This window comes from Cynocephalus volans, chromosome 12 (assembly GCF_027409185.1).
Source record: "Cynocephalus volans isolate mCynVol1 chromosome 12, mCynVol1.pri, whole genome shotgun sequence".
NCBI lineage: Eukaryota > Metazoa > Chordata > Mammalia > Dermoptera > Cynocephalidae > Cynocephalus > Cynocephalus volans.
Window position 1 is genome coordinate 20,871,940 of NC_084471.1, and position 144,179 is coordinate 21,016,118.

Consider the following 144,179-nt stretch of genomic DNA (forward strand, 5'->3'; position numbering starts at 1 on the left):
TGAGAATTTAAGGCTTAGTCTGAAAAATTGTATAGGTACGATTGGAACCAGCTATATAATTTGTGGAGCTCAGTACAAAATGAAAATCTGGAGGTCCTTGTTCAAAAAGCAACAGAAAAGGGAAGTTAATGGTACTTAAAACATAAAGCTTTTTCCTTTAAAAATATCTTATTACTTATAAAATGTAATTGGAGTAAAAGCAATGTATTAATAGCAATACGAACCTAAAACCTTAAAAAATTAATATTTTGGTGTCATAATTTTATATACTACAATAAATAATAACACTTTATTAATATGATGCCTTAAATGACCATTGGGCTCTTTTCCTGGCCTGCTTTCTGCAAATTCCTTGATTAGGTCATTATAATTTATACTTTTAGCAATTTAATTTTCAATAATATAAATAACTTTTGATAATTTTTAATTTTGAGAAGAATCTTTTTGATGATACAACTCTTAGTAAAACTGTTGAGTATTTGATAGACTAACATAAATTTCTGTTAAATTATTTTGAAATATAAATTTTAGTACATCTAGAGCTGATGATTCTTGCAGGGCAATTTTTCTAAAAAGATTTAACTCTTCGGACAAATCAGTTTTGTGTAAAGCTGAATTTGATTTTAAATTTAAATTCGTACGATGGCGTTTTCATGTTTCCTTTGACGTGTCCTGTCATTTTCCAAGTCTTACAAGAAACTGAAAGTGGTTTCATGATGCGTATAATTCAAAACACGTGTTATGCAATTCAATGGGGGTCTTCCTAATTCTGTGCAAATAGAGAAAGGGGTTTCAGCTCCTCATTCCATGGCTCACTACGTACATTGGCAACAACAAAATACCTCTTTATTTTAGTTGCAAGGTTTGGTAGCAAGTATCATCTCTTTCGTTTTTGGGATAAGTAAATTAACTAGGATGTTTTTGGTTCAGTTTGTTGGGCAATGATGCCAACTAAGGCAAAGTAGGTATCATCCTTATCAGAACTGGTCAGTTTTACCTAGAGTGAAATAAATGCCCATGAGCACAAATTGCATTTTGAATTCTCATCTCACAAATACAATTCTCTGGGCCCCAGGCAGAACAGGCAAGAGAGTGCAGCTCACCCAGCTCAAGCTGTCTTAACAGAAAAGTAATTCAAAGCCAAGAGACACTTGCCCCAGGCTGATAAAATAGATGCAGCAGCCCCAGACTCCACCATCTCTCACAGTCAAACCTCGATCCTGGAAGTCTCAACAAAATCTTATTATGCCCCTTTGGTTCTGAACTCCAATCTGGGAAGCCAATAAAATGTAATGTGCTGATGTGCTGAGATTTGGACGTTTGCTTTACCCAAACCATATAGATCAGGAATTGAAGAAGCATGGATCACCAAATACTTGCTCATCAAAGTAGAATAAAAGTACGGTGGTCTCCCCTTATCTGTGGTTTCAGTTTACGTGGTTTTAGTTACCTGTGGTTAACCGTGGTCCAAAAATATTCAATGGAAAATTCCAGAAATAAACAACTCATAAGTTTTAAATTATGTGTCCTGGGTAACATGATGAAATCTAGCACAGGCTTGTTCCGTGCCTCCTGGGATGTGAATTATGCCTTTGTCCAGCGTATAAGCACCCTGTCCGTTAGTCACTTCATAGCCATCGTGGCTATTGTCTCAGTATGGCAGTGCTTGTGTTCAAGTCATCCTTATTTTACTTCATACTGATCTCAAAGCACAAGAGTAGTGGTGCTGGCGATTTGAATATGCCAAAGAGAAGGAGTAACGTACTTCCTTTAAGTGAGAAGATGAAAGTTCTCAACTTAATAAGGAAAGAAAAAAAAAAATCGTATGCTGAAATGGCTTAGATCTAGGGTAAGAACAAATCTTTTATCCTTGAAATTGTGAAGAAGGAAAAAGAAACTCGTGGATAGTAAATATAAGATTTGGTATTATCCTCAGTTTCAGGCATCTACTGGGGGTGTTGGAACAGATCCCCTGCAGATAAAGGGGGACTACTGCATGCAGGGCAGTGAAAAGTGACAAATGTCCTCTCAAGCGGCACGGTTTGAATTAGAATTCAGCTTAGGGTAAGAGACAAGGCCAAAGCTTTACACACAAACACAGGTTTGTTCTTAACCCCACTTGCCATCTGCACTGATCCGATCACAACACTTGGCAGCAGTTTATTTTACTCTGACGCTGTGTTATTGCTCATGGCTCAGTGGGAAGAGCTTAAGAGCCGTGAGGAAGACCACACAGGGCATGATGGGACTACGTCAAATAGATAATGCTTCATGTGGTACAAATAATCGTTTTATACAATATTTATATTTCGATCTTTGGCTAGTAATTCTTAATCACAATTGGACTTGCCACTTGCTGAGATTCCATTCTTATTTTTAAAGTTCTTATTCGGTTATTGTTCAGGTCTTAATATTCTGTTAAAGAGGGGCTCTCGATTTCAGCAAAACCAATTAAAAAAAACCTTTCTGTCAAATAATAAGGCTGTTTAGGAAATCCACACTTTCATTTTTGGTCTGCAGTGGTGTACATTTTTCACTATCATATGGGACAAGCACTCAGATAGAGGGGCTCCAATTTCTTTTTCTGTCTTTCCACGTCCTCTAATTACAGTTGCTGTTAGGTGTCCTGAACTGGTGCTTCTCTTACATATTGCCAGGAAAGAAAGAAAATACGCCTTCGTTGGTTACTGTACTTACAATGGTTCCTAAAACCAAACAAGAAAACCACAGTGATCTTGGCAAACAAACAATTGAAAAGTACAGGTGCTGGGAGTGTGCACAGCCCCAAAATCAACATGACTTGGGAGGAGAGGGGGTTGGATAACAAAGAAAGGTGCTTTTCACTCGGAGACATTTATTTCTTTTAAATATTTGCGATCTGCAGCCAATAGCGCATGAGACCACTTAGCATTATTTCCCGACAAAGGGGAGGGCTGGTGGTAACGAGCAGATGCTTGAGTGGCCCGTGGCATGAGGTGTGCCGTCCATCAAGAAGATCAATATTTACTGTTCCTGAATCTTTGTTGTGAAAGTTTGCTCTCCTTAAAAAAAGAAAAAAAAAAAAAGTGGGGGTTGTACTTTGATATATAGAACATGGGTCTGACTTCAGGCAGTGAATCAGCTGAAAGCAACAAGGTCTTCACAGAGAGGAGTCAGCACCTCCTCTCCTGTTCAGTGTTTTAAGGAATAAAATGCACCTGGCTCAGGACATGGACAGTCCTTTCTCCATTCATTGTTTTTCATTCCAGTTAAATCCTACACTGGTGACAGGTGCAATTTCAGTGTAATGCTGCCTTTTAAAATACGTCTTAAAACATAATTAATTTCATTCAATTTGACTCAACATGTATCAGTAAAGCAGCATGTCTCATGTGGTAAGGACTGTGCAAGACACTAGAGTGACCAAGATAAAGATGTGGGTTACTGCCTTAGCTTTGTGGTGCCTCAGTTTTCCTCATTGGCTATACTAGATCACAGAGGAGAGAGTTCTGTGAGATGCAGGGAAGAGATAAATAGGTGATGAGTCATGACCAGCCATACCATAGAAAGAATTTTGTATTTGATCTTTAGATCAAAGTGAGGTCTACATCTTCAACATGCATACGAATCAGCTGGAAATTTCTTAAAATTCAGATCCCGATTGAGTAGGTCTAGGGCAGGGCCAGAGAATCTCCATATCTAACAAGGTCCCAGGTGATGTTAGTGATGCTTGTCTGTGGGCTATACTTTTAGTAACAAGAAACTATTTATTATTTGTATCAATCACCTGTGATGATTATTGACAGTGTACCTCCCTGGGCTCCACCCTAGATATTTTGAGTCAAAATTTGCAAATTAATGGTTTCTCCAGGTGATTTTATGCATGGTAAAGTTTGAGAACCACTTTTTAAATGGTGGGAGACAAATGAATGCTATTAAGTCGAGTGCCATATGGAGACTTGGTTTTTAGAGAGAGAACATGAAATAGAGAATTCCTTGGAGGTGAACTACAAGCAGGGCTACGGATGGAGGCACTAATGGGTGGCAAAGGACTATAGAAGAGAGAATGGCTCTGGGGGACCCTAAGACGGTGAGATTGACAGGACTTGGTCATGAGCAGATCTGGGGGCCCAGTGGGGAAGAGGAGGCCAGGGTGACCTTCTGGGTTCTCGTTTGGACATCTGGATTGCTGGTTGTGCCAACATTAAGATGGGGAAGCAGTATGGTGTGGGGTTAAGATTTGGAGTAGGAGAGAATGGATTTGAGACCACTTCCAATATTTACTACTTATTTAGCCTTGGTAAGTGACTTAGTTTTTCATGTGTAAAACGGGGATAATAGTTGTTGTGAGGATGCATTAGTCCCATTTTGCAGAGGTAGAAAGTGAGGAACAGAGAGCATAAGTCGCCCCACTCATACAGACAGAGAAGAGTGGAGATGAGGTTTGGGTGTGGGCCATCATGATTCTCCAGCCTCTGTTCTGAACTGTTACCTGAAAGGCTGTCCATGCATAGACACTCCCCAGGTGGGCAGTAGCATTAACTGAGCCATGCAAATACACTTCCCCTCATTTCACTCTCTCTCAAGGTTCCTCTTAGTATCACTACTCCTCCTGTTGTACTCTCTTCCTTTAAAATGGTAGCAATTCCCTTCCTTTCATTTCTCTTAGCTCATCTGTGATGCTTTTTAAAAGAAGACTTCATTCAATACCAAGCAAATATAGAAATAAAGAAAATTCTGGCAACAAAAAAGGCTTATTAAGTACAGATTTCTGACCCTTCCTCAATTAATCTCTCACTCTGTTGCCAGCACAACTGGCTGGGACCACTCAGTTCCCAGCTGCCTTCTTGCCACTTAAGAGGTGTGTATCCTCTTAAGCTTCCATCCCTGCCTCCTTCATCTACTGTCATAGCAACATGAAAGTTTCTGCTCCTGTGCCCTCCTAGGACCCTCTCACTCAGCTTAAAGTCTCTGGCTTGAGACACAAGCCTTTTCCTCAGGGAGTGGATGGGGCTGGGTAAGTGATTTTGTTGTGCAGAGTGATAGGACGAAAACCTCACCCTTTATGTGAGATTCTGTCCCTCATGCAGGGATGGTTTGATCTCTTACAGACGCAGCAAGCAAATGCTGCTCTGAACATGTAATATTCATAACATCCAAACAATGCTATCCATGCAATAATATCCAATATCCAAACAATAATATGCACACAATATCCAAATCAATAATATCCAATCATATTCAAACAATAGAAGATATACACAAACACTAATGGGCAATTGGTGCTATGTGTTTAATTAAAAGAAAATCAGATTACTCTTTTTTATGACCTTATTTCATATTGTTTATCCAGTATTTTTGTAGCCTTTACCCCTCTTTATTTTCTGTTTTTGTTATTTCAAGATGACAAAGCCTAACTTGAGAGCCTCCCCTCCCCCATCTTCTGAACCCTCCCTCATGCCCTGCCTGTCTGACACACTGGCTGTTCCCTGCACTTGGAATGGCCCTTACTCAAGACCTGATATGGCTATTCCTTCTCTTCCTGTGAGTCTTTGTATTAATGTCACCCTGTCTGAGAAGCCATCTCTTATTTCTGTATATAAATTAGCACACTACCCTCAACATTTCCCCATTTTCTTTAATCTTGTCTTGTTTTCCATTTTAGCAATAGAAAAATCACCATCTGATATATTACAGATGTATTTGTTTATTTTTCTGTCAGCCCCCTCTAAAATGTCAACTTCTTGAGAATGGGGACTTCATCTATTGTATCCCCACCATCTAGAACAATGTCTGGAATATAAAGTAACTCAATAAAATTTTATGAATAAAGAGAAAAATAAGTTAGTTAGCCCTTTTGAGGAATATGTAGAAAGGATGTGTATGTATAGGTAATTAGAGTCAATTGTAATTGTTTTCAGAATTGTTCAATCTTAAAAAAGCAAAAACACTTTTAAAATATCACTAAATTAGGGAAGAAAGAGTGGTTAGTGGCTTGTATTATTTTTGGAGCCACAGACCTAATTTTATTTTGTGTATTTTTCTCCTCTATATTGTAGCCCAGCCATCATCATGAAAGAAGTACCTTGCCCTGCTCCAGATTTATTACCCACATGAAGAATTTCTCTGAATCTCTTAAATTTGGTAATCTACATTTGCTACATTTTCCAGGTAAATTATGAGATAATCCCAAGGAAGACAAGAGTTTCCTAAGAAACTCTGAGATGTGCACAGGTAAAAATTATAAAGACTTGGTTGAAGAACACTTGAACCATGTTTCAAAATGGCAATAAAAGAAGAAATTCATTGGCTTGTGAAGATGGTAAATCCAAAGGGTAGATTGGTTCAAATCATGCCTGGAAACTGGGTTCACCAATATTATCATGATTTTATTTATTTTTTATTATTGGCTTCATTATTATGTTGGATTTATTTTCAGAAATGATAGCAATAATGTGCCCTGGCAGCTATAGGTGTGTATGATTCTTAGTGCTTACAATTTATAAAGAAACCCTCATTTGCTCTGCATCTGTCACAGTCCCCACCTTTTATCCAACGAGTTTGGTTGGCCAAAATTGGTTCCCATGTTTACCCCTGGAATCAGGGTGTCTGAGAGAATGGAGCACACCAGTCAATTTGTACTACCACTGAGGCAGAGAGAATGGGCTGCTTGATTGACAACTACATTTAAATTACACAAAATGTGCGTGTGTATGTGTGAGAGAGAGAAATGGAGGGATGGTTTTCCAAAATAAATCGATATGGGGGAAGCAAAAGAGTATCATTTTGTGTCAAGCCAAAATGATGTGATGTGTGGTTGTATTAGTTATATCTACACAACACTGACTGGCAGCATGCGCTATTCTGACAACCACAGATTAACCATAAACTCCATTTTGAGGACTATTTTACTGACCTAGAAGGGTAAATGAATTTACTTTTATTTATTTACTTAAAAAAATTAATTATTATTAATATATTTTTCTATTCTAAGACCTTGTTGCAGAGCAGTGGGAGGGGGCGGGGGAGGGCAGTAGGGAAATGGAGGTGGGGTGGGGGCCGGGGTTCATGGCCATCTCCTTTGCTGGCCTGGTTGTGGAGGATGGGAGGACATGGCTGAAGCCCTCAGTGCCCCCACTTTGGCTTGGGAGCCCAGGGGGTTTTTGGCAACGATTGGGTCATTGCCAGGCTGGATGGAAATGTTGGGGGGGCTTGCCCTCGGCTCTCGCTCCCTGGCTCCAGGGCCTGAGGGACTTCTGATACCAGGTTGGTCATCACCAGACTGGATGTGGATGTTGGGGTGCATGGCTGAGCCCTAGGCTCCCACCCCCACCCGGGCTTGGGGACCTGGGGGGCTTCCACCAGTGGCTCGGTCATCACTGTGCTGGATGTGGACATCGGGGATATGTGGCTGAGGGCCCCAGGCCCCCTTCAGCCTGGCTTGGGAGCAGAGGAGGCCACTGGCTCTTCTAGATTTTATAAGTGTTCTTCGGTGGTGGTAGACCTTTATGAGTTAATATCAGAACATTGATCTTTGTTTTTTTTTATGTTTTCTTTCTGTTCTGTGTTGGATTATTAGCTACCCCCATGACTTAAACTCTGCACTGAAACTAATTTGTTGTCCCTTGCTTAATTGTAAAATGGGGGAACTTCCTGTGGGGACCAGCACTTGAGCCCTGTGGTTGAGCTAAATTGCTGCTTTGCTGCTGATTCTCTGAAGAAGGCTTTTTTGTGCATCTCAGGTTTTAATTGTTGACTTTTTAAGCACTTCTGGGTCTTGTGAGGTCCTGTACACCTAGGCTGTGTGAAAACTCTGGTCTGGGCCTGAGTCTCTTCAGCAAACTGCACCCTCTGCTGTTCTATATTCTTGACCAGTCTCGAGTGAGTGGGCCTGTGCTGATTGGAGGGTAGATCAGCTGTCTGTGCTATGCCCACATATTCCCCTGGTGGGCCCATCTACCCCACCACCCATACTCCAAACACTTCCCATGGGACGGGCCATGGGCTGAACCCTTGTGATGACTCACCGGTCTTTTAGTGGCTTCTTTTTTCAGTTGCCTATGGCCCCTCATTCATATATGGGTCCCCAGGAGCCCGTCAGTGGTCTTGCTGGCCTGGGGTCCACCAAGGCCCTCCTCTCCCCTGCAGTCTCCAAACAACTTCACACAAAGGGCACAGCTGCAGTTTTTGCCAGCTCTTGCTCTGTGGGCTCACCAGGGTCAGAGCTGTTGAAAGGTTTTGTTGGTTTTATGATAGTTTCGATGTTGTGCAGTAATGTGATTTTAATGGGGTCCTTTGAGAATCACATTGTGGTATACTCTCAAATGAATTTTTATTTAAAAAATTAAGTTGAGGGGGTATGTAATACATTTGTATGGTTCAAAAACCAAAACTATAAGGAGGTATACAGTAGACGGTCTTGTTCCCACCCTTACCCCAATCCACCTCATTCTCCTTTCCACTATGTGAGAACACTTTTAGTGTTTTCTTAAGAATCCTTTGATACTCTCTCTGAGCAAAGGAAAGTGGGTATATGAGCAAATGTAAGTGAGCAGGTGAGCACCAGTGTTCTGCACCTTGATGTCTTCACTTACCACTAAATCTTGGAGCTCTTATCACATCAGTGCATGGAGAGCTTCCTCGTTTATTATTTATACAACTTCAGAGCAGTATATTTTATGGATATTCCTCAATTTATTTAGCCAGTTTTCTTAGATGAACACTAATGATTCCTTAAAAAGAACTGATAAAGTAATGTGGATTTTATATGTTAGAGCTTTGGTGGCACATATTAAAAATGGATATTGACCTATGCCATGTTAGTTTTATAGAAAAAGTAATTTAGGCTTAGTTCCAGGCAACTGAGGTAATTCAATAAAAGTAAATGCCAACCTCTTTATTCTTTTCAAAATACAATAGAGGAACAGAAAATAATTGCCACATTACTGTCAGAAAAATGTGTGACTTCAAGATTCAGAATACTGAGATCTTGAGAGCTGAGATTACGGGAAGTGTCTTTGAGAAATGTCATGAGAAACTTTGAGAAATGTCATGGCTTAAAATTACATGGCTTGCGTTGATAGCTCTACATTCCCTGATATTTTGATATTTATCTTAAATTTGGGAACATGAAGCCCTTGGGCATGCTGGGATTGAGGTGACACTGATGGATGGGAGTGGGAAGCGAGTAGGGACCCTTCAGAGAGAGGCACTCACTTGATTGTAGTTAAGCCTCATCTCTAGGACAGATGAGCAGCATGTTGGTTCTGGGAGCTGTCTCTGGATAGGCTCAGAGCCCGGTCAGTAGCAAGAAGGATAGTGATTAAGGTTAGGCACCTGGGAACAGAGGACAGCCACAGCTAGGTTAGTTGCTGGGCAATAGGGAACCATTACTTTTTTGTTTTATGCAGGGGAGTGATGTAATTCAATTGAATCTAACGGCAGGATTGAGGGGCAAGACTGCAGGCAGGAAAACTACTTTTGAGGCTATTGCAATCATCTAGGAACACAGACATGGCAGTGAAGGATGACTAGGAGAGGTATTTAGGAGGTAACATCCACGGGGCTATCGTGGATTAAAGGAGAGGATTGGGGGAGATGCTGAGTTGGGGGAGGGTTTATGTATGCATAAAGTCACTCAGCAAAGGATGATTGAGAACTTATTAAATGACTGGCACTATGCTAGTTCCTATAGACTCAGGTGTGAGCAAGACAGAAAAGGTTCCTGCCCTCTTGGAATGTGCCTTTTGAAGAAGGCAGCAATTAATAAGTAAACAAATAAATAAACTAGATTATTACAGGTTATAGTAAAAGCTATGAAGATAAGAGTTAGATGAAGTTGTTTCCTGCCCTTCCCCTCCCTCACCCCAGCCTCTGACAACTGCTGATCTGTTTTATGCCCTTATAGTTTTGCCTTTTCCAGAATGTCACATAAATGGAATCACGCAGTATATAATTTCTTAAATATAACCTCTTTCATTTAGCACAATGCATTTGAAATTCATCCTTATTGCTATGTGTATCAAGTGGTACATTCCTTTTGATTGTTGAGTAGTACTCCATTATATGGATTTGTTACAGTTTGTTTTCCACTTGACAGCTGAAGAACACTTGGGTTGTTTCAGTTTTTGTAAAACTTTTTGGGAAGCTTTATTAAGGTGATGGAAATGTTCCATATCTTAATTGTGATAATGGTTACCAATCTGTATGTTTGATGAAACTCATATAACTGGACACTAAAAAGAGTAAATTTTACTCTGTATACATTATATTTCAATAAATCTGGTATTTAAAAGGCTTATATACCAAAATTTTAAAAAAAAGATAAGAAAAAGAAAAATGGGCAAAAAATAGATTAATAAATGAAAGTAACCCAGGAGATTGAAGGGGGTTGGTGCTATTTAAGATAAAGACATCAGGGAAGGCCACTCTGAAGAGTTGACATTCAGCCTAAGATATGTGTATCTGGTGTATTCACAAAATAAGAGATCAGGGTAGCCTGAATAAAGTAAAGAGAGATATCAACTGGATTAAGAGACATGCAAGTAGAGTGTAGATTATGAAAAGCTTTCTGGGTCACAATGAGGAGTTTTGGATTTTATCTTAAGTTCAGTGGGAGGCCATCGAAGATTTTAGGTAGAACTGTACCTCTTATTTACTTTTAAAGATGATCACACTGGTGTGATTTGCATAGTTAATTGTAGGGGGCAGGGAGGATACAGTAACAGTCCAAGTGAACGATGAAGGGGAACCAGACGATGGTAATGACAGTGAAGACGAATTCAAATGAGTGGGTCAAGGCTGGAAGTCATTTTGAGCTGGAAAAAGCCCAGAAACCTTGCTAGTGGTTAAGATATGGGATATGAGAAAGGTAGGAATCCAGGATAATTCAGGTTTTTAGCTTGAAACAACTGGGTGATAGTACTGCCAATTACTGGGTTGGAGAATTATTGAGTCAGGACCAGTTTGAGAAAGGAAAATAAAGAGTAAAATAAGATTCTATGTCTCCCATGGACTCAGTCACAAATCCAGATTTTGGAGATTGCCATTTTGGTCAGTCTGGATCAATTGCTCTTACCCCTGAAATGGCTCTTCCCTGGCCCGTTGTTTTTTGAATGACTCTAGTAATCTCATATCCCCAGGATCTCTCTAGTTTCTTTTCTTCTTAGGACTTTACTAAAATGCAAAAAAATTGCAAAAATGACCACAATAATTCATTGCCCTTTAAATGGATACCCCTTTGAAATATGCTTTTTAACTCGTCCCATCAAGAGGTGGAGTTTATTTCTCTACCCCTTGAATCTCAGTTGGCCACATGACTTGTTTTGGCAAGTGGGACATTAGAAAATATTACATAAATAGGGAATTTAAAGTGCTTGTGCATTGGGCTTGCCCTCTCACTTCTGAGAATGCTTTCATCATGCTATGAATGAGCCTAGGCTATCCTGCTGGATGATGAAAAGTGTGAGATTGTCACCCCAGCTGACAGCAGACATGTGAGCGAGGTCCTTGCTAGACCAACCAGTCTGCCAATTGTTAGACATGTGAGTGTGGTCATCCTAAAGTTTTCTGCTTGAGCTGTGCTGACTCTGAGCAGCACTTCCCAGTCAACCCACAGAACCAGGGGAAATAATTTTTTTTTTGTAAACTATTTAAGTTTTGGAATAGTTTTGTATGCAGCAAAAGCTAACTGATACACCACCCAGAGTTTCAGTGGTGATGACCAATCTCAGACTTCCTGCTGCCTGTTTGGTGCATGGATAACTTTATCACTGAGGCTTATTTGCAAATGAATGCTGGAGCATATATATCACCTAGTTAAACTGGCTGATGAAAGAGGTTAAAACTGATCCACAAAAGAAACTTGAAGTTTTTTTGGTCGAGGTTGACTCCATGTTACCCATCATCAGTGGAGTGTCAGCCCCTGATTTTTCTCTCCTGACTATAATCGTGAGGTCAGATGTCAGGCCCAATATGATGGCAATGGTCAAAGAAGGAGTTTTAAGAGTCCCAACTGGCTGGCTGAGCAACTGGGACCTTGCCTTCAGCAGATAGGTGGAGCATTCCTCTTGTAACATACCTAACCCTTTGGTTACAAGGAACAAATCTGCATTTACTTAAAATAACAAGAAAGGGTTAGATTGCTACTTTTGTTTTAAATAAACCAAATGAAAGAGGCATGAAGAGAAGAGCAAATGGAATATTACAAAGCTGAATTTAATTGCTTATCTGCTGAGCAGAAGTTAGCAAAGGAGACTATTCTGTCTAATGTACCTGAACAGATACAGACATTAAAAGGGGCATGTTTAATGTTTTCTTTGTTTGTGACTTAGAATAAATATCTGAACTGGAGAAAAAAGTTATGGAATCAAAGGGGGTGATAAGGATTTCTTGGGAGTGGATGAAATGATCGAGAGAGGGGAGAAGATATGAGGGTTAAGACCGGAACACAAAAGAATAATATTTAAGGGGCATTAAAGGGAGAGAAGCTGAAAAGGCCTGTGGCCTAGAAAGGTAGGAGCTAAGAGGCACTGTGGTTAGACGTGCCCAGTTTGGAGTTAGACTTTTGAGTTTGAATTCCAAGTTAACCATTGACTAGTTGTGTGACCTTGGGCAAGTTGCTTAACCTATCTGCACTTTAGTTTTCCTAAGTTAAAATGGGAATCAGAATATATCTAGTTCCTAGGGTTTATTGTGAGAGAAAAATATCACAGTATAGAGTTCTTGAAACAGTTCCTGGCCCATATTAAAAGTTCAATAATCATTGACATTATTGTTACAACATTCAGAGGTCATGAAAGGAGGGGAAGGATAGTTAGTATTAAATACTAAGGAAAGACAAATAAGAAATGTCCTAAGAGTGAGCATTTGTTTTAACAACTAGGATGTCTTGGTAACATTGGCGAGAACCACTTTTGTAGAGTTGTAGGGCTCAAACTAGGCTGCTGAGACTTGAGGAGTAAAGAGGAGGTGAAGCCGTGGTGATCCAGACTCAGCTCGACCATTGCTGTGTGACCTTGTGCAAGCTGCTTAACCTCTCTGGGTTAGTTTTCTCGGCTATAAAGCAAGAGGAGGAGGAGGCTGGATGAACTTATATTGATTTAAATTTTTTTTTCAATCAACTGATGAGAACCTAAATGGTAGCCAGAAGAATGTTGTAAAAATGATTTTTCTTTTTCACATGGAAGGGTTGATGACCAGACAAAAATTAAGGCTTCCCACTTTTCATTTTCCTTGGTGCTGCTTCCTTCAGAGCCAGACACATGTACCAATACAGAGGTAAATGCAGGCAAGAGTGCACACATGTATACACACACACACAAATTAAACTCTTTGGAGATCCATATGACAAGACTGCTGTAAGCAGATTATGCCACAGACCACAGATTCACCCAACTCTTACTAACAACAAACCATGTTCTGGGTGCTCTGGTAGGTGCTGGGGACACAGACAAATTCATCAAGGTGACTATCCTCAAAGAGGGAGATTAGGAATTTACCTAAAGGACAAGGTAGCTGACTGATAATGAGCTCTAGGATACAGTTCAACAAATATATATATATATATATATTTTGTCTTTTTGTGACTGGTAAGGGGATCGCAACCCTTGGCGTGGTGTCGCCCGCACTGCACTTAGCCAGTGAGCGCACCGGCCATTCCTATATAGGATCCGAACTTGCGGCGGGAGCGCCACTGCACTCCCAAGCGCTGCACTCTCCCGAGTGCGCCACGGGGCCGGCCCAGTTCAACAAATATTTATTGAGTTCTGACTCTGTCAAGCATTGTGCTGGGTATTGGGGGCAGCCATAAGAAAAATATGGACAAAGTCTTATAGGGGTAAGCGATGTGTAAAATTATTTCTAACAGGAAGGACTTTTAAACTTTCAGCTTTCTTATAAACTACATTTATTGATATCAACCGGGTGACCTGAGAATGTCACCTGGGAGGGCTCCCAGCTGCCGGCCTCAGTCTTTGCAGTAGGGTAAGAGACCATAGCTTGGAGAACATGGGAAGATGGGAAGCAGGAAGGTGAGGGGAGAGCTGGGATCTTGTTTACTTAGACTAGCCCAATTTCACTCACAAGCCTTAATTCTCTCTTTCCGTAACTGAGAGCCAAGCACTTCTCATGTCTCTAAATGTGCTTTGGGATGGTTTCTGAGATTGTTACCATGTACCACCACTCTGTGGGTGCAGATAGCAGCCTCAGCCCAACCCATTCTCTGGAAAAGACTCACAAAAGTTGGAGACCCCTGTATCATAGACCTCAGAGGTTTCGTGGAGAAGATTCACTGTTGCTTCTCTCAGGTAGAATAAGAAGAGATGAAACAGCTTCAAAATGTCTTAGTTTGTTTAGATATTCTTCATGCCAGTTTTCAGAATCACATTATGGCCAGCAGAAGGCGGGCGAAGCATGATTAGGCCTTGTTGGGTGACTCTCCGTTACCCTGAAGATTTCTTGCTCTTTCTTTGGCATATCCAAAGGCTCCCTTTCCTCTCACACTAAAGCTTGTAACAAAACTTTCAGATGCTGACAGGACTCTTTCAGGTTACTCACCCTTGTGAAGAAACAGTGGTTTTCTCTGGAACCTTGAATACTTCTCATCACTTTCTTGCAAAGAGCTTGGGGTGGGATTTACCAACCCACTCCTTGGTGCAAACCACTTTTCATGGGTTGACAGAAATCTGCATGTGGGGGCAGTTTACGTTGTTCAGCTTTTGGGGGAGGGAGGAAACGATACAAATACAATCCCAGGGCTCAGTTCTTGGGAAATTCAGGAGGTGTCTCCCAGAGGGGAGGGGGAAAAGGACATTTGTCAAAGTGCCTCTGCTTCTGGTCCTCATAGAAATGCTCTTTCTCCTTTGTTCCTGCTGGACTCCGAAGAATAAAACTCAGGCACAAAGCAAAGGAGGCACTGGCAAGGGAATGCAACAGTGTTTTCTAATCCGTATGGATCAAAACCACGCAAGTTTTGACTCTGTAAAGAGTCTTCTGCAGCATGCTGGATTAATCACATGGATTAAAAAAAATACAGTTGCCTTCACTCACTGGTGCCTCCTAGCCTTTGTATGTGCCCCCCCATCCCTCTTTTTTTGTGATTCTATGGAACTCTACAGGAACAAAAGGAGTGGCATTTTCTATGTGTACCACTGCCAGTTGGCCCACTGGCCCAACCCCTCTGGAAGGTACGCTTCCCGAGTTTCTCAGTGTGCAAAACTCTTGTGTATCTGTATGGTAACTTCTGTGCCTTGGGGAAAACTCAGGGTGTCTTTCAGACTCTACATTTTGTGTAGTTTTGCTGTGAGTGAAAAGTAGCACATTATAGTTCTTTACATGCAATCAAGAGCAAAGGCTAATTAAAGGCATTTAGTACATGGAAAGGGATATTAGCAAAGGGCCTTGGTTAGGTGGGTGTCTGTCTCAAGCCTATTTAGCCTGTTCCACTTTCATAACCCCATATTCCTTCCTGTTTTCTGGGATGAGACCAATTGGCCTATGTCTAATTAAACAAAAATACCAACCGTAACAACTAATGTTTGCTGAGTCTGACTCTGTGCCAGTCAGTACTTTTAGCACGTTACCTTAGGTATCCATTTAATCCTCACAGAAACCCTATGGGACAGTCGTATTATTATTGCCATTTTCTGACAAAGTAACTGCGATCAGGGATGTTCAGTATCTGATGGATTTCACGATGCTGCTAAGTGATGTTCAGAGGATTCAGGTCCAGCACTCACCCAAGCTTGTGACCTTAACCATTGCTGCTGTTCTTCCTTGCCCGAGGCCTGTTTGTGTAAGCCATTTCACTGTGCTTTCAACAGAAGAGGCAAGATAATATGGCAGGTAATTTCCTATTTCAGTCCACAGTTGTTATTCATAAGCTGGAAGAGCCCTATTGAAAAAATAATAATAGGAATAATAGGAAAAAATAACACAGAGGGAGAAATGGGTGGAGAGCAAGGGAGAGGCTAGAAACAGGGAAGAAAAGCAAAGTCTTGAAATATACCAAAACATACAGATACTTGGATATCTGCTACCTATTTGTTTTAGAGCCATTAGATAGAGTGAAGATACTTGTCTTTATTTCTTCATAGTCGATCACAGCCCTGCCTCCCTTTCCCTCCCTCCAAAGTGAAAATTCTTCATTTTGCCTTAGCTTACTTGGCCTCTTCAAACTGATGAGAAGAATTCTGCCCTCGTTGATTAATTCCTTGGCCTTTCTTATGCAGATCAGGGTCATGGGTAAGTGAAGAACCAGAAAAACTGAAGAGCCCCCAAAATTCCAAGTGTAAGTAAGAGAAGAGGAAAAATTATAATATCAAGTGGGGTAAAGAGGAGAGGAAGGGGTAAGGGGGCCGTGGTGCCAGCTGGGAGTGAAGGAGGGTGTTAGAGAGCTTAGAGGGGGCAGGATGGGGAGAGAAATGGGGGAACAGCTGCTACGTGTATGGCAGAGAGAGTACGGGGAGCAATAGAAGAAGAGGGAAAAGGGGTAGGGAGAGAGAGGGAAAGAAACCTCTAAGGGATTTGTCTTGCCTTATGAATCTAAACCTTCTTCAGTATTTCCTGGATAGACTAAAATTAGGACTTAAATTGATCTTCAATAATTTTTGGTTTCCAGTTAAAGTTTATTTTATTGAGAACTCTAGGCACATCTAGGCAAGCAAGGACCACAGGTGGGCTCCACTTCTTGGGGGTTCCCCTCTTAAAATCTCCAGGTTGTATAGATACGTGCTACCTGAGTTCTTGGTCCCACTTCCACCCTATCATTAAACTATGTGTGGAATGTCGGTTGTTTCTCTTCAGACATGCATCAGGCAGCTGATATATTTATTCACTTTGTATGCAAAATAATACCTGCCGAATGCCTACTCTGTGGAAACCAGTAGCGAACAAGACATGGTCCTTGCCCTTGTATATCTTATTTTCTAGGGAAGAAGCAGAAAATAAACCATTAAAATCTATAAACAGTGTAATGACAGATTGTGAAAGGGATGATAAAGGAGGTAAACCTAGAGCAACTCCCTGCAAAGGTGACAGCTAAACCTGAATCTGAAAAACAAGAAGAAGCTGGTTATATAAACAACTCTGGAAGGAAGAAGAGCGTGTTACTAACTTTTTTTTCCCAAAAGATGACCAGTAAGGGGATCTTAACCCTTGACTTGGTGTTGTCAGCACCACACTCTCCCGAGTGAGCCACGGGCTGGCCCGTTACTAACTTTTTGGGAAATGCCTAGGAAATATATTTGTAATAAGATTTCCTCACATCTCTTTTTCCAAAAACCAAGAATTCAGGCAGATCAATAGAATTTACCTAATCTGAACTATGAAGAGAAAAAAGACAGAAAAAAAAAGAGAACATTATTGGGGCTGTGTGGGGTAATAACAAAAATGCTAATATTTGTATTGTTGGAGTTCCAGAAGGAGAGAAGAGTGGGACTGAAAAATATATAAAGAAATAATGGCCGAAAACTTCCTAAATTTGGTGAAAGATATAAACCCACACACTCAAGAAGCTAAGTGAATCCCAAAAAGGGTAAACCTAAAGAAATCTATGCTAAGATATATCATAATTACATTTCTGAAAACTATCGATAAAATCAAGATATTCTGTTGCCCTTAAATTCCTGGTATACATTAAAACATGATGATTTAGTCTTTCAGGGGCAGGGAAAAGTATGACTGGAGAATTATGTAGTGATAACCAGTTGTATTGGTCAGGGTTCAGCAAGGAAAATTTAGCACATTCAAAAGGGTTTCACAGAAAAGAATCCAGCAGAGAGACAACGTACAGAGAGGTGGACAGGATTTCGGGATCCATCAGGGTTGGTGAGCCAGCAGGACCCACAGTGGGAGGCCACTACTGTTCCTAGATGTTGTTGCCAGCACCTGCTGTGAGCCAGAGCTGCTTTCCTGGTAGGAATATCCCTCAGAAGAATGTGGCCACTGCCCTAACTCTGGTGAATTGAAGGGGGAAGAGGAGAGAGAATAGACACCTTTCTCTTTCTCCCAACCATCTAATCTCCTTCTGGTGCCCCCATTATTCAAACCCAACTGGGAGCCAGCTTAGAGGATGCATTCAGTAGAGATGACAGTGGCATATGGAGAATCAAAAGCACCCTGTACAGAAGTAAAAACATTGGCTCCGTAGTGAGGAAGTCTGATTTCACTAGTAATCAGCTGTGTGACTTTGGGCAAGTCACCGAAATTCTTTGGGCTACAATTTACTCCTCTGTTAAATAAAGGTGTGGGGATAGGTAATCTCCTAATGTTATCTTTTAACTCTGCAGTGTCCTATTTGGAGGTTCCATATCCATGCTTCTGGCCCATGCCATCTGGGTTTCAATTATTCCAGAACCTCAAATCTCTTAGGTACCCCCAGACTATAGCAAATATTCTATTACAAACCGCGCACTTAACTGACCCTTCATTTCCTTCAAATTAATCAATATTCTTTGTTTCTTTTGCAGAACATTCTGACCCCCACTTTAGTGTTCCCATTCACTTCCGATTGATTAGTGTGTTTGCCAAGAATCGGTTGTCTATTTCCTAACTTGTTTATACCAGTTGCATTTTTTATTATTACTGTGTAACAATTAAATATTACATGAGTGGAAAAGAGTTGTTTATTTAAAAATTAAGTCAAATATATCAGAAATATTTTTAAAATTAGGTTTAAATTTATTAAATTTAAGATAGCTGTAAGAGTTTAAAAGATTACTAATACGTAAAATAAATTTGCTTTCATATTGTTTGGGAAGCACTTCATTCTACTTTAGGAAATGAAAATCAGGAATGGTAAATTTGCAATTGTAGAGAAGCATTATGAGTACAATACATGCAGGAAAGTAAACTCAAACTCCATCAGCAGGCCAATGCTCAAAGAAAAAGCCTTGTTCCCACATCAAAAGTTTGGTTAAAAACATACAAATATATGTTTTAAATTATACACTTAAAATATATATGCATAATTTGATCCCTTGCTTACCTATTTCTTTTTGATTAACTGGCTATTTATTGGTCAATATTAAATTGCATAAGAGGGCTTATATCATTCCTGATCCTTAGTATGTTTTTCCCTACAAAAAGTAGCCATTGCTAAGCTTACTGCATAACCTGCTGAAAACAGCATACTGTAATAAGATGCCATAGGTCTTAAGTAGTTAAGTCTGGGCTAGTACATTGCATTCAACTTAAATCACTTTCTTTGACACTAATGCATTAAATTTTAATTTGTGAATCTGTGCCTACTCAAGAAGTGCTGTGTGACCTTGAGGTATGAGTTACTCATTACTGAACATCTACAAAATGAAATGACATTTGCTATTGAATATCACTCAAGTATTGAAGTTCCACAGCTTTCTCTATGGACATATTCTTTTAAAATAAACTCTTTTTGTGGAATAGTCCTTAATTTTTTTCACCGTGTTTGAGAACTGAAGTCCTTTGCTGGGTACCTGGATGCTTGGAGAGATGTCATTGAATATTGCTTTGTCTTGCCATTTGTCACTTCAAATGTCATATATACTCTGCTATGTCCCCTGGATGTTAATAGAAGTTAAAAGACCTTCAAGCCCTGTCTCTTTACATGGTATGCTGTCTGAGACAAATCGTATGTAAAAGTGGGCTTGATGGCAGATTAGAAGGAGCAGGGAGAAGGAGGAAGAAGCAAAGGGCTGTGTTCAGAAATTACTGTTATTTCTTCTGTTGTTCGGTTTATGGCTTTCTGAGAAATCTTTTTTTTTTTTTTAAATTTTATTTTGTCGATATACATTGTGGCTGATTATTGCTCCCCATCACCAAAACCTCCCTCCCTTCTCCTTCCCCCCCCCAACAATGTCCTTTCTGTTTGCTTGTCGTATCAACTTCGAGTAATTGTGGTTGTTATATATTCTCCCCCCACCCCCGGTTTTGTGTGTGTGTGTGAATTTATTTATTAATTTTTAGCTCCCACCAATAACTGAGAACATGTGGTATTTCTCTTTCTGTGCCTGACTTGTTTCACTTAATATAATTCTCTCAAGGTCCATCCATGTTGTTGCAAATGGCAGTATTTCATTCGTTTTTATAGCTGAGTAGTATTCCATTGTGTACATGTACAACATTTTCCGTATCCACTCATCCGATGATGGACATTTGGGCTGGTTCCAACTCTTGGCTATTGTAAAGAGTGCTGCAATGAACATTGGGGAACAGGTATACCTTCGCCTTGATGATTTCCATTCCTCTGGGTATATTCCCAACAGTGGGATAGCTGGGTTGTATGGTAGATCTATCTGCAATTGTTTGAGGAACCTCCATACCATTTTCCATAGAGGCTGCACCATTTTGCAGTCCCACCAACAGTGTATGAGAGTTCCTTTTTTTCCACAACCTTGCCAGCATTAATCGTTCAGATTCTTTTGGATTTTAGCCATCCTAACTGGGGTTAAATGGTATCTCAATGTGGTTTTGATTTGCATTTCCCGGATGCTGAGTGATGTTGAGCATTTTTTCATATGTCTGTTGGCCATTTGTATATCTTCCTTAGAGAAATGCCTACTTAGCTCTTCTGCCCATTTTTTAATTGGGTTGCTTGTTTTCTTCTTGTAAAGTTGTTTGAGTTCCTTATATATTCTGGATATTAATCCTTTGTCAGATGTATATTTTGCAAATATTTTCTCCCACTCTGTTGGTTGTCTTTTAACTCTGTTAATTGTTTCTTTTGCTGTGCAGAAGCTTTTTAGTTTGATATAATCCCATTTATTTATTTTTCCTTTGGTTGCCCGTGCTTTTGGGGTCGTATTCATGAAGTTTGTGCCCAGTCCTATTTCCTGAAGTGTTTCTCCTATGATTTCTTTAAGAAGTTTTATTGTTTCAGGGTGTATATTTAAGTCCTTAAGCCATTTTGAGTTGATTTTAGTATACGGTGAGAGGTATGGATCTAGTTTCATTCTCCTGCATATGGATATCCAGTTATCCCAGCACCATTTGCTGAAGAGGCAGTCCCTTCTCCAGTGAATAGGCTTGGTGCCTTTGTCAAAGATCAGATATCAGTAAGTGTGTGGGTTGATTTCTGGATTCTCTATTCTATTCCATTGGTCAGTGTGTCTGTTTTTATGCCAGTACCATACTGTTTTGGTTATTATAGCTTTGTAGTATAGCTTAAAGTCAGGTAGTGTTATGCCTCCAGCTTTATTTTTTTTGCTCAGCATTGCTTTGGCTATGCGTGGTCTTTTATTGTTCCATATAAATGTCTAGATAGTTTTTTCCATTTCTGAGAAAAATGTCTTTGGAATTTTGATGGGGATTGCATTGAATTTGTATATCACTTTGGGTAGTATGGACATTTTCACTATGTTGATTCTTCCAATCCAAGAGCATGGGATATCTTTCCATCTTCTTGTATCCTCTCTAATTTCTCTCAGCAGTGGTTTGTAGTTCTCATTATAGAGATTTTTCACTTCCTTGGTTAACTCAATTCCTAAGTATTTTATTTTTTTGGTGGCTATTGTAAATGGGCAGGCTTTCTTGATTTCTCGTTCTGCATGTTCACTATTGGAGAAAAGAAATGCTACTGATTTTTGCGTGTTGATTTTGTATCCTGCTACTGTGCTGAAATCATTTATCAATTCCAACAGTTTTTTTGTAGAGGTTTTAGGCTGTTCGATATATAGGATCATGTCATCTGCAAACAGGGACAGTTTGACTTCATCTTTTCCAATCTGGATGCCCTTTATTTCCTTCTCTTCTCTGATTGCTCTGGCTAGTACTTCCAACACTATGTTGAATAGGAGTGGTGAGAGTGGGCATCCTTGTCTAGTTCCTGTTCTTAAAGGAAAAGCTTTCAGCTTTTCCCCATTCAGGATGATATTGGCAGTGGGTTTGGCATATATGGCTTTAATTATGTTGAGATACTTTCCCTCTATACCTAACTTATAGAGGGTCTTTGTCATGAATGAGTGCTGAACTTTATCAAATGCTTTTTCAGCATCTATAGAGATGAGCATATGGTCCTTGTGTTTGAGTTTATTAATATGGTGTATCACATTTATCAATTTGCGTATGTTGAACCAACCTTGCATCTCTGGGATGAATCCCACTTGATCGTGGTGAATAATTTTACGTATGTGTTGCTGTATTCTGTTTGCTAGTATTTTAGTGAGGATTTTTGCATCTATATTCATTCAGGATAACGGCCTGTAGTTTTCTTTTTTGGTTATATCTTTACCTGGTTTTGGTATCAGGATGATGTTTGCTTCATAGAATGAGTTTGGGAGATTTGCGTCCGTTTCAATCTTTTGGAATAGTTTGTAAAGAATTGGAGTCAATTCCTCTTTGAATGTTTTGTAAAATTCTGCTGTGAATCCAGCTGGTCCTGGGCTTTTCTTTGTTGGGAGCCTTCTGATAACAGCTTCAATCTCCTTTATTGTTATTGGTCTGTTCAAATTTTCTACGTCTTCATGGTTCAGTTTTGGGAGCTTGTGTGTGTCCAGAAATTTATCCATTTCCTCCAGATTTTCAAATTTGTTGGCGTATAGTTGTTTATAGTAGTCTCGAATGATTCCTTGTATTTCAGATGAATCAGTTGTAATATCGCCTTTTTCATTTCTAATTTTTGTTATTTGAGTCTTCTCTCTTCTTTTTTTTGTTAGCCATGCTAATGGTTTGTCAATTTTATTTATCTTTTCAAAAAATGAACTTTTTGATTTGTTGATCTTTTGAATTGTTTTTTGGTTTTCAATTTCATTCAGTTCTGCTCTGATCTTAATGATTTCTTTGCGTCTGCTAACTTTAGGTTTGGATTGTTCTTGTTTTTCCAGTTCTTTATGGTGAAGTGTTAGGTTGTTCACTTGCCATCTTCCCATTCTTCTGAGGTGAGCATTTAATGCAATAAATTTCCCCCTCAATACTGCTTTTGCAGTATCCCACAGGTTTTGGTATGATGTATCATTGTTTTCATTAGTTTCAATAAATTTTTTGATTTCCTGCTTGATTTCCTCTTGGACCCATATGTCATTAAGTAGAATGCTGTTTAATTTCCATGTGTTTGTATAGTTTCCAGAGTTTCGTTTGTTATTAATTTCTAGTTTTAATCCATTGTGGTCTGAGAAGATACATGGGATAATTCCAATTTTTTTGAATTTATTGAGACTTGATTTGTGACCTAATATGTGATCTATCCTGGAGAATGATCCATGTGCTGCTGAGAAGAATGAATATTCTGAGGTTGTTGGGTGGAATGTTCTGTAGATATCTGCCAATTCCAATTGGTCTAGAGTATTGTTTAGATCTTGTGTTTCTCTACTGATTCTTTGCCTAGATGATCTGTCTAATATTGACAGTGGAGTGTCCAGGTCCCCTGCTATTATGGTATTAGTGTCTATTTCCTTCTTTAGGTCTAGTAGAGTTTGTTTTATAAATCTGGCTGCTCCAACTTTGGGTGCGTACATATTTATGATTGTTATGTCTTCTTGATGGATCAGTCCTTTTATCATTAAGTAGTGTCCCTCATTGTCTCTTTTTATGGTTTTTAGTTTAAAGTCTATTTTGTCAGATATAAGAATAGCTACTCCAGCTCGTTTTTCTTTTCTGTTTGCATGGTAAATCTTTTTCCATCCTTTCACTCTTGGTCTGTGTGAATCTTTATGGGTGAGGTGAGTCTCTTGTAGGCAGCATATAGTTGGGTCCTCCTTTTTGATCCAGTCAGCCAGTCTGTGTCTTTTGATTGGGGAATTTAAGCCTTTTACATTAAGAATTATTATTGAAAGGTGTTGATTTATTCCTAGCATTTAATTGGTTGTTTGGTTGTCTTAGGTGTCTTTTGTTCCTTGCTTTCTGATTTACTGTTTGGTTTCTGTGTTTGTTGGTTCCTTAGGTTGTAGATAGTGTTTTTGTTTGCTTGTTTTCTCTTCATGAATGCCATTTTTATTATACTAGTGGGTATTGATTTTTCTTGGGTTTTTATGGCAGTGGTAGTTATTTTTCAGGAACCAAACCCAGTACTCCCTTGAGGATTTCTTGTAAGGGTGGTCGTGTCGTAGTGAACTCCCGCAGTTTTTGTTTGTCTGAGAAATATACTATTTGCCCTTCATTTCGGAAGGATAGCCTTGCAGGGTAGAGTATTCTTGGCTGGCAATCTTTGTCTTTTAGTATTTTGAAAATATCATCCCATTCCTTTCTAGCTTTTAGGGTTTGTGATGAAAAGTCTGATGTTAGCCTGATTGGGGCTCCCTTATAGGTGATTTGATGCTTCTCTCTTGCAGCTTTTAAGATTCTCTCTTTGTTTCTGAGTTTTGCCAATTTGACTATGACATGTCTTGGAGAAGGCCTTTTTGGGTTGAATACGTTTGGAGATCGTTGAGCTTCCTGGATCTGAAGATCTGTGATTTTTCCTAAACCTGGGAATTTTCTGCCACTATTTTGTTGAATATGTTTTCAGTGGAATCTCCATTTTCCTCCCCTCTGGAATACCCATGACTTGGATATTTGATCACTTAAGGTTGTCTGATATCTCTCTCAGATTTTCTTCAATGTCCTTGATTCTTTTTTCTTTCTTTTTGTCTGCTTGTGTTATTTCAAACAGCCCATCTTCAAGTTCAGAGGTTCTCTCTTCAACTTCGACAAGCCTGCTGGTTAAACTCTCCTTTGTGTTTTTTATTTCGCTGAATAACTTCTTCAGTTCAGCAAGTTCTGCTACATTTTTTTTCAGGACATTGATTTCCTTGTACATTTCCTCTTTCAGATCCTGTATACTTTTCCTCATTTCATCATGATGTCTAGCTGAGTTTTCTTGTATCTCATTCAGTTTCCTTAGAATTATCGCTCGAAATTCCTTGTCAGTCATTTCAAGGGCTTCTTGTTCTATAGGATCTAGAGTTTGAGATTTATTAACTTTTGGTGGTGTACTTTCTTGATTTTTTGTATTTCTGGTATCTTTTTTTGGTGTTTATTCATTGTGGCAGGGGTTTTCACAGTCCACCGGTTTGAGACTAATGACTAACTAGGATGTTGCTGTGGTTGCCAATTTGGTATGGCTCCCTCTGTGACTGCTCAGTTGGCCTCTAGTGCCTTGTGTGTGTGGTTGCCTCAGGTCTTGGGCTTCTCCCGGGAGCCACCTTTCTGGTCAGCTTGGACTCTGCTGGGCTGGTGGATCTCGTACCACAGGGTGTGTGATCTCTGTTGAGCTTTCACTTCCTGTGCAGGACTTCTCCCTGTTCCGTGTGCTCTGGCCCAGGCTGTTGGATCATGCAGTGGCGACCCCACAGGGTGTGTGGTTTCTGTCGAGTCTCCGCCTCCCTGGCCGCAAGTCTCCCCACTCTGTGCGCACTGTGCTGGGCTGGGGCGTGTCTTCTGCCACCCTCGTCTATCAGCTGGGCCTTCAAGACCCTGCTCGGCACCGCCTCGCCCAGGAAGTCTACCAGGCTTCTGGTAGGCACAGACGACCGGTCGCTCTGGTTGCCTTTGTAGTACTGTGTAGATCTTTCTCGGGGCTTGTTCACCTTTGTATCCCCCTGGCATAGACCGAATCTAGCGCCCACCTGCAGCCAGCTCTCCGGCAAGTTCAAGCGGACCTGGGAACTCTCCTACCACACTGTTCCCAACCAGAAATTGGTTAGGCTTTTTTCCGAACTGGTGGCCGCAGAGATGGTTTCTGCCTCCCAGTAACAGGAAGTTTACTGGGGGCTGGAGTCCAGGGTGTGGTGGAGTGACAGTCGGCCCGCCTGTACTTCCTTGCCCTCCTGACACTGGCCGGGGACACCCCACGCCACCAGCCCCACCAGAGAACCGCGGAGGGAGTGGGAGGGGAGGCCAGCCTGCAGGCTCCAGAAAGCCCCGCGCCCAGCCAAGCAAGTGGGAAGGCTCAGTGACGGCCGAGCCGGGCGGAGCTGCCAGCACCTGGGAAAATGGAGGCAGTCACGGGGCGGTGAGTGGCCTGGTGATGCAGGCGGGAGCTGGGTGGTCATCAGCCCCCCGAACAGGGCTTGGCCAGGGGTCACTCACAGTGCTGTGCAAGGTCGGGTGCTCACTCTCTGCCTCTGGTTTGCCGACTTCCCCGTTCTCTGCCGCTGCCGCCTCGGGCTGTTCAGTCGCGGTGCAGCTCGGGCGCTCCCAGGAATCTTCTTTAATGCCGGCCTGAAACCTCGAATCCTGAATAGGGCATCTGGCCGCCTTCAGCGCGGCCCCGGCCTCCGGGATCCTGTCTGCATCCACAGCAGCCCTGGAGCCATGTTCCCTGTTTCGAGACTCGCTTTTGCAGCTAAGAAACAGTTCTTTTCCTGTTCCACACTTCAAAGCTGTTGCCTGTAATTGAGGCAGCCTCTCCTGCCGGGGGCAAAGTGGCGTTCAGCCCCCACGACCGGCCAGCAGCTGCGGTCCTCCCTTAAGAGATGGCAAGAGGAAGGTCCACAAGTTTCCCGGCTCCCTGAGGCCCAGTGGCCGCCTTTTCCACCTCAGCTACTCCACGCCAACCACCGCAGCCACCGCCATCTTGAAACCTCCTGAGAAATCTTGTTCTGCAAAATATTGTACACAAGTGGGAAAAACAAGGTTGGGGCTGATCCTTCATAATGCATGCAATTGGAAATGCTGCAAAAGTAATATCCTGATGAAAGAACTTACACTATTAAAAAGATGTGCTGAATTTCTAATAAAGAACTCGTATAGTACATATAATTTAAAAAATTATTAAAGTAGCTTAATGTAAGGAAATATATGGAAGGGTTCAGTCTACTAAGTTTTGGAGGCCAGGGCAAATACATAAAGATTTGGGAGACTGGCACGATTATCTTTGGAAAGCAGAGCTATTGGTAAAACCGAGGAGAGAAGAATGTGGTGGTGAACAGGCATGCTGCACAGCTTCATTCTTGCAACTTGCCATGTTCAGGGCAAGTGGCATTCAGTTGCTCTTCCTGGTAGTTCAAACATTAAGACACTGGAAAAAAATTACATATAAAAATGTGATTTTCAAACTACTGCATTATATTCATATGATCCCTTATTTACTGATGACAACTGAGCTAATTTGCTTGATAGAAACTCGTGTTTTAACTGGCAGTACTGGAAAAATTCAAGGGATATTTAAATGTTTACCATGATCCATCGACTTTTAAATTATGCTTTTTTGGGGGGAAAATTAATTTGTTATTTCACAAGGTATTAATAGGAGAATACCGTTAGTACATTATTTGACCAACCTACATATTGGAGAATTATTCACATAAAAGCAGTGGCTGTAAGCTACATCTGCTAGGCTGTAATTTATTCCAATATTGAAAAGATTAGGTAGAAGCAATCATAATTACTGGTAACATTTACTGAACATTAAATAGTGTCATTAACTCTGCTCAGCTCTTTATATGCGTTATCTCATTTAATCAGCATATAACTAGTTATTGTAAATGTTAGTAGAGCTAACATTTCAAAACCTGAGTTTGGCCCCAGAACCTCGTCTTAACCATTAGACTACTACCTTTAGCATATGATGGGATAGACCACCCTGGATAGCTCCCAGAGGCACTTATTTTTCAGAGGGGTGTGACCAAGAAGCCTTTGTTCAAAATCCATATTGATTTTATTTTCATGCATGGTAAGTGTTGCCTATCTTGAGATCAGTGTTGTATTTATTTATCTATCTTTTCTTCTAAGGGAAGGGAAGACATTAATCTTTGTTCCTCTTACTCTCACTGTAACATGGGGGATAATAATAGGGTCATTATCTTAGTGACTACCTTTAGTATTTTCCAAAATATTCCTCAATCTGTATTTCTGTAATTGGAAAATTTATTAAAAAGTATATTTTGACTCTTTCCTTTGTAAAACAGGAAATTTAGTGAACTAACTCCTAATGCCACTTAATTTCTCAGTCTTTGTGTAATTTACAATTTGGATATTTTCAAGTAAAACTTTAAAGAAGCACATTTATTTGATACATTTTCTGATCACTTGCATAGCTTAAGAAAATGTTTTTCTGTTGTCTTCTTTCATTGAATGAAAACTCAATGAGGAGTAAGTTTATTTAGTGTTTGCAGATGTTAGTTCATTGCCTTTGACACTTAAAATTTTGTGAATAGAAGACTGATATTAACCTTATTTTTGTACGAAGGCAGACGTTCTTTATTTTTCTAACCAGACATTTGCATAGTTTTTCTTTATGAAAAAAGAAATCAAAAACAAAATTTGTTAGAATAAGCCAATATATGATAAATTAATTCCACTTAAAATATAGTGAGCTCTTTTCATTATAGTTTGAATGTAGTGATTTGAATTATCAGGATCTTTTCATCTGGATTATCTTTCTTAAATTATATCTCCGCTTACTGCTTAGATTTCAGTTATTCTGTCTGTATTTTTACCTGGGAACTTATGCATTTCTTAGGCTTAATTTCTGTTATTTGTCTTCATCCTCCCTCCATATTTCTCTCACAGTTTTTATTTCTTTGTTCTTTTTTCTTCATCATGGATGAGCTTCTCAGGTTTGTTCTGCATGTCAGGATTCTGCCAAGTATAACTAGCAGAAGCTGCTACATCTAGTGCCCTGCCCTTAGACTAGTTTCTCTTATGTTAGCAAGATGGCCTCGTAGTCCAGAAGAGAATTCCTCTTACTGTATGTCACCTGCAGTGAGTGACGTCTTCTCAGAAGCCCCCAGAAGACTTTCCCTCATGCACCAGGTTACGTGCCCTCCTGTAAACCAATCACAGTAAGACGAATGAGATGACCATTGCTAGGGATTTTCCCCTTACAAGGGCATAGGGCTACTTCCTTGAAGTATCCATACTTGAGCAGAAGATAGTTTCTGTTTGCAAAGAGCATGGTTTCTGTTTGCACTAGCAGTGTCTGCTGCCTTGTCCTTGCTATTTTTTTTGCCGTGTTGGTAATTCCATTTACTTATCTGTTTTGCTATTGGACATTTAATTTCCTTGCAATTGTTGCTTAAAGCACCCTGCTCTGTTTTGTCTCTGCTATTGGTCTTTGCTGCTCATTCTGTTGTTTTTAATCATCGAAAACTCTTGTCCTTTCATCTTAACCTGGTCTTTTGCAGGTTTCTGTTCCTGTTCAGAAAGGCTACATCTTTTTGTACCATTAAGGATGCCAAACTCTGTTTTCTAAAATTCTCAAAATGATTGGTTGCAGGAAGTTTTTCTGAGCCTTCAGGATGACGTGTTCTGTTCCTCATTTTGCTACATATATAGCTACATATAATATTTATATATAGCATTATATACATTCATATTTTTCATCTTTGAGTGAGCAGCAATCTTTCTGGTCTTTGGTATTTTGTAGAAGATATGATGTGCAGGTGTCATTTTCCATTGGTTATTGCCCACTTGGAAATTATTTGAATCCTGTTTTTCAGGCCAACTGCTGGAAAGTAGGTTGATGCGTATCGGGCAAGACCTGTGCCCAGGGTTTAGCCTACATCCATCTAATGCTGCTCTCCCATGATAAAGTGGGATTTTCCTCCCACTGTCTGGTTTTCTGGTACTCACAGATTGTAAGAAGGGCTACAACTCCAGCAAGCGCTGTTATGATGAATCTTTTCACTGACCTAACACTTTATTAATAGGGTCCATATTTTCTTGCATCTATGATAAAACTGCTGTTCTCCTCTCTTCCTTATACATCCAGGCAGGGTTCAAGAGCAGGGATGGGAGTACTACCCGGCCTGCCTTACCAATCAGTGTGCATAATACATAGGGGTGGCAATGATTTTTAATTTTTGTTTTTGGCCACAGACACTAATTCTCTGGGGCCAGGGGGTGGGCAACTAAGTGGGGAAAAATTCCTCCCTCCTGCTTTTCAGTCAGCTGGAGCTCCTTATTAGTCACCCAAAGTGTACCTATGACACCCACCATTGTTCTCATTGCAAGTTCTGCTTCCTGCAAATCACTCTTGGAGTCGAGCCTAAGGTGTCTCTCAGGCTTAGATTTTAGCAAGAAGTAGGGAAAGTCTGCACCTAGGAATGATAGCTAAAAGTTCACACTCTTCTGATAATGGGTTTTTGCTTAGTATTGTTGAGTTTAGGGTAATTTTGCCAGTAACCTTGTCTACATTTCACAGCATCCCTAAAAAGTATAATTACAAAAGACTGTCAGCAATGCTGTGATCTCAGCTCTGGGAGGAGCTGACCAACAAGCCTTTCTGTATTTCTTATCACTTGGTAAATCACTTTTTAAACAATGAGCTTAATGCTCTTTTCCTTCACCATTAGGACTTAGAATAAGACTATACATATGAGCAAGAATGCGTTTTTGGTATAATGTAGTTTGAAATTCGTCTTCACTCTTAAGTACCTAGAGGACCAGTCTTTGCTTCACCTGGCAGTTCTGTCAAGATGGTGCCTGACTTTCTAACCAATCCACAGCATCACTGGCACATGAGGATCTGGATATAGGAGGCCTACTGTGGTGCAACTGTGTCAATCAATTGCTGAGGAATTCCGCCCAGGATGGCCAAACCATTGGGAACAGATACATTTATACAGAAGTGCTTCCTGAAGTCACACTGGGGCTTCCAGAGAGCTGTAAAAACTTCTCTGTTAACTTCATCTGCTAGCGATCAACTTTATTTCAACACTCTCTAGCATGGCACAGAAATGATTTAGGAAAAAAAATGCTTTGTTTATGTTAAATAGCTAGTTTTAGTCATTTGACAGTGTGTACATATATCAGAACATCATGTTGTACACTATAAATATATACAGTTTTTAACTGTCAGTTAAAAAACTAAATTTAAAAATAAAAAATAAAATTGTTTAAAAAAGGATACTGTATTATATACAGCTAAGTGTTAGTGTTAATGTGTGTCCACTGATACGCCACAGTTAGGGGCTGTGGTGAATTAGGGTGGGGTTAACCTGGTAGTTATACCAGCAATAATAATATTAATTTAAAAATTTAGCTTTTGGCCAATTCTTATTTAATATTTAATGATATGTAATCAAAAAAGGTAATCATAGTTAATACTGTGGAGAATTATCATCTGCTTCCTCTATGTCTGAAAACAAAAAGAACCTGTTTTCTACGGGTTTTCCCATCATGTAATATTGGAAGATTCTAATTAATGCATGTTGCAGTTATTTCTATTATTATAAAAAATTCATTGCAGAAAGTGAGTCCAATGGGGTGAGAAGTTCTCCAATCCCCATAACTTGACAAAAACTTATCATTGCTTCAAAGACTTATCTAGACTTTTCTCATGTGCATAGTTATTATTATAGAGTTGCAATCATAGAATATCTAAGTTTTATATTTTGCTTTAAGTTACCATTTCATCATTTTTCTATATTACTTCATAGTGCAGTTCAATAAACCTTTATACATATTCTTTTAATGGTTCAACAATATTATACCCAGTTGACTTGCTATCATTGAATTAAGTATTTCTCCCTTTTGGGACATTTAGGTTGCTTTATTTATTTTCTTCTTACAAATAAGTTTGATATGCTTGTCTCTATAAAATTCAAGGACCACATTGAACGAAACTATTGCTCTTGTAGCATATTTAGTAGGAATGTCAGCAAAAAATAGCCCCAATGATGCGTCCAGGGTTTACAAAGTTCTATACAGAGGCAAACATAATTTACTGATTAACTGGTTTAATCTGCAAAGGTGGTGATGTTAAAAGTTGCCAAGTCCACAATAGCCAAGAGTTGGAACCAGCCCAAATGCCCATCATCAGATGAGTGGATACGGAAAATGTGGTACATCTACACAATGGAATACTACTCAGCTATAAAAACAAATGAAATACTGCCATTTGCAACAACATGGATGGACCTTGAGAGAATTATATTAAGTGAAACAAGTCAGGCACAGAAAGAGAAATACTACATGTTCTCACTTATTGGAGGGAGCTAAAAATTAATATATAAATTCACACACACACATACACACACACACACAAACCGGGGGGGGGGGGGGAAGAAGATATAACAACCTCAATTATTTGAAGTTGATACAACAAGCAAACAGAAAGGACATTGTTGGGGGGGAGGGGGGGAGGGAGAAGGGAGGGAGGTTTTGGTGATGGGGAGCAATAATCAGCTACAATGTATATCGACAAAATAAAATTAAAAAAAAAAAAAAAAAGTTGCCAAGTCCTTGGTGACATTGGGATAATGATGATGCTGATGATGCTGATGCTGATGATAATGACATTATCAACAATAATAGTAATAAAACATTTATTGAGCTCTTATGTACTTTATGTGTATTAACTCATTTTATCCTCACAGCAACCCTATTAGTAAAGTGCTATTACTATCCCCATTTCATAGAAGAGAATATATGCCTAGAGAGGTTAATAATTCCTAATTATTATAGAGCTAATATTTCTTGGATGCTATATGTCAATGACTGTTCTAATGGCATTACATGTATCCTTTTATTTAATTCTCCAAAAATCCTTATGAGCAGTATAATTTTTAATATTGCAATATTACATGTGAAGTATTTGAAGCCAAAGAGGCCAAGTCAGGTGATCGAGGTCACAGTGCTTGTAAAGATCAGAGACTCAAACCCAATTCTGACTGACTCCAAAGTACCTACAGTCTTAGCTACTAAGCTATACTGCCATCGTAGAACCTAAATCAAGTGAAGTTAAATGATTTACCTAGAGCCACCTCATGAACAGTAGCCAGTCCTAGGCTGGAATCCATGGCCCTTCTCCCAGTTCAGTGTCCTTTCCAGTACACCGTTGTGACTTCTATTATCTTTGTTTGCATTTCTCTTTCCCAGCAGTGCATCTGTCTCTCTCTGATGCCTGGTTTTTCCTTCTCCATGCACACCAATCTCACTCTTTTTTCTGTAAACCAGCTTCCTCTGTTCCACCTGTACATGGACTATAATGGGCAGCCCAAAGTGTGCCTTTTCCCCCTAGATCTACTAGAGTTTCCATCCAGAAGCTTTAGTCCCTTTGTCTTGATTTCGGATTCCTGAGAATGAACAGTTTGATTGATCTGATTAAGCCCAAGGTTTATTCAATCCCTGTGTTGAGTGTGTGTGTGGGTCACTTAGTACAAGGCTGTGGTTGGGTCAGTTTCTCTAAGAAGGGGATATGGGCAGCAAAGCAGGGATTGACATTATATTACTGATTGGAATCAGGTAGAAACAAGAGCTTTCTAAGTAGGGGAAAGACACAGTGTGGGTCTTGCCATCCACTGGTACCTTCGCTGATCAGCTGGTGTGCAGAGTTCTTATGTATAATTTTGCATGGAGGGGTTCAGAGGCCAGTGGCTACCCCTCCTCTGCCATCATCATGGCCATTTCAGCTGCTGTCCTCTTTGCACCATGAGAACACATCTCCGGGAGGTTTGAATTAGATTAATTTTCGTCTTTGTGGATGAGGTCGGGAGTACTTTATCTTGATGCAAGATACAGCTGCCTGCCCTCCCTCTTTGTTGTATAATGAACATGAAAACAATTGGAAATGACACTCAATTTTGCACAAATATAGGAGGGCCTTTAGTGTTTCCCTATTTGGGTCACAACAGGTGACATTTGGTAACATGCCTGAACTTGGCTACTGCTTCTTGACTGGATTCAAAGATGAAAAAGACAAATCTTTCCTCCTGGATATGTACATTAAGGGCACATGGATACACTAATTGATGGTGCTTAATATAGAGCCAATTTAATGAATTTCTACCATCAAAACTAACAGTCCTGGAGAAAACTGGACTTTCTCCGCATGTTTCAATTGAGGCATTACTAAAAACTCTGGCTTCTGAAATGCCATTAAGATGTATGTCAGGAAGTATTCCTCAGCTTACTGTAATGCTGCTTTTAATATTATTCAACTACATAACGCCTTTTTTAAATGTTCTTTTTGAAATGGGAAACTTTGTCCACACTCTAATTTTTTTAAAAATATCTTTGATTTCAGCATGTTTCCCCTTTTAAAGGTATGTTTTAATTTTGTGGCACTGAATTATTTTTATCAGAGTAAAAAGAAGTCAAACAAAAGGAATTGATTTTGTGATTTAAATGGCTACATAAAAAATTAAAAGAAGATGTTAAAAATATTCATTTCTTATGGGAAGACATTTGAGGGAATCATTTTGTGGGGTTCTTGGGTATAGAAGAGGCTTGTTTTCATTTGTAAATATTAGAATTTTTTATTTTGTGAAATCACATTGACAGCAAACATTAATATTTTGGAAATATTTATTCTTTTTGGATTTGTGCTAAAATTTTAATACTTGCAATTTTATTTTTCTTTTTTAAATGGTGAAAGGTCTCTGCCAGGTCCTTGAAACTCTGCATGGTGAATAAATACTGTAAGTGGTAGCCAGCCAGAGGAGGCAAAGCGTTCTCCAATAGCACCCTCAAATCTGCCCCAGCACTTGTCTGGTTATTTTCTTTCTGACGTCTGGGAAGGGCAGCAGAGACTGTGGTGACAGGACAATGAGGTTTTCCTATCAATGTTGACCCTTGGAAACTGACGTAATCTCTCTAATTTAATGCAGTCCAGCCGTCTGTGCATTTTGTAGCTTCTATCATGGAGTTTTGTTTGAGTGGGCTTGTTTTGATAGAAAGACAAGGGGAAAATGCAATGCAGATATAATCTTTGAGTTTGGATTTCCTTTTCCTTTTTTTTTTTTTTTGAAATTTAAAAGAGCTAGTGTGTTTTCTAATTTAAAAGGCTTCTAATTAACCTTGCTTAAGCTTCCTCGTTAGTCTGTTATGGGGTAGTAATACCACACTCGGGCAGATGTGAGGGTTGGATAAGAATTTGTATATAGAACACCTAGTACACTGCTTGGCATGCAGTAAGTACTCAATGCATATTTGTTCTGCTCCATCCCTCACTTTACTTGAGTACCTTTTGCACTGGGATCCAATAAGGCATTACTACTTGTCTAGGTCTCTGTAGGAGTCAAACGACATACTAAGTGAGATGAGAGATGAAGTCTGACGGTCACTTGATATCTTTACAACCATTTAGGGGTGAGAAAATTGTTTCTTCTGTTAAAACTAAAAGGTGGAGGAGTCCAATCAAGTGTTTCGAGTATCTGTTGAGTCTCAGCTTTGTCATGTGCCAAAGGTATCTAACCCAATACCCCTCTGCCTAGAAGACGCATAGAAGTGCAGATGTGCCTACAAATCAATCAGCTTGGTGCAGATGTTTTATCTGTCTACCTACCTACCTACCTGTCTATCTATAAATCTGTATGAGTTAGGGTTCTCCAGAGAAACAGAACCAATAGGATATATAAATATACACAAGAGGAGACTTATTATGGGAATTGACTCACATGATTGTGGAGGCTAAGTCCCACAGTATGCCATCTTTAAGCTGGAGAACCAGGAAATCTAGTGGTTGATTCAGTCTGAGTCAGAAAGCCTGAGAACCAGGGAGAACCAGTGGTGTAACTCTCAGCATAAGCCAGAGGTCGAGGTGGTGGTGGTGGTGGTGGGGGTTAGGGGGTGTTTTAGGGGGTGCTGATATAAGGCACTGAGCGTAAAGCCCCAAGAACTAGGAGCTTTGATGTCTGAGGGCAGAAGAAAATGGGTGGCCCAGCTGAAGTAAGGACAGCAAATTTGACCTTCCTCCAACTTTTTCTTCTATTCTGCCCTCAGTGGGTTCAGTGATGCCCACCCATATTGGGAAGGGCAACCTTCTTTACTCAGTCTACCGGTTCAAATGCTAATCTCTTCCAGAAACACTCTCACAGGCACACTCAGAGATAATGTTTTAACAGCTCTCTGAACATCTCTTAGCCCAGTCAATTTGACACATAAAATAAGCCGTCACTTACTCGTCTATCTGCGCATCCATCCATCTATCTATATAATCTATCATCTACTTATTTATTTGAAATATTGATTATTACTACACATCCATTGGATGCATGGCAGACAGAGAATTTTATAGAATAGGAAGAAATTGAGAGATGATAGGCCTGTAAAACAAAAGTATTTTCTCTTTACTCCAGGGAATCTTTTCTTTTCCTTTCCTTTCCTTTCCTTCCTTCCTTCCTTCCTTCCTTCCTTCCTTCCTTCCTTCCTTCCTTCCTTCCTTCCTTCCTTCCTGCCTGCCTGCCTGCCTGCCTGCCTGCCTGCCTGCCTGCCTGCCTGCCTGCCTGCCTGCCTGCCTTTCATTCCTTTTTTCTTAAATGTAAAATGGACTTAAGCTATGCAATGTTTTTATTGAGGCATCATTGGAATATAATAAACTGCACATATGAAAGGTGCATGAATATGATATATTTTGACATATGTATACAAGGGATCTTCAAAAAGTTCATGGAAAGGTTCATACTATCTTTTAATTCTGTTTTTCCTTGAACTTTTTGAAGTACCCTCGTATAGCTATGAAACCATCACCACAATCATGATAGTAAACATATTTGTCACTCCCCAAAGTTTCCTCATTTGCCTTTGTAATTCCTACTTCGGGGTCTCCATGCCTCTCATCCCTGGCAATCACTGATCTGCTTTCTGCCATTACAAGTTAGTTTTCATTTTCTAGAATTTTATAAAAAAATAGAATTATGCAGTATGTATTCTTTTTTTTTTTCGGTGGGGGGATCCGGTTATTTTCAGTATAATTATTTGGAGATTTGCTGTTGCATATATCAAGAGTCTGTTCCTTATTATTGCTTGGTAGTATAGATGTAATGGAACAAACCATAGTTTGTTTATACATTCACCTGTTGAGGGGCATCTGGGTTGTTTCCAGTTTTTGGCTATGACAGATAAAGCTGGTGCAAACATCTGTGTATTAGTTTTTATATGGGTATGTGTTTTTATTTCTCTTAGGTAATTATCTAGGAGGGAAATGGTTAGATCATGTGGTAGTTTAACTTTATAAAAACATGTTTAACTTTTTAAGAAACTGATAAGCTATTTTCCAATGTGATTGCTCTGTTTAAATTCCCATCAGCAGTGTGTGAAAGTTTCAGTTGCTCCACAACAACCTCATCAATGTTTGGTGTGTTCAGTTGTTTGAATTGTAGCCATTCTAGTTGGTGTGTTTAATTTGCAGGTTAGTGATTAATGATGTTGAGAATTTTTCCTCATGTGAATTTGCTATCCATTTATCTTCTTTGTTGAAGTGTTCAAATTTTTGCCCCCCCCCTTTTTTTACTTCATTGTGTTGGTTTTCTTATTGTTGAGTTTTGACAGTTCTTTACATATTCTGGAAACAAGTACTTTAACAAGTGTATTGGTTGCAAATATTTTCTCCTCATCTGTGCCTTATTTTTTTTATTTTCTTAACAGTGTATTTTGAAATTTTATTTTTAGATTGACATCCAGGAAAGTTGACTTTTTTTTTGGTGTACAGATTTATGAATTTAGATAGATTTCATAGATAGATTCATGCAACCATTACCACAATCAGGATACAGAACAGTCCCATGAATATTCTCCCACCTGCTATAAATTTTTAGTCATACCCTTCCCTGATCCCTAATCTGGCAACCACTGATCTGTTCTCCACTACTATGGTTTTATCTTTTTGAGAATGCCATATAAAGGGAATAACGTAGTATGTAACTCTTTAAGACTACCTTCTCTAACTATGTCTAATGCCTTTGAAATGTATTAAATTTCTTGCTTATATCAATAATTTAATTCTTTGTATTGCTGAGTAGTATTTCATTGTATCAGTTTGTTTATCCATTCACGCATTGAAGAACATTTGAATTGTCACCTTTTTTGTGTCTTTCTTTTTTTTCCTGATCATTCTGGCTATGCTTGGTTTGTTGTTTTTTATTTAATTGATTTTTGACTCAGATCTAGATTATTTTCTTTCTCCTACTTACTTGGGGTTTAGTTTTCTCTTTTATTTTCTAGTTTTGTAAGATGAATACTGGGGTCATTGATTTGTTCATCATTTCTCATGTAGACATTTAATGCTATGAGTTTTCCATGAGCTACTGCTTTAGCAGCATCCCATGAATCTTGATAATGTTTTGTTTTCATTTCTATCAAAACTTTCCATCCATTTTTTCTTTTGATTTCCTCTTTGACCATAGTGTTTTCTTTCTTTGTTTCTTTCTTCTTCTTCTTTTTAAAAAAAAATAGAAGTGTGTAATTTAGTTTCCAAATGTTTAAGGTATTTTTCCAGAGGGCTTTTCTTGGTATTTTGATTGCTTTGCACTCAAAAACATAGTTTGTATTACTTGAATTCTTTTACATTTATTATGAGTTGTTTTATTATCCAAAATATTATGTGTCTTGGTAAGAGTTGTGTATGCATTTGAAATTTTATTTTTAGGTTAACATTCAGAAAAGTTGACATATTTTTTAGTGTACATATCTATGAATTTTTATCACATGGATAGATTCATGCAACCATTACCATAATCAGTATAGAGAACAGTTCCATGAAAATACTCCCACCTGCTGTTTATTTTTAGTCATACCCTTCCCCTGATCCCTAATCTGGCAACCACTGATCTGTTCTCCACCGCTATAGTTTTATATTTCTGAGAATGCTGTATAAAGGGAATCACATAGTATGCAACTCTTCTTTGGTGGGTGTTGTGTTCTATAAATATCAATTAGAGCAACTTGGTTGATAATGTGTATGTATTTTTATTGATTTTCTGTGTACTTGTTCTATCTATTATTGAGAGAAGGGCATTGAAGTCTCTGACTGTAATTGTGAACTTATTTATGCCTTCTTGCATTTATATTAGTTTTTGTTTCATGTGTTTTTAAAGCTGTGTTGTTAGGCATACATTTTCTTAGGATTGTTATGTACTTTTGATGAATTGACTCCTTTATCATTGTATTGCTATATAACTTTATTCTTAAAAATATTTATTCCCCTGAAATCTACTTTAACATTTATATAGCAACTCAAGTTTTATTTTGATTAGATTTAGCATGATCTATCTTTTGCGATACTTTTACTTTAATACTATTTATGTCCTTATATTTAAAATGAGTTTGTAGTTGGCAACATGTAGTTAGATCTTGCTTTTTAAAAAGTCAATCTGTCTTTTAATTGGGGTGTTTGAATCACTTACATTGTGATTATTGTTCTGTTTATATTTAAGGCTATCATTTTGTTTGTTTTCATTTTTTCCATCTCTTCTTTGTTCCTTTGTCTTTCTTCCTCTGTCTTCTTTTGAATTAACTGATTCTTTTCATTCTTTTTTATCTTCTTTGTTGCTTATTAGTTGTGACTCTTTGTTTTGTTGTTTTGGTGGTTGCTTTAGGGTTTATAGTACACATATTTAGCTCCCTGCTTTAGCACTTCAATGGCACATGTACTTATTGGACTTCTTGATATTCTTACTAGTATTTAAATTTTTTTAAAATTATTTTTTCTCCCTGAGTTTTATTTTGTTTAGCTTTTATTGCTATGTCTTTGGGTTCACTAATCATTTTTTTCTGCAATATCTAATCTGCCATTAGCTCATCCAGTGTATTTTTTAATTTCAGACATTCTAGCTTCCATCTCTAGATCCTCAGTTTGAGTCTTTTAAAATGTCTTTCTGTCTCTACTTAACTTGGGACTTATAGAGTAGTGTTATAATTATTTTAATGTCCTTTTCTGTTAATACTAACATTTGTGTCATTTTGGGTTTATTTCGATTAATTGATTTTTCTCTCTATTATGGGCTGTATTTTTCTACTTCTGTGCATCCTGGTAATATTTGATTGGATGCGAATTTCACCTTTTTGGGTGCTGAATATTTTTGCCTTCTGTACTTTGTTCCGTGATGAAGTTAAGTTACTAAGCAGCATTTAATATTCTTTTGGTTCTTACTTTTATGGGTTTTTGTTGGCAGGACAAGAACAGCAGTTAGTCTTAGGCTAATCCCCCACTGCTGAGGCAAGACCCTTTGGAGCACGCCACCCGATGTTCCACGGATTACAGTATTTTCTGGTTAGGCTGGTGAACAGAGGCACTGTTTCTGGCCCTGGGTGAGTGTTGGGTTTTATACCCTCTAATCCTTTTGTCTTTTTTTTTTTTTGTCTTTTTCGTGACCGGCACTCAGCCAGTGAGTGCACCGGCCATACCTATATAGGATCCGAACCCGCGCGGGAGCGTCGCCGCGCTCCAGCGCCGCACTGTTCTGAGTGCGCCACGGACTCGGCCCTCATCCTTTTGGATGGTTCCTTCCCCACCTACAGTAATTTTCTCATTGCTGCGCACTGATCACCCTTCAGCCCACTCTCCTCAGCTCTCTTCGCATCAGTGTTCTGCCCTGAGAACTCAGTCCACCTGCTTCTCCTCAGACTCCCTCTTCGCTCCTCAATTCAGGGAGTCCAAGAGGTTCCAGCAGGGTTCCCCCTCCTGTGCCACAGCCAGGAAACTCTTTCTAGGTGATAAGCTAGACAACCGCAGAGATCACTTCATGTTCTCTGTTCTCTCTGGGTTCAATGTCCCTTCTGGTTGACATGTTGAGTTTTTTTCTAGCAGCTTTTCAGAAGTCTTTCCTGCTTTCTAAGAAACACTGATAAACACATTTTATAATAGGACAATCTTGTCTTTTATCTAAGTTCCACGTGAATTATTTGAATGCAAATGATCTTGTGATTGAAGTTCTAAAATACCGTGACCTTGCTAGAGTAGCTGTAGTGCATAAATGAAATACAAATTCAACTGTGTGTTTAAATTCACCCAATAATACACGTAACTTAAAATGTTATCCTGACTTAGAGATGCCAAATGCAATTGATATTTATGTCTTGAAGGCTAAAAAAAGAAAAGTCTTCTAAATCTAATCTACGTGTAGTTCAAAAATCAGTAAAATGATACTACACGGGCAGTTATTTATGTTAATGTGAATGAATATTCCAAGTTTTTTAAAAAATAAAAATGTGCTTTTCTATGTATCTTTCTGACAAGAGAGAGAGATGCTCATGCCTTGAGTCTTGATGGCTGTGTATTAACAGAAGTGGACTCAGCTAAGAGTTTGGTAAAGTGCTGAAATCTGTCAAAATGGCTCCTGTCTTCCTCCTCCTGCCCTGCTCCCATCCTGCTGAGCTGCTGAACTCCGGCGCCTTCCTGCACATACACACGTCACCAGTCTTTGTGACCCTGGGCTTCAGCCAGAGAAGCCACTGAGCACCTCTCTTGTGTGACAAGTGTCAGAGACTGAGGAACTGTAGACAACAGAATGAAGCTGTGGTTTGAAAGAGGAAAGGGGTGAAGGTGTTGGGACAAAATCAAAACACGTTAGGAAACTCTTCCCTTGAGGAGGGGCTCTGTAAAGAAATATAAGCTGGGAGGAGAAAATGGTAAAGACGAAATGCCACAGAGGAGTTGCCAGTGACCAGGCAGCATTCTTCAGGCCTTCTTAGAAGAACTTGCTGTACAGAAGCCAGAGGCTGCACTGAGCTTTTCCAGGACAAGATCAGTTGCAAGTGCATAAGCACAGCAGGCAAATGCGAAATCTGAGGTGCTGAATTCCAGGTGTTGGTGAGAGAGCTGGTGTAGATCTTCAAAAGGAAATTGGAAACATGGGTCTGTTTCTTAGTCTTATTATTAGAGAGCTCAGGTCATTCTCTGCACAGAGGAGACAGGCAAAGCTCGGGACAGAGGACCCACAAATGAAGTGACAGTACTTCATGGCTGCACTGCTCAATATAGTAACCACTGGCCACATACAGCAATTGAAATGTAAATTAATTAAAATCAAGTTGAATTTAAAATTCCGTTCTTCGGTCACATTAGCCACATTTCAAGTGTTTATTAGCCACCTCTGGCTAGTGGCTGCTGTATTGAACCACTATCCCCTTTTCAAAAGTTGGTGGCAAAGGGAAGGAACAAGGTAAGATAGTAATATTAGAGCTAAAAGATGTTAGTCATGTATGGGTATAAAAGAAGAGATCAAAATTTCTGACAGAAACATGGACAATTAAATCAATGCGGTCCGGGGGTAAGTGTCAAGGGGAGAAATGAAGAGACCACGTGAGGCTTGTCTTAGCAAAGAAAAGAGGACAGAGAAAGAGTGGGTTGGTGCACAGAGAGGAGGGAGTGAAGGGCTTCATGCTGGATGGCTGAGTCTTTCAGTCATGTAAGGGGCAGGCTGGGAATGAGGTCCTGGGCTTGAAGGGACTATAGAAGGTTTGTGGCTACCACACCAGAGTGTATATGGCTTATTAGAGGATACCCACCTAGAGGGATATGGTCCACGTGATAGGCCATGTCTTAATAGTAAAGCCCCTAACCCCCGAAGATCCTATCTGCTCATCCTTACGCTCACAGACCCTTGTCCCCAGTCCTCCATCTGGGATTCATAAGCTGCCAGATAGAAGCCAACTCTTCAGCTGTGCACAGAGGGGCAGACAGCACCTGAGACCGACTGTCCTTGCAGGAAGTTACTTCCTAATTTGCAGCTGACTTTACACTTTTGTTCTGTGTTCTCCTTGAGTAATTTTTTGACCATAGACCAATCAGAATAGCAGCCCTGCTTTAACATTTCCAACCAACTCAGCACGATTTAGCTGTAACTGTGCAGGAGGACATTTTTGGTTATTTAGCAGAAGTAGTTCTCTTAAGAGCAATTTCATTGGAAAAGCCACCCTCTCCCACTCTGTCCTTCCCTCAAGGGCTGTACCTAGAACCAGATTTGGTGCCACCAACAGGATGAAGGGAAGATGCCAGAGACTAAATCCTTTGTTTGACCAAGTTACTGTTATTTACCTCAGGGTGGGAAGCAAAAGGAAAATTGCTTCTAAAGCAGTTTAAGCCATGAAGAGAGTCACTTCAAACTGTTTATTTTTCCCAGTGATGCATTTTTAGTGTTTTATGAGTTGATGTGTATGAACAAAAAAAAAAAAAAAAAGACTTTTCTCAAATTAAGAGGGTAGACCCATATTCAATGCTCTTCAAGTTCCTAGTCAGTGTTTATTAATGGTTCCTTAAAATCTAAAGCTTTTATGGCCCCCAGGACAATAAAGGTAAATTTAATGTTTTGAGCATATATTCATTGATTGCGACTCAAAATTAGCCACGTTTTATAGATGATCTTCAATATCTTCAGGCATCATATTAGGCAGTTTGCCCTATTTTTTTTTAATCCACAAAATACTGCAAAAAGGGAATAATTTTCTTCCCTCCACTACCTTTTGTAAACAGATGAGAAAACAGAGGCTTAGAGGAATGAAGAGAGAACTAGTCAGTGACAAAGCTTGGGGGAAGCCTGGGGTGTCTGATCCAAATTATGCCATTGCCCCAAGGTTTTCTGGCTAAAAATGCGTGAAAACACCAGCTGCTTTTTGACCAAAAATGGAATGTGTTTTTCCTATGATTAGAATTTTAGAGTAGAAGGATGTAAAGACTATAATTATAGGCTAGTGGTCGTCAGAGGGACAATACTAATTTAGATAAAATTGAAGGTGCCAGTAGGTGCTATGTTCATTCTCACCTTACAATGCTCACAGGCAAAGATTCTCAAAACTGTGATCTACAAAATGCCCATGGTTCCTAGGCTAGTCTCTTACAATACTCAAGATTGTTTAAAGTAATTAAAGTATTTCCTCCACAATATTTGTTGAAAATGTGTACCTTGTATCCCTAACACCCAGCTGGGTACTGAGCTCTAGATACTGAGGATAGAGGTGAGCAAAACAAAAGCAACTGTGTCCTCCATGTACAACTGGTAGTGCAGAGTGCCATGCAGGTATTATCCTAATTGATTTCAAATGTAAAAAGAAAGTAACAGTTGTCACTGTGTCTGGCACTAATTCGCTTTTTGCTTGTGAGATTCCTCTTGGCTGTCTCATTAAATCGGCACCCCTCTGCTGATTTATTCTGGTGAGGCATTTCTTTTTCAGCCACAAATAGGAGGGTGGATTTTGGGGACTCCTGCCATGGTATGATGGTCTGCAAACTGAAGATATTTGAGAACCACTGACCTATAGCAAGATTCTTTGAGAGCTGCGTTAGAGAACATTTCAATTCCTTGCGTCTTTTGCTCAGGGCTGGTATGTCTGCATACAGAGAATGTGAAGCCAAGGTCAGAAAGCGGTTAGCTTCAACACTTATGTGGGATAAGTCAGTGTTGCAAATGTAAAAATGGATTCAAGCTTAGGAATTTTTTTTTTGTCTTTTTCGTGACCAGCACTCAGCCAGTGAGTGCACCGGCCATTCCTATATAGGATCCGAGCGTCGCCGCGCTCCCAGCGCCGCACTCTCCCGAGTGCGCCACGGGCTTGGCCCAAGCTTAGGAATTTTAATCTTGTACCATATATGTTAAATAAAACTTTACTTTCTGACCACACAAAGGTCTCTCCCTCTCGAAAAAAATTATCTGCCTATGAGGCTACTGCTCTCTTGGAATGGGGAACTTGAAATCTTAACTGGTTTCTTAAATCTTTGTGCTAAAAGCATCCTGTGTATTTTCTGTTAGAGTGAGGAAGTGTTTATTTAAAGAGGCCAAAAAGCTACTTCCTGCTTGAGCACAGAGCAAGTATGACATTAACTATAAATTTATGTCACCTCTCATGCACCAACAGCAGAAAGCCTTCTGTTACTCAGCTCTGATGTCCCAATCTTCATATGGACTGAATTCATCATTTTGAGAAAAAGGAGATTAAAGTCATTTCATTAAAAGGAAGACATTTGGTTGTGAAAAGTGGACATCTCCCATTGGGTTGCAAACTCTCATAAAAAAGAAAAAAATACAGTTGGCTCCTAAATGCTGTAGATTCCAGACTACCACCTACTTGAAAGGGGGCAAAGCTAAGAGGACAGAGCTGGAAGCTGGAAAAGAAAAAAGAAAAAACCCAACTTCTGTTAATGTGTAGGCATTCAACTCTCACCGTTCATTAACACACATATTGCTAACGCTTGGCAATGAAGCGGACATTTTTCTTGAGTGGGGTCGAAAAACTAATTATTCGCCATATGGTGGTTGGCTCAGCAACAATTGCTGAAGCCATAGAAGCAAAGGGATGTTGGCCGGGCGATTTCTTTGGACAGTTTGCACAGCTCTGACTCTCTTGACATATGCCATTCATGTGGCCTCTGGAGAACAGATGGGCCAGGGCTGGGAACGCAGGGGAAATCATGGCTGGGATCTAGTGGCAGCCCCTGTCTCTTTATCCTGCAGAATGACTTGGAGTCACATGGCATGTGAAAATAACAAGTAGGGGATTGTACTCAGAGGATTTCCCTGCCTTCTTTTATAAAGCCACAGCGTCATTTTGACTGCCTTTGCGTATTTTGTTTATTAAAGGGATCAGGGTTTTAGATGAAAGAGATTCCTTGGTTGTGGGTAGGGTCTGGCTGACGCCAATGACACTTCTCATTGTCAGCAAGAAAAATGCTGGCAGTTTGATAAGGGATAAGAAAATAGAGGGGTTTTTAAATTAAAATTTAAATTACTCCTTATTTGTTCTCTTCCTGTTTGTAAATCTCACATAGGCAAGTTAAGATAAGAGGTGGTTTAGATTCAGGATACTCAGACCTCCTGAAATGAGTTTGTGTGGGTTATTTTCTTTCTTCTCCAGAGGATCTGATGCAGGAGAGCTGAGAGTCATACGAACGCTGTACAGGCACAACTTGTATCGTGGGTTTTACGTTGTCCAAATGAAACAAAATGGGAGAAGAAGGTGAAAATTGCCAAGTAGAGATTAACTGGGCATTTCTATGCATAAAAATACAGACTAAGCTAAAATTACTCAGCAATTTGAATTTTAATTAAGAAGCAGCACTTGAAGTTAAGGCCCTGAAGTTACAGTCCTAGGCAGGTACTTATGCTGCTGTTAACCCCCTGGTACTTGTGTTAAATATGAGGCATTGTTTCTGGCCTGGAGATAGACTTCCAAAGCCCACTTTTCACAGAGAGAGAGCAGCCTGGGTGCCAGCTACAGTGGCTCACGTTTTGTATGCTTTTAAAATCAAAGTGGCTTGGTGATTTGAAGTTGAAGAACTATGTCTTTTTGTTTTTTTTTCTTTCTACATTTTGAAATTCTATACTGAAAATTAGGTCCTAGGACAACAAGGTAATGTTGGAAGAGGATCCTGGGAATTTTTTCAACTCCTCTTGGATGTGGTGTTCTGACTTTTTAGAGCCAGAGAACAGTTTACCTGCTATAGCTAAAAAAAGAAAAAATGGTTTTTATTCTTCTTTGTTTCTTTCTTGCTTCTGAAATTTATTTTAAAGTTTTAGTAAATCTACCATAATTTAACTGTTTCGAAAATGAAACTATGTTCTGTAAAGGGTGAGTTTTATAGTTCCTTGTTATGGTAATTAAAGTCCAATAAAATTCTGGTTGCTAAGAATAATAGTAATATAAAGATGACATTTATTGAGCACTTACTATGTAACTAGTGCTCTCTAAGAACTTTATACACACTAGCACATGTAATCATCACAAATACACATGTGGACGTTGAGGCCCAGAGATGGTAACTAATTTGCCTGAGGTCACAAAGCCAGTATGAGGTGGAGAAGTACTCCAAACCCACACGTGTCTAATTCCAAAGTCTGTCATCTCAGTTGCTGTATTATACACCTGCTTGCTGAAGAAAACATGTGGTGACATTAGGGGTGTGGCAAAGAGATGTAGGACCTGCTTAGACTGTTGCCAGGCACACGTCCCTCACTGTGCTCTCACATTTGTGCAGAGACAAGCATATTCAGCCGTTGATACATTCATTCCTCACTCTCTGAAATTCCTCTCCAAGCCTTCAGCTTACGTGTTCTGCAAGTTGAAAGTGGCTTCCTAAATGTTTGTTTGATTCTCGAAACAGAGAGGCAGACCTGTTAATCCAGGGTCAGCAACCTTTTTCTGTAAAGGTCAGGATAGTAAATATTTTAGGCTTTGCAGGACATAGGTGGGCCGGATTTGCGCCATGGGCTATAGATTACTCACATCTTCATTATGTCTGTAAGAACCGTATTTCCAAATAAGGTCACATTCACAGATACCAGCAGTTGGGACTTTAACATATTTTTTGTGGGGACCCAATTCAACACACAAAGAGTGCCTAGCTTGGGACAGTCATTACTGAGTATACAGTGGCAGACAAGCTAAACACTGTCCTGCCTTTAAGAAGAGCCTCCATGGACTGGAGACAGACAAGCACATAAAAATATTTTCAGATGGGAGTGAATGCAATTTAGGAAATCAAACAGAGTAACAACGTACAGACTCAGGTGGCTGTTTGAACCAGTGCGGTCTGTTGAGGACTCTTAAATGGCTCTGTTGGCAACCTCCCTGTGCTGTTCTCAGTCTCCCATTTCAAATCCACCCTGCACTTTACTGTCTAAGGAATTGTCTCCAAACATTGATTTCAGAGTTGTTTGTAATTGCAGCATAACTTACCCTTAAACTGAATGATACATATGTATACACATATATACACATATACACACACATAGGTATATATATATATAGATGTATACATATATGTACAGTATATGTATGTATATAGGTATATGTGTGTATGTGTGTATATGTGTATATATGTGTGTGTGTATATATAGTTCTTGAAATCAGGTGCTACATGATTTTCAACAGTGGTAAGATCTAGAAGAGTGGTTCAGAGATTATAATATCTATATGAGCTGGAACAATCTGGCATAAACTTATATGCCAGATAATGTATTACTTCCAGCATAAACTTACATGCTTAATAATGGATTACTTCCTTAATTGTCTTAACTTCTCTTCCCCTCTAGGATAAATGAAGTCTCATGATTCTGCAGGGGTGCCATGCTGTAGTGGAAATACAATGAACTAGAGCCTTCTCTGGCTCTGCCTATCTTGAGCCATGTGGGCACCTAAGCTTTTCTGAGTTTCAGTTATCTCCTCTGTAAAATGGGAATATTAATATCACTAACTCTATAGCACAGGACTACTGTGAGATGTTCCTCTCCCACAACATCTTTTGTCACACTGTGTGGTGATTATCTGTTTACTTATCCTGATCCCTCTAGACTGGAGCATCTAGAAGGTAGAGACTGGGCTCATTGATTCGTTCTCTAACTCCACTGTTGAGCACAGTGGCTTGCACAGAGTAGATGTTAACAAAGAACTTGTTAGGTGAGCTTTGGGAGTTGTAAGTCCTCTTTGAGAGTGAGTGATGCATGGGGCAAAGGTCTCCCCAGGTGGTGGTGGGCATGTCTGGTGGCAGCAAGCTGATTGCACTCTCACTGAGGTGCACCCAGCTGTTTGTGCCTTGAGGCACTATGTAGGATGGGAACGCTGGAGGTTTGCAGCGGGCAGGGGCAGTCACTAACCTCATATTCATCCAATTGAGAGTAGACACAAGGATTCAGGGTTGGATCAAAGCCTCAGTTTTATCAATTAACAGTAAAGCTGGGTGGCAGAATGTGGCTGTTTTACCTGGTGTGCTTACAGCACAAGGACTGGAAGCATCAGACAAGCCTGCCCTGTAGAAGTGCAGGCATGTAAGAAAACAGAAGCACATAAATCCTGTTTTCCTGCTTTGGAGTATAGTGACCCCTGTAGCTGATAATCTGGCCATTCCTGTCTTGGGGACAGGAGTAAGCGTGGAGCTAGGAGAGAGGACTGGTGAGACCTTGACATTGAGATCCTTCTACACTGAAGTTTAGACACATGAAAATGAAATAGTTGAGAAAGGCATAGATAATCCTTGCAAACATGGGAGTCACATAAGGACATAGATAACTGTAACTTAAGATGATACGGGCAGTGAGAAATAAAGTCCTGTGCAGAATTAGAACAGAGAGAGACACCAAAAAATAATACCACTGGAAAGCAAGAGATAAGGATTTAGGAACAGTAGTGATAGTGGACAAATGGCCTTTGTCCTTCCCCTCAGAGTCACGCTTGTCATGGCCAGCTATCTGAAAGAAATTCAGACCCGTAGAGTGCCTTTATGTTTTGGGCCTGAGTAGCCAACCACTTTGGTTTAAAGTTAATGGCTAGAGATTATCTAGAAATTAACACTTTGGGATTAAGTGAGACCAATGGGTCTAATCTTGCTTGAACTCCCTGTGTACTCCTGGGAGCAATTCCTCTACCTCCAATGGAACTACCTTCTCATTCTTTAATTCACAAAATAAGATAAAACAATATGAAAACTTTTAGGGGTATTAAACAGTCTCTAAAATCAAGAGCCACATTCTCTGTACACAGGTCCATCTGGAGTTGTGCTGGTTTATTAAGTTCTTTTAAAGAAAGCCTGAAAAGTAGCTGATATTCATTCCAACCTGCAGCTATAAATACAATAAAGAATGCTTTGCTGTTGGTCTGAATGTGTAGAAAGACATTGTAAAATCACATGAGAGTTTTTTGGTAATTGCATTTGATATAGCACTTTATATACTTCTATAGTTGGAACAGTAAACAAGCAAAGGAAGTCTGACAACATTTTTATCTCCCTTAAAGTTTATGGCACTTTAAATTTTTGGAGTTGTAAACCTCAGACTGTTTTGAAGTTTGACATCTTTGCCTGCCAAAATGAGTTGTTTCATTTCACAATTTAATTCTTTTTGCCTCTGTCAAAAGAACTATTGAAAAAGAACAGTGTTATCATCGTACCTGTGATACACTATTATAGAATTATAAAAAAATCTTCAAAAAATATTTGTTGACGTGGGAAATGTCTAATGATGGAGAGTTAAGTGAAAAGTAGAATATAAAATCATCAGTATTGCTATATAATACTCATATATATGCCCATGGATAGGCACATATATATTATACATTTTACACATATTATATTAATACATATGTATTATAATTATCTATTTGTCTATTTGTAGAGATAGAAAGGAAAAGACTGGAGTAAAAATAGCACAAAAATGCTTATGGAGGTTATAAACTTTTTTTCCGTTTTCCCATGTCTTGTCTTTATTTGCCAAATTTTGCACAATAAATATGTAGGCTTTTATTATTAGAAAACTAAAGGCCTTTATATCTTGTAAAGAGCAATGGCATCATTTAGTTTAGTCTCTTTTGGACTGTCTTAGTAATCACTGACATAGCAAGGTGACAAACTAGAAGATGTTAAAAAAATCTTACACACAAACATACGACCCCTGCATTATGAAAGGGTAGAAATAAGAGCCCCCAGTGTGCCCCTTTGAGTTATGTGCCACCTCCTTGTGCTGCCATTGGGCTGAATTCAGATCTGCCACATTACATGTATCACACTATGTCACAATTTCCTCTGAGTTTTTCCCTCCCTCACTAGGTCAGAATGTTCTGAAGGGCAGGAATCATGCTTTAGTTATATTTGTATTCCCAGTATTTGGCATAGTACCTGGAACATAGTAGGTGCTCAATAATTGTTCTCAATGCGGAAATGGTCGAGATATACAGAGGGGGTCTGTTTCTTACTCCTTTCAAGGTGCTGAATTCCTATTCCTGGAAGAGTCTTTGGAATTGGTCTAGTTCCACCCTCACCCAGAACAGACTCCCTTCCTCCACATGCATTCAATTCTTTCAACAATATGACTTGTGTGCCCCTGGAGATGGAAACCCAGTGCTCTAAGAGGTAACCCCTTCCACCATTGCCAACCTGCATTTATTGGAATGGTTATCTTTTTAGAGAATTAAAATGTTTTCTGTTCAAGAAATGTTTTCACTCAATGCAACTAAACTTTGGAGAAAGGACTGGGTTTTGGGGGAGGGAGAGAGATGCATCTGCCTACTTGAAAAAGGAACTTGCTGAAGAAGTGGTGGAGACATAGTGCAGGAGGCTGACTTTACTAAAAGCTTGTTAGCATGTATGATGCTATTTAATACAGGTGATGTAGATTGAATTTGGATATAGGACTAGCTGGTATTTTCATTTGCCCAGCATCCAATCTCCCTTTTTTCTGGTAACATCACAGTTTTTCCCCCTTTCCCCACTCTCAGTCCCTATTACTTGGGTGGGGCTGAGCCTACTCCCAGTTTCCAGTAAAGAGCACATGGCCTGAGTGAGTCCCATCAGAGCATTTAATTTTCCTTGCATTGTGATATTGGTGCAGGGGTTGGCATCTGACCTAAGGCAGGCCGTGAGATGTTATCCTTCCACTTTCACTAGAACTAATGAGAAAGAGGAATGTTTTCCTCTCGATAGGGTTGCTAGCCTATTAAGATGTTGATCTGGAAGACTGGTGACCATTTTTTCACCATGAAGGAGGAGACTGCTTGAGAATTAGGCCAACATGGGATAAAATAGTGTCTATAGATGGGGCTGAATCCTGTTGACATCACTTCTACACACCTGAATTCAGCCATTCCTGAATCAAGATCTTCCTGAAATTTTCAGTGCAAAATAATAAACTCAATTTTTTGCTTAAGCCCATTTGAGTTAGATTCTGGTTACTTGCAATGAATGGAGTCCCATCTAATACAGAGAAGGTCTGTTCTCACTCCTTCCAAGATACTGAATTCCTAGTGTTAGAAGTGTCTTTGAAATTGGTCTTTCTACCCTTTTCCAGAACAGACTGCCTTTCTCAACATTCATTTAGTTCTTTTAATAATGTGATTGGCATATACCTGGATATGGAAAACCACTGCTGTGAAACGTAGCCCATTTCACCATTGCCCACCTGTACTTATTGGAAATGTTATCTTTGTAGAGAGAATCAAAACATGTCATCTAGTGACTTCAATATCTGGTCTTAGTTCTGTCCTCCAGAGTGAAAGAGACTAGAATTCCTTTCTCTTTACATATTTGATTATTGCTGTGAGTCATGTCCCTTCCACAACCAAACCTACTTTCTCTGGACTGAATATCACCTCTCTCTTGAATGCAGAGTTTTTCTCTAAGTGTGGTCCATGGCATTTTCAGATATAATACAGGACACCCAATTTATTCTTCAGATAATTTTTTTATTATAAACATGTCGCATGCAATATATTCTTTGTTTATCTGAAATTCAAGTTTAACTTGGTGCCTGTAGTTTTATTTGCTAAATCTGGCAACCCTATCCACAGACTACCTGGATCAGAATCGCCTGGGGGCTTTCTGCCCCAAAGACCCTGACACAAATGATGTACTCTTGTTCACTGATGTTTGAAAACCACTTCTTTAACTATTTCTCACATTCCTACTTGTTCTACTTTGGGCATTCTCTTGCATGAATTCCTAGAGTTAGAACCAACTGTTGTTGGTTAATGTTCCAAATTTTTGAAGCTTTTAAAATGAAGCAATCTCAAGCAATGCCAAGGTTCTAGGATATTTTATAAAATATATTCATTGCTTTTAATGTGCCAGACTGGTCTAGACAGTAAACAAGAATACCAAGGGCCCTGTCTTAAGAAGCCCACATTCTAGTGGGACAGCCAGATGGTAAACAAGTAAACAAACAAATGCGTCATGACAGTTTCAGGCAGAGGTAAGTCTTCTGAAGAAAAGTAAATCAGTATAAGAGACAGCAAGATGATTGAGAGGTGTCATTTCAGGTAAGCTGACCAAGAGAGGCTTCTCTGAGGAGGTGGTGTTTGTGCAGAGCTTTAAGGAGGTAAGCGGCTGAGCCAGTGTCAAGGTCTGGGGAACTAGTGTTCTAAGCAGAGGTAACAGCAAAGGCATGGGACCTGGTGGAAATAAACTTGGAGCTGTCAAGAAACAGGAAGAAGGCCACTGTGGCTGGAGTGGAGTGGAAAAGGTGGAGGGTGGTAAGGTAGGCAAGTGGAGAGGTAGGAAGGGGCTGGATCATGTCAGGCCCTGTGACTGTAACATGAAATTTTGATTTTTCTGTAGGTGCAATGGGAAGCCATTGGAAAGGTTTGAGTGAGGAAGTAACAGGATCTGACTTAAATTTTATTTATTTATTTATTATTAGCATATTCATTCTTACAAATCGTGATATTTCTTTATGCCCTTAGCCCAACCTATCACTTCCCATATCCCCTCCCTCCCTCTCCGTCATCTCTAGTATCCTTAGGTTTGTTCTCTCCTTCTGGAAGTTCAATGTGTTGTTGTGGTCTTTTCTTTCTTCCTTTCCTTCATTCCTTCTTTCTTCCCTCTTCCGCTTCCTTCCTTCCTTCCTAGCAGCCAGTTATGAGTGAGAACATGCAGTATTTCTGTTTCTTTGTTTGGCTTATTTCACTTAACATAATTTTCTCCAGACTCATCCATGTTGTTGCAAATGACAGAATTTCATTCTTTTTTATGGCTGAGTAGTATTTCATTGTGTATAGATACCACATTTTCCTTATCCATCCCTCTGGTGGTTCCATGGAGAATAGACTGAGGAGTTTAAGAGTGGATGCTAGACTAGGCTGTGAGGCTGTTGCAGAAGTCCTGGATCCCACCTTTGACAACCTGTTCTTGTCCTGCTGAGCTTCTTCCAGCTCTTTCAGGAGCACTGTAGCATATGGCGAGGGAGTATGGGCTCTGAAGCCAAATGGCCTTGGGTTTGAGTCCTGACCCTGCCAGTTAGTATATGTGGGATGTTGGCCAAGATTTTTTTTTACCACCCTGGGCCTTGTTTTCTTAATTTGAAAAAAAAAAAAAAAAGAGTGTAATAATTACCTCATCAGGTTGTTGTGGGGGAATTAAATTAGTTAATACAAGCAAAATGCTCTGAATATTTCCTAGCACATTATGAGTGCCCAGTAAATTTCAATATTATTACTGAGCACGCCATGCTCTTTCTTGCCTCTGAATACTATTGTCCATTTCCCACTATTCATCAGGCTAATTTTTGCTCATCCTTCATTCTTTACGTTGTCATAGGGAGCCCTCCCTGTCACTTCTGCCACATTCTATTGGGAAGAACAAGCCACAAATCCAGCCCAGATTAAGGGGAAGGGAAACAGATTGTACCTTGAGATGGGGCAATGTCACATTGCAAAGGAAGGGTGAAGAGTTTGGGCTACTTTTGCAATCTACCACCACAGATGCCAAGAGAACCATGCCAAGGGAACTATTGCCAAAGGCCTGCTAAAGCACACACTTTTGGTTATTAAGGTACCCGAAGGACCCTATTCCAGGACAGTTTCAGCATCATGTCATGGCCTTCAACCTCGGTTTGGCACAATACAGCCTTCCTGTCATTCAGAACACTGGTTGTTCTCTTGGCTGTATTTGCTACCTTCTAGTCGCTAAAGTTGCTGAAGGCAGTGTGCGTGGATGAGGATGCGATGAGGACACGAGAGAGAGCCTGCACTTGAGCAGATACGTACACTTCAAGCCATATAATTATTTCTCAACGGAGTCAGCTCCAAAGGATGCCAGATCTGAGCAGTGTGGGCCATGGGGCTTGAGGTCTGTAAGCATCAGCTACTTTTAATGCTGCCATTCTAGCTTTGCCACAAGAGTGTCACTCAGAAAGGGAGTCCCTCCCTCGGCCCATGAATAAGGCCTGCCTGCCAACACCAATTCCAGCTGTGAACATGTAATCAGCTCTTCTATGGCCCCAAAAGGGTAGTCCCAGAGGCCTAAATTTAATTTTCATGCATATTTGTCTTCTCCCTCTACTTCATGCAAACACTACTTTGTGGCCAACACAGGCGCCAACTGTTTTGTTTGGATAATTGCTCGAAGTCAACCCCAAACTACAGGGAGCTCCCTTTTTTCAGAAAGCACATTTTGGTTAATTCTTGGTTAACCAAATTATGTCTTCCTTCAGCCCTTCCTTCATGGTTTCGATGATGATTTCTGTAAACATTTTATTCACTCTGAAACAGTTCAACCCCAATGTCAGGTTTATTATCCTCCACACTGGGTCGGTTGGAATGAGCAAAGAAAACAGGAGCTGTGCAGCCCTACAGATCATCTGCCGCTGCTGTCTTTCTTCCAGATAATTCTCTATTCATCGTGCCACAATCAGCTGGTCCTAGAGTGGCTGTAATAACCCAAGCGGAGGTTTGTGGCAATCATAGGGATGGAGAGGACAGGGAAAAGTAAAACAAAGGTCTTATTTTTATGGAAATGAATAGAAACTCTGAAGTATGGATGAGACATATGGAAAAGCACAAAATATGAACAGAATGTTTTAAAATAGCATGTCCTCAGAAATGCTCCATATGGCTCAGTAGTATTTAAGGTAACAGAAAACAGTTCATGTTGCAGCTGCAAGTGTTCCTTCCCGGGGTTCAAGACTCAGTTCACAAAACTGTACTTTCCAATTCGTCTTGAAGAATGCTTCCTTTGTCTATCTACCTCCTGCATCTAATTCTTTTAAAGTTAGGGGGAGAGTTAAATTAATAAGTTATTAATTAAGACCCACAATTTTAATTAATTGTATCTCATTCTTAATGGAGTGATAAATTACTCATAAGTTATCATTATCTCTCCTCCTACCCTACTGAGTCAATAGTTATAAAAACTTAATGTAGTTTTAGAGCCTATTTAGAGTTTATGGGCTCTAAATATTACAGTGCAGTAATATTGCGAGTGCTTGTAATTGAAACATAAATCTAAAAATGATACAGGACATTAAAATGACGTCCCTTAAAAGCACAATTGTCATATATACACTGCTAATACTGGTCAACAACTATTATCTGAAAAGTCAAGCAACAAATTACACATTTTGCAGAGGATTTTCTGATTTGGCCATAATATTAAAAAGAATTTAGGAAAATCAGTGTGAATACCAAATGAGTTTTGTTATTTGTAACTCTTTATAGGTAAAATGCATCTCAATGCACTTTGTGCCTTGTAGAAAACGAAGATAATATTTAGTTCACAAATATGAAACCAAGTTGTATTGAATGACTGCATCACAGTATATTATATGCCGGACATATCAAAGGAGAGTGCTTCTTTTTAATAGCCTGGGCTGAGGTGTACCTTGGTTCTTTGGATACTGGCTTTGGTTTTTCTTGATTTGCATCTTAAATTTGAATTCTGAAAATGAAATAGAAATATCAGAGGAAAGAGAGGAACGGATACCCCCACACAATTTAATGAATCTATTTCTTTATGTTCAACAGGACCTCTATTTTTCTAATAGTGAGCATCAAAAATCTCACTTTTGCTTATTCCTTCCTTTGAGTTCATAAACTCTGCCAGGATTGTAACCATGCTATTGTATTGACGTTCATTTCTTCATTTTATTTTGTGTGCACAGTCCCGATCAACTAATTTCATTTTTCCTGTTGCTAAACTGTATTTCTTTTTGGCTGAATTGACTGGATGTTTGGCTTTGTGTAGACATCACTGTACTGTAAGTTGGCCCCTTAATTCAATAATTCACCATGAAGACTGGTTTTCATCCTCACTGTGTTGAACAGACATCTAATCACCATTAATTTCCTTTTTGTTGGATGAACATAATAACTATTTCTGTCCCTCTTTCTGATGGGAAACAGAGGCCGAGAGGGTTAGGGGCTGCCCCTAAGTCAGAAAGGGAGGTTGTAGAATTCAGCTTCCAGAAGCATCCCTATAGCATTCAGGAGTTTTATAGTGGAAAAAGGCCAAAATTTAGGGGAAAAAAAGAGTTGGAAGAGAACCAATGGATATGCGCATTGACAGGGTGCTAGACATTGCTCTAGGCACTTTAAATCATACCTAGAAAATTGCTTCTACCAGTGAAGAGTTGGGCAACTTTGGACAAGTAACTTAATTTCTCTAAGCCTATTTCTTCATTATCTGTAAAATGAAACAAGTAGAGTGGAACTGAGCAGTACTTTATAAACCAGTAGGAAATATGCAATTATGCATTATTGTTACCTGAGGCTTTGTCATTATTACCCTTGTCTTTTGAATTCATTAAGAGATGGTAACACATTTTATCATATTTATGAAGATGAATAGTCTTTACAACTTATCCACGTATTTTTTTCCATCAGCACTTCGTTTACTTAAGAGAAATAGCAGATGAACCTAACAGGATTCTTATAATTTAGACATTTGTGGTGACAAGATCAGTTAAAACTTGTAAAGAAATGCAGTTTCAGTTAATAAAATACAATAACAGTGACTAGTTTATTTTGATTAGACATCACAGAGATCAATCTGAACTACATTGGTCAAAAAGGGAGAATGGCTTATGTATCCAAAGTATGTGGAATTTGGGGTGAGGTGAGCCTCAGGGAAGATCTGAGCCAAGGCCTTCAGAGTCCCCAAGACCCTCCCTCTTGTGCCTCTCAGTCTTCCTGCATGTCATCCTATTTCGTCATTGTAACCTCTTCAATGAAGCCTGAAAATGTGGCCTCCAAAAGCTCCCAGCTCATATCTCACAGCATCTGCCTCTAGAAAGGAACTGAGATGTGGTCTTCTAGGTCCTAAGAACAAAAATCCATCGAAGGAGTCCAAATGTCTAAGTATGGGTGAATTGCACAAACCTGGAACAATCCACTGTGGATACGGAGTGGAGTACCACCTTGGATGATTTTCCCCTTGTAGCTAGAGAAGAGAAGAATCTAAGAATAAAGATGCTCTCATTTTAACCACTTAGTCATAGGATCATTGGCTTGAAGAAAGTACGTGTGTGTGTGTGTGTATGTATGTGTGTGTGTATGTCTAAGCAGACAGAATGAAACATAATTGCTATATAAGTTTAAAAAGACATTAACAAGAGATTTTTAAAAAGAAAACTTGATTAAATATCTAGAATAGTTTTTAAATCTTAATGCATTTATTTAGCAACTATTTATTAAAAACTCATAGAGTGCAACATGCTAGGCAATGTGCTAGATTCAGAAAAGTATAAAGATACAAATTCTTCCCTCTAATAATTTACAACCTTTTTTTGTTTTAACAAAAACAAAAAGGCATACTTACCTAAGACATTTAATTACAAAGCGTCTGGTGGGATTACAGGAAGAACTAGAGCCATTCAGAAGACAGGGAGATTGCTGTGAGCATAAGCAGCAGGAGAAGGCTTCACAAAAGGAGTGGTTCTTACCCAGGGCCTTGAAGACAAGTAGGATGTGGACATGTAGAGAATATTCCAGGTGGAGTAAATGTGCAGAGGTGGGAAGGAGGACTCAATGCCAAGACAAGTGGATGAATATTTGAAAACACCATTGTTTTGAGTAACTATGTCTCTGGTATATTATTTAAATAATTAATTCATCTAGAAAATGCCCTTTTCAAAGATAGTTTAAAAGTTGACTTCTTCTTCCTTGTCTGATTATGCCTTGCTCTGAAATAATGGAGCATAAATCAGTGAGGCTGTATTGTAGTTACTTGGTGTCTTCTCTACAGTACAATAAAGCAAAATTGCTTCAATGCTAAATTCTTTCTCCATATGCATCAGAATTTCTTTTATTTAGCAGAAACTTATTATACGTCAGAAGTGATAAATTTAGACTTGGATCCTCTTTTAATACTGAAAGCTACTATTTGTGCACAGATGTGTATGGAGCACCCACAGTGGTGAAATAGACATATCCTGTTTCTCTCCTCATGGAGTACTGGAGTAATTTTGAAGACAAGATTTTCAATAAGCAATCATCTCAAGTGTGGAGTGTTATGATAAAGCAAGTGCAAGGAATTGTGAGAACATACAGCAAAAGGATCCAAGCAACTTAGAGGTTAGGAGAAAGAACCAAAAGAGTAGAAGTTGGTTAGAGGAAGAGGGACTGTGGAAAATACTCCAGATAGAAAAAAAAAGTCTGCATGTCAGGACAGATGTATACGAGGAACTAAAAGGAACTCTCTCCCTTTTCCTCCTCCTCTTCCTCCCCCTCCTCTCCACCTAATCCCCATCCCTGCACCTGTCCAATCCCAAGTGGTAGTAAGGTCAGAGTGGGGGAGCTGAGATACATGCTTATTTACTAATCTCTCTTGCTTATATATTTTTTCAGGCCTCTGAAATAGATATAAATTCCAATGGTTTTTAAAAGATGGTGCTTAATAACCAGAACCCTGTATTCCCTAATACTGAACATAGAACTGTCTCTAATCAAGATTGTCAAGTAAGAAAGCTTGTTATTTACTCTTATGTTTAGTAGTAAATGCACATGAATTCCTTTAGATTCATTCAATTCTGCTATCATACTTCACTTTGTACAGCCTTTAGCAAAAACTCGGTGTTGTCAGTAAGCCCAGGCCTTTGAGTTCTCTTCTACTGATTGTATTAACAATCTAAATCTTACTGAAAGAATTTCCATGGACTTATTGGTCCATGAAGAAGACCACTGAAAACTCTGAGATGTTAAAATACATAATTTCTATTTTCAGTGTGGGAAGTTATGCCTTTTGGAAGGAAATGCCGTTTGATCTAATGATTGTATGTTACTAAATTAATATTTTAATTGAGTTGCCTGGTTATTCTAACCCCCTGTGGCCTTGAGGTATATTCCTTAAACACCATCTCTCGCCATAGCGTCTGCTCCTGCTTCAAAGAAGTGAAGGATATTTGTTTAAAGAGTAGATCATCACTCAAGATCATTTGCCTCATTGGTGTCAGCTGTCAGACTAATACATTTATTTGGACAACAGTAGGTTCTGACAGATCTTATAAAGTTCTCTTTCTCGGCTGTGAAATATGATGGATGTGCCATACTGGTGACCTTTACACAAGGCCACATGTTAATATTCAGGACCTCCCTTTTGTTGGCCTTGAACAATGGCTGTCATTAAGAAAGCTTGGTTTGCCAATATGCCCTCTGTTAGGACGCTGGGCCACTCCTGATTGGTCACCAGGAAGTATCATGTGCCTTTGATGGAAATGACATGGAAGATGTATGGTCAAAGTGCTGTGCTCAGCACCACTGCTGTGCAGAAGAGAAAACTACTATGACCCAAATAGCCCTGCACTCAAACAATGTCGCACCAACCAAAGACAACATATTGGGAAGAAAAATGCTTGTAAACTGCGTGTGTTAGAAGATGTATTGGCCAGACGGCCATAGGGCAATCTTTGAACTATTGAAATCTTTAGAAATATTGTTTGGTTCTGAAACAATACTTACAAACCTAATTAATCAAGCATAGATGGTTTATTTTCAGGCTTTCCACAGTGTGTTGCTTTAATACAAGAATAGGGTCTGTTGAGTTCTTTTTGCTGTTTCACAGAGGCATGCAAAAACTCGGCATGGGTGTTCATGTTCATACAAGTCGAAGCTCTAAATTTCAAAATAATATCTACATAGATCTCTGGTGATCCCTTCAACAAAGGCCAGGGTTAGGGGACTCTATGTGTGACTTCCCCCCCTCACGCTTTGCCTTCATTTTATTAACCAGAATCATTTATTCACAGAATCATTTAAGAAAGATGATCATTCCTGTTGAATTCTCTAGACTGACATGAAAACACGTTAGCTCTTTTCTTATAGAAAAATATAATGAAGGGTTGCTTTCCTAAATGTTTGCTTTTGAATGATATGATTTAAGATGTTCACACGTCCAGCCCTGTTATCCAATCTTAGTGTGATGTTTTAAAAGGGTCATTGAGAAACTGCACATCCTCAAGTGAAGAAAGTAAGAGACTTAGACACGGTTTCACGTGAGAGGGTTAAGGTGCTGCGTGGAGTGATCACATGGGCAGGCAGCACAAGTCTTTTGTGTCTCAAGCTGTGGCTGAAATAAGTTAATCATGAAAATAGGGCTTGACTAGAGTTTTAGCAAGATGTGAAATATGACACTGGGTCACGGCAGTTGAATTGTGTGAACACAATCCCTGAAGTTCAACTCCTGGTTATGCATTTAGAGGCAGATGACCGACTTTGTGGATTATCCTAAAGCTCCCTACTGTGTTCTCCTGGGCTACGTCACTATTCATCAACTGGTCAGAATACGTGAGGCAGGAGAAAGGAAAAGGGCTGAAACTCGACCCACAATCATGCAGCTTATAAGCAATTCAGATGAAGGATTTAGTGAGAGGAGAGATGCTCAAGTTTATTCTCAGGAGGAAAATGCAAAATTCAAACCACAATGTGGTACCATTTTAAAACCACCAGAAGGGCAAAAATTGAAAAAAGATTCAGGTAATAGCAAGTGTTGACAAAAACGTGGAACAACAGAAAGCTGTATGAAGTGCTGGTGGGTGTGTAAACTGGCATAAACACTGTGGAAAACAGTGGGGTTATACAATAAGGCTGAAGATATGCATGCCCTATACATTGGCTATTCCACTTCTAGAGAAACTAGAGTAACAGGAACAAGAATGTTCATAGCAGCCTTGTTTGTAATATTAAAACAAAACAAAACAAAACAAAGCTGGACTTTACCTCTACCTATGCCCATCAATAAGAGAATAAATAAATAAATTGTGGATATTCACATAATGAAATTGAGTAAGTCTGGAGCTATTTATTTTTTAAATAACTTGTTTGTATGTATGATATTAAGTTGTGATATATGAAGTTGCCTGTATTTGACTACTTTTGATCTTCAAAATAGCAGTTTCATATGGTAACATAATGCTTCCAAAAATAAATAAATGAAGGTAAACAAAAAAATGTTCAGTGTAGTTACAAGAAAAGAAAAGAAACTGCTCATAGAATGACAGACTTATTAGGGTTGGAGAAGATCATTTTAATACTTCTATAGATGGGGAAACCAAGACCTGGAGACATTTATTCAATGAATCAGTGAATCCACTAGAGCTAAATGCTCTGGCTCTTAGACCAATGTTCTTTAAATTACATCACATGTTTGAAACCATTCATAGTCTAACCCAGAAATTTAAAAATAAAACATTCCAATATACGTCTATGCCCCTGGGCTGCAGATTTTCTGTGATTTAAGTCAACTGAATGAGGCTGATGGTGCCATGGGGAAGAGGTGGTATTATGGGGTGAGGGTGAACTCCATCTGAGTGCTCTGAAGTTACCTTCTGATCTGTGGTGAGAGGCTGACTCCATGTGTCCCTTTACGAGGAGAAAGGCAGTGATTGATGATATTGGGAGGAGAAATGTCTCTCCCCCACAAGGCAGGGACAGACACCCTCATACTTAGCAGAATGCCTGCGCTATGACAAATGCCTGGCCCTCCTTTGGCCACTTCACTTTCCCACATTTATGGCAGACATCAGTAATTTCCCTATGCAGTGAGGTACAGCCCTAGAGCTCTTCTTTAAAAATTTGTGCCTTGGGGGACTGGTGTTTGAGAACAAACTTCTTTGCCATTCTTGATAGGGGAAAAGGCACTCTGGCTACTAGAGCTGGAATGGCTGATTATGATGAACTGAGCAATGTGGACCAAACCCTGAGGAAAGAAAAGTGAAGGCATTACCCTGGGCAACTCTGCAAAGGGAGGGTGGAGAGTGAGGAGTGGACGTGGAGAAGGGTCACCCTGTAATACTGAGGAGCACCCACCAGAGAGGTGAGTGATTGAGTCATTCATTTCTTCTTTCTGAGATAAATTTCTGGGTGTCTACTATGTGCCAGATGCTTGGGATATGATTGAGGTGGCACTTGCCCTCACAGAGCTTACATTCTGTTGAGGGAGATGGACATTAAACTTGTAAACAATTACATATATCATACATTGTTATTTTAATTGAATAAAAATAAAGCAGGGAAAGGAGGCATGACGGAGGGCACAGAGGACTATTTTGGAATAAAGTGGGGAGTAAGCTTCTTTTAGAAGCAGGTATCTTTTGATCAATTTAGAATAAGAAAAATAAAAGGCTTTATTTTATTTATTCGTTCTCCAAGTTCTTCCTTTCTTTCCATAGATCTGAGTTTATAACCTATATTATTTTTCTTTTCCTTGAACAACAACTTTTAACCTTCTTTGCAGGGCACGTTTGCTGACAATGAATTCCCTTAGATTTTTTTTTTTCATCTGAAAAAGTCTATTTATCCTTTTATGTTTTTTTATAGCATTTCTTTTTATTCTTTCTTAGAGTTTTCATCTTTCTTCTTAAATTCTTGCTTTTTGCCTACTTTTTCCATTAGAGCCCGTATTGATCAGTTATTTTAAATCTCTTGTTTGAGAATTCCAACATCCGTGTCATATCTGAATCTGATTTTTGTGCTTGTGTTGTCTCTTCAGACTATGTTTTTTCTTATGTTTTTGCATTTCTCATAATTTTTCATTGAAAGCCAAGTGTGATGTATTATGTAATAGGAATGAAGACAAACAGGTCTTTAGTGTAAAGTTTTATGTTAATATGTCTAGGTGTGTTGGGCTGCGTTTAATGTTTATTGTAGATGTAGGTACCAGAAGCTTCAAATTTCTCCAGTGTCCTTGCTGTTTTCTATCCTCTGGCTTCCCTAACTACTCTTCCTCAGTAAGTGTTACATCTTGCAACTCTTTGAGCTGTAATCCACTGTTATTATTCTGAAGCCCTGTTGGTGTGATGGTAAGGTGGATGGGAAACATTCTATGATTTTATGATTAAGTCTCAATCTTTTAGCAGGTATGTGTTCTTGGTCTATGACCCTCACAAGTGTTTCTCAGCTTTTCCCCCTCTTAGGTAAGTAAGATAGGAAAGCTACAGGGGGAGGGAGTAGGAAAAATGCCTTTTCCTGAGCTGAAATAAGGCTCTGATATGTCTTTGTTTTGGAGAATGCTTTGGGCATCTTTTACAATGATCATTTTTCCCTTCCTCATGTGAGAGCCAGCGAGGAATTTTTCTCAACTCTTCACTATGAGAAACTGGTGGAATTCCTTGAGGCAAAACCCACTAAAATGTGGGGATACCCTAAAACTGGTTCCTAGAAGTTTTTCACTGTCAAGCTGGTCCACACACAGCCTCTAGCTGCTCATCAAATCTAACCATTAAATGTTCCTACCAATTTATGGCTCCAGATGCATCTGTTCCAGGTAAAAAGATTTTGTTTTGACTCTTTGGATTCACCTGTTTCTCCAGATTTGGGGGTTGCAGTCTACCCTGAAAACTCAGTTCTCTGGTAGGTTCAAGAAAAGTTGTTATTTTTAAGTTTGTTCAGCTCTCTCTTGTAAGTGTCAATAGGAGCATCAATTTCCAAGCTGTTACATGTTGGAGCTGAAACTGGAAGTCCATCTTATATATTTTTCCCAACAACATTATTGTCATTATCCCCATTTTTCAGGTGAGGAAAATCAAACCCAGACCATCTTGCTCTTAATCTCTATACAAAACTACCACGTACACCCGAGATGCCAACCCGTCTCACCCGGTTGACTGGTGACTGCCTTCTAATTGGCTTATGCTCTTGTCCCCTTCTGCCCATTTTCTCTTGGAGAGCTTTTTCAAAGGTCATCACTCATCTCTGTGAAACCTTTACTAGCTTTCCATCGTATGTTGTGCCACCTGTAGATGCCTCACCTGCCCCTTTTCTCCTGCCGGCTTCCCATCAGCCATTGGGCTGCTCTGAGTCCTGGAAACACAGCTCAGTCCTTGGCAGGCTGGAATGCTCTTGCCACCCCCTCCTGAAATGACTAAACCCTTTTCAGCCTTCAGGTCAGTCTCAGAGTAAATGTCACTTTAACGGGTGTTTGTCTCATCACCTTGTTTTTTCGTGATATCCCTCACTACTATCAATAACCACTTAGTTGTGTCCTATTTTTGTCACCTTCCCCAGGAAGACTGTATGCTCCAGGAGGGCAGGGACTGCGTTTGCCTTATTCTGTTGTATCTGTCATATCCCCAGGGCCAAGTATGGGGCAGTCACATAGTAGGCACTCAAATCTCCCTCCAATCTCTGTCTCCCTCTTGCTGTGGCATTTTTCCTGTATCTCTGTGACTCTGTTTTCTCTTCTTATAGGGACACCAGCCATACTGGATTAAGGCCCACCATTATGATCTCATCTTAACTCGATTACATCTGCAAAGACCTTATTTCCAAATAAGCTTACACTGTCAGGTAGAGGAGGTTAGGACTTTAGTATATATTTTAAAGCACACAGTTTAACCCATAACGAACTAGGTCATTTGTTCATACTACCACAGGGCAATACCCTCCTGCAAATTTCTCTTTGTTTGTCTAAACAAGCCTGCTCAACACCCCACCCAGTGAGATGGGGAAATTTCTCCTTCCTCATGATGTTTTCTCCATGGGTGATTTCATTCCAGGTCACTGTCAGATGAAAAGCCATCCAATTAAATAAATTCATAGTAGGGAATGCTCAACTACATTGACTCTCTAAAGTTTATCTTCATTGCCTAAATAAAAGTGCTTTCTGACTTACATCTTGCAAAAATAAATAAATAAATAAATAAATAAATAAATAAATAAATAAATAAATAAATAAGTAAATAAGTGCTTTCTGGATTGTAAGAGTAATGCACATTCAGCATAGAAAATCTGACATTATATAAAAATTACTCAGAAAGTTGAATTATACCACTAAGAAACAACTTAATGTGATTAATTTTCTTCCAGCTTTATCATTTGCATTTAAAAAATAAAAATTGTATAGTTTTATATATCTTTTATTAACAGGCATTTTTCCATATGAACTCTATTTTACCGTATAATGGTAGTATTCAATATTCATTGTTTTCTATATGCCAAGTACTACTTTATATGCATTATTTAATTTATTCTTTACAATATCCCTATGAAGTAGGTACAATTATTCTTATTTTATGAATTAGAAACTGAGGCAGTATAAACCTAAGGAAATTTTTCTAGGCTACACAGCTAGTAATTTGTAAAATCAGGATTCAAATCCAGTTCACCAGGCTCCAGAGCTTGCACTCACATCGCCATGAGTAATATCTTAGAAATGAGCAATGATTCTTTTTTTATTTACATTGAAAAAAGAATTTAAAAAATGGATTTGGTAATAAAACAAAGGCAAATTAATCTTGTATCTTCTTATCCTCTTTGCAGCACCTCTCTCCCCAGGCGACCTCAATGCTTTCAAATCCCAATCTTAAATTTAAAAAAAAAAATTATTTTTTAAAGCATAATTGATTATACATATTTGTGGGGTACACAGTCAGATATCAATACCTGTGTCTAATGTGTGATGATCAAATCAGGATAATTAGCATGTTCATCATTACAAAACCTCATCATTTTTGTATTCTGTATCCATTAAACAATTTCTCACTAACCCCTCTTCCCCTCCCCCTTTCCCACCTCTAGTAACCACAGTTCTGCTCTCTCCTTTTTTTTTTTTTTTGAGATCTACAAAATCAACAAACCTTTACCTAGATGGACTAAGAAAAAAGAGAGAAGACTCAAATAGCTGAAGTCAGAAATAAAAGAGGGGTCATTACAACCTAATTTACAGAAATCAAAAGGGTTATAAGAGAATATCATGGATAATCATTGGTCAACAAATTGGATAATAGAGATGAAATAAATAAATTTCTTCAAACACACCACTTACCAAGACTGAATTATGAAAAAAAAAGAGAGTTTGAACAGAACTATTGCTGGTAAGATGAGTGATTATAGTTTTTTGGATTCTCGATGCAGGACTCACTTGAGGATTTCTTGCAGGGCTGGTCGTGTGGTGGTGAACTCCCACAGTTTTTGTTTGTCTGGAAAATACACTATTTCTTCCTTATTTCTGAAGGATAACCTTGCTGGGCATAGTATTCTTGCCTGGCAGTTTTTTTCTTTTTGTATTTTGAATATATCATCCCATTTCTTCTGGCCTGTAGAGTTTCTGTTGAGAAGTCTGTTGTTAGTCTGATAGGGGCTCCCTTATAGGTGACTTGATGCTTTTTTTCTTGCTTCTTTTTAGATTTTCTCTTTGCCTTTGAGCTTCACCAGTGTGACTATAATGTGTCTTGAAGAGGATGTTTTTGAGTTGAACATGCTTGGGGTACTTTGAGTCTCCTGGATCCGAATGTCCATGTCTCTCCCTTTATCTGGGAAATTTTCCATTATTATTTTGTTGAATAGGTTTTCCATGCCTTTTCTTTTCTCCTCCCCTTCCAGAATACCCATGGTTCAAATGTTTGTGTGCTTAAGGTTGTCTGCTAGCTCTCTTAGATTTTCCTCCTTTTTAAAAATTCCTTTTTCCTTTTTTTTTTTTTGTCTGTCTAGGTTATTTCAAAATGACTATCTTCAAGATCAGATATTCTTTCTTTAGCTTGTTCTAGCCAGCTGCTTAAGGTCTCCATTGTGTTTTTTATTTCGTTGAGTGAATCTTTCGGTTCCATGAGTTCTGCTACATTCTTTTTAAAGGTATTAATCTCTTTGTGAATTTCCTCCTCCATATCCTGGATTTTTTTCTCTTGTTTCATTATGTTGTCTAACTGAGTCTTCTCCTATCTCCTTGAGTTTCCTTAAGATGTTGCTTGGGATTCCTTTTCAGTCATTTCAAGGGTTTCTTGCTCTATAAGGTCTGGTATTCGAGAATTACTGTATTGTTTTGGTGGTGTCATATTTTCTTGTTTTTTTGTGTTTCTAGTATCTCTACATTGATGTCTGATCATCTAGTAGAGCAGTTTCTTTTTCTATTACTCTGGAGTGGGCTTTGAAGAGAGAGATGTCCTCTTCTTTTTCCAGTCTCTGCTGGTGACTCTTCTTGTGTCACTGCAGCTGAGTGTCTGGCAGTCCACCTGCATGGTGGCTGTAGCTACTGCTGTGGCATAGAGCCACTTTTGCACAGCCATGGCTGTGGTGGAGGCTGTTGTGGGCCACCCATGTAGAAGTGGCATTTTCAGAGTGCTCCTTGCCTGCTAACAGGTGGGGGATGCTGCCCTTGGCTCTTGCCTAGGACCCTGGGTGTGTTCTGTTTCTTGCCTGCTTCTGGGTGGAGGGGGCGGCCCTTGGCTCCCACCAAGGACCCTGGACATGCTGTATTTCTTGCCTGCTTCTAGGGGCAGGCGCTGCTCTCAGCTCCTGTCTATGACCCCAGGCCTGCTCTGTTTCTTGCCTCTGCTCTCTTCTTCTGAAAGTTCAATGTATTATTGTGCCAATTCTAAATTTTCACGTACACACATACACACTCACTCCTGTACCACACATTCAGTTGTGCAATCTAGAGAATTATTCTTACCTCTTTTGGTCTGTCTCCTATTCCCCTTAACCCCTTAACCAACCCATTACCAATTGGCTAAGAAGACGGTTTGCTTCTTAGATATCTCTTTAAGATATCTTCTCTGTAGCTCCTCCAGGACACCATCATCTGTGACATAGAAACCTGGCATTGCAACAGCTCTGCTCATTACTGTCTTTGACTATTGGGGACTTTTTCTCATGTTTGCTTTCTACTGAGGAATTAGTAATGTAGATATGAATGTATGAGTTGACACGGTAGGTATCAGTTTCTCAACAGATGTGAATTAGGTAAAGGAAGCCACCTCAACTACTGGATAAGAATCAAAGTCGGAGTCATAGGTTTTTGGGGGGGCTTTCTACAATATTCTAGATCAATTTTAAACAACAGAGCTTGTTTTTTACCCTCTGTTAGTGCATCAAGGGGGAGTATCTTGAGCAGTTATGATTAGGCTATGGGGATGAGAAATCTGGATTCAAGTTCCAACACTGCTAATTAATATTTGTGTGACCTTGGACAAGCTACCTGCTCTAAGCCTGTATCGGTTTCCTAGGGCTGCTGTAAAAAATGACCACAAACTGCGTGGCTTAAAACAACAGAAATTTATTCTCCCAGTTTTGGAGGCTAGGAGTCCGAAATCAAAGTGCTGGCAGGGCTGTTCTCCCTCTGAAGCCTCCAGGGGAGGATCCTTCCTTGTTTCTTTCATTTTCTGTTAGCCCCAGGTGTTTTTTGGCTTGTGGCAGCATATTTCCAATTCTTACCTCCATCTCCACATGGCTTCTTTCCTCTGATATATGTCTTCACATGGTGTTCTCTCGTGTGTCTCAGTTTTCTTTTTATATAAGGACACCAGTCATATTGGATTAAAGCTCATCCTCATCCAGTGTGACTTCATCTTAACTTGATTACATCTTCAGAGATCCTATTTCCAAATGAGGTCATAGGCACAGGTACTGGGGGTTAGGACTTCAACATATCCTTTGGGGAGACATTTATTTAGTTCATAACTCTCAAATTAGCTTTCTGACCTGTAAAATGGAGATAATAGTACTAACTGCTAGGTATGTTTTTTTGTGAAGACTAAATGACAAGCATGTCCAGGGTCTCCCACAGTGCCTACAACATAGCTTGAACTCAACAAAAGCATTTCCCATCTTTTACCTCCCTTTCCATAACCTTCCATCTTCTTCTCCCACTCAGATGCTCCAGTCGCTGTCGTCTTTGTCACTTCTCTTTACTCAGGGTAGAAAAACAAACGAACAGAAATCCACATATAGCCTGATTTCTGCTATTAATTTTGTAGATGATATTGAAGTGCATTCTTTCCTACTAATGTGTTTACCTTTTACAGTATTTCCAGAAATTACTCAGAGTCCAGTGGCATTTAAAAGACTACCCTGTACTCACGAGAACAAAATACCCACGTCTCCTGTAAGCTCAGTTTCTTCGGAAGAAGAAAGCTACAGGACAGCCGGTTCCTCCCTAGTACCATCCAGTGAAAGGGATGAGGACCCATTGTTCTGCACTCTCAGAGAAGACATTAATAAGAGAGCCAGAGGAGCACCCCAGCAGATCTGGAGCAGTCCATTTTTGGAAGAGCAAATGGCAAAAATACCTATTCAACCACACTCGGTAAATCCTGTTCACCTGGAGGCTGTGGGTATACACATCAATAGACACATGAGATTTCAGAACCAGCCCTTGAGCAATTCCAAGGGTTATTCTGGTAGGTATCACTTGGTAGTTCCTGACTCTTCTTGTTTCAACTAGTCACATTTTGTTTTTAACTTCAGTATAAACAGAAAAATTATTGACTCAATAGAAGGTCCTATTTTAGAAGGTAGAGAACTGTGAGAACCATAGCAGTCAGTCCTTAATGAAAGTCTACTTGTTGCCAAGTGTTGTTTCGAAGGAGAGAGCAGGTGCGAGTTGATGACCTGTAATTTGATGATTCAGGTATTGCATCAGATAATGATAATGAGGGTTATTGTTATCATCGTCATCATCCCAGCCACCATCTATTAAGCTCTCATCATGTGCCAGACACTGTGCTAACATTTTATATTATTTGATGAAATCTTTATTTAACACTCAGGCAGATGATATTATTTTAAAGATAAGGAAGCCATGAATTCATTATACAGGATAATGTATATGATAATGAAGTGTCTCTAAATCACATGTTGTAATAGGAGGAATGATCAGAAGTAAGAAGATGGACCACAAGGGATGAGCTTTGGAACCAGGAAGGCTTGGGTTTAAAATCACAGCTCTTTCTCATTTCAGCTCTATAGCCATGATCCAGACCTGTAAATGTTCATTGAGCTCAGTTTTTTTCATCTGTAAACTAAAGACAATTACTACTTTGAAGGGATATTGTAATTAGATGACTGATGTAAATAAAATTACCCAAACATAGTAGGGACTGAACTGATGGCTGTGATGATGGTGGTGGTGTTTATGGTGCTGATGTCCAGACTGGAGGAGAGAAAATGTAAGGGATATCTCCAAATATCCTAGGAATTGTCATGTAGAAGAAGGGTTGTTAGACTGTTGTAAATAGGCTGGGTCTGAAGATGGGAAGCAGGTGATGTTGGTCTGTTAACATTTTTGAGTCTTACTATGTATAAGGCAATGTGCTAAGATTTAAATGTACATCTTCAATTTTGATGCATGTGACCCTCCTCTGAGATGGGAACCATTATTTCCCCATGATTAGATGCAGAATCTGAGGCCCAGAGAGTTTCTGTAGCTGTAGGGCTGACGTCAGGATCCAAGCCTTCCATTCTGACTCCAGGTCAGAGTGTTCCTGTATTAAAGTTCTAAGTATGACAGTAATAGCTCTTGGGTATTGAGCACTTACTATATACTTGATTCTCAATATTTTATCACATTCGTCCCTCATATACTTAACTAGTTTCCTTTTTTCACTTTCTTCAAATCTTTACTGAAATGTAAACAAGTCTTTCCTAACCTCCTTCGTTGCTTAATTTTTCTCCTTGGGATTTATTACCAGCTGACATTTATAAATGTGTTCATTTGCTTATTTGTTAGACTGTTTCCTCTTCCAGCTCCCTCCCCCCACAACTAGAATTTAAGCCCTACGAGGGTACTTCATCAAGATCACAGAAATCTTCATATTATTTTTCCATTCTATTTTTCCACAAAATTTTAAAAGTATCTTTGTATAAGTGCAGGGATATTGCCTTCCTTATTCCCTTCTGCATCACCAGTGTCTAGAATATTGCCAGGCACATAAAAGGCACTCAGATAATAATGAATCAATATGTAAACGAAGAAACTTAATCTCTCTAGCAACCCCATGGAGAGGGTAGTACAATCCCCACGTTTCAGGTAAGGTCAAAGAGGTTTAGGCCCGGTGATGTGTCAGGATTTGAATCTATGATGGCCTAACCCTGAAGCCTTATTTCATTACACCACACTGTCCCTCTAAGACAATCTGTTGCGAAGCACATCATTAGCAAATTGCTTTCAGGGAAGGAATTCCTATTCTTTGGCATGAGACAGAGGACAGTTCATTTTGTCTAGGTCATGTCCTGTTGCTCCAAATCCAGAGCCATTTCAGTGTTTTCTGGTGAATTCTTCTTGCACTGAATATTGATGACAGTGAATGGGTCATCTGCCAAGGTTAGAAATCCAAATCAACAAACAGCTACTAAGCATCAAAATTTCACAGAGCAATGGGTTTGAAAGCTTTCATTTACCCAGAGATACCATTCCACCTTTATTTTCAGGGTATAATTCTCACATTGGTGAAATCAGATTCACTAAAAATTTTTCACTGCTTGGGTATGTCGAGTGTGCAGTGGGGGATGCCCAGTACGTCCAGGCACAGAACAGCATGTGACGCACTAACTTGAATTACTTAGAGGTAGGCTGGCTGTTTGATATCCACTACTAGGAAGATACTTTGCATTTTAACTCTTTTACGTATTTTTTGAATTTGTGAATGGTCCTGTGGGTTGTTCCAAATATTTTAGACATCTACATGCTATTAAAAGACATTTTAAAATTTGTAGGAAGTGATTTAAAGCACATAAATTGTCTTAATTTACTACTGAAGAATTAAACATTAGTGTAGGTCAATGGACAGTTTCCTTAGATAAAAATTTCAAGATTTTATATACAGATACACACACATATACACACATATATACAGATATGTGTGTGTATCTAAGGGTGTACATATATTTATATGGAAATGTAGGTGGAATATAATACAAGGGAACTTCAAAAAGTTCATGGAAGATTCATATTGTCTTTCAATTCTATTTTTTCAGGAACTCCGTGTAGTACCCTCATGTGTATGCATGTGTGTGTGTAATTTTTTACAGTCTCGGTTGTATTGTTGTGTAATGAGGCTGGATCACATCTTTTACATGAAGAAATGATTTGGTTGGGTAAAAAAAGTCAAGATTATTATTAGTACTAGTGTGCATGTGTGTGTTTTGCAGACCCAGCCTCAAGTTAATTCACTGATTTTTTTTTACCAGGTGGTTTGCAATTTCTAATAAAACTCATGAAACTATTGCCTCTGGGATTTTTAAAAATCACCAGTTGTTTGTCTAAAATGAGCTGTAGATCTGTTTGTTATTGCATTCCATTTGACAGTTTTGCATTCACAAACCTCCCACATTTAGATGTAGAGGTCCTGTTTTAGTCACCAATTCTTGTTTCCCCCTCTTTAGAAATTTTGAACCGTTTTCCTTGAAATAAAAAGTTTTATGAGGACTCTGAAAGAATTATTTTGGAAGGGGGAGGTGCTTTCAAAATAGCAGGCAAGGAATAGAGAGCATTTTTATTTTCGTAAAGAAATGTAGGGGAGCACATGAGGATAATATCAGGGGATTTTTTTCCCCTCTGCGCACATCATAACATCCAGTTATCACGAGAGTTTTATTTATTGACTTTTTTAAGTGCCTGCGGGCTTGGTGTGGTCCCCCACACTGGAGTGCCAGTCCTGCCCTTCCTTCCTTGCAGATCCCTCTGCGAGACCTTTCACTGTCGTCGGCCTGTGCAGCAGCAGCCACCCCGCCGTGGCCCCGCGGAGCGTCTGGCGGAGCTTCCCAGAAGCCGAGCAGGAGCGGAGCGCGGCGGCCCCAGGTTTCCAAAGCGGGCGCCGAGGCGCGTCCGGAAATCCCGTCGGAAGAGGCGCGGTTGCCATGGCACCGGAGACGCTCCCCGAGCATACTCACTTCCCGGGGGGAAGGAGGCCCGGGGCAGACACCTCCCTCCACGGCAATCTGGCAGGAGCGCCCGTTCCGCTGCTCGTCGGTGCGTCCCCCCGGGGCCCCCCCAAGAGGTTAATAAAGGTTTGCTCCGCGGCAGCCCCCCGCCCTCCCCGGCGCTTCCATACGGCTTGTTCGCAGGCCCTGCCCAGGCCGCTGGTGAATGCTCACTTGCGCTGACCGCTGCGAGGGGATTGTTCCGCGAGCGCCGCGCGCCTTCCAATCAATGCTGCCCGGGACAACAGAAAGGGCCTCAGATGGACTGGTTTCCACAGGACCATTGTTAGGCTTTTGTGAAGCATTTTTGAACCTAATAAATAATGTCAAAAGTCTTTATCGCAGCCAAAAATGTTCCTTTTGAAGCATTTCTAATAGTATTTTTGTTCTGCGGTGTCTCCCAGTGTTACAAAGAATTTGTGTCTGACAATGGGGATGGGGTACATCGCGTGCCACTTTGCCATGTGCCTAGCGGGATCGCGAGGGCCCCTCTTTGTGTTGCTTTCGCAGGTAAACGGTGTCACTTGCCAACTTCAGCTTTGGTATAAGGATGTTTTCTAAAGGGCTTTTAGAATTTCTAAACAGAGGTCTGGAAAACATAATTGAATGTCTGTAACTTAATAGTTAAGATGAGATTTGATTACTTCTGATGTGCCTAGGGGAATTCTTCAGGCTGTATTAAGGTTTCTGTGTCAGAAACCTGAAGCTGGATCCTAGTTGGAGGCCCTGAAACACTTGGAACCACGTTTAATATAAAAGGGATACTGAATTTTCTGATTTGTAATAGAAAGTACTGGAGCAGCTTAGAGAACATTTTATCAAACTTGTCATTTTAGGCAATATTTTTGATTTTGGTTAACTTAAGAGATTCAGGTATCAGCTTTTCACCATGATGTGATACACAGAGCGATGTTATCAAGTGATTTGGGGGGTTTAGTTTATTCTTTTTAATGTAATATTATTTAGACATTCAGAGAGAAACAAATCCATGTGACCAGTACGTCCATATGCGGTTTTACACTTGAGTTCCTTCCAATTTTTCCACAGGCTTGGATTCATAGAGTTTGATACACGAAGGTTGTAAAATCTCACTGCATTAAAAAAAATTTTTTTTGCTTCAGTTCAAATTTATATATGTATAGCATGCTTACATTTAAGATTTATCATGTCTGAGGTCCAAATTTAAGTGTAAGGTTTCAATAGCGATGAAATGTTATAACCAATAATTGCTTAACATTTAGGAGTCTGTTTAATCCTTTGAAGACTGTTTGATTTCTTTGAATATTAGCAATCCCTAGGAGTAATGCACTTCAAAGAAAAATGGTATTCCCAAACTTATAGCTTTCCTGATTTCAGATTAATATGATTTTTAAAATGATAAATATGTGTTTATTTTATTATTTATTTACTTACATGGTTTTATTATAAGAAAATGTACAGGTTATCAATGGTGATTGCTGTGGTTTCTTGAGGTTATAATGACATCTGCTTATCAGAATTCCCATGATGACCATTAAGTTCAACTTCATGCCATTTGGTTGGGGAGAAGTGTATGGGCAAACTCATGGGTTTTATGTAAAATTTTTATTTTGGAATATTTTGTTTTGCTATTTAAATATGAGTTAACACACTTGACTTTTTTCGGGTCAGAAAATTGTTGCTTTAAGTGATTCTAAACCAATTAACCAAAAGTTTATAATGGTCAATTGCAGGAATAGAAAACGTATTTGATATGGTAGAAGAATTCCCTTAGCTGTAGAAGTGAAAATTAGTGAATTTATTAAAAATACAGTACAGAAGAAGCAATTCCATTTAGAGTTGAGAAAAGGAGTACGAGCACATGATGTAAAATATGTGGTACACCAAATTCTAAAGCAGCATCCCAAAGTGTGTTCCATAGATAGTGAGATGAAGAATCTACAGATAAATATGTCTGAGAAATGTGAGCCACCATGGTCCCTCTTAGAGAGTCATAGCAACATATTAGGGCCCTGACAAATCCCACAATAAAAAAGTCTGATAAACTCCGTTTAACCCAGTGTTTCCCAGCTTTATTTAATCAGGGAACCCTGGTGTGTGTGTGTGTGTGTGTGTGTGTGTGTGTGTGTGTGTGTGTGTATGTGTGTGTGTGTGTATGTATTTTTTTTTAAAGCACCTATCAATATCTTGCAGCACTAGTGTCTTGTGGAACACACTTGGGAGAACAATGCTCAAAACTCTTTTGAAAATACCAGAATCTGTGTAGAGTGGTAGAGTTCAAAGTAACGATTCGTTTTTAAATAAGTGAGGTAAGAATCAGAGCTAGAGAAAGAAGCCTTTTAAGAATCCATTCTTCCTTGGAGGAGTATAATGAGCTGTCTCATTATTTGTTCTCATTTTGGGTGCACATGTTTGGGAGGAAGTTAGTTGGTCCAGCCCTGACCGCACTTAGACAGGGATGGATGAGGAACATTTCTTACTTTGCCTGTCATAGTCATGACAACTCCTTTGGTACTAGAACTTAGGTACAAATGAACCCAGGTAAACTTAGTGAAATCTTTCCCCAAACCATTAGTTCTGAAAGCAGTGCTGAATTAAAGAGTCATAACTGAGGATGAATCAATTTCAGGAAATAAATAATACGTGTTTATGTATAGCACAATCAGTGAGGACTAGAGTAAGGTCCTATGGTATAAAATAATTGTTACGTAGGTTCTGAATTACAGCTTGCTTTTATTTCTTCAGGGATGTGTGATTTGACTTATGGTACATTTATTGCCACATACTCTAAGTGTCTTGTAAGAAGCATGATATGCCACTTTGTGGAAAAATGTTTTTCTGAAAGGTGTATTGGAAATAGATATTGATAAATTTAAAAAATTGCTGCATTGAAGAAAATATTTAAGACAATCTCTAGTAAATAATGTTTACAAGTGAGGAATTCTTCTATAATATATAAAATAAATAATAATTATAATAACAGCTAGCATTTGTTATGTGTTATGTACTAGGGACTGATCTACGTGTTTAACATGTATTAATTCATTTAGTCCTCATAAGGGCTTCAAGGAGTAGTTATTATTATCTGCATTTTATAGATGAGCAAGCTTCATTTTTAATAATAATAATAATATATAGACAAAGATACAAATAAGCTTTAAAAACTATATTCTGTATTATAAAATTTTATTTTATACATAAAACTGTATTGTGTATTATATTATTAAAACTGGTACATGTGCACATATGTGTATTCTTCCAACATCTATGAATCAGTTTTTATGTCATGCTGTTGGTGCTTAAGTGAGGTGAGTACAGAAACTTGACTTATATCCTCTCACCTCCTGACTACGTGGTGGAGAGTAGGAGGTGATAGTGGTGGGTTGACAACATATAACACATTTGAACTCTTTAAAGGGCAAAGCAAGATAAGAAATTATTATCACATAGTTCTTTTTTAAAGTTTAATTTTTTTCATTGATCATGTTTATGGAGTGCAGTTTGTCGTTTCAATACATGCCTATATTGCATAATGATCTAATCAGAATACACAGCATATCTATCACCTAAACATTTAACATTTCTTTGTGGTTATAACATTCAAGATCCTTTTTTCTGGCTATCTTGAAACATATAATACAATATTATTAGCTATTGTCACCCTAGGGCACCAGAACTTATTCTTCCCATCTAACTGTAACTTTGTAACTCTGTACCAGGCTACCAGCCTTTCCCTGGCCCCTGTCTCCACTCCCTTTCCCTGCCTCTGGGCCTCTGGTAACCACTGTTCTACTCTCTATTTCCTTCTTTTTAATTTATTTTCCTTAATTGACCCATGGTGATTGCATATATTTATGGAGTACAATGTGGTGTTTGGGTGCATTCATACTGTGTGCAGTGAACAAGGTAATTAGCATATCCATCACCTCAAAGAGTTGTCACTTTGTGTCAGGAACATTCAACATCATCTTGACCAGCTATTCAAAGATGTACTTTGTTGTTAATTGTAGTCTCCCTGTATCACTATAGAATCCTAAATCCCATTCTTACTATCTCTCTAATATATCGTACTACACTGACCACCCTCTCCCAATTCCCTCCTTCCTATACCTCCTGCCAGTCTTTAATAACTGCTATTCTACTCTCTACTTCTATGAGATCAACTCTTTTAGTTTCCACATACATGTGAGAACATGTGGTATTTATCTCTCTGTGCCTGGCTTATTTCACCTATCTTAATTTTCTCCGAGATCATCCTATCACATAGTTCTTTTTATTTGAAATAACATCATCCCTGTCAATCAGAGCTCAGAAAATAAGTGAAGGAAAGGTGGTTTTGAGGTTTATGAAAAGACATTTGTGCTTTTTGAGATTATTGAAGATGACCAACATGACAGTTGCAAAAGGGATGGGATGTTAAAGTGGAAATTTAGGGAAAAAGCCAAGGTGCTGGGGTTGACTCAGATCTGGAGTCAAGAATGTGTTCCTGTAAATGTGACCTGAACTCAGTGTCACTCCTACCATCTGGCCAGAGTTTCTTCACTATTAAATTGGGGTGACATGCTTTGTTTACTGCAAAGGATAATTTGGGGATCAAGTTTTCTACCAAATGAAAGAATTTTTGAAAAGAGAAGTATACAAATGCAAGCCATTATTTTATAAATAATATCAGCAATAATTAGTAATATATTATCATTGGTTATACAGGGCTAATTTATGGATTTATAGATCCAATTGCCTTACAGGACACTGAACACTATTTCTGGTGACCGTGACATCCTGCTCCTCTCTGAGAAGTTTGTATGTAATATATTCTCTATCTTCATCACAGATGGTGAGGTAAGTAGTAGTGTCCCATCTGTCAATGAGGAAACGGAAACACAGAGAGACAAAGCAATTGGGCCAAACGATGATCGCCTCCATCACGCACGCTCACAAACATCACTCTACGATATCTTACACAAGGCAGGTTCAGGATTAAAAAACATTCTATGTAGTTGATAAATGAACACACAAGTCCGTTTAGAACCTCCACTTTAGAAAAGCTCAGTTTAGAATACCGAATGCTGGCTGGCATTCTTCAAAGTGATTTTTCAGACCAGCTGTCTATAAAATACTCTGAAACTACCCAGATGAGGGGAGAAATAAGGCCTATTTTTATAACTACAAATGTGATGTTGAGGGTTTAAGTCTTGCAGGGACCCAGGAAAGAGGTTGTTGTTAGGGGAAGACTTGGCATAGAGAATAATGTTTAATTCTAAGGTGTGTGGTATCCCTGCTGCATATTTCAACGTGTTTGTGAAATTGATTCCCTGCCTCAATTCTTTTCCACAAGTCTTTCTCTTCTTTTGCCATGTCTAGGCTTGCATTCTTACTGCTCCCTCCATACTGTCTCTGCCCCCCATCCTGTGTTTTCTCTCCACTATGGGAATCAATCTGATTTTGTGAGTCAGCAATACTGGAATCTATCATGAAGTGTTATTGCATACTTACTATCCTAGATAGTCATTGTGAGAGATTTGAGGAGTACAACTCAACTCAACCAGAATTTATTGTATTCACTGTGCCAGGCACTGGCCTTGGTGCTGGGATGTTGACTGAAGAGAGCACATCCTTTTTCTTGACAAATACCACCTAGTTTAAGAGTAAGTTCATTCATTCATTCATTCTGTAAAATGTATTGAACAACCACCAGGTGCTAGACATTTTTTTGCTGGGGGTATATCAGTGAAGAGCCATTTTGGTTATGTAAAACCTACATGGCGAGACATGAAATAATGGCACAGTAATGTGCTGATCTATAATCCTTTATCCACTATTCTGAAATCCAAAATCTCTGAAAATGGAAAGTTCGCTTGGTGTCAATTATGAATGAAACTGGTCAGCTATTTAAAGCCTTTATTTGTCTCACTTAGTGTGAATATTCATTTATTAGGGGTCTTCAGAAAGTTCTTGGGAAGATTTATATTATCTTTTCATTCTTTTTTCCCCCATTTTTTTTGAAGTACCCTTGTATTTTGATGAAGATGTATTAATATACTTGACTATAGAGTGCTACCTCAGACCCCTATGGAGAGTTGTTAAATAACACATGATTTATTCACCATTACATAATATATAGTTTATGGACCATAATGTGCAAAAATTCTAAATTCCAAACTCAACCAATGACAAAGGTTTTGGAAAAAGGATTTTGAAGTTGTAAAATGAACAAGTGCAGTGGAAACTTAGAGAAGGGAGAGGCTAGTTTGAGCTGGAGCGATCACAGAAAGCTTCCTGTGGCAGAATTTGAACTTGATTTTGGAGGGTGGAGCATTTCAAGGAACAAGGTACTGTGTAGAGTGGGAAGTAACAACCAGGGTCCTATTAACCTTTGGGGGCCTGAAGCGTATACATTTTGAGGGGGCCTCTTTAAGGAAAAGGATACAAAATTATGAATATACTTAGGTAGAGGGAAGGGCCCTTGTAAATGAAGAACCCTAAAGCTGAAGTTTCATTAATTTCTTAGTAAATCCACTTTTGAGAAAGGCCAAAGGCACAGGTAATTTATTTTATAAAGTGACATATACCTGCAGATATGTGTTGATATATGGCAGAGAGAAAGAGGAGAGAGGAGTCGGGTTCCTGTGGGAGAAGGGAATGAATCCTCTTCTTTGTAACTGCTTGAATTGTTTGAGATTTTGAAAATTGGTAACCCAAACATGCTGTTGTCTTCTTCTTCTTTTTTTAAATTAGGCATAATATGTATGGCCTTTGGAAAATAGTCCAAGGACTTTTTAAAGAATGAATTCAATTGCGAATGCATTTCAGAATGAATGGCCTTTTTCAGTTTTCTCATGTTTCACTCTGTAGCTAGCCAATTGCTAAAGTTTAAGGATTTGACCATCATAAATACTTTAATATGGTTAAAAGGCAAACTCTTCAAGGATGAGAAAAAGCTGCATTTCATTTTGAAATTTGCTTTTTGTTTTTTTAAGCCTCTTCTATTTTATTGCATAAAACTCTTTGAAATCAATCTCAACCTGGAAAATTCACATTAGAAAAAATTAGAATAAAAGCTAGTGTTCTATTACCATATTCAGAATATCTGAGAGAACGCATTTTTGACTATTACAAAAGTTTTTTGTCCATTTTTTTTTTTTTGTCTTTTTCGTGACCGGCACTCAGCCAGTGAGTGCACCGGCCATTCCTATATAGGATCCGAACCCGCGGCGGGAGCGTCGCTGCGCTCCCAGCGCCGCACTCTTCCGAGAGCGCCACGGCTCGGCCCTACATAAGTTTATTTAACAAAAAGTTTAATATGAAAATGTACACGACCTGATTTTTATACCATAGTAAAAACAGGCCCTTTGGAGAGGGGACATGGATTTCTCTGCCGAACAAACATTATTTATACTCATTCCAAGGCTTCTAACATGATGATACTATTTCCTCGTGTTATCGCCATTCCAATATTGTTCTGTTGCCCGCTAGTTGCCATCTCCACACATTTGTCTATTACAAGAATCATAAATCGATCAAATCCCTGCAATATTCCTTGGACATGTCTGCTACCATTTAATTTCAACGATAACTTCTTGTCCATAAATTTTTTTCCATTCAGGAGGGTTAGCTTTGCTCATGGTGTCTACTTGGCAGGCTCAGATTGGCCTGAAATTTACCTTTTTAATAGACTATCTAGGGATAGATTGTCTTTAGACATCAGGGGACAAGCATGGATTTAAAAATATATTTAAAAATACTTTAAGATTTAAAATGTACATTTCAGTCCTACTATTAGTCAGGATACATAGCAATACTCATTCCAAAGCTCTTCCCAAGCTATACATAATGATTTACATTTACTTATAAAAGTAATATGGCAATGGTCAATGTTTATTGAGCACTTACTAGGTGCCAAACACTGCTCTGATTCCTTTATTGCAGTATTCCTGCTTTCTCCTTCCTAATTTTCAGTTTTGGTCTTTTGTTCTTGTCACAAAGGTTTGACCATCATTCTTATTTGGTTACTTTTATTTTTTTATTTACATACCATATGAGTCATGCACTTAAAGTGTAGAATTCATTGGTTTTTAGTATATTCACATTTATGTGTGACATCGCCATGGTCAATTTTACAACATTTTCATCCACTCAAGTAGAAACCCTGTACCCTTTTGCTGTCACTCTTACTTTCCTCCTTACTTCCCAGCCCTAAGCAACCACTGATCTACTTTCTGTCTCAATATATTTCACTATTCAGGACATTTAAAATGGATGGAGTCATACAATATGTAGTCTTTTGCGTATGGCTTCTTTCACTTAATACAAGTTTTTCAAGGTTCATCCTTGTTGCACTGAGTGTCAATACTTCCTTTTCATGGCCAAATAATATACCGTTGCATGGATATACCACATTTTGTTTACCTGTTCATCAGTTGATGGACCTTGGCATTGTTTCCACCTTTTGCCCATTATTAGTAATGCTGCTGTGAACATTCACGTATAAGCTTTTGTGTGGACATACATTTTCCTTTTCTCTTGGATGCAGTATCTCTTTAATCCTCCCAATACTTCTGTAGGGTGTTGTTATCTCCTTTTACACAGGTGGAAACTGAGAATATCAAGTTTGGGTTACTGGTCTGAAGTTTTCTTGTATAAGGCAGAGCCAGGCCATAAACCTAGGCAGGGTGATGTGAATTCACCCTACTGCTTCTGTCTAAATCAGCTTTTCTCAGACACGTTTCTAAGTTTTCTTTATTCAGGATATATAAGAAATTGCACAAATGTAATAACTGCTATTTAAATATACCCATCCGCAGCCATTTACCAGTCATCTTACTAAATACTACACATTTTTCCTAAACTGCATCCAGAAAATGTAATTCTTAAAAATGTAACAGTTTGCATAGAGTTAGCAGCACTTACATATTTTACATCAGTTTTTTTTAAAATCACATTTTCTCACTTTGCCCTAAATTGCACTTATCTTTCTAATATGCAACATGGGTGAGTGTTTGGAATGGCAAACACTGTCCCCAAACTATTAATTAGTCCTCTCGGGGTAGATTTTCTCCCCTGCTTAATTCTTCTTTGGGATGAAATCAGAAATCAGTATTGCGTGTTAGTTCCTTTCTTCCCACACCTCCTCTAGGTTAAAGCTGAATTCTTTGAGATCGAGAATTTTTCTGTGTGTAACTTTAACAATGTTCTCTTCACATGTCTTTGCATAGGCCCAACAATTGCTTGTTGACCCATTTTAACCTCTTTTGAACGTCATCTTCAAAGTGTAACTGTCCTTGACAATGAAAGAGACCTTCCTATTGTCTGGTCCTTCCAGGCAATCTTTAGCATGGAGCTCAATGGCTTTTAGATGGAGGAGTTGGCTAGAGGAACGAGACAAAGTAAGCTGTTGTTCCTGAGTGACTTTGCTAAAGTTTCCCTTTTCTCTCTTAGAATGGTGCATTTCTATAGAAGATGACAGACGTTTTGACAGGTGCAATATGCTTTGAACTGTTGTGTCTGATAATTCTTTTGTCTTGGGTTTTCCCAGCAGAGTGATACATCTTAGGATACTGATATACATATTGTTTGCTTTTCATTTAGTGTGGTGAAGCCTTCCTTCTTGCTTTCTCTCCACCTCTCTCTTTAGGCCCTTTGCATGCATGTCACTAACCCAGATGGGAAGGCAGGCGTTAGTGCAGGAACCTCTCTGCTCCCTTCCCCCACTTTTTCTTCTCAAAATGGAAATCACTTTTGTGTAGTTTTCTCATTCTTGTTGAAAAAGAAAAAAAAGAAGGAAAAGAAAAAGAAATTATTAAAATATATGAAGAAAAAGCAGAAATTATCTATGACCTAGTAACCCAATGACAACCATTGTTTACATTTTGGAGTGTATCCTTTTATACATTTTTCTTAGCATATTCACATATAAAACTTTTTGTGCAAAACTGTGCTCGTACTACACACATTGTTCTATGAGTTGCTTTTTCCCCATCACAATGAACTGTGGACATCTTTGCAATATCAACCCGTAGAGCTCTTCATTACCATTTTAAATACCTACAGAGAATTTCATTGTACCATTTGTGCGATAATTAAATTAGCCGATTCACTTTTAGTTGTTTACAAATTTCACTAAAGTAAATTTTTTGTGATAAATATGATAAATATATTTCATATATCCTTGTTATGTGCTCTTCTGATTATTTTTATTACGTAAATTCTTAAAGGTAGAATTTCTGGTCAAAATGCATACAGTTAACTTTTGATATCTTTTTTGCTCCTGTCCAGAATGATTCCTAGGCATTTCATCTGACATGTTCTCTGACTGGCAGAACGTAAAAGTAATGGTAATATTGGTTAGAAAAGATTTAGTCTAAGCCAAAAATAGACGAGACTCTAAGTTAAATCATTTGCCTCTTCACCTTTGTCATGGTGAATTAGATCTGCACAAAAGTTTTTATCTCACAAATTAGAGGGTTTCTCTTACTTCAGGAAAGAAAACTGGGGCTTCCACATATATAATGGAACAGGTCTACTAACTGTTCTGTATCTAAATTGATATGGAAATAGAACCTTAACACTGCCCAATTTATTTCTCTGGATGGTCTTTGTGTATTTCTATTAAATGTGCTTGTTGCCCAACACCTTGTTCTGAGTATGAATAAAAAGAAACAGGCTGAGCTAAGATAAGGGGGAATTATTTATAAAATAAAGTAAAATAAAAATTACCTTGTTGCTTGTAATAAATGATTTTACTTTTTTGTTTGTATTTATATTATTGCTTAGCACTGAGTAAATTCTAGAATCTAAGGAAGAATGAACTAACAGAGAAGGATTTTGGAATTTTGGAGTTTTGCTAATATAAGAAATAGTTAAAGCAGCTTTTTGAGATGTTACTTATCTATCTTTCAGAATCTTCTAAAGGCACTTTGACTTGTAAATAACGTATCTCACCATATAAGCAGTATCAGAGGGAAGTTAATGAAGAGCAAAATCTTTTACAAGCCATAGATCACGGATCTGGTTTACAGAGCATCTGAAATATCAAAATACTGTACTCTGTGGAAAACGATGGAATATAACATCTGCGGTTTGGATTGAAAGAATGGATAAGATTAAATTTAAATGTTTATTAAAAATGACAGGTAAAATTACTTGCAAATTTCAAATAAGGACACATTAAACCAGGTAAGGTGCTAAATGTAATTTTTATTTACAATTTGATTCTTTCCTGAGAACTGTATGATCAACGTATCCTGTTTATTTGGTGCTTACCACCCCCCCCACCCCGCCCCTTTCCTTGACTGTCCCCTTCCTCACTTTTCTACTTTGCTTTACTTGGAGACTCTCCATAGTCTGAACTGAACCATCAATATGAAAGATCAGTGTAGGTTGTGAGTTCTGCTAAGTTACAAAGTCACTTATGCTTTAGTGCTTTAGTCTAAGCAGCAGGACGCTGGGAGTTTGGAGTGGGTCATGTGATCCGTTGACCTCTATCTGGGTTGCGTGACTGTGCCTAGTAACAATTGATTAATGGCGTATGGTAACTTTGAGAGCAGATCTCGTCAGTTCCCCTGAGTTTGAAGACTTCCTCATTATCTTAGGCCTTTCACTGCTGCTCTTAGGAAATTTTACTCACAAATTAGGTTGAACAAAGTCTTCTCAAAGAAAATTATTTTCGGTGTTTGGTCATCGGGGAGCAGAAGGCTCGATGGTCATTTACTGCATTGAAAAAGCGTAGGGGAGGCAAGTGGAGATTAGAAAGCCTGGACACCATCAGGCTCCCTTCCTCTTTGCTCCAGGGCTGGGTTTTCAGAGGAAGCAATGTCACAGAAACTATCACTCAGTGACAAGTTGGCCTCAAACATTTTTTTTTTGGAGGTGGGGGACGTGGTTTACAAGTTCAAATTTTTGTATTGGGATAGCAGTTATGAGCACATTTATTTACTGAGCTTTAGCGCTCAGTAGCCATCTGGGTTCATGACAGGCACTGCTGGTTGTCTACCCAATATCTATTCTCTCCTTATTAACAGAACCCCAGTTTTACTTAGGGCAACAATGCGCCAGGTTAAAAACATCCATCTCCATACTTTCCTGTAGCTAGAGTAGCTGTTCTGGTCAACTATATGTAAAAAGAAGTCTACTGGAAAAGCTGTCATTTTCCTGATAGAAAGAACTGGATTCAGCTGGTATGTTCATTGTCCTTTGCTTTTTTTCTTCTTCCTGCCTACATGACAGATGCAATGGCTGGAGGTAGAGCAGCCATCTCCTGACCATGAGGACAAAGCCATATGTTAAGGGTGGAGCAACTGTAAGCTAAAAGGAAACTGGGGTCTTTGATGACTTTTGAGCTCATGTACTAGACCTGATTTCTCCACCCTTGGATTTCTTATGTAAGAAAAACAATTAAAGTCATATTTGGTTAAGACACTGAAATCTGGTTTTTATTACATACAATTGAATGTAGCCCTGATTTTCCCCGTATCACTTGGGTGATACTTTCTCTGTTATTTCCATGTGGGTGTCACACTCTGAACCTCAGTTTTCTCATCTACCAAGTGAGGTTGACAATTGCTGTCACTCCTTCAAAGGTCTCAAACTTTGTTTTTTGTTTTTTTTTGTTTTTGTTTTTTTTTTCACTTTGTGACTCCATTTTATTTTATTTTATTTTTTTTAAAATTTTATTATGTCGATATACATTGTAGCTGATTATTGCTCCCCATCACCAAAACCTCCCTCCCTTCTCCCTCCCCCCCTCACCCCCAACAATGTCCTTTCTGTTTGCTTGTTGTATCAACTTCAAATAATTGTGGTTGTTATATCTTCTCCCCCCTCCCCCCCCGGTTTGTGTGTGTGTGTGTGTATGTGTGTGTGTGAATTTATATATTAATTTTTAGCTCCCTCCAATAAGTGAGAACATGTGGTATTTCTCTTTCTGTGCCTGACTTGTTTCACTTAATATAATTCTCTCAAGGTCCATCCATGTTGTTGCAAATGGCAGTATTTCATTCGTTTTTATAGCTGAGTAGTATTCCATTGTGTAGATGTACCACATTTTCCGTATCCACTCATCTGATGATGGGCATTTCGGCTGGTTCCAACTCTTGGCTATTGTAAAGAGTGCTGCGATGAACATTGGGGAACAGGTATACCTTCGACTTGATGATTTCCATTCCTCTGGGTATATTCCCAACAGTGGGATGGCTGGGTCGTATGGTAGATCTATTTGCAATTGTTTAAGGAACCTCCATACCATTTTCCATAGAGGCTGCACCATTTTGCAGTCCCACCAACAATGTATGAGAGTTCCTTTTTCTCCGCAGCCTCGCCAGCATTTATCGTTCAGAGTCTTTTGGATTTTAGCCATCCTAACTGGGGTTAGATGGTATCTCAATGTGGTTTTGATTTGCATTTCCCGGATGCTGAGTGATGTTGAGCATTTTTTCATATGTCTGTTGGCCATTTGTATATCTTCCTTAGAGAAATGCCTACTTAGCTCTTTTGCCCATTTTTTAATTGGGTTGCTTGTTTTCTTCTTGTAAAGTTGTTTGAGTTCCTTATATATTCTGGATATTAATCCTTTGTCAGATGTATATTTTGCGAATATTTTCCCCCACTCTGTTGGTTGTCTTTTAACTCTTTTAATTGTTTCTTTTGCTGTGCAGAAGCTTTTTAGTTTGATATAATCCCATTTGTTTATTTTTCCTTTGGTTGCCCGTGCTTTTGGGGTCGTATTCATGAAGTCTGTGCCCAGTCCTATTTCCTGAAGTGTTTCTCCTATGTTTTCTTTAAGAAGTTTTATTGTTTCAGGGTGTATATTTAAATCCTTAATCCATTTTGAGTTGATTTTAGTATACGGTGAGAGGTATGGATCTAGTTTCATTCTCCTGCATATCGATATCCAGTTATCCCAGCACCACTTGCTGAAGAGGCAGTCCCTTCCCCAGTGAATAGGCTTGGTGCCTTTGTCAAAGATCAGATGGCAGTAAGTGTGTGGGTTGATTTCTGGATTCTCTATTCTATTCCATTGGTCAGTGTGTCTGTTTTTATGCCAGTACCATACTGTTTTGGTTATTATAGCTTTGTAGTATAGCTTAAAATCAGGTAGTGTTATGCCTCCAGCTTTATTTTTTTTGCTGAGCATTGCTTTGGCTATTCGTGGTCTTTTATTGTTCCATATAAATGTCTGAATAGTTTTTTCCATTTCTGAGAAAAATGTCTTTGGAATTTTGATGGGGATTGCATTGAATTTGTATATCACTTTGGGTAGTATGGACATTTTCACTATGTTGATTCTTCCAATCCAAGAGCATGGAATATCTTTCCATCTTCTTGTATCCTCTCTAATTTCTCTCAGCAGTGGTTTGTAGTTCTCATTATAGAGATTCTTCACCTCCTTGGTTAACTCAATTCCTAAGTATTTTATTTTTTTGGTGGCTATTGTAAATGGGCAGGCTTTCTTGATTTCTCCTTCTGCATGTTCACTATTGGAGAAAAGAAATGCTACTGATTTTTGTGTGTTGATTTTGTATCCTGCTACTGTGCTGAAATCATTTATCAATTCCAAGAGTTTTTTTGTAGAGGTTTTAGGCTGTTCGATATATAGGATCATGTCATCTGCAAACAGGGACAGTTTGACTTCATCTTTTCCAATCTGGATGCCCTTTATTTCCTTCTCTTCTCTGATTGCTCTGGCTAGTACTTCCAACACTATGTTGAATAGGAGTGGTGAGAGTGGGCATCCTTGTCTAGTGCCTGTTCTTAAAGGAAAAGCTTTCAGCTTTTCCCCATTCAGGATGATATTGGCTGTGGGTTTGGCATATATGGCTTTAATTATGTTGAGATACTTTCCCTCTATACCTAACTTATAGAGGGTCTTTGTCGTGAATGAGTGCTGAACTTTATCAAATGCTTTTTCAGCATCTATAGAGATGATCATATGGTCCTTGTGTTTGAGTTTATTAATATGGTGTATCACATTTATTGATTTGCATATGTTGAACCAACCTTGCATCCCTGGGATGAATCCCACTTGGTCGTGATGAATAATTTTTCGTATGTGTTGCTGTATTCTGTTTGCTAGTATTTTAGTGAGGATTTTTGCATCTATATTCATCAAGGATATCGGCCTGTAGTTTTCTTTTTTGGTTCTATCTTTACCTGGTTTTGGTATCAGGATGATGTTTGCTTCATAGAATGAGTTTGGGAGATTTGCGTCCGTTTCAATCTTTTGGAATAGTTTGTAAAGAATCGGTGTCAATTCCTGTTTGAATGTTTGGTAAAATTCTGCTGTGAATCCATCTGGTCCTGAGCTTTTCTTTGTTGGGAGCCTTCTGATAACAGCTTCAATCTCCTTTATTGTTATTGGTCTGTTCAAATTTTCTACGTCTTCACAGTTCAGTTTTGGGAGCTTGTGTGTGTCCAGAAATTTATCCATTTCCTCCAGATTTTCAAATTTGTTGGCGTATAGTTGTTCATAGTAGTCTCGAATGATTCCTTGTATTTCAGATGAATCAGTTGTAATATCGCCTTTTTCATTTCTAATTTTGGTTATTTGAGTCTTCTCTCTTCTTTTTTTTGTTAGCCATGCTAATGGTTTGTCAATTTTATTTATCTTTTCAAAAAACCAACTTTTTGATTCGCTGATCTTTTGAATTGTTTTTTGGTTTTCAATTTCATTCAGTTCTGCTCTGATCTTAATGATTTCTTTCCGTCTGCTAACTTTAGGATTGGATTGTTCTTGTTTTTCTAGTTCTTTAAGGTGAAGTGTTAGGTTGTTCACTTGCCATCTTTCCATTCTTCTGAAGTGAGCATTTAATGCAATAAATTTTCCCCTCAATACTGCTTTTGCAGTATCCCACAGGTTTTGGTATGATGTATCATTGTTTTCATTAGTTTCAATAAAGTTTTTGATTTCCTGCTTGATTTCTTCTTGGACCCATATGTCATTAAGTAGAATGCTGTTTAATTTCCATGTGTTTGTATAGTTTCCAGAGTTTTGTTTGTTATTAATTTCTAGTTTTAATCCATTGTGGTCTGAGAAGATACATGGGATAATTCCAATTTTTTTGAATTTATTGAGACTTGATTTGTGACCTAATATGTGATCTATCCTGGAGAATGATCCATGTGCTGATGAGAAGAATGAATATTCTGAGGTTGTTGGGTGGAATGTTCTGTAGATATCTGCCAATTCCAATTGGTCTAGAGTCTTGTTTAGATCTTGTGTTTCTCTACTGATTCTTTGCCTAGATGATCTGTCTAATATTGACAGTGGAGTGTTCAGGTCCCCTGCTATTATGGTATTAGTGTCTATTTCCTTCTTTAGGTCTAATAGAGTTTGTTTTATAAATCTGGCTGCTCCAACATTGGGTGCGTACATATTTATGATTGTTATGTCTTCTTGATGGATCAGTCCTTTTATCATTAAGTAGTGTCCCTCATTGTCTCTTTTTATGGTTTTTAGTTTAAAGTCTATTTTGTCAGATATAAGAATAGCCACTCCAGCTCGTTTTTCTTTTCTGTTTGCATGGTAAATCTTTTTCCATCCTTTCACTCTTAGTCTGTGTGAATCTTTATGGGTTAGGTGGGTCTCTTGTAGGCAGCATATAGTTGGGTCCTGCTTTTTGATCCAGTCAGCCAGTCTGTGTCTTTTAATTGGGGAATTTAAGCCTTTAACATTAAGAGTTGTTATTGAAAGGTGTTGATTTATTCCTAGCATTTTATTGGTTGTTTGATTGTCTTAGGTGTCTTTTGTTCCTTGCTTTCTGATTTACTGTTTGGTTTCTTTGTTTGTTGGTTCCTTAGGTTGTAGATAGTGTTTTTGTTAGCTTGTTTTCTCTTCATGAATGCCATTTTTATTGTACTAGCGGGTTTAGATTTTTCTTAGGTTTTTATGGCAGTGGTAGTTATTTTTCAGGAACCAAACCCAGTACTCCCTTGAGGATTTCTTGTAAGGGTGGTCTTGTGGTAGTGAACTCCCACAGTTTTTGTTTGTCTGAGAAATATACTATTTGCCCCTCATTTCGGAAGGATAGCCTTGCAGGGTAGAGTATTCTTGGCTGGCAATCTTTGTCTTTTAGTATTTTGAAAATATCATCCCATTCCTTTCTAGCTTTTAGGGTTTGTGATGAAAAGTCTGATGTTAACCTGATTGGGGCTCCCTTATAGGTGATTTGACGCTTCTCTCTTGCAGCTTTTAAGATTCTCTCTTTGTCTCTGAGTTTTGCCAATTTGACTATGACATGTCTTGGAGAAGGCCTTTTTGGGTTGAATACGTTTGGAGATCGTTGAGCTTCCTGGATCTGAAGATCTGTGATTTTTCCTATACCTGGGAAGTTTTCTGCCACTATTTTGTTGAATATGTTTTCAATGGAATCTCCATTTTCCTCCCCTTCTGGAATACCCATGACTCGGATATTTGAACGCTTGAGGTTGTCTGATATCTCTCTCAGATTTTCTTCCATGTCCTTGATTCTTTTTTCTTTCTTTTTGTCTGCTTGTGTTATTTCAAACAGCCCATCTTCAAGTTCAGAGGTTCTCTCTTCAACTTCGACAAGCCTGCTGGTTAAACTCTCCGTTGTGTTTTTTATTTCGCTGAATAACTTCTTCAGTTCAGCAAGTTCTGCTACATTTTTTTTCAGGACATTGATTTCCTTGTATATTTCCTCTTTCAGATCCTGTATACTTTTTCTCATTTCATCATGATGTCTAGCTGAGTTTTCTTGTATCTCATTCAGTTTCCTTAGAATTATCACTCGAAATTCCTTGTCAGTTATTTCAAGGGCTTCTTGTTCTATAGGATCTAGAGTATGAGATTTATTAACTTTTGGTGGTGTACTTTCTTGATTTTTTGTATTTCTGGTGTCTTTTTTTTGGTGTTTATTCATTGTGGCAGGGGGTTTCACAGTCCACCGGTATGAGACTAATGACTAACTAGGATGTTGCTGTGGTTGCCAATTTGGTATGGCTCCCGCCGTGACTGCTCAGTTGGCCTCTAGTGTCTTGTGTGTGTGGTTGCCTCGGGTCTTGGGCTTCTCCGGGGATCCACCTTTCTGGTCAGCTTGTACTCTGCTGGGCTGGTGGATCACGTACCACAGGGTGTGTGATCTCTGTTGAGCTTTCACTTTCTGTACAGAACTTCTCCCCGTTCCGTGTGCTCTGGCCCAGGCTGTTAGATCGTGCAGTGGCGACCCCACTGGGTGTGTGGTTTCTGTCGAGTCTCCGCCTCCCTGGCCGCACGTCTCCCCCCTCTGTGCACACTGTGCTGGGCTGGGGCGTGTCTTCTGCACCCCTCGTCTATCAGCTGGGCCTTCAAGACCCTGCTCAGCACCGCCTCGCCCAGGAAGTCTACCAGGTTTCTGCTAGGCACAGACGACCGGTCTCTCTGGGTGCCTTTGTAGCACTGTGTAGATCTTTCTCGGGTCTTGTTCACCTTTGTATCCTCCCGGTATAAACCGAGTCTAGTGCCCGCCTGCAGCCTGGTCTCCGGCAGGTTCAAGCGGACCTGGGAACTCTCCTGCCACACTATTCCCAACCAGAAATTCGTTAGGCTTTTTTCCAAACTGGTGGTCGCAGAGATGGTATCTGCCTCCCAGTAACAGGAAGTTTACCGGGGCGGAGTCCAGGGTGTGGTGGAGTGACAGTCGGCCCACCCGTACTTCCTAGCCCTCCCAACACTGGTCGGGACGCCCCACACCCCCAGCCCCGCCAGAGAACCGCGGAGGGAGTGGGAGAGGAGGCTGGCCCGCAGGGTCCGGAAAGCCCCGCGCCAGGCCAAGCAAATGGGCTCAGTGATGGCCGAGCAGGGCGGAGCTGCCCGCACCTGGGAAAATGGAGGCAGCACCGGGGCAGTGAGTGGCCTGGTGGTGCAGGTGGGAGCCGCGTGGGCATCCACCCCCCGAACAGAGCTGTGCTAGGGATCACTCACAGTGCTGTGCCAGGTCGGGCGCTCGCCCTGTCTCTGATTTGTTGCCTTCCATGTTCTCGGCGCTGCTGCCTCGGGCTGTTCAGTCGCGGCGCCGCTTGGGCGCTCCCAGGAATCTTCTTTAATGCCGGCCTGAAACCTCGAATCCTGAATAGGGCAGCTGGCCGCCTCTCAAACTTTGTTTTTTGAAGGTGGCTGTGAGAATTAAATGCAACAGACTGCATATCAAGGTCTTAGCATCATATCTGACACACGGAAGGTCTCAATATATGTTAGTATTATCCTTATGGCTTTAACTCTGACTATTATTGTCTCTCATGAGCTGCACTGTGTCTTATCCCTCTCTGATATTCAAGTTAATTCCATCTTTTTAGGATTCAAAAGCTAATCATATATTTATGCATTTATGTTGAGAATCATTTAACATATCACGTATTTCCCGTCTATTGCATGTGTACCCAGTCCATGGACAAATTGCTAAAGCAAAGACACAAAATCGAATAAAAACTGTTAAGTTTTGTATGTCACATAATAGCTAGAGTAAGGGCTTTTGAATGTTTTTGCCACAAAGAAATGATAAATGCATGAAGTGATTGATACATTAACTATCCTGATCTGGTTGTTATACAACATATATGTTTATCAAAATATAAGCTTGTACCCCATAAGCATGTACAATTGTAATATGTAATTTAAAATAATGAAAAAAAACCCCCTGTTAGATATCACTGGATTATGATCTGAGTAATTGTTTCTATTTTCAGGGGAAAAAAGAAACTGGACTTTTTCAAGTGAAAACAAACCGTGATTTGAGCCCAGATCACCTGAGTTTTGAATTAGAGATTTCCTTTTGGTGTCAGGAGCAGGGAATTAAGAGTTCAGCTGTGACTATGAGCTCATACTATAGGTTATGAAGGCCTTTGTATGCAAAGTATGTCTATTGGGCTTTTGTGCTGTTCAGCTAATCAAGGGAACTTTGGAATTCTCTGTTGTTAACATCCAGAAAACTTTTATTTATTAACTTTTTATTCCAGAATGGAAGGGTTAAAAAAAAATGGTAAATGGATAGTAATCGATCCCACAAATAATTGGAAGCTATTTTAGGTATTTCTTCCTCCATAATCCTAAGCATGCAGTTTTGTAACAAAAATTAAAAAACGAAATCTGTCATAGCTTTTATAAGACTTGAGTGCTAGCTGAAATTCTACATTATCATGAATAAGTTATTTAACTTTTCTGGGCCTTCATTTTCTCATTTAGATAATTAGAAGGACTCCCAGAGCTGATCTGCGACTCTTTACTTTCTCCAGCTTTACCAACCTCCTTCTACTCTACCTTCCATGTTCCTGTTTTGTCAACTTCCATTTATTCATTACCATGCTTCCTTTTCACTATTCCATTAGACACCACAACTTATTGCAATTCGCTCTCGTATTCAGTGATCCATTTCTATTTTATCTTTATGTCAGACCTTGGAAAAGAGGGACAAACAGACCCAGAAGATGAGAAATGTCTGGACTGTAAGGAGAAACCACATACATTTTGCCTCTCTATTGCAAAATAATAGCAATGATGATAATAATAATATTAATAGCTAAAATGTACTAATAAGTTACTATGTGCTAGGCCCTGTGCTAAGCACTTTTTATATACCTCATATTAAGTCTCTGAGTCAGACACTATGATTTTCACTATTTTATATATGAGGAAATCAAGACTTAAAGGGTCTAAATATAATTTGTGAAATGTCTTAAAATAGGAAATAGCTAAGTTGAGGCCTGACTTCTAGGGTCATCTGCCTCTAAAATTTGTGCTTATGATTCCATGTGTGGAGTTTCTTCTGAAAATGCTGTTTATTCATTATTTACTTAACAAATATTTATTGAGCACCTACTATGTGTTTAGCACTATTCTAGGTACTGGAGATTCAGCATTAAATACAGCAGGCAAAAATTCCTGCTCTCACAGAGTTATGTTTTTAGTTATATGAGAATAAAGTGATCTCTGCTTCTATGAGTGTGTCAGTGATTCTGGGGGATTAAAACAATTTTTACCAATGAGGAAACTATCATGCTCAATGCTAATGTTCAACTGTTTGAAGTTGCTGTCATCTTGGCATCAGACTTTACACATTCTGTGTTACTCAACTAATTGATCATATAACCTTCCCAGTGATTCGTCAGAAGTCTGATCTGAGCAGATTTGCTTTGATAACTCTTCTTTTCAAAACCATCCCTTCTGAAACTATGCTATCAAAGGCTTGCTCCTTATTATTAAACAGTTGTTTGTATTTTATCATACTTGTATATATTTATCATTGAATGGCAAAGTGACACTGTGGAAAGAATATGAACTTTGGCATTAGGAAAAGGTAGATTCTAATACCCACTGTGCCTGTGAACAGCTGTGTGGCCTTGGACTAGACACTTATACTTTCTAAGCCCAGCTCCAAATCTATAAAATGGAGGAAATAATTCTTACCTTGCTGGATTCTTGGGAAGGTTAATGGTGATGTATCAATTGCATCATATTTAGTGCCTAGCACAGAGTAGATCCTCTTGAATGTAATTTATTATGATTATTAATGTTGTTATGATAATGCAGGTTTTCAGGAGCCATAATTCTTCAGTAATTGTCTGGAATACAGACAGCAATTTCAATACACTAGACAATGAGCGGGTAAACAGGAGTCTCCAGGAGGCTCTTCCACATGGACTGGTGTTCATCTGGGCAGTGAGTTCTTCTGCCTTTGGTGTGTCCCTCACCCAGAAGTCAGGCCTTTGTTATGAGGGTCACATGATTTGGCAATGATCCTGGATAGGGAAATCCTCTTCCTAGAGTCCAGTGGAAAACTAGTACCCACTTATCCATTAGGCACAATAGGCATAGAGCCTAGGAGCCACTACACTTTTAAGGGTCCCATGAAAGTGTTTTAATTCCTTTTAAAATCAGAATAAAAAATGAGCATAATTCAGTTTAGATTATAGTAGTGTTTATACCAATGCTGTAAAGGCCCATGAAGCAAAAGTGTCTAGGGCCCACAAAAGTCGTTGTGGCTCTTTGGGAAAACCCATGTTTTTACAGAGTTGCCTTTCAGGTATCTCTGAGGTTTGCCCTGGATAAACATTCATTCATTCAACAAGTATGTAATGGAGGCCTGCTATGTTCCAGACATTGCTTTTAATATTAGAAATACTGTAACAAACAATAAAATCTCTGACCTTCTATTCCAATAACTTCAGGTAGGATGTCGCCAACACTCCAAATTCCAAGTCTTAAAACATTCATCCTGTGGTCTACAAATGGCGAGGCTGATGATATTTGTCTTTATTATTTTGTTTATGGTTTGTGCTTAAATAGGCTGTTGCAAAAGAAATGGTATGTGGGGTTGATTTTTGTCTGCTTTGTTTTTCCACTCTGGCCTGAATATTGTTCTTAGAACTTAGGACATTATCATTACAACAACTGTTAATAATCACAGAAATAACCAACTCTATCCCGAGATACTATAGTGGCTTAGCCAATACCTACTCGCCCTGCTTTAGCCTTGCTAATAGCCTGATTCTATTCTTAAGATGGTAGGCATGGACTTAGAGAAGTCAAAGTGATTGGCCTAAGCCAGTCATGACAATTCCATTTCTCTTGTCCACTGATTGGACTAAGAATGGTTTGTGACCTGTTTCTGGCCAATGGAGCACAAAAGAAAGTCAGCTGGTTTTTTTTCAGAAAAGATCTACCCATCCCTGTCAAAGGAGAGGTGCTTGAGAAACCCTGATCAGAGCAGTGGCAACCATGTTTTTTTTTTTTCACTGTGAAGGGCAGGTCAAGACAATTCCAGAGATGACAGATCAGGTCTCTGTTATTGCTAAACAACTAGACGGATAGCCCACTCCAGACCTCATGTTAGTGGAACAATAAATGTTCGCATGATTTAAGCCACTATTAGTCAGGTTTTCTGTCCCTTGTAAGCAAAAGCATTCTAACTGACATAAATAATTGTATACTAGGCACCATGCTGAGCACTTTACAGTCATTATCTCGTTTAATCTCTCAACCACCCTAAGAGATAGATACTATTTTTTCATTATTATTTTTTTTTTGGCAGATGAGGAAACAGATTTAGAGAGCTTATGTACCATACCCAAATCACAGACCATTAGTGACCTTCTGATGATGACTTGTCTTCCCTACCAAGCCCTGAGCTACCTTCAGGCATGGAGTGTCACTCACTCTTCCTTGCATCTCTAAGTGGCAGGTGGATCTCCATAAAGTCAGTGAAATGACTACTGAATGAATGCTACGTGTTTTATTTCCAGTTCATTATACTCCGTTTAGCCAGTTTGCCTCAAGTCATTACCAGGGGATGATACCTATTCACAAAACATCCTGTTTCTCTGTGCTTCCAAATAGAAACAATGTACTAAGAAATAAAAACCCAGGTAGTTTAGTTATTTATATGGATAGCAGTTTTGAAATTTCAGAAATATAGGTCCATACTATTTCACTTAATGTTCTTGGGGAAGCTCTGATTAGGAGCACTCAGGTGTCAAGATTCAGAAGAGATTTATAAATTCTATCACAAGTCCTTGACGAGATTCTGCCACTCACAAGTTCTTTCTCATCCCCAAAGTTACCCAAATGGTGTCTTAAGTGAAGCTGGCACAAAGGTTTCAGGCTAATTATTTTTTCCTTCTGGTAATAAAGGAGAGAATGGAACTGAGGCCACCAGAGGAGGGAAAGGGGGAAGGGGAGGGGTATTAGTGAGAAATTGGTCAAGGGCCAGTAAACGATTACACTGTGTAATAATAAATATAGTAATCATCTTGGGGAAAAAAAGTAAACATACTTCTTTAAAAAAAGAAAAAGAATGGTCTTTTAACAAAATATGTATTTCATTTGCTTTGAATATTGTTTCAAGTTACTTATTCCCCCTCAGCCTTAGTTTTCTAGACCTGAAAGAAAACAAGCTATTTACTATCTCTTTCATTTATTCAATCACTTACCAAACATATATTGAGCAGCTACTATGTGTCAAGGAAGGTGTTAAGCATAGGAACAGAATGGTGCACAAAGAAGACGTTGCCTTTCTCCTTAAGGAACTTGGTGCCAGTGGGTGGGAGATGCGTGATGCTGCCAGGGAACACAACAAGAGAAGACGGACTTGTTCAGGGCATCCAAAGGAAAAGAAGGGGAAGGGGAAGAGTATTTCAGGCATGAGAGCATTGGCTGGTCCAAGACCCCAGAGAGGAAATAAGCTGGCATGGGAGACCAGTGTGCCTGGAGCTCAGTGAGTGAGGGGACTGGGGTCAGAGATGAGGTTGGATGAGTTAGTTGCCTTGAGGCCTTACTAAGGATTTTAATTTCCTCTTGATAGTGATGAAAAGCCACTGAAGGGTTTTAAGTAGTGGTGTGTACTCTGAATACAGTGGAGAGTAGATTAGAGTAGAAGCAGGCAGTCAGCTCAGAAGCCATGCAACTCTGGCTCAGAGAAATGATGGTGGCAACTTGGACTGGGATAGCAGATGCAGAAATGGACAAATGGACAGATTTTGCTGTTACCCAAAATTTTGTTACCAGCAAAATGTCTTTGACTTTGCTGACTGCTGTTCTCTGTCAGCCTGTCACTCTGTGCCCTCATGATATATTGATGACATGCAGAGGCATGGGATAAAATGCTAGGGGACTTTTTCAATTCCAGATGACAATGTAAAACATCATTTTATATTACATAAAATAGAATTTGAAATAGAATAAAACAGTCATATGGCATTTTAAGGCCAAAACAGAAGATTTCAAAGACATTCTCTGTTTGGGGCAGAATCCTTTGGGCTAAACCATCTGGTTTTCATATGTGTGTGTTTTGCATGTATCATTTGCCTCTGCTGATAGATGTGTTTTTATGTAATAATTTGAAAAATACTGTCTTGAGGTGTTAACATGGTCTTTTGATAAATAAATATTAAAAATACAAAGGTTTTCAAGACTCAAAATACTTCTTTAATGGGAGAATGCCAAATAGGGGGACAGGGGATTTGGGGGTGCCAGTCAAATTACATTGTGTTGCAGGTGTCCATCTTAAAGGCAAGTTATAGCTGGCCTCCCACTTCATATACTCTAACTAGGAGTTTCACTTCTCTCTTTCACTGGATAAATCATCATGATGAAAGTATACTAATGGTATTTCCATCTTTATTCTCCTCTCCCATCTTACTCCAAACTTTTTAAGACAATGGATTCTTTATTTCTTTGTTCTGTTATTTAGATTTGCTCTGATTTTTGGATTGTCTCTGAAGTGAATGTTTGATGCAGGTACCAATTGAATTTAATCAACTGACAGAATCATAGAATCCTTACTGGTCATTACATCATTTAGGACTCTTGGTTTTAAGTGATGAGAAGTGCAGCTCTAATTAATGTAAGCAAAGAAAAAAAGTTTGATTTGCATGACTGAAAAGTACAGGTATAGTTGAGGCATGTTAAATCAGAGCTCAGGAGATGTTATGAGATTTCAGGGTCTTTCTCTCTCTCTCTCTCTGTTCAAAGTGTTGTGAAGAAGACAGATTTAAAAAAATTACACTAAAATAGAAGAGCAATAAGCACATCTGCATGGTATAAAAGTAGCAAAGAGAAGAAAAGAATATAATTCTTATGTTTATGAACTTCCTAAAGGAAGACAAGGGGTATATAATGTTTGGGTAGGTGGAAAATCATTTGGAGTCTTTGTTTTACCTCTCTCAGACCTAGATGTAAACTAAATTCTCCTTCCAAACATTAAGATTCTTGAAATTCTGGGTAAAGGATATCATAAATGTATATCTACTCTTTTAAACAGACATCACCCTAAATAAAAATTCCTTGGCTAGGAAATCATACAGAGTCACCTCAAGTACAAAGTGTTAGTGTTTTATGACCGTGTGGATTTCAAGTCTCAGTTTAGATGTCACACTTCCTCCAGGAAGCCTTCTTTCTTTCTTTCTTTATTATGAATATTCATGAGATACAAAGCTAATTGTCACCCCTCGTGCCCATGTTGTGAAGGCCAGATTCATACTGGGGCATACCCGCTACCAGAAATTACTTTCCTATCCCATGTCCCCCACCCAATTATCCCCCAACCTCCCTCCCCTCCCCCTTTCCCCCCCCATTCCACTTTGTAGCACTAGGAACGTTCCCTCCCTCTGTTAGACAAACGCATTACTCTGGTCTTTCTTTCCTGCCTTCCTTTCTCTCTTAGCTCCCACATATGAGTGAACACGTGGTATTTATCCCTCTGTGCTTTGCTTATTTCACTCAACATAAGTTCCTCCAGGTTCATCCATGTTGTTGCAAATGCGAGTATTTCATTATTTTTTATGGCAGAGCAGAATTCCATAGTGTATACATATCACAGTTTATTTATCCAATCATCCATCAATGGACATTTAGGTTGGTTCCATATATTGGCTATTGTAAATAGAGCTGTGATGAACATAAGATTGCATGTATCCCTTCGACGTGATGATTTCCAGTCCTCTGGGTATATACCCAGAAGAGGGATTGCTGGATCACATGGAGGATCTATCTGTAGTTGTTTGAGAAACCTCCATACTGTTTTCCATAGTGGTTGTACTAACCTACCTCCCTCACCCTCCAGCAAGATTGGGTTATGGGCTTCCCATATAGAAGAGTAGTTTAGCACTTGGACTTTGGAGACAGTGGTCACAGTGTTGGAATTTCATACTTCCCTCTTAGTGGCTGGATGGCCTGAAGGTCATTTCCCACTTCCTGGGGGTCAGCATCTCACCCCCTGAACTGAGGAGAACAAGCCCCATCCACAGGTACATGTGGTGAACCAAATGGGATAAGATTGGTAAAGCTCTTAGCACTGTGCTCAGAGTAAAATGCTCAGTGACAAATAGTCTCCATAGTTAGTACTGCTTGTTGTATTTGATCCTTTACTTGTCCCTATCTCCCCTACCATCAGAGCCTCCAGATAAGGGAACATGCCTATTCTTTGTTGTTATTCAGAGAGCAGACCCTGTGGTCAGATTGGATGTAAGGACCCTGCTCTACTATACATATATCTGTGACACAGAGCCAATTATTTAACCTGTCAAAGCCTTGATTTCCTTACCTATGAAATGTAAATAATAGTAATACCCACTTCTTAGGGTTGTTGTGAGGATGATGTAATACTTGTCAAGGATGCAATAGAGTATCTAGTACATTGTAAATATTCAATGTTTATTATAACTGGTGATGGTGGTGTTAAATGCCTAATGCCTTCATCAGTGAACAGTAAACAGTTGGAGGTCAATAAATATTTCCTGATCAACAAATGGGTGTTTTTTCATTCTTCCTATGAGGTACTTTTGCTCCCATTCTTAGTCCATCTGTTTTCCATCTCCCTTCTCTGGTATTAGCCTAAACAAAACACAATGAAAACAAAAAGTCAATTCTCCAAGAATCACGATCTATGTTTAGATTACCTCCTGTCTCAGTGCTGTGGCATCCCATTTTTCAGTACAAATGAGACAAAGCTGGCCCTTTTGCTCCTTCCTATGCTCAAACTCATAAGGGGCAACAGCTTTGAAGTTTTCAAGCTAGCATTTCAGGAAGGGTAAATTCGTCATCAACCAAACACTTAGTTTTCGCATTTAGTAATATGATGGTTAATTTAATGTGTCAACTTGGCTAGGCCACAGTACCCAGATATTTGGCCAAACATGGATGTTGTCTGGATGTTGCTATGAAGGTGTTTTTTACATGAGATTAACGTTTACATCTAGACTTTGAGTAAAGCAGACTGCCATCCATAATGTGGATGGGCCTCATATAATCAGTTGAAGGCCTTAGGAAAAAGACAGCCTCTCCTAAGGAGGAGGGAATTCTTCCAGCAGTCTGCCTTTGGCCTGGAACTGTACCATCAGCTCTTCTCTGATTCTTCAGCCTGTTGGTTTTCCCTGAAAATTTTGGACTTGCCAATCTCCACAATTGCGAGCCAATTCCTTAAAATAAATTCTCTCTATCTCAGATATCTATGTCCTCCAGATCCTATTGGTTCTGTTTCTCTGAAGACCCTGACAGGTAAAAACAAGCATCCTAAGTGACAATTTAAATTTAAAGTGCTACTTCCACAGCCTTTGATTCTTTGAGGAATTTCCCATAATCTATCATGAGCCAGAGTTAGTTGATCCCTTTGAAAGCAGTAAATTAATAAATCAGATATTTCTAAGATGGCAGAATGCTGTATGTGATAATCATAAGAACAAGGGGTATGGTTTTTATTATAAAGATGAGTAATAAAATCCTTAAGATTTCAGTAGATGCACAATAAATGTTTATTCAATGAATAAACAGGTATGATGATCTGTTGAAAGTATAAACTTTCATCAATAAAACAAGTCTCTAGAAATTACTGAACAACTTAAGATTCTTTTCTTATTTCTCTAACTGCTTTACAAGCTTTAGTATCTTGTTTACTGCTTCCAGTACAGCAAGATCTTAGGCACAGCATCTACTGGCAGCAGTATGGGGCAGTCACCAAGAATGCTAGTGCCAGCCATTATTTAGTTTTTATTGAGCATCTATTCAGTAAGATTATTGCTGGTGTTGCTGTCATGACTTCATTGAAAGGTTACTTATAATTCTGTTTGCTTTCCGAGGAGGAAGGTTCTGATAACTGGAGAGCTCCAGACACCTAGTTATGAATATAAGAGCTTGACAGATGTGGGATGCAGCTCACTTGTGTAGTTTAAGACAGGGAAATCCTGAGGGAGCGATTCAGGCAAGGCAAGAGAGTACACAATGTCTAGTTGGCAGAGCAGGCAGAGATCCTAGCAAATAAAACAAGTCACACTGATATTTATGAAGTTATGTTCTATTGTGGAAAACATGATGTAAAATACTTTACTGTTTTCCATAAAAATCTTGAGTAGAATCTATATCAGTTGTGTGTGCTTTTGGTGAAGTAGATTCTGTCTCTGAAACACAAAGGTGCTGAGTTCTGCATTTTGCTACGGATGTATTAAGACCCAGACCAAATTTACAAACTAAGTGGTGAGATGTAAATGTTTATTTTTGTAAGATACTGTGACTGAGGATTTTTTGTTGTACAATATTATCACAGAAAACCTGACTAATACAGATGGCTAAAATGAGTTTTAAAAAATACATATACCTTAATATCTGGTATGGGTAGCCACTTTTCTTTGTTCTCCCCCAATTTTTTATTTGTGTACCTTTATTCCAACATTTTCATTTTTGAATCAGTTTGTAAACTCCCCCCAATTCCCCAAGCCCCTAAGAAAAAAAATCTTGCTGACATTCTGATTATATATTTTTTGAATGCATTGAGCAATTTTGAGGCAGAAATTTACTTTAGAAAATGTTAATTCATTCTATCCATGAATGTGACTTATTCTCCAATTTATTTTGTTATTTTTTTGTATCCCTTTATAGAATTATACATTTTCCCGATCAAGGTCAGATACATTTCTGCATTAGGGGTTCTCAAAGTGTGGTCCAGAAACTCCTGGAGGTTCCTGATAGCCTTTTAGAGAGTCTGTAAGAATTCTTTCTGTAAATCTTTCTGTAAAGTGATCTTCATAATTATATTAAGAAATTATTGAACTCTTCATTTGTATTTTCCAGAAGCTAAATGAATCAGAATGTAGAAGCAGATATGACAGTTTAGCTAAACACCAGAGATTTGCAAAAATATAGAACAATGCCATTTCTCTCTCTTTTTTTGTAAAATGTAGTTATTTTTCATTAAGTAATGTTACTTATGTTATCATGTAATGGGTCTATTATGATTTTTAAATCAATACAATTTTTAATTTACCAGCTTTAATGCCAAATGAAGTAAATATTGACAGATATAACCCACTTTAAAAACTCTTTGTGGTCCTAGATAATTGTCAGAGGTGTGAAGATGTCATAAAATAAAAAAAGTTGTAGAAGCTCTGAGATTATAGTTTGTTGCTACTGTAAATAGTACTTTATTTTCTATTATATTTGCTATTTGGTTAATGCTATTTGTATTTTCCCAAACACTTTTTGTTTTAGAATAGTTTTAGACTTCTGGAAAAGTGGAGAATGTAGTACAGAGAACTCCTGTATACCTCACACCCAGTTTCCCCTGTTGTTAACATATTACATTAGTATGGCACATTTCTTACAACTAGTGAACTGATATTAATATATTTTTGTTGAATAAATTCATACTTTATTTGAATCCCCTTAGTTTTTACACAATGCCCTTTTTCTATCCCAGGATCCCATCTAAGGATACCATATTAAATATAGTAGTGATGCTTTCTTAGGCTCTTCTAATCTGTGATACTTATTCATAAAAACTTTCCTTGTTTTTGATGACCTTGACCATTTTTAGAAGTATTGGTCAGGGATTTTGTAGGTAGTCCCTCAATTAGGGTTTGTCAGATGTTTAAGCAGGACTGGGGTTATGAGATTTTGGAAGGAACATCACAGACGTAAAATCTCATTCTCAATGTATGATATGAAGAGTACATGCTATCAACATGACTTAAAGTCGATATTGACCTTGATCACTCAGCTAAGGTTGTGTTGATCAGTTTCCTCCACTGTAAAGTTACTCTTTTTATCCCCCTTTCCATATAGTCCTCTGTGAACGGAAGTCACCATGGCAGCCTACACAGAAGAGATGGGAGTTATGGTCTACCACCTTGAGGAATGAATATTGCTTGTATGATTTTGCTAGTGTGAGGTATTGATTTTTTGGTTGATTTTGTATCCAGAAAATTCCTTGAACATGATTAATTCTAGTAGTGTCTTGTATTTTGGGGGTTTTTATTGTAAATTATTATATAATCTTATGAAAATTTTGTCTTTTCTCTTCCAGTCCTTATATCTAATTAAAAAAATTTTGGGGGAGAAAATATTTGCAAAATATATATCTGACAAAGGATTAATATCCAGAATATATAAGGAACTCAAACAACTGTACAAGAAGAAAACAAGCAACCCAATTAAAAAATGGGCAAAAGAGCTAAGTAGGCATTTCTCTAAGGAAGATATCCAAATGGCCAACAGACATATGAAAAAATGCTCAACATCACTCAGCATCCGGGAAATGCAAATCAAAACCACATTGAGATACCATCTAACTCCAGTTAGGATGGCTAAAATCCAAAAGACTCTGAACGATAAATGCTGGCGAGGCTGCGGAGAAAAAGGAACTCTCATACATTGTTGGTGGGACTGCAAAATGGTGCAGCCTCTATGGAAAATGGTATGGAGGTTCCTCAAACAACTGCAGATAGATCTACCATACGACCCAGCTATCCCACTGTTGGGAATATACCCAGAGGAATGGAAATCATCAAGTCGAAGGTATACCTGTTCCCCAATGTTCATCGCAGCCCTCTTTACAATAGCCAAGAGTTGGAACCAGCCCAAATGCCCATCATCGGATGAGTGGATACGGAAAATGTGGTACATCTACACAATGGAATACTACTCAGCTATAAAAACGAATGAAATACTGCCATTTGCAACAACATGGATGGACCTTGAGAGAATTATATTAAGTGAAACAAGTCAGGCACAGAAAGAGAAATACCACATGTTCTCACTTATTGGTGGGAGCTAAAAATTAATATATAAATTCACACACACACACACAGACACACACACACACAGACACACACACACACACAAACTGGGGGGGGGGGAAGAAGATATAACAACCACAATTATTTGAAGTTGATACGACAAGCAAACAGAAAGGACATTGTTGGGGGGAGGGGGGGAGGGAGAAGGGAGGGAGGTTTTGGTGATGGGGAGCAATAATCAGCCACAATGTATATCGACAAAATAAAATTAAAAAAATAAAATAAAAATAAATAAATAAATAAATAAATAAATAAAGATAAAAAAAAATAAAAATAAATAAAAATAAATAAAAAAATTTTTGAAAACTAGCACCAACCTCAATCCTATTTCATGGATCATCATCAATTAACCTAAACATAATATTAATTATTGCTATATTATCAATTTTAGTAGGAGGATGAGGAGCACTGAACCAAACACAACCATGAAAAATCTAGCTTGTGGGCCAGCCCCGTGGCTCACTTGGGTGAGTGCGGTGCTGGGAGCACCAAGACCGTGGGTTTGGATCCTATGTAGGGATGGCCGGTGCGCTCACTGGCTGAGCGTGGTGCAGACCACACCATGCCAAGGGTTGTGATCCCCTTACCTGTCAAAAAATAAATAAAAAAATAGATAAAAATTTTAAGAAAAGGTCTAGCTTATTCATCAGTTGCACATATGGGCTGACTAATAGCCATCCTAAGCTACAATGAACTGGATTCATCAGCTTTCGTCAGGTTTTGATAAGGTAATAAACACTCCCAAATCTCAGAGGTTTACAAAATCAAAGATTTACTTCTTGGTTGCCTTTACCTATCAGCGGCAGGTTGGTTGTGGTTGGCAGCAGCTCTGTCTCCTTTCTTTTGGGATCCAGATGGAGGAAGTGGCTCCTAGTTGAGACATGGACTCTAATGGCAGAGGAAAGAGAGCAATGGCAGAACCCCATGGTGACTCTTAAAACTTCTTGGATGTGGGATGGTCATATGTGATGACAATGGGGTGGGGGAAGCCCACTCTTGCCATTGAGGAGCTCTATGGAGATGGACATGGGGGGAGAGGACAGTGAATAATTAGAAAGGCCATTAGAATCTTCCACAAACACTATCAAGGGTAATAGTGATGAGATTAATCATCCTCATTTTGTTCCAACCTTAAAGGAAATGAATGCAAAGGTTTCTCACTAAGTATAATGCTTGCTGTAGGTTTTTAGTAAGTAGTTGGTTATTGTGTAACAGAACTTCTCTTCTATTTGCAGACTTAACTTTTAAAAATATGTATTACCTTGGGCCGGCCCTGTGGCTCACTCAGGAGAGTGCGGTGCTGGGAGCACCAAGACCGTGGGTTTGGATCCTATATAGGGATAGCCAGTGCGCTCACTGGCTGAGTATGGTGTGGACAGCACCATGCCAAGGGTTGCATCCCCTTACTGGTCAAAAAAAAAAAAAAATATATATATATATATTACCTTGCCATTAAAATTCCTTAGAAGTTTTTTTCCTTACATCTACTGAGGCGACTATGTAAGTTTTCTTCTTTAGTTTGTTAACATGAATTAAATTGATTTAAAAAATATCTATCTTGTTTTTCTGGGTTAAAAAGAAAACAAATCCTACTTGGTTATGATATATTTTTAAATATTCTGTTGGGTTCATTTAGCTAAAATTTTATTTAGGATTTTCGCATCTACTTTATTAAATGAAATTGGCCTACAATTATTCTCTTCTTCTATATCCTTGCCTAGTTTTTGCTATAAATTCACAGCCTCATATAATGAATTAGGCTGCTTTCCTTATTTTTCTGTGTTCTGGAATAATTTATCTAAGATCACTATTATTGGTTTCATTGAAGTTTGGCATAAAGCATTTGAACCCAGGACTTTATTTTGGTGGGGGTAGGGAAAGGATCTTATGCATACAATTTCAATATATTTAATAGGTTGGTGCATTTAAGTTTTCTGTTTCTTTTGTGTTAATATTGGCTTTTTACATTTTTCTCCAAAATTAATGTGTTTAATATAGGTTTTAAAATGATTGGCGTATGGTTTTTCATGATATTATTTTGTGATCTCTGTTATATCCTTTTTTTCTAATTTTAACAACATTTCTTTCCCCTTTTGTCACATTTTTCAACAAAATCACTATCCCTGAGGCTTAGAGATTAAATCCTCATAGAAAAATCTTTCTCTTTTTTCGGTTATCAACATCAAGTTGGTTGTAAGAGATGCCAATCAAAATATCAAGTTGGTATTTAAGGATTGAAATTCAACTGAACTTAGGCAAGGTGTTTACTATAAATCTTTAAAATAAAATACAGATGGAAAAAAAGAGTTGTGATTTTTTTCTGAAAAGATCATCTCTTTTCTCATGAAAGAATACTCTAAAATGTGCTAAATGTGGATCAAATCATGCAGTTAAGATATCAGAAGGAAAGAAGTTTCAATCCTGACATGTTAGTTAGGAGCTTGGACACTAAAGGAAACCAATTTCAAATTAAGCATAAAGTGTTTGGCCAGACTGTTAGATTAGCATCTGGAATTTTATGTTTATCAAATTTGAAAAAAAATTCAAGAAGCTGTACTTCTGTCTTTTTCTTTTTCTTTTTTTTTGGGGGGGGGGGCAGCAAATTCTAAACCCTGAAAAGTATTCGTTTATTCAGTACATATGAAAATATGGTTTAAAACAAGCACATGTGCATGGGCACGTGCACACACACACACACATATACACCAGAAAAACAAAACACCTTTTCAATGCCTAGATGAACCAGTGTATAATAAATCAGGTTCCTAAATCAGCTATCGTGAGAAAGGGTAGCAAATGAGGAATGATCTGTAAGAAGAATTATAGCTTTATAGGCTGAGTAAGGGAGAGATGTAATGTGAGACTTCTAAGGGAGAAAGAAAAAAATGATTAAGCCCTCTGTATATAGCAAGTATTATACATACACTCACTACAACCCAGGGAGAAGGTTTTAGTGTTCTCAGCTTAAAGATGTACCCAAGGTCAACCATTTCATCTGGGAAGGACACAGGAGCATCTGATTTCAGAGTATCAGGTGCATGTTTAAGAGCAGAGACATTGCAGTGACACTGTCTGAGTTTGCATCCTGCTCCGCCACGTCACAGCTGTGCGGTCTTGGATTTATTACTTCACCTCTTTGTGCCTCGAATTCCTTATCTGTACAGTAGGATTATGAAGAATACCTACCTCCTAGGGCTGCTGTGAGGATTCAATGAACGAACACATAATAAAGAACTTGGTGTGGTTTCTGGCCATGAGTAATCCCTCAATGACATTTTATTGTGAATCTGGAAAGGAGAGAGGAACTGTGAAAGCAGGGAAGGGCACAGAGACACTCTTGGGAGGATTTTTCTTGACCATGGACAGCGCATTGAGTGCTTATGGCCGGTATGTAAAAGGATCATTTCTTTCTGCTTTCCCTTCATGTAATTTGACCTCCTAGGAAAAATAGCCAGCATGAGGAGACCCCCTGCAAGTGCGTCAACCTGAAGCAGCAGACATACTGATGCTGGCTGGGACCCCGACGTAATCACGGAAAAGACAAGTGCTTCTCCTTCACTTCCCTTCTCGTCCTCCTCATTTTCTTTCTTCTTTTCCCTAATTTCTGGTTTCCTAAAGTAATTTAATTATCCTGTGTCCCTACCATCTCCTTGGTCTCACCTCTTGGGCTTTTAGGCAAAGCATCTTGTATATTAATAAACTAGACAGGCTTTCAGTCATGGAATTAGGAATTCAGGAGTCCAGAGCTTTTATTTCACAGATGAGAAAATATGCCAGGAAAGTTAAGTGATGACTCAAGATTACTGAGTTGGGGATCGAGTCAAAATCCCATAGTTGGAGTGTGTCCTCCAGCAGTTAGGGTGACATCCACTCAATTACAGCAGAATATGGACAACATACAGTGCTGCTTATTTTTAAAATAACTATTAAAAGGACTCATTATGTTCATTAACATATTATTTAAAGTTTTAATCATATAGTATATTATGTACTCAAGGCATTATTATTTTGTTATTACCTTTTTTTTTTTCAACAAAAGAAAGGAAAACAAAATAACCTTAGTGATCCTGAGAGGAAAAAGAGGGGCATATTCCCTCCCTTATCAAACTGAACCCAAACCGAGCAAAGGCCTCTCAGTGGTCACCCAGCAGGTCACCGGTGGCTCCAGGCTGGAAGCGTGGATTCTAGCTTCCAGATGGTCCTACACTGAGTCACACCAACATGGAAAGAGTGACTAATATCCTAACAGATGAACGTCATCAGGTGTTGACAACGGGGGAGGAAAACAACCTGCAAAAATGTTCTTCTACTTAGTGTCTAAAGGGGAACACGCAGGTAGCATAAAAATGGAACAAATGAGCAAACTAGACTTTGTGTGTGAATATAACGAACTTGCGATTTACTGGAAGCAGAGAGCTTGGCAAAATACCATGAGGAAAGCATGCTCGGGGGACAGTGAAGAGACAGAAGGGCTCGCTGAGGCCTCTAACGTGCTGAGTGTCCTGTGGACCCAAGCTCCTTGCCCTCTCCCGGCCCCGATTTTCTCCCGTGTATAGGAAAGTGTTCAGACTCATTGGTCTCGAAATTCTCTTGAAAGAGACTCTCATTGATTTAAAGTCTAAAATTCTATCTAGTCTGGGTCTAGCATTACTTTCTATGAGCCTATTTTCTATAGGAAAAAGAAACCCACTACCATCTCTGTCTATGTGTCTCTTTACTGGAAATATATTACGTGAAATCAAGGTTTTGAAACAGTTTCTCATGAGGGGAAGCTCAACCTAATGATTATGTTCTCAGGCTGAAGAGGCAGGTGCCTGGTGTCATCAGTGATAAACCGTGTGATCTTTATCAAGGTGTGAAATCAATCTGTGGGCCTCAGTTTCCAGTGGGGCTGTTGTGAGGACTGAATGATTCACACAGTGCTTGTCATGTAGTAAGCACGCAGTGTTCCCGTCATGCCTTACTTGGTCTAAACATGTTCATCTGAGCAGATTGACTGAGTGTCTGCCTTAATGTCAACATAGTTATGATGCTAGAGACCTAGAAATAACACTGCCACTGTCAATGTTTTGTCCCAGGACAGTATGTTCCTCTTTTACACATGTTTATTTCACAGGATAAGGACTCAAAAGCACAGGCAACAAAAGCAAAAATAGATAACTAGGATTACAGCAAACTAAAAGAGTTCTGTACAACAACAACAAAAAATAATCAACAGAGTGAAGAGACAATCTATAGAATGGGAGTAAATATTTGCAAACTATGTATATGACAAGGGGTTAATATCTTGAATATCTAAGGAACTCAAACAACTCAGTAGCATAAAAGCAATTTAAAATTGGACAAAGGACTTGAATAGACATATCTCAAAAGAAGACATGCAAATGGCCAACAGGTACATGAAAAATGCTCAACATCAGTAATCATCAGGGAAATGCAAATTAAAACCACAATGAGATATCATCTCACCCTAATTAGAATGGCTATTATTAGAAAGACAAATAACAAAAGTTGGTGAGGATGTGGAGAAAAGGGAACCCTTATACAATGTTGGTGGGATTGTAAATTGGTATAGCTATGATGAAAAACAGAATCAAGGTCCCTTAAAAAATTAAAAATAGAACTACCAAATGATTCAACAATTCCATTACTGGGTATTTATTGAAAGGAAATAAAATCAGTATGTTGGAGAGATATCTGCACTTCCATGTTTATTGCAGCACTATTTGCAATAGCCAAGATATGGAATCAACCTAAGTGTCAATCAACAGACAAATGGATAAAAATAATGTGGTACATAGACACAATGGAATACTACTCAATCATAAAAAAATATGAAATTCTGTCATTTGCAGCAACATGTATGAACCTGGAGGACATAATATTAAGTGAAGTAAGCCAGGAATAGAAAATTCCTGTAAGCCAGAATACTAAATTACCCAATAGGGAGAAAAAATTCTAGTGTTCAGTAGGGTTATTACAGCAAACGATATTGTTGTGTGTATTTCAAAATAACCGGAAGAGAGGATTCTGAACGTTCTCACAACAAAGAAATGATAAATATTTGAGGTGATGGATAAGCTACTATGATTTAATCATTACACAATTATACATGCATTTAAACATCACACTGTACCCCATAAATATGTACAATTATTATGTGTCAATTAAGAACAAAATTTTTAAGAATGCACACCCTGGAAATGAGTACCAGTTGCAGCATTTGAGTGGGGATTGTCATGCCTTGGATGACTAAATCCTCCAACGGTTTGTGGCCCGTGTCTTATTCTTCATGGTCACAGTAATCCAGCCTTGCTGTCATTATTCTAGAGCTTCCATTTACTTAACACTTTTAAGCTTCACTCACAGTGCTAAGTGATTTACCTTCAAAGTCTCATTTACTCCTCATAAAAAACCAGTGAAATAAGCATTATCATCCCCATTTTACAGATGAGCAAACTAAGGCTCAAACAAAGAGCCTTGCTGGGATCACACAAATGGTGAGCAGCAGAACCAGGCTTACAACTGATGGGTCTCACTCCTTCTCAGTGAGCTTTCCTGACTCGCACCTTGTATCAAAGCCACTGTCTAGTGCTGCCTGTAGGACAGGGTAACAAACAGAAATGCAAAGAGTGGATTTAGTCTCATCTCTACGTGCAAATTTCATCTAAACACTGTATATCCCTGAGAACAACTATTTCATAGTGCTTTGTTTGTCTGGTTGTTGGCGTTTAGCTATTGTTGTACTTGAAGTGTGCAGCAGCTGATCACTAATTTAGAGCATAAGCAACACCTGTAGGTGCTAGATCTTAGAAGGAGGGGAGCCCTCCCAATGCCCCAGTCTATGGAGGCCACTGTGGCCTGCAAAAGTCACACCACTGTTTCCTGACACATGACAAAGTGCCATTCATGCTATTTAAGAGCTGTGAAAAAACCCAAACAAACATTTCCAGAATTACTGCTTTGTCCCTGGCAAGGCAAATAATATAATTCTCATTTCTGTGTTCTTGTTTTTTTCCTCTATTTTATAATCTTTCTTACCTTGCTCTGGAAAACTGTCAAAATTATCCTGCTCTGACACTATCATAACTGAAGAAAGGTAACACATTCTATTTTGATAAAGTGAGAACTAATTACCACTTCTTTTATGTAACAATCTGACAAGTTTTAAAATTATTTTTTTTCCATTTTTTAAGGCCTAGATGTTGCTAAGTGACTAAAAACAGAAAACTAATAATCAAAATCTAATTAAGATTTTCTTTGCTTTTTCACAGCTCTGTTGAAGTTTGTTTATAATTTTTTCTTTTTTCCCACTTTCTCTCTCTCTCTCCCTCTCTCTTCCTTTCTTCCTCCATCTCTCTCTTTTTATTCCTCCCTCCCTCTCTCTCATCTTTTCTTCCTTCCTATTTTTCTTTCTTCCCGCCACCTACTCCCATCTTGCTGATATGCTCTCCAATCTCTTTGTGCCTGGTGAACTCCTAATGATCCTCTAAAACCCACCTCAAGCGTGACCTCCTCTGGGAAGCATGGCCTTATCCTTCTTTTCTTTGTCTGCATAGTGCTTATGTCATGTTTCTATCAGAGAGTCCACCCCGCCCCCCATGTTGTATTGTAAGTATTTGCTGCCAAATGCTAATTGATTATGTGGCTTCCCTGCTCAAAATCCTTTAGGGACTTCTCATTAATGTCAGAATAAATTCCAAATTACTTAAATCCATATATACTCCTTAGTCTGAAATCTTGAATTCCTTGTGGTAAAAACCCTGAGAACCCTTCCAGTTTCATATCTTACCATCCACAAGTTCCTCCTGAGTTCCAGACACAAAGCTGAAATGCCCAAAAGGGCTGTGTTACTCATGTATACATCTCTAGCTCATTCTTTTCCCAATGCCTTAAATACCTGCCCTCTTCCACACTTTGCCAGTTCAGGTGTCCCCACTCCTACCAGCCCTTTCCTGAGTGCCTGGATCCTCAGGTACGCTTTCCAAGCTCTCCAGTGGGTCTGGCTCTTCCATCTTTACATCCCCAGCACCCATCTGAGTGCCAGGTACATTTTAGGTGCTTGATAAATTCTTGTTGAGTTTAATAAATTAAAAACAGCCATTGCCAATGGTGATTCCAACAGAGTCATTGCATAAATATTAAACACCGATTTTACAAACTTGTCGTAGGATAACAGGAGAGATAATCTGCAGGCAGGAGCTAATAACAGAAAAGAATGATTTCAAAACCCATTATTATTATAATTACTATTGTTATTGTTATTATTTTTATTCCTCTGAGTTTTGGGGGGTGAAGCACATATGAATGCCTCTGTTTAATGCAGTGATTTGGGGTGCAGCACTTCCTCTGAGTTTAGCCCAGGTGCCTCCTCTCAAATGAAGCTGCGGACACACTTCACCTTTTCTTTATGTCGTTTGTCTACTTAGGTTATTTATTTACTTCCACTGATCAGCTCTCTCTCGACTCTGACTTTTTATTTAACCTCAGCAGGTGGAACATAATGTTTTGAGGTAGTGCACAATTTTTTAAAAATAGCACTTCATTTTGCAGGTTACAAAATGAACAGAGATCCTTAAAATACCACAAAGATAATGAAGACAAAAAGTAAACACCTCTAAAGTTGTAGTCAGAAGTCATTTCTCTCCTCGTTTCTGGTTACTCTCCCTCTTAATTCCTGGCAGCCCTGTGTTGGTAGAGCTCTGGTCGCCAGCACCCAGTGGTAATTTATCATCTTTCTTGGCAGGCTTCCCGCTTCATCCTGCACCTGCCTTCTTGAAAGAAAACAAGACATCAGATACTTATTCAAATAATGGAATAGCTGATCAACTGGGTCTCTGCACAATAGAGAGTTATCCATGATAAAAGAACGACTTTTTCATGCATTATATGTGACATATGCATCCTTTCTCTTAAGATTTATGAACCCACGACTATTAGTATTGTTAATATAATCAAACCTTTTACAGCCTCATTCTGAAGCTCAAACTTATTATCAATTGGCTGCTAGAGGGGAGTCAATCAATTTCATAAATGCTTAAACACCTGCATTCTCTTTGAAGCAAGGGCAAAAATCAATACCAAGTCCTCATTTTCCCCCGAATATAAAGCAACCAAGTCTTGCTTACAAGTTCAGAAAGACTTGTAATTCAACTGCCACACTTAAAAGGCATCATGTACTTGATCCTGAGTGGTGGTGTCTTTTTAAAAAAAGTCCTCTTCCTTTATTTTTGAATCCTAATGAAAGAGCAGGTTACAAAGAAAGAATAAATAAATAAAACAGGCTTTGCTAACTGTTTAGGATTAAGTCCCCTGTTTGTGGTGTGTGTGTATGTGTGTGTGAATGTTTTGCAACTAACACTAATTACTGTATGTTCCTATTAACCATACATAGAACCAGTCCCTCAGTATACAAAAGTGACTGAGGGCCCCTGCCTTCAGTATGCTCACAATCAATTAACAGAAGAAGACATATAGACAACTTACCCTAATTGTTATATAAAAAACGGAATAATTTAATTTCTGGAAAAAGGGAAGAAAACAAAGAAAGGAAAAGAAAATGAAAAGAAAGAACACTTTATTAAATGCTTAGTGCTGCTAGCCAAGCTAGAACTTCCAATTCTATGATCACATTTAACTTTTGCAATATACTGTGAAAACATGGAAGGAGGTGTAAGTATTCTCAAAATGCTGTTAATTCCTTTTTTTGTTGTGTGTTTTTCTTCTTTGTTATTTGGACAAGATTTTTCAAAATAAAGATAAGCAGAGTCTAATAGAGGAAGAACTACTTATTTATCACAACAAATAACTCAAGTTCACCTGTAGCCCTTTCTGATTTTGTTTAAATAAAAGAACTGGAATAATGCAGATAAACTCAAAGTCACCTTTGTTCCTTTTCCCATCCCACTCCCCTCAATTGCTCCCTCTCTTGGTAACCCTTTCCTGGATTTGGTGTCTATCCTTCCAGTTCACACGTGTGTTAGTGCACCCCACTAGCTTGCTCCTGGGCTTGGTCATCTGTAAAATGGCTTTGCTGAAATGAGCTGTCCTTCCTTTCCCATGGGATTTTTTGAGCATCAAATAGGAAACTGATATGAAGTGCTCTGTAAATTGTAACTTACTACCTAAATGTTACTTATTATTATTTTATTAAATAATTCTTATTATATTTATAAACAATTGTGATACTGCTTGTGTGCTTATAATTTACATAAATTCATACACACATATAATTCACAGACATTCACATATATACTTATATAATGTGTGTGCATATTTCTATAGATGATACAACTGCCTTTTTCCCTCAGTATTTGCCTTTGATATCCGCCCATATTAATGTGTATTAGTAAGATAGGGCCTGGCCCACCCTGGGCACTCAATCAGCACTTGTTGAATGCATAGGGTCTCTCTTTCCATGAGACCCTCGGCAACTTGAGGCCATTGTCTGTTTTTATTGCTTCTGATTCCTCAGTACCAACATATTGTTCAGCACAGTGTTGGTGAACAAAAAATATTTGTTGAATTGACTGAAACTAGAGAAAGCTTCTTGGAATTGACGGCCTTTTATCTGAGACCAGAAGGGCATGCTGGTGGGTGAAGGACGGACAAGCACTGAAGGCTGAGGAGTAATGTGAGCTCAGTAAAGGGGCCCCGTCTGCTTCTAGTCTGCTTTCTGGATGCTGCTTTCTGGATTTGGAAGGTATTCCTAATCAGCATATACCTTTCTAATAGTAGTCATGTTTTTGTAGTGAAGTTGTAAAGCAAAATGGCTGCCAGGTTAGGAAAAATCACCATCTGACCTTTCTTGGAATTTTCCCCAGATACCCTAGAAAGTTATTTTTTCACTTTTTACACCTGGTGTGCTGTTTGATAGTGTAACACCTGGTGACTGGAATTTTCTAGCTTCCCACCTGCTCACAAAATATGTTATTTCTTTAATCTAAAAATACTCTACTTAAGAAAAAAGATGTAGAACAGAAAAGAATAAAATTAAAAAGTTTAAATAGTCAAATTAAGCAAGAAACATTCAAGGTTAACCTGGGTTCCATCTGTCTAGTTTTGGTTTTTGTACACCCTTAGATCTAGGAAGGAAATGGAAGAGATGCCTCCTACCTTAGCACATGCTTACCCTGAACAAGTTGACACTCCTTTGCTTTGCTTATTGCTATTTCTTTTAATTTCTTCAGAATTTAAAAACCACATGGGGATACAAATATGAGGGTACTCTGAAAAGTTCATGGAAAAATAGAATTAAAAGATAACATGAATCTTTCCATGAGCTTTTTGAAGTACCCTTGTATAGCTCCTTTAACAGTAGAGAAAAAAAATCTTGCAGAGGGGGCTGGTCAGATCAGATAATCTAATAGAAATTCTCCATTCCTTACTTCTCTGGTAACACAGTTCATACACATTCTCCTCAATAATAGCAGCCAGCTGGACAGACCAGGGCTGGGCCATCTGCCTTATAACATAAAGATACAGACATAAATGCAATCAGTCCTGCAGATATTGTTTTATATGACTTCCTCCTTCTATTTTGGATAGCTAGTGTTCAGAATGTTGGTATCATTTCTAAATAAAAATATATATTTTCCTGTTTATTGTCAGTAATTTGATATTAAAAGACCTCTTCAATAATACACTTATCTAATGCTTTTAGAAGCATTTACAGAATTGATCAAAGGAAGACACAGTGCCTATCCTCAAAGACCCTACTCAGATGACTTTGATATACTCTTCTGGCAAAGTGTGTGTTCTGCTTGCAAGACTGTCTAATTCCAGGGGAAGATTACACCACAAGAAGGGTATTCCCATCAAACACCAGTGAGAAGTGTATCTGTTTAAGAAGAACATGAAAGGGGGGCTTGATCATCAGACCCCTCAATGCAAAAGATTCAGGCATGGTGGCAAATAGAGTTGTTGCAGCAGTATGTGCCCTATACAAACCAAAAAGCAAAGGAATAAAAAAATAAAATGAAAAGCCTAAAAAATTTCCAAGGTAATAATGGGTAGTATGCATGAACTATATTTTCTCCACTAGACGTTTGCTCCTGCCTTCTTCTCCGCCTGACATTTCCCAGGTCTCCCACTCCATGCGAGTCTCAGTTTCTACATACTCTCAGAAGGAGTCCTGCTAATGTTATTATGTTCAGTGTCTTGGCTATGTCATCTGTAAAATGACATCATTAGAATCAGTCTCCCTTTCTACCACATGGGCCTTTGCTGAGCATCAAATAAAATACTGCATAAGAAACTGCTTTATTAATTTAAAATTGCTATTTGAATGTTCTTTTTATCATTATATAATTCTAATTCTATTAGAATGGAACAGAATGAAATAAAATCAAAATACGTAAAGCAGTTATCTATAATTTCAGTAGAAGGTAAGCAGGTCAGGGACATTATTAGCCTTGGTTATCGCATCCCAAGCACCTAGCACAGTGCCTGGCATGTAGAAGGCACTTGGTAAATACTTGCTGAAAGAAACCAGGTGCTGCAAATAATGTGTTATGAACTGAACGTTTGTCTCCATCCAAAATTCTTAATTTGAAATCCTAACCCTCCATGTATTAGGGGCTGGGGTCTTTGAGAGGGGATTAGGTCATGAGGGTGGAGTCCTCATAAGTGGAATTAATGCCCTTAAAGACCCCAGAGAGCTCTTTTGCCCTCTTTCTGCCATGTGAGCATGCAAGGAGAAGTTGGCAGTCCGCACCCTGGAAGAGGGCCCTCATTATAACCCGACCATGCTCGCACCCTGGTCTCAAACTTCCAGCCTTCAAAACTGTCAGAAATAAATTTCTGTTGTGTATAAGCCACCAGTCTATGGGCTTTGTTATAGCAGCCTAAATGGACTAGGACAGAATGGATGGTAATGTTACTTAGGACCGTTCTCACAGGTAAACCAGATAAATAAGGGAGAAGAGGAGAAACCCGAAGAGATGAAAATGATCATCCACTCAAACAAAAGCACCTTATGACTGGAGGTTGCTCTAGCTTTAGACCTCAATTTTGGAGTTATAAATAAACATGATCATTTATTAGCTCTTGTTTTCACCTGTTTTGTATTCTTCTATGGCACAGACCCTACATATTCCAGTCATTTAGGAAGCCACCCAAACCAAAAGACCAAACAGCATGCTAAATTGTGGACTGTTGAATGAGAAATGTCAGATTGCAGGAATGTACAGGCTAATCTAGTTTGGAATATGTGGCCTGGCATTAAAGTTCATTAACCGGTAAATATTTATAGGGGGCCTACTATGTGCCTGGACTGTGCAGGGTCCTTATGAGGTTCATAAGGCCCTTTATTTGGCTCATCAGAAGTTGTCCTACTTGGATGGTGGCTCGTTTTCCTTCTTGACTCACAGCAGTCAAATGGGTGGTTCACTCTGAATTAAACCTCTTTCTCCTCTAACCATCTCAGCAGTGTCTATGGAGAACATTTATTTCACTTTTCAATGCATACCAGTGACAATTTATTTTACAGCTGCAGTGCGGGGGGTTTTTTCAATGGGGGTTTACTCTTGGTACATGTTTTAGAAGCATCATCACCCTCTCAGGTTTGATGCTAACAATGCAGGACATTAAATAAATATATTTCCAAAATAGGGTATGTTCTGATTGCATGAACTTCACAGGAACGGAAGGAGGAGGAAGAAGACAATATTTTGCAAGTCATAGTGAAATGAAAAAGAGAGAGGAAACATAACCGACCTTTCAGACCCCATGGTAGAAGGTAAGAGAGAAAACTCTACTAAGCAATGGCCCCAAACACCAGCCAGGTTTGGTGAAAGAACAAAAGTGAAGGGAATCTTCAATAAGAGGTTGATGATATAGGACATTTACTGCCAACCAAGCAGAATTCCTAGGCTGTGGTGGAAGAGTTTGGGGTCACGAAGGAGTGTGAGATTGGATCAATTGCACATGTACATGTATAAGGATGAAGGTCTGGATTATATGGGATGCCCTGGATCATAAATAGGGATGTAGGGGCTTGATGGGATTAGCCTTATGGTCTCCGGTGCAGGTTAGAGTGATAAGGCTGAGAATGTGTGCACAGGGGGGTGGAGGGGACAGGGGGAGCAGAGGAGCTCTTTGTCATCCCATCAGTGACCATGATGCCAGGAGCACTATCTCCTTAGAGCATTAGGGGCTCTGTGGCTGCCTTCCTCTTCTCCCCTGCCAGGCAGTCCAGGCAAAAAAGATAACACTATGGCAGTCGAGTAGTGAAGAGATCATTAAAAAGTTTCAGATAGAGAGGTTTTGTGGCTTCACTCAGACTAGCTTTTTTTTCTTGGGGGTGGATGTTTAGCTTGGCCACTTGCTGGTTGTATCTCTAATAGGACATATTATTTTTAAGGTAATGTTCTTTTTTGCTCCCTTTATGATACATGCATATATGTTTGCTTTATAAAATTGGGTATGAAGAAAAAAATTTTAAAAAGACAATCAAATTCACTAGTAATTATTTACTTAGAAATAACCACAGTCATGATTTTGGTTGGTTTTTCTCAGACTAGAATGCACTGGTGCATACATGTGATTTTATTTTGCAAAAGTCAAATTAGACTATGTGCAATGTGCCTTTAAAAAACTTAACATTATACTCAGTATTGTTTGCTACATGATTATACAACCTTTGAAACTGATAGCATTCCATCGTATATGTGTACCATTTATTATTGGACATTTTGGTTAAATGCCTGCAATAAATAGTCTCATACACAAATCTTCATGTGTATCTCTGACTGTTTTTCTAGGATAAATCCCCAATATTGGAGAAATTGAATCAAAGGCAGAAATAATATTAAATTTCTTGACTGTGATTATAAACATTTAAAATATAGATTTATTTCTCTTCTATTAAAGTAGCATTCTTGTGATAAACAATGACCAGTAACCATTTCCAGGTACAACAAATGACATACTCTTATGACATTGCATACTGTAACATACTTAAAAATTTAAAAAGTAACTCAAGACAGGGAAAGTCCTGGCAGCAAAGTGAAAAGTTCTGGGTGTTCCTGGTCTGCCACCAACCAGCCATTTTCCCTTCAGCCTGGTCTTTAATTCTGAAAACTCACTTTTACAAACTCACTTCCACAAACTCTTACAAAATTTCTTTGTCTTCCCTAAAATAAGTGTGTTGAACTAGTAACCCCCAAGTCGTCTTCTAGCTGTAAAATTCTGTGATCTTATTCTTTGTAATTCTGTGAAAAAACAGTTTCAGAAGAAACTTAATGTTAATGTATTCCTGGAACATAGTATAGACTCAATAAATATTTGATGAATGAGGGGAAAACAAAAGTTGTAAAATTTAGTATATAAGGTAGAGTTTCATTTTTAAAATATTAATTGAGCAAACTTAATTCCACTCGAGGAATAATTTACTGCGTGTCTCCTTTGGGTAATAATCCATGTTAAGTTGCATGAAAGAAAGAAATAGAAACAGGAAATAGCTCCTATCCAGCAGCACTTCTGCTGGTGAAGAACCATATATAAATTTTGACGTAAAAAATTTATAAATAAAAAGGAATTATAACAATTGCTCTTAAGGTGTTTATAATCTCAAAAATAAACACAGAATTTGTGGAACCCAGATGAAATAGTACTAATAAAATGGCAAAAAAAAAGCCTTTTTAAAGGTGTAAGTAATACAACTAAGAAATTTTATAGAAAAGTGTTATGTTTATCCTAAGTGCAAATTATCAAAATGAAAATATTAGAAGAAATAATATTTTGTTTTTAGGAAAACTACCCTCACTTTGAATAAGGTGATTGATCAGGGGACTGCTTAGGAGGGCACAAATACTACCACAGCTTAGCAGTCCTCCCAAGACTGAAGATAGGTCTTTACATTCATTGCTTTATTAAGGTGACAAAACACATTTCAGGCTTCTTGGAAATGGTCTCTGAATAAGCTGTGCAAAAACAGATATGCATTTACATGGTTTGCCTAATTGCCAGTTTTTTATTTTGCCAAGGCTCTGAAGATCTCTTTGTCTACACTCAATGAAGACTATGTGATATTCAGCAAATTAATCTCCTGGGTGTTTTTATTTGGGCTGTTGTGGTTTCTTCTAATTATTATTAATTTGTAATTTGCTAGGTCACCTTGTACTCCCTGCCACTGGTTAGCATATCCTGATTTTCCTAAGAAACACTTGAGCACAAAACTATTACTTAAGACCTAGCCTTAATGCCCATGACTTTGAAGGTTCACTTGGAAGCCACAAGAGCAGAACTAATACACAAAGCTTGGTGTATCTGGTTGCCTGGGCAAGTCGCCTTGCCATGCATATGTGAAGATATTAAATTCCTATCCAGTTAATTAAAAAGAGCTTCTTCATGTGTCAGCACAAGACCTAGTCCATAAATGGGGCATTAGGAGTTTACTCTTGTTTCAGGAAACAGCATTCTTTCCAAGTTTCTCACACTTTTAAAATTTGTTTGTGTTTTAGAAGCACCTACTGGTTACTGTACATTTCTTGTCAGCAGACTAAAAATGTTATTAAAAGTAAAGCCAATTTAGTTCTATAAAGTTGTTTTGGGGAGACACAAACTGGCCAGTTTTAATGAATTTGGATTGCACAATTTTTCCTTTGTTCTTATTTTAAGGCTTAACATGTACCAGTTCCATTTCAAACAGGGCATTGACAACATTTTATATAGAAAGAGTGTGAAGTAGTTGCTAAGAGCCCAGGTGGTGTTGTTCAACAGACACAGATATAAGTTCTAGCTCCATCACTTACTAATTAACCTTAACTTTGGGAATGTTATTTAATTTCTCTAAACCTGAATGTGCCAACCATGAAACAAGAATGACAATGGCACCTGCCTGTAAGGTTGCGTTCAGGATTCACTCCTATAATTCATGTAACGTGTTTAGAATAGTATCTACCTCATGGTAAAGTCTCCAACAGCTATTATTATTATTATTACTTTTGGCCATGAGGTGGAGGGATACTTAAGAATTTTTGAAGTAATTTGGTGACTATTATTGCATTTTATCCTTAAATAAGAAAAGAGGGGTGGAGTCACTCACAATGAGCCATTGACAAAAGACACACTGCAATGGACATTTCCTGCCTGCTATGCAAAAGTTTTCCCCCTCTGTCTTAATAGTTAAACAAAAACCTGTATAAAAATTGAAGATCCTGAAATTTAAGGTTATAAAATAAAACCTTTTATTTATAGCCAGATAAGACAACAAATTGACTGCGGGAGAATAGCTCGTGTTATAATCCAATTCCTGTTCAGAGTCCTGGAAAAGTGAAATCTGAGCCCCGACAAAATATTGGATTCCAGACTCTGAAACAAAATCACTTAAAATAATTATGACTCAGGGTTCAAATTTTCAGTTCTGTGTGTCTGTTTCTGAGTTCTCCGACCTATGCAATTGATCTATTTGTTTATCCCTGTGCCAAGACCACACTATCTTAATTACTTCAGTTTTCTAATGAATCTTGATGTCACATATGGTGAGGACACCACCCTGTTTCTTAAAATCACTTAGCCATTTGATCACTCATGTGAATTTTAGAATCAGGTTGTCCCCACCAATAAGTGAGAACATGTGGTATTTCTCTTTCTGTGCCTGACTTGTTTCACTTAATATAATTCTCTCAAGGTCCATCCATGTTGTTGCAAATGGCAGTATTTCATTCGTTTTTATAGCTGAGTAGTATTCCATTGTGTAGATGTACCACATTTTCCGTATCCACTCATCTGATGATGGACATTTGGGCTGGTTCCAACTCTTGGCTATTGTAAAGAGTGCTGCGATGAACATTGGGGAACAGGTATACCTTCGACTTGATGATTTCCATTCCTCTGGGTATATTCCCAACAGTGGGATAGCTGGGTCATATGGTAGATCTATCTGCAATTGTTTGAGGAACCTCCATACCATTTTCCATAGAGGCTGCACACACACACACACACACACACACACACACACACACACACACACACACACACACACACACACACACACACACACACACACACACACAACTGGGGGGGGGGGAAGAAGATATAACAACCACAATTACTTGAAGTTGATACGACAAGCAAACAGAAAGGACATTGTTGGGGGGGAGGGGGGAGGGAGAAGGGAGGGAGGTTTTGGTGATGGGGAGCAATAATCAGCCACAATGTATGTCAACAAAATAAAATTAAAAAAAAAAAAGAAAAAAAGAAAAAAAAAAAGAATCAGATTGTCGGTAGGGTTTGGTCTAAAATTATGTCAGATTTATAGATTAAATGGAGGAGAACTAATATCTTTATGATGTTGAATCTTCCCATCCATTAACATAGTATAACTCACTATTTATTTTACTCACCTACTGTGTCTTTGAAGAGAGTTTTATGATTTTTTTTGTCTCCATTAAAGTCTTGTACATTTTCACTTATATGAGGATACTTCAAAAAGTTTCTGGAAAAATTTGTATTATCTTTTAATTCTATCTTTCCACAAACTTTTTGAAGTACCCATTTGTGCCTAGGTATCATATAGGTATAGATGCTATTTTCAAATGTACCTTGAAAAAATACATATTTTGATTGTTTCTGTTTATATATGGAAACACTTTTTGTTTTACATTGATCTTATATTCAGAGTTTTTTGAATCCTTATTAGTTCTAATAGCTTATATAATCTCTTATGTTATTCTGCCTGAATTATAACATCTTTTCTTATTTTTCAATTGATATCGGTATATATATTTTTTCTTGCACTATTGTGCTGGCTTGGATCACTGATTTAATGTTGAAGTGGTGATGGAACATCTTTGACTTGTTCATGACTTTATATTGAAGACTTTATAATTAAATATACATTTGCTGCAGATTTTTGGTACATGACATATCTCTTCCCATTCTGATCACATTTTTAAAAGCAGTATTCAATATCTACATGAGCATTCATCTGTTACATACTATACTCTCTCCCTCAAGTTCTTATTTAGTCTTATTCTTGTATTCATTTTGGTTGTTTAAATAAAACTTATTCTTTAGTAAAGTCTGTGGGAAAGACTCATTGGAATAATATTCCATGAGTTCTTGCATGCAGCTAACAGTGTATTTGTGTCTTGTATTCTCAAAAGTCAGTTTTAATGAATATAAGAACCTTGGCTCATACTTTCTTCTCTTAAATATCTTAATGATGCTACTCTGTTTACTTCAGGAATAAAATGTTGCTGTTGAAAATCTGGTAGAAATCTAATTTTATTTTCTTTATAAGTCACATAACCTTTTTTTCTGGATGCCCAAAGGGTTTTTTTCTTTTTCATTAATATTCATTTATTTTACTAGAATTTTTCTTGACATTTGTTGTATTAGTCAGTTTTCTGTTGCTGATAACAGAATACTTGAAAACTGATAATTTATATACAAAAGAGGATTATTTCTTACAGTTTTGAAGGCTGGGAAGTCCAGGGTTCAGGAGTCACACCTGGTGAGGGCCTTCTTGGTAGGGACTCTTTTCAGAATCCTCTGGCCATGCACAGTATCACGTAGTGAGGGCTAAGCAAGAGCACATTTCCACATGCTTTCTTCCTTTCCTTATAAATCGTCATGTACTCCTGATAGCCCATTAAATCTTAACCCATTAATCCATGAATAGATTGATTAATTCATGAGGTCAAAGTTCTCATGAACCAATCACCTCTTAAAGTCTCCACCTTTCAAATACCATAGTCTGATTTCCCAACCCCTTAACACTGTTTCAATGGGAATTAAGCTTCAATGAGTTTTTATTTTGGGGGGGGGACACTGAGATCATAGCATTTGTCATTTTGGGTCATTAGTCTCAGGTACTCAGTATGCTATTTTAGTATGTAGTTTCAAATCTTTTTTTATATCTATATCAGGGAATTTTCTTTAATTATCATTTGTTTGCATTTGTTCTGTTCCCTTGGTTTGATTTTCTTCTTCAGGGATTTCTAGTATCTGCATGTTAGATCTTCTTTGTCCATCTTTGTATTTGCTACTCTCTCTTGAAATTTTTTATCTCTATTTTCTTTTGATTTAAAAAAAGTTCGTTTTCATTTCAATTCTCAGCTTTACAAAATTCAGATTTATGCTGTTTATTTATGACTTGTATAATTTCCTTCATGTCTTTTAGTTAATTTTAAAATCATAAGTTGTTTCACTTAATATAATTCTCTCAAGGTCCATCCATGTTGTTGCAAATGGCAGTATTTCATTCGTTTTTATAGCTGAGTAGTATTCCATTGTGTAGATGTACCACATTTTCCGTATCCACTCATCTGGGAGGGAGAAGGGAGGGAGGTTTTGGTGATGGGGAGCAATAATCAGCTACAATGTATATCGACAAAATAAAATTAAAAAATAAATAAATAAATAAAATCATAAGTTGAGTTTTGGTCTGTTTTCGAGCACAATTTTCCTGCAGACTTTCTTTACCTGTAGAAACATTATTTTACTTATTGTCTCATTTCTTATTATAACTTTCTATGGAATTTTACCTCGATACCTTTCTGTTGCTCATTTTTATGTGAAATTAGTCTTTTTGAACTTTTAGAATGAGGCAGGATTCGGGAAAGCTTTTCTAATGTTACAGAACTTCCTCTTCTGTTATTTTTATGTGGTGTTTAAAAATATGGCTGCTTGCTTCCTGAGATTTCTTGGCTGTCCTCCTCAGTCCACTTTGTTGTGGATATTCCCTTTTTTTGCCTCTGTTTTCACTAACTTGCTCAATTTTGAGTCTAGTTCTAGTAATTTCTCCACACTGTGTTTCTTGTATTGGAAGGGATCCCGTTTCAGTTTTGAGTGTTTACTCAAGGGTTAAGCTGCATCAACCTCTGTAGTCCTTACTTCATGCTCCTTAAACTCACCTGGCATTAAAGAGGGAAAATCAATTTTCAGTTTCATCAGGTGTTCTCAGATTGGCCCTCTGTGTGTTCTTACGGGACTCTTCACTTTAGACATAGCACCATTTGCTTTCCTCTGCTTTCTCCTGCACAGAAGCCAATGTCATGTGGGTCTTGTAGCTGTTGGTGGTTTGTCCCCAATTGCTCGTATAAGGGAATACCGTGCTGCCTAATTTTGCTGTAAAAGGTGTCCATGGATTTTTAGTTTTGCTATTTAATCACTTTATCTGCATTTTCATGGGGATTCAAAAAGCTTGAAAACTATGCTGTCACTATCACCACTATTCTCCCAAAATCTCTAGATTGAACTTAAAAAGTGAAAACTATGACTATCACCATAAATCTAGTTCTATATTGTTTATAATGGATACACCAAAGACATGTTTATGCATAAATTTTTTTAAGTAAAGGGATAGAAAAGTATGTACTCTGCAATTATAAATCATAGTATGAATTGTATTACAATATTAATTTCAGGCTAAATAGTCTTTAAGACAAAATATGATTAGTGGAAAAGAAAAAGAAAAAGAAAGAATATCATTACATAGAAAATAACTCACCAGGAGTATATAACCATGAACCTGTATTCTCCTAAGAAAACAGTCCTCAAAAATTTATAAAGCAAAAATTGGAAAATTTCAAGGAGAAATGAACAAATCCGCAATTTAAATGGGAGATTTTAACATTTCATTCTCGTTTAGTTTTATATATATATATATATATATATACACACACACACATATATCCAGTATATGTGATAAAAATTAGTAAGAGAACAGAAAACTTGAAAACACAATGACCAATGTTGATGTAATGAATATACAGATAGAATCTTGCATAAAACACTTACAAGATAAATGAAGAACCGATGAAAAAATTGTAAAATTTTATCATTAAATAAATTTGTAACATAAAATATATAAAATTATAAAATATAAATTATAAAATTTAAGTCTGTGGAAGGCCACAAATGAAGACTCAATAAATATCAGAATCGATATTACACAGACCACATTCTCTGACCACAAAGCAAAACAACTAGACAGAAAGATTATCCCACCCCTCAAATCCACATGGTTGGAAATTTAAAAACACCCATAATATTTTATGAAACAAAGAATAAATATAATAAAAGTTTAAAACATTTAGAACTTATCAAGGAAAACTCCAATAACAAAACTTATGGGATGCAGCTAAAACTACAGTCTTAAATGCATATATCCAAAAGCAAGATTTAAAATAAATGATCTAAGTGTTCGACTCAAGAAGTTAAAAACCCCAGAATAAACTCAAGAAGGAACAAGAAAATGGTATTTTGAAAATGACTTAAATTAATAAAATAGAAAAAAGAGCGTATTTTTTAAAAAGGGTAGAAGATGTGGTTCTTTAAGGAGATTTATCAAGTGAAGAAAATTCTACCAAAACAGTCATCCTCACAGGGCTCAAATGACCTTGGTGTACCTCTTACGGATTTCCCCCCATCTGGATCTAGTTTACAACAATGTAAAAATAATCCACGGCACTTCTTCGTGACCCTTTGTTGTTTTACTTCCCTTGAGGCTGCATTTCTCTTGCACAAATATTTCCTTACCTGAATTTACCTCTTCTACTCTCAGAAAAACAATTATTACATGTGTAAAACATGTTGATTTTTCAGAAGAAAGTACAACCAAACACAACCTAGAAAAATCCAGTCTTTGGTAAGCAATACATTATTCTCTAAAGGATTATTGGTTCTACAAATGCATTCATGATTTAATTCCTTTAAATATCAAGTTCCCTAGTGTATTTAAGCTATGATTCAATTTCTACAACTTTTGAGGAATACATCTTATCTATAAATCAAATTCTTCTTATATAACCTGTCCACCCAGCAGTATATTCAAACACTGAAATCCCATTTCTACAGCTTTTTTTCTTACAGCCATGGACGTATGCACTTACATGATGTTGAGTCTCCTTCAATTTTGAGCTCTATGCACCTCACTGTCCTTGCTTTATTTTTGGATACATCTTTCTCTTTTCTCAAGCTTCTCTTACCTTATCTCATAGTTAACCAGGCAGAAGAAGGAGTGATTATGTTCCCTGAGCACAGTCTCAAAGGTGCTACCCTGCTACCATTTCTCATGGCAATATACGAGCCTGATAGGTATTCTGTCTGTGGTGTGGACACATGGAAGACTCAGTGTGGAAGCAGCATGCCATGGGACATCAGTGTCAGGCTGGATACTTACTGACACAATAAACAGCTCTAAATGTTTTACACATATTCACTCATTTAATCGTCATGATATTGCAAGGATGGTGCTGTTATTGTCCCATTTTACAGATGAGATCATGCTGAACCAGTACGGTGAGTTTGTAACGCATTCAAAATCACAAAATCTGCTTGTAAGTGGCAGAGCCAGGACTGGTATGCAGGCAGTCTGTGCTCTCCACCCCACAGACCTAAAGGTAGAGTCTTCGTAATGCCGCACTAACCAAAGATGCAGGTCCCACACTCAAACTAGCCAGTGGATGTTAGGATCTGGCCATGCTACAACCCCTCACTAGAAATCCACGGTCTTTCAGTGCCAAGTGCAGAGCTGGGCTGAACTTATTTCTGGTGTTTTTCGGTGTCCGTCCCCATCTTATTTCCCAGTGAGAAGTTGTGTGCCCTCTTATTTGCAAATTTTTTTGTTTATCCATGTATGCCCTACCCTATTAAATCATCCTAGAGAAATACTTATTCTGTCTTCTCATTTTGACGGTGAAAATCAACTCATTTCAGAGCGTACCAGCAGAGGCCAATACCGTGCTGACACTCAGTAGCCCTCAGTAAAGGTTACAGATGAATGAGTGAACAAATTGATCGGACGCCAATGGGCTGGGCATTGTGCTTGTGGTATTTGTAAATATAGCAAAGATTAATAAGACCCATCCATCTCTTTCAAGAACACATATTCTAGGGATGAGCTTTTGAAAGATCATCTTCCTCTCAAAATAGTTCAGAGTGTGTATTTTGAAATCAGACAGATCTGATTCACCATACTGGCTGTGTAGCCTTAGACAAGTTATTTTACTCCTTTCATTCCCCATTTATTCATCTGTAGAATTGGTATGATAATGTTGCCTATCTCACAGATGTGTTGTGAGGAGTAAATGAGATAATGCTTGAAAGACCTCAGTAGAGTGCCTGGCATATAATAAGTACCTAGCACAGGTAGCTGCTCTTGATTTGGACATAATTAGGGGAGTTTTATTTCCCCCAAGAGCCCAGGTTCACACAATGGGGGATGACAGGCATGTCAGACACTTGTATGTGATGTTCTGCCTTCTGAGTTCAGTGGTGGATCCAGCCCAAAAGAGTGTCCAGTGGTGGTTCTTGTGGGTTCTCAGAAATGAATCAAACCAGAAGCAGCTCCTGTTGGGGATACAGCAGCTTTCAGTTATTTCTGTAGTCTGAGGTTTCTCTGTATCTCTAGGCATTCTATTGACAGACAAGTCAGGGATGAAAAAGGCAGTGGGCCCACTGCCTGTTTCTTTCCAAAGGTCTCCAGGGCCCTTTCAGCATCTCTTACATTCTGGAAATATCCAAAGACAATCCCCTGTTCCTCAACATCTGGGCAGCTCAACATCTGAGAAGCATAGGTGAGATCTCCCCATCCTGAGAATTCCTTGAGATGCTTATTTCTCATGGCCACATTGGTGAGGTTTCTCTGGGCACCTTTCCTGGTTACCTTCCATTCCAACATGCCCATTTTCTCCCATTTTCTTGGCTATCTTTCTCTATTTTTCTTGGGTTCCTGCTGACATCCGAGACCTCAGGGTTCCAACTTCTATTCCAAGTTTCTCTTTAATCCAGAACCATGAAGAAAAGGGATTGTGAGAGATGTACTTCCAGCTTAGCCACGTTAATATAATACAAAACCACCATAGTGCATCTGAAGATTTGGTCATTCCTGGTGTAAAGTGCTTACCAATAATACTATTTTCATCTACTGGGGGAAATGGTAGAGCAGACATCTTCATTCACTTATTTATTCATTCATTTATTAATTTTGCATTTAATGATGGTCTGCCATATTCCAAGCATTTGCTTATGGCTATGGAATAGAACAAACTGTGAGCCTTGATATTGGATAGTTTAATGTCCTATTTCCATTAAAGTGTGTTAAGAAATACATGCAAAGGGTCATGGAAGTAGAAAGGGAGAAAGGCAAAATAAATTATGAAGATGACTGCAGGCACGAGGAGCAGCATGTGAAGGAGTATCAAAATCAAGGAACCTGAAATTCACTGTGGCCAGAGTATAGCATTTAGATAGGGAGATATTCAGGAAATAAAAATCAGTTAGATTTAGAGACCTATGGGAGAAGAGAAAAGGGAAGAGATAAAGCTTTCAATTTGAAAGCTTATGTGGTTGGTGATTTCATTAAACGTGACCCAGAATACAGATGATTTTGGGGAGAATGAGATGAATTCGGATTTGTAGATGACAGGATATTATAAAACATCAAGGTGGAGGTGTTCAGTAAGTGGTTCACGATGCATGTCTGGAGGCCCCTAGTTTATCCTCTTCTTTTCTTTTTATAGCATTTTCAATTACTTGTTCAATGCCCACCTTTCATGCCGGAATGACTCCTCCATGAGGGCAGGAATTTTATCTGCTTTTGCTTTGTTGTTACCCTAGCATATCAAGCGGTGAATAGCATTTTGCAGGTGCTTGATATATATTAGATGAATGAATGAATGAATGAGTGAAAGCAACTTGAGACACCAAGAAAGGGTTTCTTTTGGGGAGTACCAAAGAGGGGTCCAAATTTGAAATATGGATTTAAGTAGTGCTTGAAGTCATGGAAGTGGATGAACTTTTTCAGGGATACACACATACATAGTGATAAAGGAATCTCAAGGGCAGAAACTTGAAAGTACAGTCACAGTCAAGAAAATGGCAGACAAGTAAAAAGCTGATGAAGGATTCTGAGAGATGATTAGAAGAGAACGAAGAAAAAGTGGCATTTGAGAAAACAGGAAAGATAGCATTTTAAAAATAAAGCTTTCTATTGAAGTAGTGTGACTGTCTGCTATAGATCAGCATCTACAGGGATGGTGACCCTCTCTCTCACCTAACATTCCTTGAAGACCAGCTTGATTTTGCTTTTACTCTCTCCCTTTTATCATTTGGAGAACTCTTGAACCATATTTCATAAGCAAGAACACAGAACATGCACTGTTTGCCTCTTTCATCCCTGGGTTAGCCATATATTGCATTCCTGTGGCCATAACCATTGGTTTCTTTGGGGTGGGCACAGTTCAAAACTGTGTGAATTGGATTGTATTTTAGTATCTTATGTAGGTGCTGTTGGGATAAGGCTTGCTTTTTTCTACTGGATGTGAAAATAAGAGATGTGAGGTGAACCACTAAAGCCATCCCAAGATGAGAAGGGAGCCAACAAGGAAGACAGAAGAGCTGAGACACGAGAAAACTAGGACCTGGTGACATTCTCTGACCCCCCAGGTAAGCCATTTCTGAAGCAAGCTCTATCTCAGTTAGATCAGCTGATAAACCTCTTTGCATTTTTATCTCAACTTAGAGTCTTAAATGGCATTCCAAGAAATAAAATACGCTAGATTCCTTTATAAAATTAAGCACACATACATCGAGATAACTTTGATTTCTTAAAAGTGAAGTGATTGTAACTATGCGGACACTGATGTTCTGTAGGAAATATTGTCATAACTTGAACAAAAACCTTAGTGGGAGCAACATGACTTTCTGAACAGCAATTGGCCCTGTTGAGTCAATGTTGACATACATAACTTTCCTGGAAGGTTAGAAAATCTAAGGGTTGACTGGTTTGCTTATTCACCCTGCCTTTTGTTTCCTAATGAATGGGTAATATTAGTCTTTCAGCACGATAACATAAAGCAGGCTGATTTGCATCGGGTAGTACTGTCAGCCCTGTGTGTTTGAGTTTGTTCTCTTATTTAATATGGGCTGTATTGAAACTGGGCGGTCCCTGTTTGTTCAGCGGCCTCTTATGAGGGCCTGGCTTCTCTCCTAGATTCAACTGGAATAGGGAAAACAGAGAAATGGGATCATGTAAGAAGAGGAGGCTTTCTTCATTAGAAGTTCCCAAACTTTTTACCACTACGAGGATGTCCAATAGCACCTTTGGGATCTTCAGGAATCTAGTCACTCCAGACTGAGAATAGAGTTGATTTTAGTCTCTCCCTCTGTACATGTTGAGTTCTGGCCCAGCTCGTCTTAGTCAACGGTCATCTTTTGCTGTGTCTTTGAGTCATGGTAGCATATTATTGTCATCCTTATTTATTTTCTGGTCTTCCTACTTATAAAAACTGATAAGTGCTCTCTAGGCCTCTCTGTTTCATCATCGGGAGGGTGGGAATAATTACATGTAACTTGCAGGGTTGTTGTGAGGTTCAAATGACAAAACGTAAGACCCTTTCTCCCAGACTCCACGAATATTCACAGGCCTGAATTGCCCTCCCCAATCCCACTGCAATTCTCTGACACATTAAGACCCACCTTAAGCCCGTGGCCCCCAGAAACTCTCTTGAGGGCCCCCACTCCACTCTGTGCTCATGTCTGTGGTGGCACGTTATATTGCGTTTTATTTGTTAGTTTTCTGATTGTTCTTATCCACTAAATTGTGGACTCTGTTGGAGGCTGATTTCTATCTTCAATCTATGTATTTCCAGGGAATGAACCATATCTCCAACATTAGTTGAGGTTCAATAATTGTGTGTAAACTATTAAAAGAAAGGGAAGAAACTAACATTTTTTAAAAAGTCAACCATATACCAAACACTGTGAAAGCACTTTTCTGTACGTTATTACATCTAATCTTTTTGATAAAACATTTTTAGAGATAGAGAAATGAGGAGACAGATGTTGAGTGGTTTGTGCAAGGTCTCACAGCTAGAGGCTGTCGGCCCAGGATCCTGTTCCATTTCCATTTGACTCCTACGAGGCTGCCTCAAAGCAACTGAAAATTCATTTCCTTCATGACTTCCTTAATCTTTGGAATTGTCTCGATAATTCTCATGTCTTTATGTTTCTCAAAGGGATCAGAAAATCTTTTATGTCTATTAAAACACTTGAAAGAAAGACAACTTGATTTTCGAATTGAAAATGCTTTGTTCACCTAGAACCTTTAATTGAGTAACTGCCTTGACTTGACCTGACTGGATTATCTGAATTATTTGTTTTGCTCTGAAGACTCTGCTAGAGAGAGTTTAAATCAAATTATTTCGAGTACTTTATTACTGACTTACTGTAAGGTCTTGATATTTAAATTGAATGTTAAACATGATCATGCTGATTTCCACAGGAATGAATAACAACGGAGGTGTGTGCTTGCAATTCATTGTATAAAGGCTGCGCATTTGGGAGGAAAAAATTGACTCATTGTTTTAAAAAGAAAATGAAGTTATTTTCTTCTCATAAATCCTTCTTAGGAATTTTGAATTTACATCTCATAGGAGTCTTCAGTCTTAAGCAAAAAATAAGACTCTAAGAAGAGGAAGTGTACCACAGTGATTAAGAAAACAGACTGAAGTCAGAAAGACCTGGGTTGCTAATTACTTGCAGCATGACCTTATGTGGATTACTTATCTTTTTCGAGTCTTAGTTTCCTCATCTGTAAAATAGGAATAATAATAATGCATACCTGATGGGATTATTGGAAGAATGGAATGACAATCCATGTAAAAGGATTAAGCACAGTGCCTGGCCCCTGCTGAGCATTTAATAGTTATTGTTTCTCTTCATAATGAAGTTTTGATTACATCAGTTATGCCTACATGATTATTTTAATACAAGCTTTACGTTTCCAACCAATATAGCCAAATGCAATCACTAGAGATTTATGCAGAGTGGTCAGGAAGCTTGGTCTAGCTAGAGTAGTCAGGGAGGATGCCATAGAAAAGACCATGGGTAAGACACGTCTTGAAGGGAGAACTTACTAGAAAGGAAGAGAAGGATTGGGTGGGTGTAGAGAGGACAAGCTGGCTTAGGAATATTTATGGGAACTAGAGGGTCAGATCTTCACTTCTGCTTATTTGTTTCACAGCATTTAATCTTTTTATCCCTGAATGGAATGATGGGTAATTTATTTCTGAAATTGCACAAGAAATGTTGATTTCGTAAATGATATACTCATTACATGTAAAATTTTCTTTGACATAAAATGGACAGAATGTTAGACAGATTTCTTCACCAAAGCTCAAATTGTTTTACGATATCTAGAATGAATGAAAAGTTTGTTTTTGCTCTATTTTTCAAGCCGAAATGAGTCTGAGGAACTGAAAAGCACTTTGTGGTCTTATGTTGTGATACAATACTTACATTTCTAGTACATTTTCCCAATACCATTTTGTTAAATATTAACTCAAAATATTAACATCATCAGAATATTGATAACTTTCTTTTTGAGAAAATGGTACTTGTGAGAAAAAGACCTTCATTTGACCAACTTAAGAATTCATGGGCTTGAAATTTCTTATCAAAGATCAATTTTTTAGTTGGTTCTTTTTTAAAGATCATAAAACTTTTTAGTTTCTTGCAAAGCCTAGTGTTATAAAGATAAAATATTAAGGGAACTGAAATAGATTATTGCAAATAGAGAAAAATAAAGAGTGATAATCTTAATTCAGTTTTTACAAAATTAACTATGCATATTAAAAATCAAGCATACTTATGGATAAATAAATAATACAGACAGAAATTCCAGACTCCAAGGACTTTTGTGTTTTCTTATGCCTGTAATAATGAGCCTCTGGGCTCACACTGACTAGGAAAGGAGGTTTTTAAAAACATAGTCCAAATGGTCATTTTAAGCTCTCCATTTTTATTCGTCTCTGCTTTCTCCTTCCCAGATTCAAAGCCTCCATCTGTTGGGCCCCAAAGTGGACTGTTTACTCTGACCATATGAACAGATAATCCTTTTCTCTCAGGTCTATGTTTTTAAAAAGATATTAAATCTTTGCATGGTTGATCTACTTTTATAACTGCATTTCCAATATTTGGAATGTTTAGGTTCCAAGGGTTATATCCACACTGTAGGCAAACAGTGACATCTTTTTAAAAAAAAATAGTTTAATTAAATTTGATCACATATGGTACAGAGTCAAATGGCATAAGATCATTTGAATATATTCTCGTATTCTTCCATATCCTTTAAATCCAGCCCTCTTAAAATAGAATTAATTGCTAAAGAGGTAAATTAATGTATGGTAAATGTTTATCTAGCAAAAACTTCCCTCTGCAAAAGTCACTTTCATTTTGATTTCCAGTTAAAAGAAATGAACAAACCAATTTCATTTGGTATTGTGAGAATTGATATTTTCAACCACGTGGCATATTTCTGCTTCAGCTTTTCTAAGAGACCCTTTCTTGGAGTTACATAGAGTGCTTTTAGATTTGGGCTTTTAGAGTGTTAGTTTGTTTCATTTTACTTTGACTAAATCTGTAAGCTGGAACCAAACTGACAACTTTAGGATGACTTATAATAATTGGTTTACAGTCTAATCACTGTTGATTACTTCTTCTCTGTCAAAAACAAGGTCAAATTAAGTAAACTCTGTCAATTGTTTTGGCTACATTATTGATTAATTTACATCTGCCCCACCTGGATGCCCTTCACTCACATTTTGGCATGTCCAATTCCTTCCAAGGTCCAGCTCAAAGGCCACCTCTTCTCTTTTTGTCTCTGTACTGCTCTAGCTGGAAATTCCTCTATTCCCAGTGTCTTCAGCACTTGGTTTGGGCAGATGTTAGATACTTAGTAGCCAACATACTGCCAGGGCCAGGAGTTATTTGTAGATGTGTCCCATATCTCATCTACATAACTGATTTAGGGCAAAGTAATGTTACATGCATTTATTTCTTTATTTCTCTACAGTGGCTTCTATGTATCAAGGCTCAATAAATATTTGTAAAACAAATGAAGAACTTCTTGGCAGAGTATTTGGCTCTTACAATTACTAATCTTTGCAGTAGCTTCCAATTTTATGAGAAATAATAATCAATATCAATTACAAAGTGCTTAGAGTTCTCCTGGCATGTAACTAGTCATTTTATTCATGTTACCTCATTAATTTTTTTAAACAACTCTCTACTTAGGGGATTATTTTCACTCTTTTTCACATGAAAAATGTGAAGCTCAGAAGGTTAATTAACTTGCCTGTGATTGCTTAACTAGTATTTAATGTAAATGGAATTCAATCACACATCTTTCTGATTGCATTGCTTGTGCTTTTCATGTGAAGCAATAATGTCCCTCAAGAATTATTATCATCATACTGGTAAGAAAACTGAAGCTAAGAGAGCTTAATAATCTTGCCTATGGTTGTGTAGCAAATAACCAACCACTGCTGAAGTTTGGGTTCATTTTTCATTACCAAAAGTGTTTCAATGCCTGTTTCCAATTTATTTTTCTTCTCTCAAGGTAATAGTATTAGGTGCTTTTCATACTATTGGAATGAGGCTCAAGTTTCTAAAAGTACGTTCTTATCACCAGTCCTCTGGGATTACTTAAACAATTCTATTTCTTTTAGATATTTATTGATTGCAAGTGTCCCTGATACTTGGCGAAAATAGGACAATACAATAATGTCCTCTTTTTCCCCCCACCTTTGTTTCTGTTTACTCCTTACCATTAAACATGTCCTTTTAAAAGATGAAATGACATATTTGCTTCTGAAATCACCTCAGATAAACACCTACCAAGATGCTCATGTGTTTTGGGATCATCTTTGTTTATTTAAAAGGAGTGTTAGTTTAAAGAAGGTGTGTGTATTCATGGCACACTGGATAGATTTCTAGAAGGAAATGGAGAGAACATTAATGACATGGAAGGGGATGAGGAGTGAAGTGGAAAAAAAAAATAAAAAGTACATTGGATCCAAGTACATTGTCTCCCCAGCCTCGGCTGCAGGACTCTCATGTCTCCCCTCTCATTAGTCATGTGTACGTGGTGCTCTGAAGAGCTCGGTGCTGGCGGTCATCGGGCAGCTCTCCTGGCCCCACCATCGACTTCATGACTTGATAACTTTTGTTTCAACCTATTTTGTTTCTAACAAAATAAATTAGATTCATGGCCTTGGACTCAAGATAACAAAGAAAGGATATTTTATATGTAATTATGTATAGTATAGTTTTGTATGGTCATAGCACCATTGTTGATTAGAATTTTACCTTGACACTAATTTAGAGATTTTTCACCTCTATTTTCTTTTTTTCGAAGAATGCTGAGCATTGCTTAGGTGATGGGGTATACTAAGAATTGATGGAAAATTGTTAGAACAGGTCTTCAGGGGCTGAGGCTGAACATGGGGGAAATTTCCTGTGGTGCATGGAATACATGCAGTGCACACTACCACCACCCATGTCTATCCACCTATCTGTGAGCCAGCCTTTACCAGGATCAAGCCATACTGAGCAGATGACTTCAGAGACGCCATGCTGCTGGTGTGGGTGCTTGGAGCAGATGGCCCTCAACTTCTAAGTGAGCTCTTCACTGGAAGAGACCTTCCTAGGTTGACATCAGCCCAAAGTCCCCAGTAGGCCAGGGATTGGGGCCCTTGCTTGTTATGGGATTAGAACTTTCAAATCCAAGTTTCCAGGTGGCTGAATGTTTCCTTCGGTAACATCAGACATGTGATCTACTGGAAATGAGAGATGTAAAGAAGTCATAGATTAAATTCCTATTTTGAATTTGATCTTGACTTCTCTGTAGCCCCAGTTCCTAACTTGGCTGCATGTTGGAATCAACCTTGGGAGCTTTAACAAATACTGATCACCGGGCTGCACCCCCCAGAGATTCTGATTTAATCAGAATGGGGTGTAGCCTGCAGAAAGGGAATTTTAAAAGCTCCCCAAGTAATTCTAATGGGCAACCCACTTTGAGACCACTGCCTTAACTACCTTTTTTTTTCCTGATATAACACATTTACTTTGTTCTCCTCACCTCTCACACTGCCATGAATAACATCCTCTTTTCTAACAAAACACAAGTGACTTTACTTTGTCTGTATAGCTGGGAAGAGAGGACAAACCTTTTTCACAAAATGAAATCTAGTGACTAAGAATAATTACCAGTACATTGTTAGGATTATTGTGGATAGAATTTTGCTAACAAAAAAAACACATTTTCTACTTATGAGAAGGGCATGTTAAATCATTAAATGTGTAATTATAATATTAATATGCCTTTCAGGAAGATTTTAAAAATGCAAATGGTAAGACACTGAATTAAATAGGACATTATTTCCTGAGTATCTAATTGAAATTATTTTAATGATTACAATAAGGATATTGTGACTGTTTTGGCAAAGACTGGGCAAGTACAGCATGGGAACATTTGTCAACTACTTATGTTTTTTGATATTTTATTTTTCCATTTTTACTTAATTTCAAATATATTATATAGTAAGATTTTCTGTAACATTCAGATACTCAATGATTTCCCATAGCAATTCAGAGAGTTTAATTATCATTATATGACAGTAAATGGCAAGTAGTAAAGTAACAGTAATAGGCATGATAATAATTATAATGCTGAAGATCATAATTTACATAATAGATAAGTGCCACCAAAATTAGATTTAAGTGGAATTTGTTTTAATAAACTTCCTTTCAATATATTAGAGAAATTTATTAAATATAATTTTATTGTGAGTCTTTTTGTAAAGTGAATTATCACAAATTCTTTGTGTAACTTTGGATTTTCATATATTGCTTTTTGCCAAAGTAGCTACTAAAATATTATTTTTTTTTTAAAAAAATGATGTTTAATCACCTAACCTAACTTGATTGCCATCTATTTCTATTTCAAATGTTAGGGCAGCAATATCTCATGGGTACACATCAGATGCTTGTTTTATTGCAGGTGGTTAGTGGGATAAAATGACTTCTCAGAAATTGGAATTTTGTGTTTAGTGACTTTAAAAAAATTTTTTAAGCAGAAAAAATAAATAATTCAGAAGCTGTCATAAACAATATTTTTTTAGACAGACTTAACACATGGCAATATATTAAAAATAATATTTCACAGATTAATGAACTTTTCTGTGTAAACTACTACCATTAAAAAAAGGAAAAGATATTGCAATGGTTTTATCAATGTGGAAAACACAACTTAGTTATTGTTCCAACAGTTTCTATCCTAAAAATTAAGACCAATTTGAAGTCTGGGAAAATTACATACCATAACTGAAAGAATGTAAATTTAGATCAAGCATAAATGCAATCTAGAGTGTCCTTAGTTTTTCCAGTCTTAGAACAGGTGCATCTCAGAGTTGGATTCCAGTGGGGAGTTTGGAAAGCTCATGAGAAGAAGGTTAACAATTAGTTCCTTTGTCGGCTTATCGAAGGTGGAAGGTTGGAAAGTCTGTGTGATTCATGTTCTGAGACTTGGAATAGTAGTTGAACTCTATGAGTCAAAATATGAAGGAGAAAGAAGAGAAAAAGACTCATGCTTCATGGGAAAATGCTCCCCTTACTTACGGCTTTCACTTTTAGTTATCCTTGGAAGAGCTTTCCAAACTACTTAGTATTCAGCAGATGTTTAATTCAATAAATGCATAGGTATTGAATCTGTAGGACTTAATAATAAAAACTATTCTTTGAAAAGGATTTACAACATAGGCTAAATAGAGACCCTTAAAAGAAATGAGTTTAACATGCATGTTTTCAGGTTTCCTTCTTACCCTATGTCTGCTCTCGTACTAGTTAGAAGCCCTGAGAGGGCAGCAACCATGTTGTCTGTACCTCCACGTTCGTTTACCTACAGTGTCTTGTAGACTGCCTTACTCAGACTGGGTCTTAAATGAATAGTTAGTAAATGAATGAATGTGAAATTTTAAGGTTGGAAAGACCTTTAAAGGTAATTTGGTGCAACTTTCTTATTTTAAAGGCCAGGAAAATGAGACCCAGAGAGGAAAGTGACTAGCTGACAGTCACACTGCTCTTAAGATCAAAGTTTTGGCTGTGACCCAGATTTCCTAACTCATGTTCCAGTGCTCTTTCTACTCCACCTTCAGAAGGTAAATAGAGAAATTTGCCAGATATTTTTCAAATTGCCCATGGAGAGTGGTCCAAATGGCAGGTGCAGCCACCGGACATGGTTACTCGATCTGTTCAGTTGTATTTACCTTTCAATATATTTGCTTTCTGAACAAGAGAGGCCAGCTCCATTAGGTAAATGACTAATCCACTAAAATGGAATCTAAATAAATGAAGTGGCATCTTAGTGCTGCATGCTGTTATGGTGTGGGGGAGGGGGAAGTCAGGGACAGGGGAAGGAGAACTCAGGAAGTAAAACCTAATAAAATATTTTTAAAGATAAAACAGCTATTTTTCACAGAGATTTTAAAACAACGCCACTGTGTATTTTGAGACCAAATGGTTTTTATAATCTTCTTTGTCAATAAGCATGCCTGCTTTTTCCAAAAATATAGGTTAGTAGAAATTTTATTAGATATTTGCATTTCTTTTACAGTGCCTTTATCTAACTGTCTCTTGACAGTGATTAAAGGATGTAAGAACATTGCATTCTGCCATGAGCAATTTGTTACATCAGCCATTCATTCATTCTTTCATTTATTCAGCAACATGTGCAGGGCATCTAAATGTTAAACGAGGTACTTGGGATACAAAACCAAAAAAGCCACAATCCCTGACTTCAAGGAACTTGCAGTCTTCTTGGGGAAACGTACATGTACATAATTTCAGTGCACTGTAAAGTGCTCCTGGTTCTAAGGAAGATGTGTGACACCAGTTCTGTATATAGTACAGGGTGGGGATACTCAGGAGTGGTTGCAAAGAAGATGTAATGTTGGAGTGAATCTTGAAGTAGAAATTTGTTAGCATTCCTGTTATCCTGGACATGGAAACAATGATCCTGGCATTAAGTAAGGACTTCAACTATTGGCCTATAACTAGTCCAACCACTATTGTACTTGGTGGGTGCACCATTACTTCAACTCTGGTTACTTCAGGAACAAGTGTGAAGTTTTAGGTACGGATGTGCAAACTCTGGAACCAGGCAGCCTGACTTCAAATGCCAAGCAATATAACTTGTTAGCATGTGTCTTTTTTTTCATGTCTTAGTTTCTTCATTTACTAAGGGTGATAATAATAGAAGCTATGTCTAGAACTTATGTTGAGCCCCTTTGCTCTTGTATGGTTTACCAGTTGTTTCTGGCTGGCATCTGTTCAAATTGCTTGGTGTCTGAACCACACAGGTTGTAAAGCATTTTGAGGGTCTCCCTGGATGATTTGTACAGTTGTCGTGGGGTCTAAAAGAGAAATGAATGTTAAGGACTTGTCTTAGTGCCTGACACATGGTAACACCACGTAAATGTTAATCATTTTAATAATAATAGTAATAATAATAATAATAATAACAACATTTACTATTATAAGTAATATGTTACATAGTAAATGTTCAATGGCGTTGGATAACTCTGAATGTGAAGTATCTCAATAAGTGTCTTTTGCACTTAGAGAAAGTTCCGTACATTTTCGTGGGTTTAATGTCTCATCAGAACTGTATTTACCAATAATATAGTTTCTTTCTTACTTCTCCTGATTTCTTTCCACAGTGCTTCCAAGCTGGAACCCCAGCCAGTCTCCAGGTGGAAGTTCAAGAGCACTGCCTCCAGTTTCTAACTCCACCTTAACAATTTCTTCACTGTCTCCTTTGCCATCCCCAAACCAACATGGTTAAAATTGTACTGGGAAGACCAAGTCTTAATATTTGTTCCACGCACAGCCCCTTCCAAGAAGAATCGCCCACCCTCACCCAGCCCCAGCTGATTGAACCAAATATAGATATCTGACCCAACAGCTGGAGGCTGGCTAGCTAACCACCTATGTCCTGACGCAGAAAGATAAGCAGAGCCCATCAGATTCTCTCATTGTAGGAAATGTGAGGGAATTTGCCAGCTGGTAATGTAGCTGAAGGTGAGAGATGTTTTTTTGCATGGCAAACCAGGGACATTTTCAAACCAAAATTGTGAGAGAACAGAAAATACATGGAGTAGAGGAGGTGGATGGTGGTTTTTAGAAAGATAAAGACAACCTGAGAGTGGTGCAGAGAGAAGAGACAGATGAGAGGTGGGAGAAAGGTAAGAGGGAGTCAAAGACTAGTTGATCCTAAGAGTTATCATGGACCCTGATGACTTTTGATTCTTGTTCTAATAATGATAATAATGATGATGATGACAATGACAAAGATGATGATGCTGACAATGATCATAACAATAAGTAACATTTCTTTAGCATTTTGCGTGTTTCAGGCAATATTTTAAAGCTTTATATGAATTAACCCAATGCTCACAAGAAATTCATAAGGAAGTTTTAATTTTATCCCAGTTTCACAGATTGCCCATTTGTGGCCTCATAGAAACACCCATATGCACTTATTCTTACCTATATATACTTGAGAAAAAATTTAAAGCCCGAGGAGACAACGGGAACAAGAACTTAGCCACATGCCCAGGCCCAGGCCCAGTGACCCAGTCTCACTTGCCTCACAAGTCTCCTCAGCTACCAGCCATGGCCAGCAACTGAAGGACTAGGGGTAATCCCTGAGATGCCATCTTTTTTTCTTTTCTGACCCCATACCCAACAAGTGTACAGAACTGGTTCCTTCCACCTCAATTCAGACCATGCTCCTGGCTATTCCCTGGTCCTTCGTCTTCTCATCCCTCAGGAATCAGAGTTCACTCTTGACCAACTGATTTGACTGGGTTACCGAGAGCCTCATTCTCACCAGTTTTCACTCATGTGGCTTTGATCTCCCTCTGTATCCCTGGGTCAAGGGCATGATCTCTACCAAGGATGGACAAAGCTCCTGGAACTAGCACAGCAGCCACGATGGTTCCAAACAAACAACTGTTGCTGGGCCTTCCAGCTGGAGCCTATCTCTGTAAGAATTATCACTGAGACTCTTATACTCCTCAGATTATGGCTAACCAGTCTAACTGCTCTCTGGTCCAGCACTGATCAAACTCTAGTGTGCATTAGTGGGGCGATCTTGTTAAAATGCAGTTTCTGATACCATAGACCTGAGATTCTGCATTTCTAACAAGCTTTCAGGTGATGTCAAAGCTGCTTCCACAGACAACACTTGGAGTAGTGAAGCTCTAGAGTAGACTTTTTCTCGAAAAAGCCTGATAGTGTTCTTGGCTTTGCAGGCCATATCATGTGCTGCAACTACTCAACTGCACTGTTGCAGTGTGAAAGCAGCCACAGACAATATATAAACAAATGGATATGGCTGTGTTCCAATAGAATTTTATTGACAAAAACAAGCAGTGGTTGGCCCACATTCCTTCCTACTCTAATCTAGGGAGCAGATTTTTCTGTCTACAGCTATAGCCACAATCTGTCACATGCCTATTGCAGTGTATTGATTGCATTCACAGCCCCAGTGAATGACCTGGCTCTACCTACTGTGATATCTGCAATATCACTTTGCATATTCTGTCTTCAAGAGGTAGAATCTATTTCTCTTTTATTCACATCTAGGCTTGCCTTGTGATTTGCTTTGGCCAGTAGGTCTTGGCAGAAGTAACATTATGCCATGTAAGAGTTTGGTCCTCAAGAAACCTTCTGCCCTTCTGCTCTCTTGGAGCCTTGCTCCCCACAAAGAGACCAGTCTGCACCAACCAGTGATTGATGAGAAAGCACAAGAAGGAGAGCCAAGGCCCCCCAGCAACTGTAGCAGCAGTGCTGTTGGCAGATGCATGGGGGAGTCCAGCCAAGACCAGAACTGCCAAGCTGAGCCCAGTCTCAACTGCCAAATTTTTGAATCATGAATAAACTAAATAATTTTTATTTCATGCCACAGAGTTTGGATTGGTTTGTTATGCAGTAAAAGCTAACTGATACACTACTATGTGATAATTCAGAGCATGCAAGATTTAATGTCAAATATAGCTAAACCCACAAGCTAACAAGCTACTAAAGGAATATTGACATCAATGTACCAGCTTAAAACTTTAAAAAACCATATGGTGATTCCTTGAAAAAAGTATTAATGTACCTTTTGCAGAATGTAGGCATTGGACAAGGATGTAATGCTTTCCTGGACACCCTACCTATGGTACACTGCTGGATCTGTCAGGTCTGTAGTTCTTTTTGTAAGCAAGATGTTTGGTCTTGCAGATTTAATGAAAGATAGATTTTCTTCCTTTCTGGACAAGGATAAATCTCATGAAATGGCGATTTAATTCACAACACAAAAGCATGAAAGCCCTCATTAAAATTAAAAGAAGTTTTTTTTTTTTTTTTTTTTTTTTTTTTAAAAAAGGCAGGTTCATTGACAGTAATAGACCACTTTACTTTTTTTTAATAAAGGCAATAGAACTTTGCTAATTCTCACTAATGACAGAGGAGGCCCATTGTAGAGGAACCAATTTTACTGATTACTGAATCGTATAAAATATTCTGAGAAAGAAATGAAATCTTTGTCATTCAAGACCCTCCATGTATCTTGCACCCACTGCTGTTTTAATTGGGAGGATAATCAGGTTTGCAGTTTAGTGAACTGAGATAATCACATATAATATCTAGCACAAACCTACATCTCAGCCATTACTAAAGAAGACACTTTCAGGTGATAAAACTGAGCAGATCCCACGGGGCAAATCAACAACTCACTGAGTTCAAGGTAAGTGTTTTTAGAGGTGTGCTTAATTTGTCAAGCCATTAGGGGAACACGGATTTCCAGTTATTCTCAAAAGAGTTTATTCATCTGGCAAAATCTGACCCTGTAATTTATTTTCTCAATGTACACTTAGAATCTCAACATTAAAACAGTATTGTGACGTGTAAGGTCAAAACCAGTTATGGATTGGAATATACACCAGATTCACAATGCACAGAACAAATGACTA

At 38.5% G+C, this 144,179-nt stretch overlaps 1 protein-coding gene and 1 pseudogene across 1 annotated transcript; one reads left to right on the forward strand and one right to left on the reverse strand.

Moving 5' to 3' along the window:
- Positions 1–1,537: 1,537 nt before the first annotated feature.
- On the forward strand, positions 1,538–73,029 carry C12H12orf42 (chromosome 12 C12orf42 homolog). Its single transcript, XM_063115635.1, has 4 exons — positions 1,538–1,654; positions 6,039–6,150; positions 68,952–69,326; positions 72,602–73,029. Exons 1-4 carry the CDS (start codon positions 1,538–1,540, stop codon positions 73,027–73,029), a joined length of 1,032 nt encoding a protein of 343 aa, XP_062971705.1.
- Positions 73,030–80,221: 7,192 nt separating this feature from the next.
- LOC134361301 (small nuclear ribonucleoprotein G-like) lies at positions 80,222–80,447 on the reverse strand (annotated as a pseudogene).
- Between the last annotated feature and the right edge of the window lie 63,732 nt (positions 80,448–144,179).

Bases quoted from the DNA above. Each gene is read 5' to 3' on its own strand.
- C12H12orf42 (XM_063115635.1), top strand. From the start codon at position 1,538: ATGATGAAATCTAGCACAGGCTTGTTCCGTGCCTCCTGGGATGTGAAT. The intron at 1,655-6,038 runs GTATGGCAGTGC...TCTATATTGTAG, and splicing joins CCATCGTGGCTATTGTCTCA to CCCAGCCATCATCATGAAAG. The intron at 6,151-68,951 runs GTAAATTATGAG...TACCTTTTACAG, and splicing joins ACATTTGCTACATTTTCCAG to TATTTCCAGAAATTACTCAG.